Source organism: Bactrocera neohumeralis, chromosome 5 (genome assembly GCF_024586455.1).
Source record: "Bactrocera neohumeralis isolate Rockhampton chromosome 5, APGP_CSIRO_Bneo_wtdbg2-racon-allhic-juicebox.fasta_v2, whole genome shotgun sequence".
Taxonomy (NCBI): domain Eukaryota; kingdom Metazoa; phylum Arthropoda; class Insecta; order Diptera; family Tephritidae; genus Bactrocera; species Bactrocera neohumeralis.
In genome coordinates, this window is record NC_065922.1 from 54281936 (window position 1) to 54426114 (window position 144179).

Consider the following 144179-nt stretch of genomic DNA (forward strand, 5'->3'; position numbering starts at 1 on the left):
AAAATACAAAATCTCTACTAAGTTTAAATTCATATAATGCTTCTAAACAATATTTTCATACTTCAGTTCAACTGATTCTGAAATTTGCTACCGAAGGGCACTAATACGTAAAGACAGAAATCCTTCATTACTACCTAACCTCTAGTTGCTTCTATGAATACATTTTTTTTTCGAAAATTGCCACTCATGAGGTAAACTCATATTCAAAATGGTCGTAAACAATGCATGGATTTGCGAAAATAAACTCTTTTTCGAATAGCGATTCCGCAGCTGGAAGGCTCTCCTTTTCGGCGTAGACATGGGTAGACATCGCTTACGCGGTTATAGACGAAGGAAATAGGCTGGAAGGCTATTCATGTAAATATGTGAAAATCGAAAAAGGTGTTACGGTGTAGTAATTTTCAAAAAATTTGCGGGAAGTTAAAAAAATGTATTTATTTAATTTCGAAAATTTTTATTTATAAAGTTTTTTATAATATTCAGGGGACTCACAACTTGTTGGAATACATCAAAAATGAGTTTACGCAAAAACTCCTAAAATGTAAAACCGTCATCATTGAGAACTCAACTGGGACAGAATTGGAAGAAATATTAATGAAAACATGTATCTATAGTTAATTTGAAAACTCTCTCTAAAGTTGAAAAATATACTCTCTGCAACTAGAAATCCCTAATTAAAGATGAAATTGTCAAAAAAAAATCTTTATCCTCGGCCGCTATAACTTCACAGCTTTAATACCCTTCATAAATACAAAAGATTCCATACAAGAACTTAATTGTGGTCTATCAGTTTGTATGGCAGCTCTATTCTATGTATAGTACTACAAATTAAACAATTTATTCAACGATTTTTCTGTTGCCCTGGACAATAACCCTTGCCAAATTTCGTGAAGATAACTCATTAAATAACAAGTAAGGAAGGGTTAAGTTCGGGTGTCACCGAACATTTTATACTCTCGCATTATAAAGTGATAATCGAGATTTCATTATACGTCATTTACATATTTTTCAAATACCGTATTTTTGTAAAGTTTTATTCCGCTATCATCATTGGTTCCTAATGTACTATATATTATACAGAGAAAAAGATCCATACAAAAACGTTATATTTTTGATCGGTGGTTGTAAACCGATTTCACCCATATTTCGTACATGTCATCAGGGTGTTAAGAAAATATTATATACCGAATTTCATTGAAATCGGTATAGTAGTTCCTGAGATATGGTTTTTGGTCCATAAGTGGGCGAGGCCACGCCCATTTTCAATTTTTAAAAAAAGCCTGGGTGCAGCTTCCTTCTGCAATTTCTTCCGTAAATTTAGTGTTTCTGACGTTTTTTGTTAGTCCGTTAACGCACTTTTAGTGATTTTCAACATAACCTTTGTATGGGAGGTGGGCGTGGTTATTATCCGATTTCTTCCATTTTTGAACTGTATATGGAAATGCCTGAAGAAAACGACTCTGTAGAGTTTGGTTGACATAGCTATAGTAGTTTCCGAGATACGTACAAAAAACTTAGTAGGGGACGGGGCCACGCCCACTTTTCCAAAAAAATTGCGCCCAAATATGCCCCTCCCTAATGCAATCTCTTGTGCCAAATCTCACTTTATTATCTTTATTTATGGCTTAGTTAAGACACTTTATAGGTTTTCGGTTTCCGCCATTTTGTGGGCGTGGCAGTTGGCCGATTTTGCCCATCTTCGAACTTAACCTTCTTATGGAGCCAAGAAATAGGTGTACCAAGTTTCATCATGATATCTCAATTTTTACTCAAGTTACAGCTTGCACGGACGGACGGACAGACGGACAGACAGACATCCGGATTTCGACTCTACTCGTCACCCTGATCACTTTGGTATATATAACCCTATATCTGACTCTTTTAGTTTTAGGACTTACAAACAGCCGTTATGTGGACAAAACTATAATACTCTCCTTAGCAACATTGTTGCGAGAGTATAAAAAGTTATCCATACAAATGCCCACTTCCCGTTGTTCGGTTTGAATGACAGCCATGTGATTAGCGATCAGATCAGAACAATCTTTCCAGAGACTGTATAGCTGACTTGGGCAATATTTTATGCCAAATTCCGTGAAGTTATTTTATCAAATAAAAAGATTTCCATACAAAAACATGATTTTGATCGGTCAGTTGGTATGGCAGCTATATCGTATTTTGGTGAGATCAGAAAAAGTTCTTAAGAGATTGCATCGTTGGCTCGGACAGTAACTCATGTGAAGATAGCTCGTCAAATACAAAAGTGTTCCATACATGCAGCTACTTCCCCTCGTTCAGTTTGTATGACAGCTATGCACTATATGTATATGCTAAAGTGGTCTGATATTGGCGTTTCTGAGGAATGAGCATGATCTTGCGGAGAAAAGAATGTGTGCAAAACTTCAGACCGATAGCTTAAATACTGAGAGTTTGAGTATATATAGACAGACGTACCGACAAACATATTTTATGTTAGTATAGACATTTTCAATAATTTTTGTATCTATAATCGAAATAAGTTGATTAAATGAATTTCATGCCTATTAAATCAACATGGAAATATTGCCAACCGATGTTCAGTGCTTTTGAATATAAGCAAAGAGTTCTTGAGTGTCTGATCACCAGATTTGACTTCCATCACTGTTATTTCTGGTGAAAAACGTAATGTAGCCCAAAAAATTTCAGATTTTTAACGAGTTCAAAGCAATCATTTACATCGAATTGATCGATGTTCCCAACAATATTCTCGAAAAGTTACGGAAAACGCCAATTAAGGGGACCACTTGATAGCTTTTGTATTCAAAACATATTCGAAATCAATTGAGAGTGCCAAATTAATTAAAAATATCGCAAATTTTGAGGACGATAGTTTTTTGAATTTCTTGAATGTTTTTACACCGACAGAAAGGTTGTACACCGTGAATATTATATACTATAGTACCATACCACCCCTATATGATATAATAATTAGACTATAGTAGGACATCCCTAAGAAGGAGCAATATGTTCAGTGAATTGTTCACGCAAGTGAAGAAAGTTCTCTAAACGCCATTCACTTGAGAGTGGCCAGAAACGATCTCTTTACATATGACGCAAGCAGCTCACGACTTCCGGTCTTTGACCAAGTATCTTCTGGGCCAAAAAATATCCGTTTGAAGGCGATCTAAAATTAGAAAGCGAAACATCCCTACTCAGGGTTTTGGGACGCGCCACGTAAAAACACACTCAATGAAAAGAAACTCGGCTATATGTTTACGCCATATAAGAAAGAAGTTATTGAAAGTCTAAAGTCTATGCGGACAATCCCGGTTCGAATCAGGCCTTGTAGCAAAACCAGTCTAAATTCTTTAACTAGTCATCCAAAAATTGAACTCATCCGATGATCCATCTGAGACATAACCATGGCCAACATTTGAAAGAGATAATCTTTAAAAAATGAAAGCAAAAGAATCTTCTTTCGAATGATAACAAGCATTCTCCATTAAATTTGAAGTTTCTGAGTTTTTTCTTTAGGGAACCTTGAAGCGGATCACCCTTTATAACTACTTTAGAGGGATATTCCTAAACCTTTGTTATCAATAGATACTTAACGAAATCGTATAGCCACTACTAATAGTATATAAGTGTATATATAATATAATATACTCATATACACTTCAAAAATGTGTACATAATGTACATATGTACGTATGTATAAAGCATCTGCCAGCTAAACGCTGAAAACGAAAGGCAAAAAACTGCAATTTATTTCGCACATTCGCACACACACAGTCTTACTTGTGTACCTAGATAAGTGTAATGAATTATTAAGCACAAAAGAATATGCAATAATAGTACATACTAAATATATATGTATGTATGCATGTATAAATACACATCTGCATACATGAGTATATACATACATACATATATAAATATGTATCTGAAAAAGTGAAGCAAAACAATTGCAAGCGAATAATGCATGAAGAAAAAAAGTGAAAAAGCAAATCGATAAACAAGCGCATGTAGGTAGATATAAATAAAAACATAAACTCAACTGACCTTCACCTATAAATTGCCAAGCTGCCGGCCGGCCGGCGTGTACGCCCCACAACACAGAGAAAAGGACAACACCAACAACTACATATGTATGTATATACGCGAGCCGGACGCGAGTATCAGGCGAGCGATTATGCATCATGCACGGCGCTACACAGCTGATGGAGCCAGCGCGTATCAATGCTTTGTGCGGCAATTAACTCCGCGCGAACCTCATCAGCGCACTACCTTCGCCCGTCCCCCGCCACGCCGTAGACTGGCCGTCTTTTCAGCGTAATTGATGTTCGGCCGGCGGCGCGCGTTGGGCGCGAATGCACAACGCCTAAATGTTTATTGTTATTATTATTGTTAATTCGCATTGGTATGCGTGCAATGACAACGATTCTACAGTTATGAAAACAGCAATAGTAACAATAACACGATTGTATGGCGCTAGCCAAAAACAACAAAGTGTAGTGATTTATAAAATGAAAAAATGAATTTACTAGAACACTTCGTTGAAATAATTATTATGGCGTTTTATGTTTTTTTTTAGAAATTTGCACACAAAATATATTTTACATATGTACATATGTATGTATGTATATGAAAATTTTCGTTAGTAGAAATTTAATTAGAATACGTTTTAGTAATTGCCAAGTTTATAGTCAGCTTTATTAAATTTCGCAAATATAACGGGTGATCCAAGTCGAAAGGTACCTTTCTCAATAGCCTTTTATTGACAGATCGCGCGTGAGTTGTGTCAAACTGTCATGTTACTTTTGTTTAACACGTTCTGTAAAAAATGCGTTTCGCGCGCTTTGCTCAACTTTTGGACAACATAATCGACCTACTGAGCGTACTATTCGCAACACCATCACACATCTTGAGATCCAGCTTTCATTATTGAATTAATATCAACCAAATACATCACGTCCAGCACGCAGTGAAGATAATATAATAGCCTTAGCGGAGGCTGTACACGAACACCATGGACTGAGGTATGGAACGACTTGGCGCATTTTACGTCGAGATCTTAAACTGAATGCATACAAAATACAGCTTGTGCAACAATTGAAGCTGCTCGATCTTCTTCTATGGGCTCTTGAAAAGTTCAAAAAAGATCCGACGTTTTCGAGCCAAGTTTTGTTCAGCGATGAAGCTGAACTCAATGAGTACGTAGGCAAGCAAAATTTGCCGCATTTGGAACGAAGAGCAACCCGAAGAGATTCAAGAGCTGCCATTTCATCCAAAAAAACAACGGTTTGGTGTGGTTTTTGGGTTAGTGGAATCATCAGTCCATATTTCTTCAAAAATGATCCGGTGAAAACCTAACTATCAATGGTGACCCTTATCGCGCCATGATACCCGACTAGTTGATGCCTTAAATTGATGCTCATGATCTCGGCGACATTTGATTTCAACAAAACGGCGCTACTTCCCATGCATCGCATAAATCAGATTTACTTAGAGAACACTTCGGCGAACAGATATTTCATGTTTTGGGCCATCGAAAATTGTACTCAACGGACGGAGCATCTGAGACGTAGACGCGGCCAACATTTGAAGGAAATAATCTTCAAAAAAAATGTCAAAGAATATATCCTTCGAATGATAATAAACATTTCCCCTTAAATTTGAAGTTTTTGCGTGTTTTTCTTTAAAAATGTAGGGGACTCCGAAATGGATTACCCTTCACAACTTCCGACCTTATCAATTTCTTTAAACATTTCACAGTAGTTCCACGGAACATCTAATACTCGTACTAGCGACTAACGAAAGTGATGTGTTCTTACCATAGGGACGATCTTTCACATTTTCTAATCCTTTGACCTTTTAAAGAGTTTTGCGAATATCTGCGTTTACAGCAACTTTCTTTAACGCGATACTATCGAACCAGTTAACGGTAACCGCTCGTCTGACTCACACAAAGTGCTTTGACGACAGTTCCTTCTACTATGTAAACGCATCGGACCAGTATCTGATTTATTTGGTTATGAACTGCTAGGCAGTGGTTCCCACAACTGTTTGTTTAAGGATTATGTGAAAGTTCCGTTATCCATGATATTTGGTACCAAATGGAAGGATTTGGAATTTTTACACTGACAGTTAACTCGCCAATGTGCTCCAAAACCAATAAAGTTGTAATGTCATTACAACAATAACCAAATAAAAATCATTTCGGTGAGATTTTGAAAATCGATTGGAACTCATCATAGGAACCATATATATATAAATTTGTGCTTTCTCAACTTTCTTGGCACTTATAAAACACCCTTGCCCTTAATTTCAATCCATTCCCACAACAGTTGGGTCTAAGTAACCGGACTAAACTCGGGATTTTTTCCCGACTTGTCAACATGGATAAACTGTCAAAACTCGGCACCATTCCACGAAATTACTTCAGTCATGTTTTCTGTAGCTACAACAACAACAATCTTAATTTTATTTCCACCAACAAAGCCAACAGTATGTAAAATCAACCGTTACAATAAAACTCCAACGTTGCCACACAGTGAAAAAATCAATTACAACAACAAATAATACGAGCATTTGAATACAGTGCCGACCAAAGTAAAAGCAAAATCGAAATAAAAATTCTACCAACCAAAGAGCGACAACCACTGTAAAGAAAATCTAAAAACCCAAAATTTTTACTTTTCCAAAATAATAATGCCAATTGTTTTTATTTTTGTGCTTTTGTTTACTATCAACTTCAAAAAAGTCCAGTTTTATTTACATATTTCTTGCATTGTTTTTGCATTTTCACAAATCATTTTCATATTTTTGCTTTTCTCCTACAAATTAAGTAAAATTTTGTACATACAACTAGAATTCAAATAGAAAAAAATATTAGATAAAAAGCGCTTTAATAGCTAATTACAAACAAGTACAAAAGAAATTAATTACATATTTAAAAAATAATAATAATAATAATGTTTGTATGTATGTAGATAGTTCGAACGTAGTAGATTAATAGCAATAGATAACTAATAATAATAATAATAATAGTAATAATAATAAAAACAAACGTTTCACATGTCGTTTTTAGCAATAAAAAATATATATAGCAATATTTTGAAAATAAAATTAAAGTCCATCATTGTATATACCACAAACTGAGCGAGTTTTTTGAACACAAGTATTTGAATTTGTAGTTTGTAGGTCAGTCGCGAAACGCAATCACGAAAAATGGCGACAAAATGCATAAAATTAAATAAATTTTTAAACAAAATTAATTGATTTTGTCGTGTTGATAAATTGCTGAATAGCTGAATTTAGAGAGTTTGCGTATGCGCGCCGCCGTAACCAAATTGTATATTGTTGCACTGTGAGAAATGAAAAAGTTACAATTTTTTGCTTATATTTTTTTTTTGTTTTTGCTTTAGCGTTTTGCAAAATAATAGTAAAAATATATATGCACAAGCATTTTATTGTCAAATTGTTTGGGTTTTATTGCATTTTAAATTTTACTGTTTTTTTTTTACTTTAATATTTCATATGTTTATGGTTTATTTCATTGTGGCGAAATTTCAGCAAAGAATTCAACTAAAATGCCTAACAAACAGTGTTGTGTTTGCAATGTACAGTTAATTTTTTATATATTTTTGCTTTTGCTTTTGTATATTTCAAATTGCATATTTTCAACTTATGTCGTTTTCAAAATATTCACTAGCGCAAATTGCTTTATATGTTTTTTGCTTTTGTTTTTCTGCATATTTTTTATTTTATATATTTTTTTAAATTTTATTTTTGCTTGTGTCAACAATTTCGTTTACTCTTTTTTTGTTTTTTTTTTAAGTTACTTTTACTATTTTTTACAGTGTATTATATATTGTTTATTTGCTGTTTGTATTGTATATAGTTAAAAAAAAAAATAAAAACTAAACTTTTCAGGTGTGTAAAAAAATATGAAAAGTTTATGCGAGGATTTCAGATTTTGCTTGCTCTCCCATTTGCCATTTATAACCGTAAATTAATGCAAATCACTACAAGTATTTGATTTCACGTACAATTTTGCTGATTTGTGTTTAGTTGCTTTTTTATTACTGTTATTTTAGATACATACATATTTAGATTAGTTAATGGTTGGCTAACTACAAGTATGCGTATAGCTAAGTATGCATGTAGGCGTGTGTGTTGGTGTGGGTATGAGCTGGCTTATTTCATTTGCCGTTATTTGCTTTGTAAATATTTCACAGTTTGCGTTTTGTTTTTTAATTTGAAATTAAATATATTTAAATTATAATATATATATAAAAATGTATATTGTAATTATAATTTAATAAAAAAAAATAACAAAAAAAAGTAAAATAAAAATATATTTTTTTTTATAAATTTTTTTTTATAAAAAATTGTAAATATGTCGGTATATGCATGTACAAACTTCATTACGTTTCGTTTCATTTGATTTTCATTAATTTTATTTCTTTCATTAATTTTAGGTTTGCATTTTTGTGAAAAAAAATTTGCTATTGTTCTTAGTTTAGTAGAAAAATACAATTTCGTTTTCAATTTGCTATGTGTGTGTGTGTTGGTGTGTGTAGACTGCATTTTCGCGTGTGTATGTGTTTATATTTTACTTTTGTTTAACTATTTCTATATCTATGTCTATTGGTTTGTATATAAAAAAGGGTATTTTGCTTGTTGTACCGGAAGTTACTGTTGTTTTTTTCGTTTTTGCTTTGCTTTTCGTTTCATTGTAAGAGATTTCTTGTTTTTTTGATATTATACATTTGCGCTGCTTTCTTGTTCTAAATTGTGGCAAATGCAAGCTTTGTTGTTGCATTTGCTGTGAGCATAAAAATAGTTACGCATTTATTTACTTCAAAATTTCATATTAGTGGATATTTACATGCCTTTTATTTGTTATTTTATTTATTTATGTGTGTGTGTGTGCATATACATATATTTAGAAAAAACTTCATATTTTGTGGACTTTAAATTCACAATCCAAAAGCCTGCAGTGTTAAAGCAACAGCAGCGTGTGGCAACAACGTTTTTATTGTTATTTGAACAAATCAATGATCGAAAATATCGAGGAAAAATATGGCAGACAAACGAGAAAAAAAACAAAAGTAAAAACAAAATTAAAAAGGGGACCAAAGTGGTAAATTAAAAAAAAAGTGAAAAAAATAAAGTAAAATTCTAAATAAAAAAAGGAAAAAAATTAAAAAAGAAAAAAAATAAAAAGTACAAAAAAATAAAATGTAATAAAAATTATAAGACAATTATAAAAAGAAATTAAAAATTTGAAAAAATAAAAATTAAATAAAAATACAAGAGTGAAAAAAACCAAAAATTAAAAAAATGAAAAAATATTAATTTAAAAATATGTTAAAAAATATAATTTTTCTGGGGTTGTTATCAATAGTCAATATTTTAAATTAAAAAAAAACTACTAAATTAAAAAAAATAAACAAAAGTAGATAAAAAACTAAGAATTAAAAAAATTCAAAATTAAAAAGAAAATTCATAAGAAAAAAATTAAAAAAAAATCGAAAAAGGAATGAAAAAATATAAAAATAAAAATTAAAAAACAGAAGTAAAAAAAATTTTAAAATATATAAAAGTGAAAAAAAAAAAAACAAAATTAAAGCAATAAAAAATGCAAAAGTGAAAAAAACTAATAAAAAAATATGTTAAGTGCAATCAAAATAAAAAAAAATATTTCTTTTTTCGAGTTGTCAATATTAATATTTTTGAGCTGTTGTCAATAGTTAATATTTTTTCCGTTAACACAAAGTATTTTATGTGCCAGAAGCTACTGCAATAACTATTTGCCATTGCCACACTGCCTGCGCTAACGTTTATACTATGCTTTCCACCGGATGTATGTATAATTAGTAATTTTAATATCATATTCAAACAAGCTTTACATATGGTAACGCGCTATATATATGTACATGTTTCATAGTTATTATTATAAGTATGTATTAATGTATATACCATATATAAGTATTAATATATGTATATAAGTATATATCTATATTTAAAATATATTTATGTATATATGCATTTATGTGCAGTAAATAAATCTTATTAGTAAAAATTAAATCGACAGTTAAACAGTTGAGAACAGGTAACTAACACCCAACCCAACCAATTAGCGGCGGAGCTGCTGAACAGCTGTTTAGTGACTGCACCGTAAACTCTACTCTCACACTTGGAACCCCACAACAAAAATGTATGTAAAATAAACAAAACGCCTGCGAACAGCCTGCCTCAACTTGTATTTGTAAATATGTATATATATGTATTTATATATATATATTTTTTTTTATATATAGTTTCGTTATTCATATATATTTATATATATACATATGTGTTTATTGTATATAGATGCATATTTATGTACATAAGTAGCATACTAGCATTTATTTTAAGGTTAAACGTATGTAGTTTTATTATACATATGTATATGTATGTACATATGTAATAATAAAAAAAAATATATTAATGCTGCAAAGCTTAAAACTTAGGAGTAATTAAGAAATAATTGTAATAAAATAAAGAAAAAAATGTGAACTCACTTTTAGGCAAATAATTCATATAACCGTCAACTGCTTAAATTATAGCAACTACGTGACTACATAAAAGAAATATATATTATATATAAGTGTATGCATTAGTGCCTGTGTTGGTGGTGGGGATTTTGCGTAAAATCACCAAATCAAAGGAAAGATTTGTTTTTCATCAATTATTTAACATTAAAAAAGGTAGCTAATTAATGCGCTTTATTCATATTTAATTCTTTTGCTAACTTACTAAGTGTATGTAGTAGTTTAACAATGTTCGTTCTAGTTTGTATGCGTAGGTATGTATGTTGAAAAAAAAATTATATATATATATGTATATAGTTATTCATAAAAAGTATGCATGTAGTTTAGGAAATTTGTGTTTAGCATAAATTTCAACATTTTTTGTTTTTGTAATTTTTAAATTTTGTTTTTGTAATTTTTAACATTATACTTTTACAGCCAATTGAAGCCTAAATCAAATGAAATCAATGTAAACAAAAGACTAATTATATTTACTTGCAACATCGGGGCATATGCATGCTACATATGCCGTTATGCTGCAGAGACACACACACATGCATATTTTTGCATGTTTATATGCATTTGTATGTGTGTGTGTTTACAATTTACCTTAATAAGAAGTCAAATTGCATTGTTACTGTAGTTGTTGTCAATGCAAATTCCATTGCTTCATTATTAAGTTAGTGAAATTGTTTTTGCGCGCGCGGCTAGGCAAACAGTGGCGCTGGAGTCATTTCTCGCTAGCGCCGCTGCCCCATTTATAGTGCCGCCGCTGTATTCGTTCTTTGCTAATTGTTAAATGTACGCTTTGTTTTTTTGTTTTTGTTGTTGTTGTTGCCGTTTTGTTACGCTCATCAAACGCTTATCGTGCTTCATTCAAATACATAGTTCTTCATTTTTGTTTTTTTTTTTCTTATTTTTTTTTTGCTTACAAGTCGCATTCGTTGCAATTCTGGGTTTCTTAGTTTTTTACTTATATAAGCATTTGTTTTTATGTATGCTTCCTTGTATTCACGTCCTTTTGCGTGAATTTCGTTTTGTCCAGTTAATAATTTCTTTGCTTCATGCTCAAGTTCATCATGTCATTAGTTGGTTGTTTTTGTTGTTTTTCTCTCTAACTTTAAGTTTTGTTTGTTGTTGTTTTTCGTTTTGGTTAAGAAAAATGATATCACAAAAATTTAAAATGTATATAAATGTAAGTAAATATGTATCTGTGTGTATATATACATAGTAATTGTAATAAGAGTAATTTATGTAATTATATTAAAAAACACTATACGCTAAGCATTGCAATGGAAGCAAACTTAATTATTAAAACTATATGCAACGCTTAAAGTCGCTTTAGAGCAGAGCATCGAGCGTTATTTCGAAGAGAGCACAGACGCTTTTCTGAATTTTACTTTTTTTTCTTTCGAGCAAACTCAAAGCTTGAGCACAGTAGTGCACTTTTTCCAATACAATCATCGCTGTCACTCTCTTGCTCCTGCTAGATCCTTGCATTTTTTCACAAAGTAAACCGTAGTTATTAAATTTAGTTTAGATACGTATATAAGTATGTACATGTGTACATATGTTTAAGAAAACAAATCAATTTTAATTATTACAAGCTTCACAAGGGTGGTAGTTGTTGTTATTATTATATACAAGTAGCTAAGATGCTAAAAACCCTGCTTTAACAAATTGTTTTTGTTTTTGTTACTGAGTTCATCAATGTTTCAAATTTGTGTTTCAACTTATCGTCTACGCTTTAACAAAACCAATTAGCAATCAATATTAATCAGTTATAATCGTATTTTTAGTAAATATTAATAGTAAAGGTCTGTGTATTATTACGCTAATCATCAAAAATTTTATACATTTTAAAATAGAAAAAAAATAGTATTAACTATATCAACTTTCTTAAAAAAAAACAGCGCGCTAATAACTCTCTGCATTGACCTGCGCGCGCAAACTATGCTGCCGCGGCGCGCTTGTCTCCACACGCCTGCATGTATCTATCATATATCTACTATATGCAAAACAGTTATTTTACAAAAAAAAGTGTTTTTTCACAATCTTACATGTTTGCTTATGCCAGCACGCGGCACGCGCTCAATTTAACATTTATAGTTTGCTTGATTATTTACATTTTTACAAATTTTTTACCACTGCTCCTCCATACACTGTATGACAGACGACGTGCGCCTAAAGCTGAGTGCTTTGTGGCGCTTCTAGCGCCGTCGCTGCAACTTCCGCGCACACATTTCAACTACCGCGCCGCCAGCTGCGCTCGCAATATCTTGACCGTCGTCCTTAGCTTTCACACCGCCCCCGCCCGCCGCTTGGGCAACGCGCGGCCGCACGCGCCATAACGGCTATCAATCGCGCATCAGGTTGCGTAAGCGCGCCAAATGCTCTTGCCGCTTATGCATCTGCTCCCTGAGCAACTCTTTCGTATCGCAAAGCTGCTGATTTTCGCGTGTCAAGGACTCGCACAACTTGGCCGCCTCACGCAATATATTCACCTTCGGCGCGCGCTCCTTATCCTTGATGCTGGGTATTTGCTTCTTCAGCTCTTCGAATAGATTCTTGAGACCGATGCGCCGTTGACGCTCCATATCGTTATGCAAATTACGCTTTTCAATGGTGTCGGCGCTCTCGTCAAGACTGAAGTGACGACGCATCGCGTCACTACCGCTGGCATTATGCACTGCGCTGTGATGGCCAGCATGCTTGGAGGAGGACGACTTCTTGCCGCGATGCTTCTTACTGGGCGGCAAAGTGTAATCCAGGTCGCGCGTCAGCTCAGCGCTGACACTGCTGCCGTGCACAGTGAGGCGTTTACGCGATTTATCACCAGCGATAATGCGGTTTTCACCGGAAATTATATTACCTTGTTGTTGCATATATTTATTGGCATAGGTAGCGGTGTGATAGGGTGTGCCTGATGGTGAGGGATAACGTGAGGTGGCGACGGATTTCACGGGACTACTGCTGGCCGGCGAGCAGGGTAGCGTGTAGGCGCCGTGACGACGTGGCGGTATGGTGCGTATGCCGTTGGGGTTCTTGACGATGCGCGCGGTGGAGAATCGAAAGCCGACTTTGTGTTCGATGGCGCGACGATCACGATCTGAAGGATTTGTGGGGAACTTCTTATCGCTAACGGATACAACGTCGATTTCTTCATCTGAAATAAAAGTAAAGCAAATCGTTAGACAAATGTCTTGGAAAGAAAGTAGAGAAAATTACAACTGAATATACGAAAAAAGTGCTTCTAAAAACACTATTGCTACCAACGCGGTTTAATTAAAAGCTGCTCAAGTCCATATAGCATATGTAGCAATATATCGCTGCCAACGCTTTCATGCTATCAGCTTATGCGTATCGGCGGTAGAGTATTGTCTTGCAGCAATTTATCAAAATATACGATAGCATCGAACAAATCATATAATAAATTGCTTTTAAAAGCGGGGTGTTACCACCAAGCGCTTGCGAAAACACCCTACACACTCAAGTGAGTTTCATTTGATGGCGAGAAAAAAGCGCAAACTTAGAAAATATATCGAACAACACGTTCCCATAAATCAATAACAGACGTTTGACGCCACCCTTTGTATAGCGGCAAGCATAGCGCTTAGAATTTATGTGCAAATACACGTTGGCAAAGTGAAGGGAAGACGTTGAAATTTATGTGGAAACATGCTTACAAAACGATTGAATAACCACAGCGAAATGGAGCAATATGTTAGAGGTTTCGGAAAACTGTGCGGAAGCACAAATCAGCGTAGAGACAGCAGGCCAGTAGCCAACGCGCCAAGCAGCCACCCACTCACTCACGCAAGCAATGTGAGTGCTCGCATTAAGTGAGCATAAAAACTATTTCAGCGTTAGAAGAATACTAATAGACGCTATACAAACATAGAGAGTTGGGATACAACACGCGTGTTGAGCATTAAATGTAAAATGTCAATGGCTTTAGGGCCAACATGTCGCTTTACATATTGAACAGCAGCGTAGCGTTGGGCGCTGATAGTAGACGTCAAAGTATAAACCGTGGAGCCACCCGAACGACATTTACCGACGTCAACAAGCAGTATGATGTCACCAAGCGCCTAACGCGCTAGTGCTAGCAATCACCCACCCACCTACCAACGGACGCCAAGGTGGCAGCCAAGTTAAGTCAAGCCGTCAGCTGTCAGTGCATGCAGATAAAACAGATTGTACGCCTACTCCGCCCACACGAGTTACGTACACCGTCACGCTGAAAGAGGGTTGCCCATATGCCTAAATACGTGCATATTACAAGATTTGTTCGTATGTAAAGACGCTTATAAACTGCTAGAGAGAGTAGGTGAAAGGTATCAGAATTCAGGAAGCAAATGACACTGGCGACCGTCGTGGTCCATATGCTGACGCAGGTGGGCGTGTGATTAGCATATGTATGTATGTAAAGAGCATGCTGCTGTCAAAGTGTGTCCAACATCCCTCTAGATATCTAGAGAATCTAAAAATAAGTATGCGCTTAGCTATTTTCGGCGCTGTCACAATGTTTGAAATTTGAACTCGCGCGACCTTTGGCCGTTTCACTGGCCTTTTGCGACGAGATTAGCGGCGAAAAAAGCGAACGGCCCAGAAAAGCTTTTTATAGCGAACAAATTTTAGCAAAAAAGCGGCGAGGAGTTGAAGAAAAAATTGATGTGATGAAAATGTTTGGCTGACGGCATACATAATAGTGGCGCCACACATAACGCTTAGCCTAGCAACAAAATTTGGTAGTAGCGCTGCTACGAAAATTGTATGTTGGAAAAAGTAGTGCTACAAAAACAAAATTTGTTTTTACTCGGGAAATAGTGTCATCAAAGCAGTTACAGTTGCCGTGCGGCGTGTGTGACCCCGCCAAAATTGAGCAAGCAAGTTACAACATCAAGTGCCTGTCTAGAGCTAATAAAAAGCCTTACTAAATTAGATTTGACATAGCATAAAGACAAGTCAAAAATCAGAGCAGCAAAAGAGCAGGGCAAGGCCTGAGGCCAAGTCGCGGCAAGTGGGTTAATGGATATGACATTTTCCCTTCGCTAAAATAGCAATTAGAGTATTTTAGGGCAAATAATTTTATTGCATATCAGGCAGGTCAATAAAAAGTTTCAATTTATTTGTGTAAAGAGAAAAAATTGTATAAAAAAAGGAGCACAAAAATTAATAAATAACATGAAATAATAAAAAAATTAAAAAAGAAATGTAATTTTAAAAAAAAAATAATAATAATAATTAAAAAAATTAAAATAAAAAAATAAACTAAAAATATAAAAAAAAATTAAAAAGTTATATAATTAAAATAAACAACAACAAATATTTACAAATTAATATAAATAAAAAACAAAAAAAAATAATTTAAAAAAATTATATTAAAAAAATATATAAAAACTTAAAAAATAATTGGTAATAAAAAAAATTAAAAATAAAAATAATGTAGTCTCAAAAATTTCTAAAATTTCTTTAAATGCTCATATGCGACTGAGAGATATCTAAACTTATTGCAACCGCAAAGCCAAAGAATGCACCCACCACACAGTAAAAAGCCACAAATTACTAAACAAAATTTTAATTTAAAGAAAAAAAATAATAAAAAATGATTTCCTAAAAATACAACAAAGCTGCGGCAACACACACCGCACTATGCGTGGGGTAACGTTAACCAATAAAAAATCACGAAAAACTGCGCCAACACAAATACAACAACAATACACACAAATACAACAACAACAATACAGCTATCGCCACCGCAGCTGATGCTCAAGTCAAAAACGCTCGGCGGAGCCAGACGCTGCGTGTGTGGTGCAAGGCGTGGCGGGCGGTACGCAGCTGATATGGCGAGAGGCGGCGACGATGCTATGCGAAGACCGAACGAGCGCCAGCGCGTACAAAGCAAATAGACGCACATTTGCAAGCAAAACACAAACGCACACACACTTGCGCGCGCACTGCCGAAATTTTTATTGGCAACAACAACCACAACAAGAACAACAGCAATAAGCATGATATTATTAATGTACCGTCGACAACGAGCGACACACTTAAGTCTTTTCCGCATAGCAACAGCAATTTTTCGCTTTTCCTTTTGCGCTGTGGACGTACGCAAAAGAAAAGAAATTCTTTTGTAGGCCTCCTCTTCCTATACTAAACGTACATAAGTATATGTATGTATAGCCATCGCGACCGGGTAGGCACAGTTAGTCGCTGCTCTAAGTTCAATTCGACTTTGCTGCGGCTTTGGCAATTTGGCGAAATGGCATATAACGGCATAATGGGCCGACGCTACTAAGTGACTGCCAGGCCAGCATTGGGGTTGGCGAAAAGTTGTTGCTGGGGGTAGGCAGGCAGTGCGAGCACACAGACAGCGTTAGCTTGTTGGTATGAGTGAGATATGTTTGTAGATATGTGAATTGTCAGCGAACAGGCTTTTGGCAAACGCGTGAGCAGCAAGTCATGTGCTGTAGCGAAATGTAATCAATGAGCGAAATGAGTATAAAAAAATTGTGCAATTAATTGTGTGTATGTTGACGTGTTACATATGTATGTATATGTTTTTAGGTAGTTGTACATTTAATGTTGGGTAAACTTTCAGTAATGTGTAATTTCCAAGTTTTATGTTTCAATTTTGGCGCCTGTGCTTATTTTGCTTGCTTTGGAAATATAACAAAAATTATTGCTAGATTTTTATATTTTTTTGTTTATTTTATTTATTTTTTTTTTTTACTATCATAATTTTTTTGGCTTATTTTATTTTTTTTGTCTGTCATAATTTTTTGGCTTATTTCATGTGTATTTGTGTGATATACTATGTATGGACATATTTTCCTTCATTCTTTGTTTCTTCTTTTAATTTTACTTCTTTTCTTTTGAATCGTCTACATTTTTTATTAATTTTCGATGCTCAATCTATGCCTTTTTGAATATTTTTTAGTGTTATTTGAAATAAAAATTTTATTTTATACCTTATTTTTTTTTCTTGATAAATCATTTTTTTAAATTTTTTTATGATAAATAATTTTTTTTTTTTAATTATTTTATATTTTTTTGTTTATCTTTTTTTTTTATAAATATAATTTTTTTATTTTTTTTATGATATATAATTTTTTTTTTAATTTTAATAAATATTTTTTGATTATTTTTAAATTTCTTCATATTCTTCATTTCAAGAATATAATCTTTTATATTTTATCATATATCTTTTTTACATGCATTTTCGATATTTTAATAAACAAAAAATATTTTTTTTTAAATAATAAATATATATTATTAAAAATACAAAAAACAAATATTTATAGAAAAATTTTAAAAATCAGAAAACATATTTTTTTTCACTTTTATTAAAAAATATTTTTTAATAACCAGTGAAAATCAAATTTTATACATTTTATGATAACAAAAACGACAACTCACGCACGTTTGTAAGTACAAAAATTTATTAATGGACGACTTATTAACGCTTAGAGCGCCGGCTGTTATCACGGCGACTGCGTGCGCAAATGAAGCGCTAATCACATCGCTTGTTGGCGCTACGTGCTAATTTGCTTAATAAGAGATTATTGTATACATTCGGAACCAGGTCGTAATGACTTACGCACATATTACGCAAAAACGTCACGCAAACGACCAAGCTGCTGTATTTTGTATACAAAAAGTCTTCCAAACGCGCTGGCCGGCCGCTCACCGATCGCCGCCTATCGTCGCAGTTGCGATTAGAATTTTCAAAATTATGTTGCGACGTGTTGTCAAGCGCGTCGGAGACACACACATACACATGTACATACATATATGTATATGTAATTATAAGCATAGCTGCGTAGCCGGCACCGCCACTGCAACACCTCCGCAAAGTCAACGCCTGATGATGAGTAAATCCACACGAAGTAATATGCTGCGCGAAATTAACCAACAGCAATGTGTAGAAAATAAATTTTATGGCCTGAATTTTTCGAAGCACCCATCTTTTTGTTAAAATAAAGCGCGCTGTGTTGTTGCTAGTCTGCTTTGCCAAAACGCTTATTAGCTTTTGAGCATACAAATCTACATATTTGCTAATTTAATTACTGCAAAAAGATAGCATAAGCATTTAGTGAGCTTGTGTGGCCGAGCAAATGTCGGGCGTATGAGTGACATCAGCATACAGTGAGCTGCAAGAGTGCAGCTACGCAAACTCATCTATTTATGCATATAAATGTGAGTAGTACAAACTGTTAAGGGGTGATAGGTTGCAGTTATGTACATTAAGAGTAGTATAGATCAAAAATTACTAGTAATGCATAATTGCATATACAACCAGTTACAATATGAACCAAAAATAACTAATAATGTAATACTGCAATATGGATCAAACAAATTGACAATTATGAAAATATGCTTAAAAGCAATAATTTATCATCTGGACCAAAAACAACTAGTTACAATATGGACCAAAAATAACTAGTCTGCAATATGGATCAAAAAAATTATCAATTATCAAAATAAGATCATAATATTTATAATATGGTCCCAAAATAACTAGTAATACACTACTGCACATCAAACTAGTTACAAATAAATTAAGTCAAACACAAACCGTTATGAAAAAATATTTTTAAACAATTTTCATCAAATTTTAGTCTACATAAGTACAACTAGTACCTAACTAGTAGCCAACGCGCCACTATGGCAATATTTTACCACCACAAATATTTTAATGATGTTTAAATACGGGCATTTCGAAACAATTTATATGCAACGCAGCAATATTTTAAAATAAATTACATAAAACATCAAAGTAACTAAAACACACCGAGAACTGCTGCGCGACCTTCAAACCGATTTGCAATGCCAAAAGCGTGTATAATGCATGTAAACACACAAGCATAAATCAGAACGCAGCTTCCATTAATAAACGCTATTGACGTCCCTACTCAAGTGCGCACACGCACTCATTAGGGAAAATTTACAATAACAAAAATCACGGCAAATTGCCGAACTCCAAATCAATTGCAAACGACAGGAGGCACAAGAGAAAAATCGATTACAGTTCAAAGCATAAGGGGAACGAGGGCGATTATGACGCATGTACGGAGCAAAAAAAAAATAAAGTTACAAAAAAATCCAAAACAAAGCATAAATAACATACATACATACATGTATAGAGAAAAAGTAACTAAAGTAGGCGGCAGCGCGCAAACTGCTGCCAAACAATTACCCTCCTACCGACCCAGCTACACGGCAATTAGACACACACACACTGCCGCCACCGTCATGAAGCATGAAATGCAACAACAACTAACAACAGCAACGCATAGAAGATTAATTGAAATTTCGATCAATTATTGTATTTCGGCTACAGCAGCCAACACTCCCCTCCTGCAGTTTCACATTTCATTGTATATGTATGTATGTATTAAGACAACAACAACAATGACAAGCGCAACAAACCGAAATTAGAGCAATAAAAAGCCAGCGGTGGTAGGTGGTGGCCCAAACAACGTCATGCTAACACTCAATAGTGCCAGCTAGCCTAGCTGGCTACCTACTGATCGTTTGATGCATGATTTTATTACGGAAAGTACAAAAATAACACATTTTTGCGGTCACATGATTAATAGCTAGTATAATGCCACACAAACGGATTCGGATTTGTAATATGAAAGCATTTCTCTTTTTTACTAAGCCATTGGCGTTCGACGAAAATGTTATTGACCGTTAATGCTATTTGTATACATACAGACAAGGTTTTAGAGGTAAGTATGTGCAGATGAGTTGTAGTTGTTGTTGCATTGATATATGGAAAAGCATAACCGCTTTTTCGCGCATACTGTACTTAAGTAATTGTCTGACGACAAGCTTAAGTCCAACTGAATTGCTGTGAGCGGTAAAATTTTCACATTTTTTTCTACTACGCTTTACTTTGTCACATTTTCATACATATTTTTTTTTTTTTTTTTTTGAATTTCAAAGACATTATATTTACACAGTTGTTACTGTATTGATTACTTTTTGCACTACTTATGAGTTTTTCTAGTAATCATAATCGCCAGGGGAATTCGCAAGCTGTCAACAGCCGCCAGCCAGCGATGAATGTGGGGAAAAACCATGACATATGTACACATTTTCAAAAGTAAGCGCTGCGGTTCCAGGCCTACAAATATTACGAATACATAGTACAAACATATGTATATACATATATAAAGTAAATACAAAAGCTGTCGGCTAGGCTAGCTAGCTGCTAAATGACTTAATTCACTTAATGCATTATCGAATAAGCGTAAAAATATGCGTGCGTCGAAGTATCCGGCGTAAAATATTATCTATGCGCATTTGGCGCTATTTTCACAGCAGGAATTGGAGACGTTGTTGTTGCCCAAAGCCACTACAAATGCACATAATTATGTAAGTAGGTCTAATGTCGTGTAATTACATTAATTATGATGTGCAAATGGCTTAACATGCGTTTGGCGATAATTACCGCGGATTTTCCAAGCCATAGCAGCCCAGCAGGAAAATTATTAGTTGAAGAATGCATTTAATTTTCTCAAGTATTAAGTTTAGTGAAGGGATATTTCATTGAATGGTTTATATTAAATTGTTAACATGATCAAAATATAAGAGTTCAATATTATGCTCACTATTATGAATTTTCCTGCAGGGTAGTATATACACTGTGATTTTTTTTGTGCTGTAAATAAAGTTCAAGCTTATAAAAGCTCATCTTAGCGCTTTTTCATTCCTAAAGTTATTATAATAGATTTCTAAGGAACTGATTTGCTTGAACTCCCGGTTAAATAACCAAAGCTTAAAGTTCACTTTAACGGCACATAAAGTTAACTTTAAAGAAATTTTAATATTAATTTTGGTTAACTTAACTATGCAATAAATGTAAAAGCCTAAATTGAAAGTAAACTTAATCACTGAGTAGTTCAACGTACATAAGTTCAAAAAGTAGATTAGCTAACCGTAAGATAAAGTACACATTAAGAACAACGAAGGGTTAAAGAAAATTTTGAATGAAAAAACTGCGCCACAAATGTTCAAGATAGTTTAGAAAACTAGTGTAGTTAACCGTAGGATAAAGTAGCCGTTAAAAATAACCTAAGGTTAGAGAAATTTTTAAGAAAAACTAACTACCTCGCAAGCTATTAAAAAAATTAATTTAGAAAACTAGTTTGGCTAACCATAAGATAAAGTAGCCGTTAAAGATAACCTAAGGTTAGAGAAATTTTTAAGAAAAAAGAATTAACTCAGCGTAAATTTTAAGAAAAAACTGTGTTACAGGCGTTTAAGAAAATTAGTTTATTTTCCAACCAGTTAAAGCCCCCGTTAGTTAACCAAAAGTACGGTTAGACAAACGCTTCACATTTTATTGCAAAAAAGCTGCTAAAAGTTTATAATATCCAAGTACAACTATTTCTAACAAATCGAACAACTAATTAAGCACACTTTAGCAAAAGCGTCACTCGGAAGCACGACTGCGAATTGTATTTAAATGTCGATTACTGCGATTACCATAATACTTTGTGTAATTAAACAATTGTTATCGGAAAAAACGTGTTGAGCATAAATTAAGGGCTACGAAAAAAACAACAGCTTAAAGGGAAACAGTTTCAAAGTTCGTGATGAGGGCTAAAGGGAGCTGACTTGTGAAATCATAAGCTATAATTCTCAAGTCATTTAAATTATGCACGACTACTCAGCTGAAAATATAGAACTGGCGCCACTTTTAACAGCAGAGCAATCTAGAATTACTGTTACCAAGTCAGCGACGAGTTGCGGCTGTTACGCTAGCGAGCATGACGCTGTAAAGGTAAGCGTGTAAGTTATGAGAAGCGAGCGAGCGAAACAGGTGAAGAGGCAAAATTCATAACAGTTAATAAAAAATGCATAAATTTAAATAAAATGCGGCTTATAATTAAAATCAAAGACAGCTACAAAGCCGCATTTCATGGGTGAAACCTGCTGGGACTGGAATCGATGTGAGATACAAATTAATATGTAAATAAAATACATATACTAAATGCGACGCTAAAGTGATTTCTCTGAAAACAACAACAACAATTATAATAAAAACTAAAAGCTAACTAAAATTTCAAACGAAATGACGACAATACTGAAGCCAAGACGGCGTGATAAAGCGGCGACGCAAACTCGCCCGCAATACCAATCAATTAAAAGGGTCTCTCTCGGTATTGTATGGCCAACAATTATAGAAAAGGAGAAGGCAAAAAAAAACGGCAGATATGGATGAACAAAGTAATGGAAAAGTCATTAACTCGTAATGAAAAGTATGCAAGCATAAGCAACAGGCCACCTTTATGGGCAGCAGGTAAGACGCTGTGACAAGTGGAATGTCGGACCGAAGCAGGCATGGACGCACAAAAAATAAAAAATGATTCAAAAAAACTAGTAGAATGGAGTGTTGCCACGCTTGTAACGCAGGCAGTTTGGCGTGGCAACAAAAGTCGCCTGATACGTAGAACTGCGCGGATCGACGGCAAAGGATGCTGTAAAAGGCGACGCCGCCGACACAGCAAACACGAGAAGTCGTCATCATCAGCCGGAGATGAGTATCAACAGGAAAAGGTGAGATAAACGTCCCCCCTCCCCTGGACGCGCTGAGATTGCTGGGCTATCGAACTTTGCTTTATATGACGACAACGGCGGCACTGCGGCTTGTTGCATGCTGACTGTTGGCGGCACAACACAGTCAAACTCATTAACATATGAGCGCCGCCGTGAGGTGCAGGAAGCAGTGTGTTGTGAAGTGGTGTGCTAAACAGCTAAGAAGCAATAAACAAACAAAAAATATGAAGCCTAAAAAATAAGGGAATATTTATGGTTGTGGCATGTGCGCTTGCTAGGAAGCTGCCACAGCAAACTTTTTATTTTATTTCTTGTTTTTTATTTTTTAGTGGAAAATAAACATCTTTAAGCAGTTGCTGTTAAGCGGATGATGCAGCAACTTTTGCAAACGGATACAGACGCGCGCAGGCAGCGTTTGTGTGTGTGTGTGATTGCCTGCAACGAAAAGCTGCTTAGCGGCATTCCAAGGAAATACGCGGCGGCTGGCTGTGCGGCATTGTCATTTTTTGCGCCACTTAACATTTCACATTATACATCATCAGCGCATACCACTTTACCATGTTGCATGTACACCACACACACGCCACACGCCACATGCATGTGCTTCTTTGTGGAATGTGTGCATGACAACACAAAAGTCAGCTTAGAAACTTCAAAGCCGCAGCAACGGCAAAGTGAATGTTGCTCAGCGCACACTCAGCCTGTCTGGCTGCTGCTGCTGCTGCTGCTGCTGTGTCTATCTACGATATTACGCTGATTACTTGCCAGACAACTCAAACAAGCAGAAATGAATGGCACTTAGCAACCGTATAAAGCCAACAAAAAAAACAACAAACAACAATAATAAAACCAACACACATGCATAGACAATAGCCAGGCAGAGTAGCGCTCAAAAGCAACGACATGCAACTTGCAACATGTCTACAAGTTCGAGCTGCAGCAGCAGCATGTAATCTAAAAATCTCAATTCGTTGACCCAAATTCCATGGGTCTGGGGTAAGTAAGCTGCGACAGCAATTCGCGCAAACGACCTCCAAAAATATGTTGCTTGGCCCACCCGACAACAACGCGGGCGCCCGAACACGCCGCGCTCACCGCCGCCAAACACAAAGTGAGTGGAAATGTAGCAAAGTTGTAGCGGTTAGTTGCAGCGACTAGACTCATGCCGTAGTGCTGGCTGGCATTCACCATTGCCAGTTACAAAAACAAAAACAAAAAAACAACAAATACAAGGCAAATTTGCAATGCTGCAGTGCGCGCCTGAGTTTTCGCTTGCCTCCACAACACTGGTTTAGCGACTCTCTATGCTATAGCTTGGCTTGTCAAGCATGTCGTTTTGGCAGCAGATAAAAGCTTGTTTCCAACGCTTACGTCTCTCGCCTGCCGCGCAACAATAGAACGTTGCGAGTGCAAAAAGCAGACAAGGTATCTGTTACGGAACTACTTTTATGCACTAAACACACACACACGAGCGCGCACACACACACACACAATATAAGAACGGCCTGCAGTTGAGTTTGCTGGCGTGCGCGTTTGTTGCTGGAAACAATGTTGCTGAGTTGGTGATGCTACACCGCAGGAATGCAATAAGAATGAGCTGACTGGTTTCAAGCTGAAAAAAGTGCACGTCAGACACACACACACATATACATATACTTATGCACAACATTGTGGCTTGTAGTTATAGAAATAAAATAGTTAAAGTGCAATGCAATTATAATTTGGACATTTTAGGGCGCTAATAAAAGGCTGCTTTCTTCTATTTGTCTTTCTTTTTAATTTGGCAATATTTTATTTAATTTTTTAGCGAGCGCGGCACATTTCACTGGCAACAACGCTGAAATACTGAAATATGCAATTAGCGATACGAGCCAATGCCAATTTCACTTAATTTATGGCTTGTGGCGCAGCAATGTATGAATGAACCAGTGATTGTCTGAGTGATTTATGCTGAAAGTGGCATGAAAGCGCTTTCAAATTACAATTTGCAATCTTTGCAATCAATGGCGCAACATAAATGTGCGGTTATGGGGTTTTTAATGCAATGGAAAACACAGCTTCACAAATAATTAGTTGAATTTTCTTATGGAAATATACGTAAGTAAATATTTTTTAATATTCAAAGGAATTGCAGTGGGTAAATTTAATATTATTTTTTTTTTTAATATTTTTAAAATAATTTTTTTTTTATTATTTTTTTTAATATATTTTTTTTAATATTTTGTTTTTAATATTTTTTTTTAGTTTACTGTTGTTTATTTACTTTAGTTTTCTATCATAATTTATCTTTAAATTATTAATTTTTATTACTTTTCGGTAATTTTTTCATATATTCCTTTTTTAATTAATTTGATTTATTTGATTCACGAAAGTAATTTTATTGTATTTCATTTTGATTGCAATTGAAATTTGAAATTAAATTTTTTAATAAATAAATAAAAATACTATAAAATTTATTTGACTTATTTTAATTTTTTTTTTAATTTTATTTCTAATTTTTTTAATTTCCTTTTTAATTATTATTTTTTTTTTTAATTTTATTATACTTTTTAATTTTTTTATTCAAAAATGATTTTATAAATCAAAATTTTTTTTTTATAAATATTTTTATTTTATTTTATTTTTTTGATTTACATACATTTTAGAAAGCCTTTGTAATTTCCACCACTTAAATTTTTATCACCTTGTTTGTTGCAATATTTTATAGTCAATTACCAAGAAAAAGGTGTGCACAAAAAGCACCGCATTCGCAGAAGTTTCGTGAGTTTGCTGCTTTTAAATGTGCAAGTTGCCAACGACGAAAGCATTCATTCATTTATTGCCAGCTGAATGCAAAAAAATTATATGCAAATCAAAATTCATTAGTATGCACAGGAAATGTGCAAGATTTGTTTCGGCTTTTATTTGCTTTATACGCAAATATAATAAATAAAATGCGAAAAACAGAAGTAGAAAAAAAAATAAAAAAAATTATCAAAAAAAAATATATATACAAATAATAAAAAAATATTAAAAAAAACACCTTTTAATAATTTATATTTTGATTATTTTTTTATTATTTATATTTAAAAAAGAAATTAAAAACAAAAAATTGAAATAAAAAAAAATATAAATAAAAAAAATATTAAAAAATAAATTATAATCAAATGCAAATAATAAAATTTTAAACAGCAAAAAAAAAAATAATGATAATTTTTGTATGATAATGTGGTGAATGTATTGAGAAAGTGTCCCAACAAATGTGGAGTCGCGGAAAAAAATACAAAAAATTCAAATGCAAATTTAAATAAATAATTAATAAGAAATTTACACACACACAAAGCAAGCATGTATGTATATTATTACTACACTTTTTTGCGCATTTGAAACGAATTAAGACAGTAAAATGAAACGCAAATACAAATAAAAAGCGCACAAGAAACAAGCCAGCCTTCAAGCAAACAATAGGAATGAAAAGAAGTTAAATAAAAATAATAATAAAAATTAAAAAAAAAAACAACAACGAAAAAACGCTAGTCTGCAAAACTAGTTTCTTCGTTGATTTGCTATAGCGCAGCACATTTTTAAGCCGGTTGCTGAGCGCATGCAAGAGACTGGAGCGAGCGCGGCTGATTTGCTCACGCTTTACTACACACCTCTACTATGAGTGCGGCGCGCTGTCGCGCTGTCTGGGCGTGTATTTCAATTTCCAACGGTTATTGTGCACAACAACAGCAACAAAACCAAAAAACAAAAAAATATTTACGATTGTCGTTTTTGTTGCGAAAAGCAGCGCGTTGCTTGTTGCTAAGCCGCGACAAAAGTTGAGCAAAAAATTAAGCCAAGATCAATAGCAATAAAACGGTCTGTATTGGGTGAATGAGTTTGAGTGTGTGTGGGGCGGTGTTTAGCAACAAGATTAAAGCTGTACATACATTTTAATGCCGACAGACGCTGTGGAGGTGAGAGGTGGCTTGCATTAGTTCCTGCTTGCGCGACGAAATTATTGCGCGCTGCAGCAGTCAATGAAAGCGGGGGAGAAGACGAACGGCAGGCAATATTCTTAATGGTAAATACGTATGTATGTATGTACTATATGTATGTACATATCTATTATTAGCTACGTATATAATGTATGTATGTTATATGCAGGAGACGGCGTGCTGACGTCGCTGAACCTGAACTACAACCTCCAGCACCTTTCGAGTCACGCGCCGATTGCAGGCAAACAATATTGTCAGACAACAGAATGCACTTGACAAAAGTTTTCACGACAAAATTTAGTGTTTAAATGGAAACCAGCTTAGTATATTGGTGAAGGCAGTAGATGATTACAAACATTGTTTAATGAAAATTTAAAATACTTCATATAAATGCACAAGCAGTTACATATACATAAATGAGTTTGGATTTCATTTCTCTTTAATTTCGAAAAAGAAGAATAATAAGAAATTCAAAGCAAGATAATGAAAGAAAATAATAAAATTTCTTTGTGACGATAAAAATGTAATAAAAAATAAAACTAAATGCAAATCAGCTGCGACGCTGAGTAAGCATTTTTTAGTTGAAGTTGGCGTTTAGTGGCATAAAGGGAGCAAAGAAACTGGTTGTGAGCAGTGATAAGCCCTTCCCACACAAGCTAAATGACTGAAAATACAATGCAATAAAATTACACAAATAAAAAAAGACAAAACTCAAAAATAAATAAAAAATATAATAAAAAATTAAAAAACGAAAAAAAAATATTAATAAAACAAATATGTATGTATGTATATTAAAAATTACAAAAAAAATTAATTGCAAAACAAGAGTAAGAGAAAAATTAAAATTTAAAAAATATAAAACTAAAAAACAAATTTTAATTAAACACAAATACCAAAAACAAATAAAATAAATAAAAAAAAATAAATATTAAAAAAATCAAAATATTACAAAAATAAAAAAAAAACATAAAATCAAAATAACAAAAAAATAAATTAAATTAGAAACGAAAAAAATAAAAATATATTAAGGGAAATAAAAAATACAAAAAATATTAATAAAAAGTAAAAAAAATGTTAATAAAAAATAAAAAAATAATTAAATTAATTGCAAAAAAAGGTAAGAAAAAAATTAAAATTTACAAAATATAAAACTAAAAAACAAATTTTAATTAAACACAAATACCAAAAGTAAATAAAAAATAATAAAAATTGAATATTAAAAAAAGCAGAACATTACAAAAAAAAACCTAAATCAAAATAAAAAAAAATTAAATTAAAATTAAATTAAATAAAAAAATTTAGAAACGAGAAAAAAACAAATTTTAATATAAATAAAAAAATAATTAAAACAAAATTTAAATTAAAAAAAATATAAAACTCAAAAAAAAAATTTAAATTAAAAACACAAATACGAAAAAGAAAAGAAAACTAAAAATTTATAATTAAAAAAATTAAGAAAAAACAAAACCTTACAAAAATTAAAAACAAACACATGAAATTAAAAAAAAGTAAACTTCAAAATAAAGAATAAATAACTTAATTTAAAAAAAAATACAAAATATTTATAAAATTATGGAAAAAAGCATGGAGAAATTAAAAAAAGGACAAACGCTGAAAGACATACAAAAAGAGCGGCGTATTTAAAAACAAAAGTTGGTTTTTGGATATTTTCGTTTTTTAGAAACCACTAACAGCGGTATATTCAGTTGCTGTTGATATATGCCAGATTACGCACGCTAGTTGGCTTGATTTCTTTACGACTTTAGAAAGGCCATAAAACTGAAGCGCCTCCTTTGTCAATAGGTATGCATGTATGTATGTATGTTTGTATGTAAGTAAGCACAGCCACTTCGATTGTCGATAGTTTGCCGGCAGATCACTGCTGATCACCAAGCGACGATAAGAACAAACACACAAATATACCTGCACACATGTAGCGCAATTCTGTGGTGGGAAAGTATCAAATCAACTAAAAATGCTGAATAATGGATAAAAGACCTTCACAACTATAAAATACATGCTTAAAATGTATGTCACAGCGGCGTCGTTCGATTTTTTCCATTTTCAATTTATTTTAATTTCCATTTGATATGTATGGTATGCTGGCTGGTGTTGTTGTTGTTGTTACCAGCGCAAAAGAATACAATATTAGTAGGTGAGAAGTCAGCTGAATGTGCCGCACGACACACAAAGGTGAATGGCACAGCGCCGGGGCAAGCAAACGACGGACATGCAGGCAATGCGAACGAAGACACAGAAAAAAAGTTAAAATTAAAAATAAAGAAAAAAATTAATAAAAATACAAAGCTAAGAATAAATAATAAGAGTAGAAATAGTAAAAAAAATCGGTGCATGGCATGAATATGTGATTAAACAAAAGGTGAAATCTGATTGCTGTGGGCGAAAGAAATTCAAATGCCAATTCAATAAAACAGGAAATCAATACAAATAACTGAAGCAAAACAAACAAAAAAAAAAAAACTAAGAGAAAAAGTGAGCAGTTAAAGGAAATTATGAGGAAAAATGTTTAACAAGGTCTGCACAATTGTTGGAAAAAAATTAAGAAATTTTAAGAAAACATTTGTTTGTGTGGCAAATAAAGGAAATTGAAAGTCAACCTGTTTGGCACTGCCAACTATTAGATTTATAAATAACAGGAAATAGCAGGAAATGAGCATACTAATAAGCATGACAGCTAAAAAAAAACTAAAGTAATTATTGGGAATGCAGTGTGCATAGATAATTTTAGCTGATACTTGAAGTAAACGGAAGGATTTTATGACGGAAGTCAAGAAGATTTTTTAGAGTAAATCGAAGGAAAAAAAACTAAGAAAACTGCCACAAAAACGTTCGAAAATTATTTTGAAAATTAAAACAAAAGTTTTAAAATTTATTTTCGACTATTGTGTCGAAATTAAAAAAAAATTAAAATTTATTTTCGAAAATTGTTTTGAAATTAAAAGTTTTGAAAATTTATTTTCGAAAATTGTTTTGAAATTAAAAAAACAAGTTTTGAAAATACATTTTTTTCTTGAAAACTCACAAAAAAAAATTTTTGAAAATTTATTTTCGAAATTTGCTGCCTAATTTTCACAGCAAGAAAAATTGCAATAGATTAAACGCAATACAGAAAGAAATTTATATTGGCAACAAATGCGCACAATTGGGTCAATAAACTAATTTGGTAGCGAACAAAAATAGCTCGAGAAATATTATCTCTGCTATTTGCAGTGCCGTTATTGCATTTAAGAAAATTTCTCTCTCTCTTTCTCTCTTACAAACATGCACTTGCTATGACAGCAGCCAAGCATAACAAAAAAAAAAGAAAAAAAGCCAAAAAAAAAATTTAAACAAACTATGCCACATATTACAACAAAAATAGCAACTACAGTTGACACATGCATTGCAAATTAAAACGCAAAATTAGTGGACTGCTTGTGACCGTTTGGCATATGACAACATCAATGAGTCAGAGCGCGTTAACTAAAAATGACGTCAAAACTTTTCTAGCGTTTTCGTGCAAGAAAACTTGAAAATGATGCAATTTTCCAAAACGCAGCCAATGTGAATATAAAATGAATATAAATAAAAGCGTTTGGGAGTGAGCAGAGTTTGGTATTAATATGTACATATGTATATGTATGTATGTATGTACATATGTGCAGTAGGGAGGTGCTGATGTGGCAGTAAGTTACTTTTTGAGCAAAACAAAAAAAAAACATATTCATTATTTTTGGTACAACAACAAATTTGAAAAATAAAAGTATTTAAATAATAAATTAAATTAAAAAAATTTTAAAAAATAAATAAATTAAAAATTAGTAAAATTCAAAAATAATATTAAAATTAAAAAATGTTTAATTAAAATTTTTAATTAAAAAAATTAATAAAATTTAAAAAAATTATTAATTAAAAAGTATTTAATTCAAAAAGAAAACTAAAAAAATTAATTATAAAAAATTTAATTAAAACACAAAATTAAAATTAGAAAAAATAATAAAATATTATTATTACAGCATTAATGTGCATAAATTGCTTTTAAATTAAAAATTTATAATTTTTCAAAAGTTTTTTTTTGCCTACAAACACATATGCGACATTTGATACCACTTTGTACAGCAACAAATTCCGAAAAATGGCGCGCATTTTAAAAGAAACAAAAAAAATATTTTCGATTTCATATAATTTGCATTACAAGTAAAACAGATATTTAATGAAAAGCAATAATAAATTGCATTGCTAAGCAAGTATACACATGTGCACATGTAAATAATATATAAATGTGCGCTTGCAACGTCAACTGCAGGCCGTTTTGCCTGCCAAAAGCCACTCAAACTGCTCATATTGCATCAATCATGCGACACTGGCGTCATTTTGCAGAAAAATTCGCTACACACCGACACCCCTGCGGCCCGCTGTCTTCCTTGCACACACGCTATATGAATTTCTACTTGTCGCACACACACTAATATATATTTTCGGCTTATGCTGCATGTAAATCTGCTGTCAGACAGTCAATCAAGTTTTTGTTTTATTATTGTTTTTGTTTTTTTTTTTTGCAAATATGCAGTTGTTTGTTTTGAACGTTTGCTTTGATTTTTTGTTAGCGTTGTTGCCGTTTTTTTTGCGAAATTTGCTCGCGCAACATGTTTATCCGGTGTCGGTTAACTTTTAAAGAAATACGCTACGCAAACGAAACGCGCGGCAATGTATGTGACATATGCATATGCGCGTGTATGTGTCACATGCATGGATGCGTGTGTGTGCGCGCTACACGCAAATGCCATTCAAATTGCGCGAACGACAGTTGAGGCCGGACGCGCGGCGGCAGCAATGCACAGACACATGTTGCCAGCGAACCGGCTGAGCCGCTGCATTCGCGATTTTTCGCACGTTTTGCAGAAATTTCTTGCATAGACCGGCGCGGAAGAAAGGCATACAACAAAAAAAGGAATAATGTGAAATTAAAATAAAATGAAAAAGAATATTAAAAAGAATCAGCGGAAAAGCGGCAACGGATGCGCCACGAATGCATTAAATGGCAAAGTGGGAATACGGCGCGCCTTTGGCGGTTGCTTGAGTGTATGTGTGTGTGTCAACGACACTTGAAGAAAAGCGCGCACACAAGGCAGCTGCCGAAAACAATAAAACTGTTGCGCAAAAAGCCGTTGCCGCCATAAGCGCTGCTGCTGCAGAGACAAATCAGGAAAAATAAATTAAAAAACAAATGAGAAAAAATAATTCTGATATAATAAATGGCAAAATTGCACATTTTTATGAAATCTCAGCAAACTCAAAGTAATTGCAATTAATTTTTGGAAATACAACTGACGCGCATTGGCAGTTAGCTGAATAGTAACGAGCGACAGCGCGCTGTTGTTGGAGCCGAACTAATTCTAACACCAAAAGCAAGTCACGGTCTGCGCAATGGCGAGCGCACAAGCGGGTTGAAGTACAAAAAAAATACAACAATTACAAAAACTGCAATGAAAACGCCAGAGCCAGCCTAGGCGCGCTGAAGGCAAAGTCTATGCGGCGCAACAATTACAATTGCCTGTTGCGGAAGCGCTTAAATGAGTTGCAAAATTAATACTAAAAAACAAAAAAACACACATAACAACAAGCGCAGCAAAAACAACAATAAAGTTGTAATTGCAACCAAAAGGCCACAATACAGCAATACAAGAATCCCAACGGAGACACGCGAATGCTATATAGCGGTGAAAAGTTGCAGCAACAGGCAGGCAGACAGGCAGTCAGGCAGTCATTGCACCAGCAAACCACAGAAGCAGCAACAAGCAGCAAAAGCAACGAAAAAGTAAGAGTCGCAATGGTGCAAAACGCGCGGCGGCAGTGGTGGCGGCGCGCTTGGTTGACTGCGCTAGCGCGTTACCAACGACTGGACTTGCCTCGGCACTAACTTAAGCACTGGAGCAAGGCGCGACAATTACCAGATGCTGACGGCGAATGAGTTAGCTGGCGGCGACGGCGCAACGGTGAGACAAACTGGGAGTTGATTATACACAGAGCTGGCTTGCTTGCACCGCTGTCTTGCGGTTCAATGTTGTGGCGCTGTCGGTTTTGAGTTTTTTCTTTCTTTTTTTTGCTGCTGCAGATCATTAACACTGCATTGCTTTGCGTTTGAATTAATTTCGCTGCTGCGCTTTGTCTTATTAGCAGCGCTGCTCTGCTTGTTGCTTTAGTTGCTACCAATTTTTTGTTATTTTTTCGCTTGACTTTGCGCGCTTCCTCAGTCGCCGCCTTAACCAACATAACACTTGCATTTTTCTTCATTCAAGCGCAAACGAATTTCATTCATTCAGAAAACCGCAACAGCGACGCGCAGACAGACAGACAATTGACTCATGCGAAAGGCGCTGCCTGGCGGCAGATGGGGAGAGGGGAAGAGTGCGCGGCGAGGCGCTTGTTGTACGCGGTAACCTCGGCACTTGCACTTTGGAACTACAGGCAGGCAAATTGCCACTGTGGGAGCGCATGGCGAACGACAGACAAACGCACAGAGATTAAGCTGACGCGCTGTGCATCTTTGTTCTTGTTTTTATATACATAATTTATCTTATGTTCCATAATTTTGCTTTACAAAGTGCCGTTGAAGCTGTGTGAAAAAGTGCGAATTCCATACAAATTAACAGGCATGTCAAATGTCAGCGTTGTTGTTGTTGTTTTTGTTGTAATTTTGCAGTTTTACAAATCACACGCCCTAGTGAAGCAGAAATTTCCCCCACACACATGTTGACAACAGTAAGACGATGATGTCTGTCCAACGAGGCGCCGCAGATTTTGCGCCTGTTGCTGCTGGAGCGCAAAGAAGAACAAACAAACATACATACGCGGCGACTTACATATGTGACAGACAGACACAAGAAGTCGTGGGAAAATTTGTGCAACTTTTTGAAATGTGTGAATGTGTGTATGTCCGCCACCGCCCAAAGGGTGTAAAAGTTCGCAGGAAGTTTGCGGGCGAAACGCGTACGAGCAGAAGCAGCAAAGGTGACGAGAAGCAGAAAAGTAGACATAAAAATGAAGTATAAAAGTGCAAAAGTAGCAAAAAAAAAGTGCGCGCTTTAGACGCTGTGTAGACGCGCTGGGTGTGTCCGCCACACACACACACACGCGCGCATACAGCAGCTTAGTCAACTTAGAAGGAGGCGAGACCGCGCAACATTAGCGCTAATGAATTATGAAGCTGAGTAAAAGCGCTACACACACTCGCTTCATATACAAGTACATAAAAAATACACGAAGACGCGGGGCGAAACGACGCGCTAGTAAACAAAAGAAAATACACGTAAGCGTCAAAGTGTAAACAATAAACATAACGCGGCGGCGGCGAACAGGCACACAGCGCGCGCACTCAAAACAGCTGGCAAAATAAAGACAAAACAACAGAATGCAATATAATCAAATGAAATAATAAAAAATAATAATAATAACAATAACAATTCAATCACTTGTGGGCTGACTCAAGCACGAAAGCATTACATCATCTCAAGCGGCGTTGCGAGCGGCGCGACAAGATCACTCAATGCGCGCCCAGACTGACTTACGGCAAATGATGCAGAAGACAGCAGTCAGTAGTATGTGTGTGAGTGAGAGTAGCGTTGCATGTGTGTGGGCGGTGGAGCAAACGTGTCGCAAAACTGGTTACGGCGACAAGTGTATGCCGCGTGTGGACAATGGCGTTTGAGGTGAGGATAACGCGCGCGCGCGGTACAACGAAGCAGACGCGATCTTACGCGCATAAAGGCGCCCAGCGAGCGCGCGCTGCACAGTAACAAAAGGCAGATTAAACTGGTTTCTATTAAGATAAATGTTGAAATTAGAATTTATACAAATAAATGGAGCTTGGAATTTGAGCTGAACGCACACACACAAGCGCGCAAATTTACAAAGTGACATTACTAAGCGTATGAGTAACATCAATTACAGACAAGACAGCGTAATTTATGCGCAAAAACCAGAATTGAGTGAAGAAGAAAATCCGCGCACACATGTAAATGCAAATGCACGTAAGTATGTGCATTAAAAATCACAGTCGCCGCACATTTCGATGATTAATCGCGGTGCAGATAACTATTTGCTGGCATAAATTAAAAGCAAAAATGCGCTATGCGCCGTTATGCGCTATTAATTCATATGTAAAATGCAAGCAATAAGAATTTTGGGGGGCAACCACCACAACCGCACAATTACATGCGCGTCAAATTTCATAAATTATGTATAATAATGGCGCGGCGCCTAAGTGTATGCTGCGAAAATTGAGTGCAGCGCAGAAAAAAAAATGAGATTGTAAAATAAATAATGACATTCAAGTACATAAAATTTGCTAGGATGTGGCAAGCAACAAATTTTTTTTTTTTTTTATGAAAAAACACAGAAAAAAAATGAAAAAAATATTAAAGAAAAACATGAAAAAATATTACAAAAAAAAAAATTAAAAAAAAAAATATTACAAAAAAAATACATTTGAGTGCTTGAAAAGTTTTCTCCCTCATTTTCGCTGCTCATAAGGATTTAATGTACCCCAAAGGCAAATGCATAGCTCAGACAATAACATAAGTACGACACGACGCAATAGTCTGGCAATATTTTACGAGGACAAATAAAATTGAGTGCGGCGAACCCGACACACAGCCAACAAAATGCTCTCCGCGCTACACACAAAGGATGCTGGCTGCTGGCTGCTGGAGATGTGCGCAAATACGCCGCGATAGAATGACGCATGCAATAAAAATGATGTATTATGTTGCAGTAAAATGGCAGCAGTGTGGCCGTATGGCAAAAAACGCCCATTTCGAAAAGTATGTAACACACAATTACGCCGGAAAAAGTAAAGTAACGGCAGTGGAGTGCCATAACGGCAACAATAACAATGCAAAGCACTCAAGAACCGCATAGATGAGGATGAAAATGTGCGTGGTAACGGAGTGGGGTGTACAAATAAATTAAAAGAAAATAAAAAAATACTTTCAAGTGCTTGAAAAGTCGTGAAAATCGTTTATTTAGGCAGTTAGGGGTAGTAAAATTATTTAAACTGGCTCCGTGTGCATTAGTATTAAAATAGAAAAAAATCGCTTAAAACGCAACGCCAAATTAATTAGAAATATATTAGAAATTGTGTCAACTCAAATGTTGCATGTTGCACGATCAACGCTTTAATTAAAACATCACAGAAAATTAATTAAGTTTCCGGGAAGCTGGAGAGAGCGACTATGCGCTTGCTTGCTGTCTTCTTTGTCTTCAACAGTTTTACGCAAATTCACGACACAAAATGATGCAAGTATACATACATGAGTATAAATACGCCAACACTACAACAAATTAGAGCCAGCCGCTAGGGCATCATGCTATTGGTAGTCATCAGTGATTACATGAGAAAAGCCACTGCAGACACCGCAGGAATGAGCGCCATTAGGGACTTATACTACATACATACATATATGTATAGAGTTCGCGTGGCGTACCTCTGTTGTGTATCCTGCTGATACAACGGCAAGCAAGCAATGCGCAGTTAGCATCCGAGGCACCGGAGACGCTGTCGGCTGTCGGTGTAAGGCAAGAGGCAGACACACCATGCAATATGCGTTTGATGGAAGAAGTGGCAAAGACAACAACAAAACCACGTTTGAAAGAAGTGGCAATGACAACAACAAAACCAAACTGCCAAACCAAAAGTCAATCACAAACAATGTGGCAGCATCAGCAGGATGTGGAGTGAATTTGCAACAACAAAATGGAATGAAAATTTCGCGTTAAAATACAAATGTTGTTGTTGTTATGAATATAGTAATTGTGCTTGAAAATACATTGTTGCTGCCACAATATTTACGGTTGTTGTTGTAAAAAAAAATGTTGTTGCTCCCAAAAAATTGGGGTTGTTGTTGCCAAAAAATTGTTGTTGTTCTAAACAAAAATTGTTGTTGTTGCAACAAATTGTTGTTGTTGTTACGAACTGATTTGTTGTTGTTTTAGTGATTCTGGTGCCAATGACACCATTGAGCTGGCAATGGAGCGATAATAAAAATGCAATCACATACTAACAAATGTTGCAGCAACACGTTGCTTGGTAAGGATAACAACATACACAACAAATAACATAATGCCATTTATTGCAGCATCCATTTACGTATTTATGGCCATAAATACATATATTGCTAGACTTGCAACATATACCGAAATGCCGGCAATGTTGCCAAAGTAAAGCGCGCGCCTGTATACATAGGCGCACAGGCGTGGCCAAATATGTTGCAGCAAAAGGCGAAAAAGAATTTTGCCTATATATACTTACAATATATAATATCCAACTATATATGTATGCAAACTACCACTTATGTATGTACATATGTATATACTTGGGTGTGTCAGCAACACTTGAGCCGCCAAATCCCACAGCGTCTAGTAGAAAGGCAGTACACAGCAACATTACGCGCTAGCAGACAAAAAAGAAACACTCGCTTAAAAAATTTCCACAACATGTCATATATCTTGAGTGTGTAAATATGTATAACAGTGCGCTTGATAAGCGCGCCAAGTCAAATATACGCCACGACAGCAAAAACAAAAAACGCTGAATGGCTAGCAACAGACTGGAATTCATCACACTAAACTACTACGCGGCACTACAAGTGCATTAACTAGTGCATAAATACTACGAGTTGTACGAGTATCAGGTTGTAAACTCGCTTAGTATATATAGTATATAAGAACAAATACACACACACACACATAGAGCTTTCGTGTAAATTGAGAGCTTTGAACGAAATATGCCGACTAGGCGAGAGAACAGCATGCGAGCATGCGAAAAGGTGAGCGTGGCGAAGAAAATGCGTAGTATTTCAATACTACGTGCAGAAATATACAAAAAAATTTGAAAGTGAGAAAAGTAGGTAAGCGCTTGATAGGCATTTTAATATGGAAAAAGAGTGCGCTGTTATACGCAAAAAAGAGCTTTCGCACGCCTGGGCCCATGCATACATATATATGCCAAAATCTCTATACTTGGAAGGGAAGCAAGCGCGCATACACACACGCACACAGGTAAACGAAGCATACAGCTTGAGCGGCAGCGCGCGCGCCAAGAAGGTTGCTAGAAGCTGTTGGTGGCGTCGTGAGCGCCTGCTGTCGCCGATAAATTGTTGCTGACGCGACAACATATAGACATGCGTATACATACGACAAAGGTGCGCGGCAAAGACGCAGGATGTGGCGTCAGGTCTGCACAACGCCTTACAAGTACATATTTACCGCAATAAAAGCTTTTGCGCGCTGTATATTCGCAAGCGTTCTGTGAGAAATTCACAATGTCCACGTTCACGCCATCACAAGCAAACGCGCTATCAGCGTCGCTATGCGCAAAAATATATAAATATGCAGCTACTTATATACATACATATGTGTGTATATATAACTAGAAATGTTTAACGACCGACTACATACAGAAATTTATGTATGCGCGCTTAGTATCCAGACAGCGCTCATGTTGCTGGGCAGCTAGCTGACTGGCTGGCTAGCTAACAAAAGCTGTGACTATCGCGCCGCGCCGGTTGCTAGCTAGATACTTGCTGCTGCTGCTGCTGCTCCGCTCGTCACCAACAGCGTTCGGCTCGGTGCGCTGGCATTTTGCTTGCTGCTTGCTGTTGTGGCTAGCTATTATCGCACGACCTTGAAGTAGAAATTTATTGCTACACGTGTGCAAGTAAAATACGTTCGGTGGCGTCGTGTGAACGACGGAACGGAAACGTGTGTGGGGAGTGAGTCTACGTTGGGCGTTATGTGTATACACACCGATATCTGTATTTAAATATGTATGATAGGTGGTGGGAAGCAAAAATGACTGGCGTAAAGTGCAAAATTTGGAAATTTTTAAACGAATTTGTAAATTAGGCGCATTTAATAAAACAACAACAATAATAATAAGCAAATTCAACATAGATTTTGCTGCTTGCAACAATGTTGCTAGGCGTTATTTCAGCAAGCAAGTGTGGCGTTGCGCGTCTTTCGGCATAGCTTATGTACATATGTATGTATGTGTGTGCGTATTAAATTTACTATAAAATATTTGTATAGTGTAACAAGTTCATTAATGCTTTTGGTAGCATGCAACCGCTTGCGTGTGCACAAGTAAATGTTTGTTTTTATGTTTATGTTTGCTGCAAATAGTTTTTACGATTCACGTGGCGATGTCACTGCTAAGCGAGCAGCTATTTAAACAATCGAAATTTCCGCAGTAAAACGGTTTATGACCAAAAACATTTATGCTGACGCTTGATTTTTGTTATTGTTGTTGTTAACCTTACACTAAGCGCATGAAAATGCATATTTGTATCACATTATTTTTACTTTATTATTTTTTTTTGTTTAGAGTTTATGCTCGTCATCGCACGCAATTGCGTGTGAGCACCCGAGAGAAGTCATAAAAAAATGCTTAGGAAATTAAAAAAATATATTTATATTTATATATACATACATATATATTTATATATGCGCATACATATGTACATATGTACATATGTACATACATACATATATAAAACTAGCTAGAGGGAAAAAAAGACTAATACTTTTATGCATTCCTAGCATGTCATTAATTTTTTACTTTTTTAATATTTTATTTATTATTTTTGTATGTTTATAGATATTTTAAAGTTTTATTTATTTTTTTTTTAATTTTTTATCAGCTTTTTTATATTTAATTGTTTACTTCTAATATTTTATTTATAATTTTTTTTATTTAATATTTTTTTTGGTTTTATTTTATATATATTTTATTTTTTTATTTAATTGTTTACTTCTTCAAAAAATTTTTTATTTCAATTTTTTTATTTTTTAAATGTTTCATATTTTTTTAAATTAAACATTTTTTTATTTTTAGTTTTTTTTTGTATTTTTTTACTATATTTTTTTTTTTAAATAATTTTTTTCATATTTTATACGCCTATTTGCCTGTGCCTCCCTACACTTAATCGCATATTTATTTTCACCTTCAACCAAGTTCGATTCCAATTTAAAAATGATTTAATGAAAGTTCCTGGCATTCATAATTAATTGAAGCCATTTCCTTACATTCTTACATTATTATTATTGTTTGCTTTTGTTTTATCATTTCTTTTTGCGTTTTAGCCGCGTACCACGCAAAAGAAGCTCTCACCTAAGCCTAATACTGCTGTTAATATTATTTATGTATTGGCTGTTGTTGTTGTTATCGCTGGCTGGTATAATGCGTGTGGTTAAACGTGAGCGTGCGTATGTTAATTGCCACGCCTTTTGCGTGCTGACCTTGAACGAGTTCATTCCCATCACAACGCACACGAAACCACCAGCGAAATGAATACAAACAATAAATAACTAATATACATATGTATGCATATGTGTATATGTGTGTACTAACGAAATAGTTAGAATGGCAGTAGAAATGTAGAAATCTAGTTGGCGTAGCAAACAAAAATACATACAGACACTTTTCCGGGCTTTGTCCACACAAAGTGAGGAACGAAAAGTAAAAGTCAGCGTTATTTGGCGGGCTTGTGCGCATTTGGAGCGGCTGGGACTTACAAGTACACGCCATAAAAAAAGAAAAAGAAATATGAAAAAAAAACTATTTAATACTCATGTATTATTTCGCGAGTTTTTTCTGAAACAAACTGGCGCTATTTATATATGGAGCAGAGATACACGTGCGCAAAGGCGCACGCAACGCTTACGCTAAACTTTTTACTTAGTTTTTATATAATTTTTTTTTTCCTTTTCTTTCACTTTTGTGTTATTATTAATTTTTTTTTTTATTTTTTATATAATTAATAATATTTTTTATATATATTTGTTTTGTTTCTTATTTATATAAGTTAAATTTTTTTTAATTACAACTTCCTTTACCACTGTGCCTTGCATTTAGTACAAAGTTCGCACAATTTTACGAGCCCACAAAAAATTCACTCAAATAAAGTGAAGTGCGCAACAGTAATTAGAAAATCATAATTAAAAGTGGAACAGCAGAAATATATAAGTATATTATTATTTTTAAACTTTGGCATATACTGTTTATATATACATTTTTTATACTGACGCTTTTGTTAAGCCTGCTATCTAAGCCAGCTAATGGCTGAAGGCGGCCACAGGGCACTTGAGTTCTCAAGAGGCTTTGCTTGATAAGCGCATGGCGCCGAGCATGCAGATGGCTAACAAACTGTAAATCAAATGATAAGTGACACATGTGCAGATATGTATACATATAAGCACTGAGATAACAATGTGACTTACAGAAAACTTCCTAAAGCACTGAAAGATTGTATAGAAAGAAAATTTTAATTTTGTTGTACTTCAAAGTCGCCTATCTGCATTTTTTTCAACATTTGTACATATAAATACTAAGATAACAATGTGAGTTACAAAAAATTTCTTAAGACATTGAAATTTTTTTAAAACTTTCTTTTCAAATTTTATTCCCAAAACTCTTTTTTCAAAATTTTTTTATTTTGTTTTCTAAATTTTTTATTTTTTTCCAATTTTTTTTATTTTGTTTTTTAAATTTTTTATTTTGTTTTTTAAATTTTTTATTTTTTTTTTAATTTTTTTTTTCAAAAATCTTTTTTTTCAAAAATTTTAATTTTTTTTCTACTTAGAAGTCTCCTTTATACATTTTTTTAATATTCTGTCACACAAATTTTTCAATTATCTTGAAAACATGCTTGCTAAGCGCTTTGAAATTCACCTGCCGTTATAAAAAGTCGCCTATTACTGCCAAATGAATCATTAACGCCACTAAAACGTTCGTTTGTAGGCACTCGATAAGTGTTAATTACAAATGCCACGTACAAATGACTTTTCATGAAGTCACCTTTGCTATTTCTAAGAGTTTGATTCATACGATTATTCAGCAATGGCAGTAAGGTGTGAGTGTGATATAAAAAGCTTTAAAAGCTGGCAAAAAAGGCTTTTTGAAAAACAATTTTAAAACAAAAAATAATAAAAAATAGATTAATAAGATTAAAAAAATTAAAACAAAAATAAAGAAAATGAAATTATATAAATGACAAAGAAATTCATTACACAACATAACATAGCACAGCATAGTATGACATAATTTCATATAATAAATTGTATACTAAAATTAATTTTGACTTAAAACACGAAACTTAAAAAATTTGTGTATATTAATTTTAAATGATATAAGCAAGCATTTTTGAATAAAATCGAAATAACGTCAAATTTAATAAAAATCACATATTTTATTAAGTTGTATGCGAAATTTAAATGGATCGCGAATTAGAATAAATAGCAACGCAAATATACCAGTTTCACTTTTGAAAAAAGAAAAAATCATTATTTTCGTGATTATTGGCAAATATTAGGCAAAATATTAAAATTAAATAGCAGACGAGTTTGAAATCGACGTTACGTTGCACACATTAAATACACCCACAAAATTCTGTGGCGGCACATATGTTTGTACATACATACAAACACATACAAATGCAAACAGCATCCGCCAAAAGATTGAATTTCATATGAAAATCGTGCAGACTACAAACAGGCGACGTAGTGATTTACTTATTAACATATATGTATGTATGTATGTTTATACATACACAAAAGCGCTTGTCTGCCAGGCATATGTACATATAGTCCACATAAACCCACACATCCCGCGTTCCTGCTCGATATGGCATTTTATCACTTTTTCGGCGAATTGGACTTGAAGAATCTCTGAGTCAGAAACGGACAACAGCAAAAGCGCGCAGTTGAGCAATGAAAAATTCCCATAATTAACATTAATAAAAGAAGCGCGCATACACACACAGGCACAGAAACAAACTGATACAAACACATGCCAATTTTGTTTATTTTTTTAGATTTTTTTCGAATCTCAGCCGTTGTGTGAATGGGCAAATGTGCAAATTGTACAAATTTACAAATGTTCTAAATGTTTGCTGTGCATGTGTGCGTGCGTTTGTACGCGATTCAGTGCGATATGTGGGGCGTATACACGGCCGCGCTAATTAGCGCAGCATACAGCCGCCGTCAGTTGAGTGTGCCACATACAAATTTGTAGATATGTATGTTTGTGTGTGTACATTTTGCTTTATTTGGTTTATTTCCATCATTTTTTTGCGGAAATCGCCAACTTAATCAATGAGATCGTCATCAGCAGACGGCGCAGGCGACGGCGCTATGCCGGAACATTTTGAATTTGGAAACTGCGACGCCAACGCGCTGCCGTGACTTCCATAATAAAATACATGAAAACATATGGATATATATTTTTTAATGCTTTTTCGGTTTTATGCTACGCGCTGCGTGTTCTTTGAGGCTTGTATGTCTCCGCTTTTGCTTTGCTTTTTATTGCGCGTTGCGGTCAGCATAAAATGCGGTGCCTAGCAACACAGCGTCGAAACGGTGTGAGCGCGGGTGCAACTATACAATATATGTATGTAAGCGCATTGCGCACAAAAAAATGCAACTAATTAAAAATAGATATTAAATAAAAAGTAAAAAAATTAATTTACTTGTTTCTATGTATGTGCCACCTAGCATCCACTCACGCAGTTTTTGCGCTCGTTTTTACTAGTAAACACCCAATGCCATTCACATAACAGAACGCTACTCCGCACACAAGCATATCATATATATCCCACAGCAAACGCCTGGCCTACAACACACTATGCGCAATTACCCGTTTTGCATGCAGTCATATCCGACGCGCGCGCTTACCTGTATGCGTGGCACTATGCATCAGCGCATACTACTACTATGCGCCCACACACACAACAACAAGCGCAACCATGCCATGCCACAAACATTTCAAGTTTTACGTTCGCAAATTCTGTGAATGATTTTTCGCGCCAATTTCTGTACGTGCCCAGCGCGCTGCGACACCCCACCAACGCCCTTGCAGTGCGCGCTAACTATTGCACGCACACTACTAACTACTGAACACACAAAACACATACTCATAGTGTGTTTACATATGCAAAAAGTCTGCGCGCGCGAGTGAGCGAGCGGCAACAAAGCGCACAAAGCCAGAAGTCACACAGCTTCCGCTGCAGTAGTAGGCGCCGCCACCGCGCCGCACCCCCAACGCGCGCTTCCACACAATACGCGACAGACTGCAATTTAATTTTCATGTTTTCTTCTTTTGCACCGTGTTTCCTTCATATCGGTCTGTCTGTCTGGTACGAACCAGTAGCGCTTGTGTGTTTGCTTTGTGTATATGCCAGCGCGTGTGATTGTGTGTGTGTTTGGCATGGAGTACATAGCTCACACTACTGCACCGAATTGCAATCGTTTATGCGAGTGCGCTTCGCGTGTGTGGGAGCGCGTTAGTGTTGTAGTTCGCGCGATGATGGCGGGGAGGTATGATAGCGTGCGTGCGGGAGCGCCGGCCGGTAGTGCGCATGTACCGACAGAAAACCACGAATGCAGATGTACAACAGACGATGTTCGGTTTTCACATAGACTTTTTTATTTTGCTTCTGCATTATACTGACAAAGTGACTGTTGCTCTGAGCACTACATTACAATGTAGGCGTAGTCGCTGCGGACGTTAACGCCAACGTGGGCGCCGCCGGCATGATGATAACGCGTGCAGACAGACAGCCACTCGTAGCTTGCATTCGTCTCCACTGGGCGTTTTACATACATACATACTTGTACTTACTGCTTTTGTGATGCGCTTGTCCACGCGCGCTCTCATGCCAGTTTGTCGGTATGTGCGGCGCTTATGCTTTTTCTGAGTATCTGATAAGCGCTAAATGCGCGCAATTTCAATTTTACCGTTACTTGAGCGCGACAGCGGGCGGGTGTGAGCTACATACTTAAAAAAATATTGATGTAGGTTGATAAAGGCAAAGGCAATGCGTGTGTGTGAGCTGCCGGCTAGACAAAATACTATACACACTGTATGGAAGGTAAGTTTAAAAAAAAACTTTTTTGTAGTAAAATAAAAAAAAAAATTTTTAATGTACAGCAAATATTTAAAAGAAAAAAGGAATATAAAAAAATTTAGATGGAAACAAATTTAAACAAAAAAAACTAAATTAAAACAATAAAAAAATTTCAAAAAATATAAAATAAGAAATATACGTGAAAAAATTAAAATAAATAAAAATAAAAAGAAGTTTTAAAAGTATTATAAGTATAAAAAATAATGAAATAAAAAATATAACAAATAAATATACATTTTATTTGAAATTGTAGTTCTTTTTTATAAAAAAATTAATAATTTGACAAAATGTTTTACCAAGCAGATAAAAGATAAAATATATAATAAAATAACAATAAAAAAATGTATAATAAAATAAAATAAGAAATAGAAAAATAGAAAAATTAAAAAAGTATAAAAATAAAACTGGAAAAAAATAAAAAAAAAATTATAAATATAAAAACCCCAAAAAACTATGAAAAGTTAAAAATACTATAATTTTTTTTAATTTATTAAGTTTTCTGTTTTTAACTAATATTTACTTAAAGTGAACTCAACATTATTCTACAATCACCCTGAAACAACGAACTGTATTTTCCCTTAAGACTTTATGAACACATATCTTTCTACAAAACTTAACACTTCAATATATTTAAAAAATCAACCTCAAATTTTGTTGTTGTTGTAAGACTTAATTTTAATGTTACATAATTTTATGAATTGTATAATTTTCTAGTTAACCGAAACAAGCAGCGCATTATTTCGCCAGCCACAACTCGTGTTGCATGCAACATTTTGCACTTAAAAGCAGCAAAGGAAGAGGAGCATGCCGTACAAACAGATGCAGTCAACAGCACTGCGCATAAAAGCCAAACGACCCGTTTCAGCCAGGCAGTCAGTCAGTCAGCAAGTGCAATGCACTTGGCACGTCTGCCGCCAAGTACTTACACACACACACACAGGCACACACTTGCAACACACTAACCGCCACTATTTGCAACATTACCTACTTCCTACAGCTAAAGCCACTATGGCGTTGATATTTGTATGGGCTGTTCCATATACTTACATACTTGCCACATAGTGCAGACTTGCAACATAATGGAAGAGAATTTCAAGTGGGTACATTACGGATTTACTACGTACGCCCAGATAGCAAATAAATTGTGAAGTATAGCGAAAAAAGTAACACAGACAGATAGAATCACAGGCAAGTGAAAAGGGGGGAGGGGTACACTGGCGACCACCATTATCAGGCAGTGTCAGTCGTCATGGTAAATGGTCAGCCCGTAGTGTACTTGCAACGCCTGAAGTGTTGTCGTTTAAGCCGGGCGCTGGTAGAGCTGGTTAAGCTGGCGTGTCGCGTAAAAATGCACGCCAAATGCGCTCCCGCCAGCTGAGGTACACACACGTGATTAGAGTGAAGTGTTGAAGAGAGTAGTTATGAAAAACTGGAAATTTATGCTTAGAAGTTGGAGAAAAGTGATAGCTTGTTTTTTATTTAATTAATTTTTTTAATTATTTTTTTAATTTTTCTTAATTTTCTTAATGTTTTTTTTTTAATTTAATTTTGTATAAATTAAACTTTTTTTATGTTTAATATAATGTTTTTAATAAATTTAATGTTTTTTTAAATTTAATTTCAATTGTTCAACTTTAATTTAATTTTTTATATACCTAGTTTTTTTATTTAAGTTAAATATTAGCAATTGTAAGTATTTTTAATAAATTATAAATTTAAAAGCTTTAAAGCTGCTTTAAAAGAGCGCTAGCAGTCAAAAAAGGGTGTTGCCACTATGTGATGTTTTTTACCTTATTTTTTTGCTTGCAACCGGCAATATATGCTTTCATGCATATTACAAACACACACACACAAAATGTGGTGTTACTCATCACTGCGGCACAGAGCAAAAGCCGAAATTTCCACAACCGAAAATATATGTACATATGTGCATAGAATACTATTTAGCTTTGCATAAATAAAATTAGTATGTACTCATTTGACGCGCATCAGCACTGCGCAAGCTCCATTTGCGCGCCAAGTGAACACACCCAGTAGAGAAGAGCGCTCGTCCGCGCGATGTATGCAGGAGAGCAGCGGCCCACTATGTACATAGTACTTTGACATAGGGCCAAATAAGGAAAATTCTCGAAACTAAAGCATAACAAGCAAAAATAACAATAACAAAACGGTAAAAATCGCACGCAATAATTCAAAGGATATGATAATGACGGCGAAGAGCGCGCGCTGATAGCCTTATATGGCAGGAATGTGTATGTACATATATAGAGAAAAAAATCTTCCAAATGCTGCACAGCGGCGTAAAAGTGGGCGCGAAAAAGAAGCCTACAAAATTCGCAGCAACAACAAAACACTTTTGAATTTTTTTTTTTGCGCCTATAAACTATTTACGAGTAAGCACATACTGATATAACGTAAAAACTATTTACATATGTACATAAAGAAAACTGTAGTTGTATGATCGGCCTTGTGGCGCAAGCCATTGCCTCGGCTACACGCATACATACGAACATACACATGTGAGTGAGTGTGGGTGTCTTACGACAGTTGGCCAACATTTTAATAGTATTTTGGTATTGATTTTTCCAGCTACATGCACACATACATATATATGTGCATATGTGTGAATATGCAACGTGCTGTGGCGCCAACTTTCTCAACTAGCGAGCAACTGCCAAGTGGCAATTGCTGCCGTCACTTGATAGTAAATGGGCGGCACAAAGTGGGCGGCGGTAAGCTGATTGTTTCCAACTGATATTTTAGCACATAAACACACACATCTACATACATATGTATGTGTGTAGACACACTTGAGCGCGGAAGTGCAAAACTTGAGTAGCGTGGAAATGAAATCGCAGTTAGCTGCAATTGCGGCAGCAGTGTGAACTACTTTGGCGAGTTCAAAAAACTGTTAAATGACTGCGCGAAAAGTGCGAAACAAAAAAAATAAAAAAATACTAAATATACTATATGAAGTGCTGGCACATGAAACAATATTATATAGGCTTTGAAGTATTCGATTACCAGCTACAACCTGTTTTATGGCGCTTGGGTTCAAACAAAGCGCCGAGTCACGTGGGCGCCAACTACAAACGTCATTTCACATTGTGGTGAAATTATGCCCAAACACTGTGTTTACAATTGGATGGGTCGGTCAGCTGACAGCAAGCGCTTGCCAACTTTTCGCATTTTTTTTTGCAAATAAACTCAGCTGCTTTACTAATACACACTAATTCTAGAAAAATGATTGCTTTGTGCTGTAAACTTACCGGAATCGGAGGGTGTAAACGCCGAGCTTGATAGATCGTCCATGCCTTCTTTGCAGCGCGTGTAACTGTGATCGCTGTGACAGTGTGCTTGTGTAGCGTGCAGGTGGTTCATACTCGTTTGGCTGGAGGCTTGACTCGGTACCGGCGATGTGCGTCCGTATGACAGTTCACCGTCGAGCAATGACGACGCTGAACCATAACCAGAATTGGCGGTGCTCTCTTCATCCTCATCCGACTCACAATCGGAGGAGGTTGCCATTTTATTCGAGTACATAACGGATTTGTGTTCATCGCGCATGATAACATCGAGCACTTCATGTATGTCGGGATGATCAGAGGTGAGACGTGTATTGATTTTATCCTTACTCGTGTCCTGTAATTCTTTGCTAATGTTATCGATGATGCCGGCATTCAGTGAGATATTATTGCTGCCCATCATGCAGGCGCGCAAATCAATGTTGGTCTGTTTGAAATCGGTGGCTTCGTCATCGAGGGATGGTGGAGTTTCTGGCAGCTCGTAGGCCATGGTGTCGAAGGCTGTTACAACACCGCTATTATTGTTGTTGAGTGTGTTAGATTTGTTGTTGTTGTTGTTGATAGTGTTGGCGCCGGCCGACAAATGTAATGTGGAGAGTTTATGTTGCAATTGTTGATGTTTTTGCAATTTGCGCTGTTGTTGTTGCAGCTGTTGTTGCGACACATTGGATTTACGCAGCAACGATGTACCAGGCGGTATATGTTGCATACTTTGTGCCGACGACGACTGTTGTTGTGACGTTGTTGTGGCATTGCGTACATTTGGTATGCTATGTTGTTGCAATTGTTTTTCGTAATCATCGCTCGGTTCCATTTTGACTTCGCGCTTTACCTCAACATATTGTTGTTGCTGTGCTGGCTTTTGTGCGGCCTGCATTTTATGTTTATTATTGTTGGCAACAACAACAGTTGGTGCTGGCAATTGTGCCGGCTTGGCGGTGACGGCCGATAACGGTACTGCGCGTGTCACTTGCAAGTCGCTACCTGTCGAGGTGGCCGAGGTGCTCAACTCTGTCTGCGATTGGCCGGACCACATGCAATCGCCGTTACGTATCTCATTCTTGAATGAACAGTAATCGGGTGTACCGCTGATGGGCAAATCATTACCGTTATCCATTTTCTGTATGTCACCCCAAATGCTATTGCCCCAAACGGGTATTAGATCCTCGAATAATTCACTGGGATCGGGACGTATGATTGAGTAGTCCTCCGAATGTTCGGCCAGGTAAAGGCCACCCAAAAGTGGTGAGGTGCCAAATGTGTTGCAAATTTTGGCCATTTTTGATTCGTTATCAAATGGTTCAAAATCAAAAATGGTGTCGAAAATTTCTGGTTCTTGTACTCGTTGCGGTAGAATTTTACTGCTTGTCGAATACACCTTGGAGGTAGAATATGTTGACTTACGATTTGTAGAGCAAGTAAGCGAGCTGAAAAGAGAGAAAGAAAATATCAGTTTCCTGTGGAAAGCTGTCTTAGACTTAAGCTTTTATTTCAATGTAATAAAATTTAAACCAAAAGTGCTTATGCTTAAATATAGGCAGAGCTTTTATTTCACTACAAAATTTGTTGAGCTTTCAACACAAAACATGCTGAGCTTTCATTGGCAGCTTTCTCATATAAAAATAATTATCTTTAACATACAATCTAGGCTGAGCTTTCACTACAAAATTTGTTTAGCTTTTATTATACGTTGAGCTTTCACTGAAAGATTTTTTATATGCAAATAAATATATTTTATATACAATCTAGGCTGAGCTTTCACTAAAAAGGTCTTGAGCTTTCACTGAAAGCTTACTTATTTGAAAAAACTTTTACGAACAATAAACGCTGAACTCTTTTATTAGTCTTCACATTTATAAGGAAAATTCTTGGATGTAACAATTTTCTTAAAGCTTATATTTCGAATTGTAACTCCCTGCTATCGATCACTATTTGTTTACATACATATTTTCTTTATCTGAGCTATGTGAGAATATTGATACATGCTATTAAACAAATATTAGATAGTGACAATTTAGTGTGAATCAGCTTTGAAATTCCACGAAATAAATAAATGAATATAAATAAAATCCCCTCTAGGGTATATTACGTAAACAACTGCGTACATTTTATGCCAAATGAAGGTGTGTTGGAAAAGTGTGACTTGATAATTACAGCAATCACGACTATGTGCATGTGAGTGCTAGATAAAGCCAATAAATGTGGCACTAGTAAATAATGGTAAGCCTTAAAGCCGGTAGGCAAATACCCCGCAGGAAATAACATTGCATTAATCTGAACATTTTTTGAACAGAAAACAATATCAAACTGTCAGTTAAAAATATACTACAAATAATACATAACCTACCAATCACTTTTTAGATTCTTAAAAACTTTAGATTTTATATTGTTGCCTGCAGGGTTGTAACGACACTGTACACTTTTTTTTGCAACACTATCTTAACTTGGCAATAAGATTGGGAAAAAACCCAAACTATCTTGAAATACCTAACAAGTGATTAGTTTCAGTGGCGGGAAGTGTGTTCAACGCTTCAGTCATACTTTTTCAAGTGGCGCCACACAAACCAGTTACTATGTGCCAAACTGCGAAACGGTAATCAAATCGTCAATTAATAAACGCCATCAATCAGCGAACAAGCAAAGCGCCTCAAAATACATACAAACATACTATAAATCATACAATTATTCGAACTTGTGAATATGTATTGCAAAATAAGTGCACATTTCTTAAAATCAATGAGTGCGCAATTTATGTCCATTATAAATAGTAGATAAAATGCCGTAAATAGTTGTAGTATATTAAACGCTTTTAGTGTTGTTTTTGCAATAACCAAAAAAGTTTGCAACAACTGCGCGCCACCACAAGCACATCAACACTAATTGGTCAGCTAGCTAGCTAACTGGTGATTAAATCAGTTTGCACTGAGTGCCGGGTGGCGAACTGACACGGTTGCTTATACCAAAATCAAGAAGTGCAATTATTTCGACTAGATTTCCTTTTCAGCATTCTTCAACACGTCGTAGTTGTTTTATTTTCATTTTCATTTTCATTGTGTGTTATTTATAACACTTGCTGCAACTGGCAAGCGCACCGCCATATTTTCTCTGCCGTTTGTTTTGATCGCGCACAATTCAGAACAAAATCCTATTTGTGTCGTAAGCGACAAACGCGGCGGCGTGCGAGTATGATTCGGCGAAATGCGCGATAAATCGATAAGTGCAACAACAAAATATCTACAAGTATTGCATTAGCAAATACATACAACAATAGAGGAGCAGGCAGATTAAATATTTTTGTTTTAACGTTTATGACTTGCAGGTGCTCCACTTTGTTTATTTGCAGCACAAGAGAACGAGTGACAAATGCAATGTAAATTACAGCAACAAAAACTAGTCCAATGGGCTTATTATGATTGACGATTTTATGAATGAAGCGTTCGTTATCAACAACCAGGAAGTCGGTAAGGTTGAGTAATAAACAAAAAAAATTAATTATATAGAAAACTTTGTATAAGTATGCGTGCACAACGATTAGGCGCACAGAAATCAGCAGCCAGCAAATACACGATATAAAATGTAGGCAAGTGAGAGCACCGAAACTTGAAGGCAATTGATGCATGCGAAAAGTATGACATATTTTTTTCATTTTATTTTATTTCTTTTGCACATAAACACAACCGGCACTCGACGTTCGCAGAAATGTTGATTTCATGTTTGGCGTAAAAAATGAGCGCTAATCAGCCAGGTTGCCGGCCGGTAGAGGTAGACTGTTTTGACACTTGCGTGGCATGTGCAAAGTGCAAAAGCAAGCAGCGGCAGGGTTGTTTGGAATAATTGCATTAAAATTGCTTATAAGGAATGTTTGCATTTATAGCTAATATTATATATTTCACAGAAAGCCATACAGTTAATATTAAATAATAATAATTAAGTAATAAAAATATTTAGAGAAAAATTATATTTAATTGAAGTCACAAATAATGTAAATCAGATAAAAATTATTAGTTATTCAAAGGAAATTTTACTGTACGAATAAGGTTGAAAATTGTATTTTTTATATTTGAATATTTATATAAAATAAAAATAAGTTAAAAATAATTACTTCTTATATTTAATTATATTCATAAAAAAAAATAAAGTTAAAAAATTATATTTTTTATATTTAAATATTTTTATAAAAATATGAAGGTAAAAAAATATTATTTTTTTATTTTTCAATTTTTGTTTATACATTATAAAAAAAACTACTATCGTCTTTCAAAAACAAAAAAAATAATAAAAGTTTCTTCTTATATTTACATACATATGCATATTTTTATTTTATATTTAAAACTCGTAAATTTTTTTTTATTTTTTTTTTTTTATTTTTTATGTGTTTAAAACCAAAGAAAATTAATAATAAAATTTGATTTTATACATTTTTAATTTTATATTAAGAACTCGTCAATTGTTCTTCGACTTTTTTTATTTTATATAAAAAATTGCTATCGTGTTATTTTTTACTATTTTTTTAATATTTTTATTTTATAATTTATATTAAAAACAAACTGTACCCTACAATTACTACTGAATAAAAAATACTTATGTAAATACATAAAAAATCTAACAGAAAATGCATAAAACGTTAATTGCATTCTATGCGCAAATCATAAATAACCATGAAAAATGAAAGTCTGGCACTACCCTGTAAGCTGATAACTGTGCAATTAAATTGTAAATAAATGCACAGCTGTAGTGAATGTTGCGGGGACTCGGTAAAAAGTGCTAAATTATTTTTGCAAATACGCCATTTATGCGAAACATTCACCAAGACTGCGTTTTATATAATAGACTATAATGTACAAAAGTTCTTTTTGCATAAGAAATACAAATTTGCTAAAATGAATATACATATCTAATTGATATTCAAGCGCTAATAATGAAAGTTCTAATGCAAAATAGCCACACACAGAGATACTTATGTATGTATGTATTTCAAAATTGATGACAAATTGCGAAATTCCAAGAATATACCGCAGGAGTCCATATACATACATATGTATGTAAGTATGTATGTAGAATAAGCTTGTAGACAAACAACATTTGTGTATGCGCTGCGCAAAAGAACAACATTTCGCTCGTACATACAAAACTTGAGATATCAACAATGTTAGCAAACGCTATAAATTTATTGCGCAGCATTTAAAAAAAAATAAATGATATTTAACGTTATACAGAAATAAATCCAGTTGTTAAATTACTCATTCATATCTTATTTAAGCTATGGCGATTTCCATGAAAAAATAAAATTGCAACGCTGCGTCATCAAGATAAACAAATACAAGCAAATCTATGCACCTAAATGCACTTCCCGCTCTTGAAGCAAAAAACTGATGCCACAGCTGTAACTGCAAGTTCACAGAAATTGTAATTGGAACGCAGCGGCACCCAGAAAGCAGCGTCTTATTGTGCAATTACGCCTACAACACTACAGCCACCCAAAGCGAAATTGCAAATTGACAGCCCACGTCATCGGCAATGTTTTCATTGTTATTGTTGCTGCTGTCCATATAAATTTGCATGTGGAAGGAATGCGCAAAATAACAGTAACATTCTATATGTGTTTATCTATGCATGTACATATGTATGTATGTATGTACATACATAGGTAAATAAATAATAAAAGTACGTCGAAATGATAATGTTGGCGCAAAAAATTATTGCTGTTGCCATACACGTATAAAAAATTGGTTGTGAGTTTTAGGTGACAGTTATATGACATTACTGTAAAAATAATTGTAATTAATAAAAAAATATATCCAACTTAGTACAAAAAAATTAATAATTAATTAAAAAAAAACTTGTAAAACTTGTAATTATAAATAAATTTTCTCGGCAATTAAAAAAATAATTATAAATAAATTAACTAAAAAAGTAGAATTAATTAAAAAAATTATATTTATTAACACATTTTTTTAATTAATTAAATTTTCTTAATTTTATTTAAAAGTTAAAATTATATTTTTAATTAAAAATAATAATTTTTTTAATTAAATAACTATAATATTTTTTTAAAATTAATTTACTATAATTATTTTTTTAATTGCTAAGAAAATTATTAATATCCTATATTCGAAGAAAAAATCTAGAATGAATATTACTTTTTTCTTTAAATTATCTAATTTAAATAATTAAAAATATTTTTTTGTAAAAATTCATGCAAAAAAAATTAATATTATTTAATTTATTCAATGATTGCATTTTCAAAAGGGACAAAGGAAAAAATAAACTTAAAATAGCACCGTTATTTATTACTAGTTATGTATTGACTTATGAAAGATGTCATACTTATGTGAACAATGGCAGGTGAGAAGGAGCAGTAAAACAAAAAATGTACCGGTAACTTTAACAGAACAATGGCCAGACACTGCGTTTATTGGAGTAAGCAGCAGAGATGTTAAAAGTTGCTTTCAAAGACAACTTGAAATTGATTTTATACAATTAATTTTTGATGAAGCAAAATTTCAATGAAATTGTGATTAAATTATTTATATATCTAATGTTTAAAAACATGTATATATTTTGTAAAATAAAAATTCACTTTACCTCTGCTCAATTGTTGTAAAAATCCTTTTTTTGTTGTAAAAAAAAGTAATTAGTAGTGGAGGACAGGTAAGTGTTTTGCAACTTCGATCGTCCTTTCAATGTTGTCCACCTTGTCAAGTGGTTTTTAAATTTATTTTACACTTTTCAAATTTATCAACCAAATAGGCGTAAGTTATTATAATTTTTTCTATTTAGTCAAATACACTTATTTCGAAACGAAATGTTTTTCGCGCCTTTTGCACTCGTCAGGGATAACAATTAAAAAATAGTACGCGCTGCTTGGGCGACAGGAAGCGATTAAACACTCTATTCCCGTTTACTGTCACTTTGACCTTTGCTGGCGTAGTGTTGTCTGAACGAGCGTTTGCCTACCCCGCACAATCTTGGAAGGTAGGTTCGCGTTGCTATTTTTCCTTCTAGAATTTGGCTTTTGCTTAGCCTCTGCCTTTTGTGCTTGTGTTTTTAGCTCACCACAAATGGCTCTACTGGAATTTGCGTTGAATTGTTTTGGATGAAGAGGAGGACGACTTCGGCTTAATAGTAGCGGTTCTTCCCTCTTTTTTCCTCTATTCAACTATTTTTCGTAGTTTTATATTCCAAGCTATTTTGCTGTTAGTTAAATGCCTTTCAAGGTCTCACTCTATGCGCAAAGCAGGTAAAACAACAATATTTAAGTCGACTTTCGTAAATAGACTTGTTGCCGTAAATATTCTTGTGAGTTGTTTTTTGGAATTAAAATTGTCGTACGCGACGTTTATTGATTTTAATATTTGTTTATTCACATTTAGACTTTGCCCACAAAAACTGTTACACAAATTGTGTAATAAGAGTATATTAGCACTGAGTTTCTTCTTTTGTTTATTGTTTGCAAAGTTCCGAATTTTCGTGATTTTTAATGATTTCGTATTGTTTTCAACTCTATGCATGACAACAATTGCTCACAGCTTTTTGTATTTTTTGCTGTGACTTCGCCGGCTAAATTAGCTGGTGTTGTCGCTCAGAAATTATATAGGTAAATCACGTTTCAAATATTTTTAGTTGTGCACGAAATTTAATTGCCTGCGTTGTAAAGGCTATTCACTGAATTTCTGCACTTAAAACAATTTCACGATATTTTTTAGTTGAGTTCTTGCAATTAGTCGAAAGTATTTTTATTTCGACTATTGCGCTTTTTCTTTTTGGTATTTGCACAGAAAACAAATCTTGCACAATTTAATTAAAAAGAGTCCACTTCCAGTTCCAGTTGAGAAAGTACACAATATCGCTGAGGATATATTTTCATTATTTAATGATGATTGCAGGAAAAGCACGAAATTATTGACTCCGCTTTAGTTGGCTGCTGCTATTGTTTGTTCGTTGTTGAACAAAGGGATCCAAAAAAAAGTAAATTTCACGTTTATTTTCAAATTTCTTAACACACGCAATTTCTTGCTATTTTATTGTTCAAAAAAATTATGATTATTAACTGGCTTAGAAAAACGCAAAAAAGGACAAAAACTTTGTATTAATTATTTCACGATTTCCGATTTTGATTTGATTTGAGCGCAATATATTCTTTGCGTTGCAGGTTGTGTGGTGGAATGATGTTGACTGTGAATGCCAACGTTGGTTTTAAAATATTTCAGTTGTAGTTGTTGTTATATAATGGTGGTATATTAGCATAACCGCCTCAAAAAAATTCTCTTATGAATTTTTATAATTTTCACAACACCACTCGGGTATACTATATATCTGGCTATAGTTGTAGGTAGTTTGACTGACGAACGTTTCTTGGCAAATTTTGCTACAAGAATTTTTTGACCATCGTCTTTCGCTTTCAAAATGAAATTGAAGTCAGAACGACGCAAAACAAATACCCACGGGTAGAGCGATGATAGCGGTGACAGCTGTTACAGCAACGGCTAAACCACACGACGCATAAACGCGGCGAACAGGCTCAAAGCGTACGAACGAATGAAGAACGTTCATAGAGTGTTTTGTGTCTTTATTACCCCGCCTGAACACGGAAAATCGGCAAATGAGTAGATGAGAGAATAGTGATACTTTTTAGGAGAGCGTTTTTCGACGCGAGTATGATATCTTGTACAAGCGCTGTAATGTACGTGTACTTACATACATATGTATGTGTAAGTATGTCGTAGACTTTTGGTGTTTATTCGGTATGCTACTCTCGTTTAAAAATTACTCTTTAAACAAAAATTGAACAACTTTAAAATTTAGCTTAATTCAATATAAAATATTTTTTGTTTTATGCTCAATGGCAGGGTGGCAATGTCATTAAGCTGTTGCTGTTAATGAAATCGAAATATGTTTGTGTAATAGAAACTAGTATGTATTTTCTGCTATAAAACTCCTCAATAATGACTGCTGAATGATTTAAAAGCAAAAAAAACTAATTATTTATAATTAATTTAAAAAATATATTTTATATATAATTTTTTAGACGCATGATATTTTGAATCCCTTGATCCCACACTGATAACTTGAGCTGATGAGCGAAAAGCAAGGCGTATGGTAAAGGATGGAATGAGCAAGGCGGACTTGCTGCTGTTATCTTTGATTTCTTGAGTATTTTTTCTTCCTTATATAATACAAAAAATATTGACGTTTAATATTTTCTTACAATAATAATTGTTCAAAATGTGCTGACAAAAGAAAGCGTCTAATCTACATCTCTTAATATAAAAAGAAAAAGTCATAGTAAGTTAAAAAATTCTAAATAAGCAAAATATAGGCAAGAAACTAACGTTTTTTAACTGAACATTCCCAATATGTAGGTATGCATAAGGGGTTTGAGAAAAATTTAATTATTGTCAAAAGGAATACTTTTTCTCCTGCCAAACTCAGCAATACTACTCCCATTCAAGTAAATCAAATTTAAAAATTTGAGTACGAGTAAAAAAAATTAAACAAAGAGAGCATTTTCAGTGTGCTCAACAAATTTCCACTCAATTTGCGCGCTCAAAAACTCTTCTACACGCTGCCGGTTCAACTCACGTTGCCCTCTTTAACAAAATCGCTCAGTAAATGGCTTTTTTTTTTATCAGGGTCTTGGAGCGCTTGCTCTCGCTACAGCTTTGCCGGCAAACACCAACAAGTTTGGCTTATTACCGTTTTGTTTTGATTTGCATTTTCCTCTACACAAAGAAACAAAACAAATTTAATTGTTTATCTGCAAATGCGCTTTTGAAGTCTGTAGTATTTTTTTGCAATTTGTGTTTTGACTTGCACTATTACGAGTTTTATTTGTAAACAAACCTATTTCTCACGCTGCTTTGGCCGTAGTGAATGTGCATAGCGAAATGCATAATATTCGGAGACAGAGCACTTGTGCACAATTTACACAGCCCAGCAGGAAAATCCGACACTTGTGGGACGGACTTTATTTCAGTTCCCAATGTCGTCGGTTTGTGATACATTTAAGGGATATAAGCGTTTGCGCTATGATTTTCAAATATTTTGTTAATTAAAGCGAATGTATTGTCTGCGGTCCGTCAAAACTAGACTTATTGTGCGTACCACCTGAAATATGTACGCTATCTCGGAAAAACTTGGTTTTTACATTGCTTGTCACAACACTTTGCTATGGTCTAGAAATCAATAAAGAAGGGTATTAAACATGCCCTATAACGGTATTGTTAATTTAGTAAAAGTGCGACAACTCCCGAGCGTATAATTTTTGTAAAGTTGAGAAGGTGAAGAGAACAATTCGTCTAAATTTTACAGATGGATCACCTAAAAAATTGATATGATACCTAGCCTACTTTTAAGTTCAATTTTTATTATATATTTAGAAGAAGAAGAATTGGGAGGTTGGAAACAGCTGAACTACGGACATAGTGTAATTCTAAACAAGTTCACTATTAACAAATCAGACTACATTCTCCCAAAGCTGGATTTCAGTAGACACTTCCAGGTGAGGATACCATCTAGACGAGAATGGAGAAGAGGTTCAATAGTAGAGGAAGATACCACCTCAGTCTATACCGACGGGTCCAAAATGGACTGCGGAGTGGGCACGGGGGTATTCTCCGCTGATCTAGGCATATCTCTCTCTATACGCCTACCGAACTCGGCTAGCATCTTCCAAGCAGAAGTACTAGGCATAGAAAAAGCCTGCGAGGTTCTATTAGAAAACCACGGAAATATACATAAAGCAACTATATTTACGGACAGCCAGGCGGCCCTCCTGGCATTGTCTTCACCCATGACAAATTCCAGTATAGTTCACAGCTGCAAGAGAGCACTAAGCTCAATAAAAGACAAGCTCCAGCTAAACTTGATCTGGGTTCCCGGACACAGGAACTTTTTCGGTAACGAAAAAGCAGACGAGTTGGCAAAGGCAGGAGCTTTCCTCAATGAATCCGAGGCGGAGCTAATACCAAGCCCGCTAGGATCGATAAAAGGAGAGATCAATAGACAATTTCAGCAAATTGCAAACAACAGGTGGAAAAACATTACAAAATGCGTCATAACTAAACAATTATGGCCAACATATGACAGGAAAAGAACAAATGATTTATTAAATAGGTCAAGAAAAAGTATTTACAGAATAACAGCTACCACAACAGGGCACTGGCCATTTGGGGAACATGCGTCCAAAATGGGATTGCCCTACAACGATATCTGCCGTGGCTGCGGAGTAGCAGGGAACAAGGAAACAATTTTCCACTTTCTCTGCGAATGCCCAGCTCTAGCACAGATCCGACACAAAACACTCGGAATCCACCAAGCACCAAATCTTGAATGGATTTCCACCAAAAGCATATCGGACATAAGTAGTTTCATCGAAACCTCAAAATGGTTTGAGAGAGAAGGTGAAACGTAATAGCAGATACAGGTGGTTCTACGAATAGTGTATCAAAATGGCACATCAAGTGCTAATTGAGCCCGATAGGGCTGCACTCCTACCTACCTACCTACCTAGAAGCAACAAAAATTTTGGGTAAAATTAAATTTTTTTAAACGCTGTTATTTTGACAATGTTTGATTATTTTTATCGTAGGTCATTGCTTGGAGAAAAATTTGGGATTGCCTTCAGCTTTTCAGCGAATTTTGTTTTAACTTTTCGATCAACTGAAAATGGGATCCACGGAGCGGCAATTTCAGTTTGGGAAACAAGAAAAAATTACACGGAGCCAAGTCTTGTGAATACAGATGGTATTTATTGCGTTTTTGGCTTTAAATTCGGTCACAATCGTGGCTCGATGCGATGGTGCATAATCATTGTGAATAGTCCATGAATTGTTCTTCCACTATTCCGGTCGTTTTTGACAAATGTTTTTACACAAACGCCTGAAGACGGTCAAATAGAACTCCTTATTGACCGTCTGTACCTCCGAAACAACTTCATGAACAAACTACGAATATCGAAAAAAAATGAGCTTCATCTTGATTTTTTAGAGGCTTTGGCGTGGTTTTTTTCAGCTTGTTTTTTTCCCTTTATTCCGATGATTTCGACTTGTTTGCATGTCAAAGTCATAAATGCATGTCTCTAATCGGCAGTTATAATGCTCTCCATGAATGTGGGATCGGAATTCGCACGATCAAGCATGTCCAAAGAGACTTTACGGTACTCTGTTAGAGAAAAATTCAGCTTTATCGGGACGAGTAGAGCAAGAACGCGTTTCATACCCAAAATATCCACCAGAATCATTCGAACGGCCTCGCGAGAGATATCGAGATCTCTTGCCATCTCTCTAACACTTGCCTGACTATTTGCAAATACCGTTGAAGAGGTCGAAAGTCGTCCAGAACGATGCAAGTCTTCAACGACCTCTCGACCGTCTTTGAAGGCTTTGTACTACTCGTAGGTTTGCGTTTTTGATAAACATTGTGAAAATGGATGAAATCGGATTATAACTCCACTCATTACACATAGCATTTTATGGTCAGAGACATTAAATTTTACACCCGGATATACCAAAGTCCCCCACTGTGTGTATTAATAATGATTTTAGTCCCTTTGCTTATATATGGCTTCCATAAACATACATACCTATGTACATATATACATCGGTCATGAAGACAAATCTTCTAATTAAATTCAAATTTAAGGCTAACACCAACGTATTTACCCTACAGAAACGCTCACCGATTGTATTTGAAAAGATCGTCATAATATTGTAATAATACAAAAATTATTTTTGATTTTTATGATTATTATACCAAAATTAGCTTAAACTCACCAATTATGGAATATTGATAAATTCACTCTACTACTCACATTCGTCAGAGGTACTATATACATACATACATATGTACATACATATACTTGTATATATGATTCCTAATGATTGTTGACATGCGATATTAGTTTATCAGTTAACGTTAAACGTAGTATACATATTTATTTCGATGCCACTTTACAGTCTAATACTCGCACGCTTGACAGAGAAAGTAAACAAAAACAGTTACTCATATGCATCTGCTGTCATGTTTGTCTGTATTTGTGCGTGCATGCTTGCATTCGAAATAATTGTTGTGCACTTTGTGGCGAAATTCTCAGTGCAATACAAGGCAAAGTGCATTTTATTCATTCATATTTATAATTCCAGAATACAAGTGCATATGTATGAACATAAGTATGTATATGTGTATATGTTCTCAGTGATAATTTCACTTATTTGCAAAGCTCTGATATTGTGAAATCACCACTTGCAACTCATCATGTACTAGCAATGACATTTTGTGAGGAAATTGATGATTGATAGACAAATATGCAAAATTAAATTTATAGCTTAAAAAAAGCTGTTTCGATTTGACAAACTTTGAAGACTAGCGAATCGAACAAAAAACAACTGGTATAAATAAAAACAATTACATAAAGAAAAAATGGGAGGAGTAGCGAGCCAATGCAACAACTGGTACAAATCAAGAGAAATAATATAGGAAAATAGAAACGAAATGACAGTAGTGAATCGAACAAACAACTGGCATAAATAAAAATGTATAGAAAAATTAAGAGAAAACTGGGGTAGTGAATCAAATATAGAACTGGTATAAAAATGTGCAGAAAAGTGGAGAGCCAACTGGTATAAATCGAAAAATATATACATATATAAGAAAATGGAAATAAAATAGGATGATTAGCGTATAGAACAAAAAACTGGTATAAATAAAAAATTTATAGAAAAATAGAGATAAAATAGGACAAGTGGATCGATACTAGAACTAGTTTAAAAAATGTACAGATAAAATAGAAGAAGTAGCATATCGAAGAAACAACAGGCCAAAATCGAAAAAAGTAATATAGGAAAATATAAATAAAATGGGAGGAATAGCGAATCGACAAATAACTGGTACAAATAAAAAAAGTTTAGGAAATAAAATAAAAGAAGTAGCGTAACGAACAGACAACTGGTATAAATCGAAAAAATTAATATCAGAAAATTGGTACAAATAAACTTTTTTTTAGAAAATAGAGGTAAAATATGAGAAGTAACGAATCGAACAAGGAAGTGGAATAAAAAAAACAGTTTATAAAGAAAATAGAGCTAAAACAAGAGTAGAGAATTTAACAAGTAACTGGTATAAAAAAATATAGGAAAGTAGAGATAATATGTAACGAAATGAACTGGTATAAATCACAACAAAGGGCTTCATTTGATCGTTCAGCTTGTAAAGATATGAAACTGTCATACACTCACATGGCTCATCCACTTCTGTCATTATCTTTTATAAAATAAACTAAATATACGTCAATCTGTGTCTGTGTTTTTGAGTTCAACTAGTACTTACCTACCATGGATATTATACCATTTTCATGAAAAATTAATAACAATTACATGAAGTTCTTATCTTAAGCAGCTTTATGTAACATTTGATAGAAGCGAAAGCTTTATGAACCTCCAATTCTTTTGCGTCATAGACTGCAAACGAATGTGTAAAATATCATGAACACTATACCATAATAATTGCGTGTGTGAATATGATATATGAAAATTACAAGCGAATCGGAGCATTAGCACTTCGCACCCTAAAATACATTGTAATTTTTTAAAAGCAATGCGGAACATAAATCGGTCAGAAGGCGCGAATGGTTTTCAAATGCATAGGTATCTGTGTCATAAGTATTTTGTACTTTGGGAAAGCGTGTGTATTGACAATGTTTTTTTTTTTTTTTGTTGTTCATGGAATTGAAAATTACTAATCAGAAAATGCGCTCAAAGTGCTGACAGCCTTACAAAATTATCAACGGCAACTTTGTAGACGGAATATCTATGAATGAGTGTCAGCCGATAGTCGTTGCAATTTGCAAATAATATTCACAAAGTCAAAAAAAAATTATCTGATAATCATTTACATAATACTTAGGGCAGCGGAACTCATTTATAAATACGCAACAATGGAAACCAACGGCACTATCGAAGTTAAGACACCCTACTTTTAGTTTGAATACTGAATTTCAATTCAACTTCATCATATACTTTTTTAGAAGCAAACTATAACATTCACATATACATATGTACATAAGTACATGTATAAATTAATATAAAAAACCGTTAGTCAATATTTTTCTTTGGTGGAATAAGAAAGGTGAAAGGGAGAAATTTATTTCAATATTGGGATCTTGACACAAAAGTTGCTGAGAACACAATATCTGCTGTAGCGATTCGCCAAACATCGCCAAAAGAGAGTAACGAATCGAACATATAAAATCAACTGTTAAAGCAACTGGCAGCACTGTTAAAGAACTATCGATATTTGGTCAAATCAGTAGTTTGGAAGCACTGAACTCTTCGACAGTTTAGAAAACAAACAAACGAAACTGGACGAATACGAGTATTGACTTACAACTAGAAAAGAATAAATATTTTAAGATTTATATTATTGCGTCATAAACAAATTATGAGAAAACTGGTCTAAATATGTATGTACATACGTATGTACATATATTAAACTGGTCTAAATATTGTGTAGTGATAACTTGATGACCTTAAATCAGATCTTTCAAAAGACTACAATAGCCAAAAAATAGGTCTAAATGTATAAAATAGAATTGGTCTAAACATGTATGCATTTAGTGAGTATAGAAAAATTTTATAGTGAAGACTTAATTATCCCAAAGCAGTTTATTCAAGAGACTGAAATAGTTAAAAAACTGGTCTAAATAGTATATATAGTAAACTGGCCTAAATAAGTATGTAATTGTATAGATAAATTGTGTAGTGTTGAATTGATGAACCAAAAAGTTCTTTCACGAAACTGCAATAGCTAAAAAAAACTGGTATAAATATTTATTATAAAACTGGCCTAAATATGAATACATAAAATTTTATGGTGATAACTTGATACCACAGCAATTATTTCAAGAGACTGAAATAATTAAAATGTGGTCTAAATATGTAAAGTAGAACGGGTCTAAATATGAATGTATATGTAAAATTTATGGCGAAAACTTGATGATCCCAAAACAGTTGTTTCAACACACTGAAATAATCAAAAACTGGCCTAAATATTTGTAGTAAACTTGGTCTAAATACATATGTATATGTAAATGTATAGCGAAATTGTATAGTGATGATTTGATGATCCTAGAGCAATTCTATAGACTGTAGTAGCCAAGAAAACTGGTATAAATATTTATAGTAAAACTGGTCTAAATATGTACACGCTTAACAAAATCTTGCAGTGATGACTTGAACCAAATTGATCACAAAAAAATGCTTACAAGAAACTGCAATAACCAAGGAAACCTGACTAAATTTTTTTAGTGATGACTTGATGGTCTCATAGAAAGTCAAGAGACTGCAACAACCAAATATTTTGTTATGTATGTTATAAACTTTCTCCATTTGTCAACGTTTTTTAAAGTCAGTAAATTCTCTATTGAAGGAGATTCTGCTAATTTTTTTTATCGTGCGCATAATATTATATTATTATGTACTAAGTTAGCAGTCTGTCTGTCTTAGTAGGGTCAGTAGGGTAATCTGGCCTGTTTTTATGACATTTTTTTTCATAGAAATTTTTATTCTATAATAGTACTTTTTTACATATCATGAGGTATATACCTAGTAGTGTATAAACAAATTTTTTCAGAATTTTTTGGAGAAATGGCTGGGTGAATGCGATACGTTTTTTCTCTGGCGGACACGATTTCTCATGTTTGGATCATCTGAAACACAAAAACCCAATTCATTTCTAAAAAGTACGTGAATGGTTATTGTCCCTACTAGAATCATGAAAAATTTTGATAAATAAAAAAGTAATTAAGGTTTTTTTTTTAATTTTTCCCCATATTTTTCTACATAAATTTTGTCATAACATTGTCAATAAACTACAATATATGTATGTATATAGGGATGATAGCCAGGCGTTTTGTGAACATTAAAAAAAATAAGCAAATCGGTTGAGTAGTTCGACCAGAATTATGTCCGCCAGTTTAAACAAGTGTGTTTTGAGAAAAACGCGTTTAAAGTTTGAGGTGTGCACTCCGAGCGGTATTATTATTTTTGGGCCTTTTTCGAAACCTTCCAATGGTAAAGTGGGTTTCTACATTAATTCTAAGGGTATAAGAAAATGCAAAAAAAAAAAAATTGAAAAAAGATTCCCCTACTGACCCCTTAACAATAAAGATAAGACTGGCTAACGCCTTCATAAATTTACTAATATCCCTCAACAATACTAATGCTAATCTGTTGATTTATCTGATGACCAATACTCAGGAACCTTGTGGAAAAAGAAGAATATTCATGAGAGTTTTCAATGATTTAAGCCAAGATTTTCTATAGTGGCGAAACGAACAAACAACTGGTATAAACTAAATATACTGGCATAATTGTAACCAAAACGAATAGTAAGAGATTACTTCACTTTAATGAATTATCGATATAATCTCTTTAATTAAACTCAATGAGATAATATTGATGATGCCTTCATATGTAATTTGAATGATAAGGGAGCAGAGCTCAAACATGCCAAGCCGAACATTGATGAATTGACGACGACTAATAAATTATTCTATGAGTAAAAAATTTCAAGGTAATTTCTAATATTTTTCAATGACAAAATAACAATTAATTAAACCGATTGCATTTATTTCAAATATAAATAGCAAACTTCCGACTTTTCTATAAACACGCATAAAAATGCATCGCTCACTCCGCTCGACCCCCATGCCATCTTGAAAGCTTTTCTTTCAGCGCTTCCATCACAATTTGTATATCAACAAATGGTGAATTGTAAACAAAACTAAAGTTTAGCATGTTTACACAAAAGACTGAAGAAATGGAATAAGTAATATATAAGCTAAAAACAAAATATTGCAATGCCCACTGCAAACATAGTATAAATTCACGTGGCAAGTGTACAACAACGCAAGCTTTCAATTCAGCAACTGAAAAGTTTTCATTTGTGTTGGCACGTTGCGAATATAGAGTTATGAATAATAAATAAATTGCATTGCACAATAACAAAAACAATATGGTAGGTATGTGTTCCATTGATAATCAAACAAGAATAGCAAAACGTAAACAAACCGAGTATCACCGAGTGCACGGACAAGGATACATACATACACACATACCCACATACCCACATAAATAATAAAGTAATTTTGAATACGCAATGCCATTTGTGTGTACTTTTAATGCACATACTTATAAACATACATACATATGTATGTATATTACTAATATGTAGAGTGGCACTGATAATAGCGCCATTACTTAGTAATGCATAAATACATAAGTATGTATGTCAGAGAAGTGGGAGTAATACAAATAGAGATAAATAATGTTAATCAAATATCTTCAAATTACGAAAATTAAGTGATATGCATTTAGCCTATATTTTTATATTCTCGCAAAATATTGCTACAGAGTATAGTGGTTTGGTTCACTTGAATGATTGAACTAATCAAGATGGCTAACTGTTACTAGAGTGAAACCTAGGGTATCTTGCTGCAATTTGGTGTACGTGTTTTATAGAATAAAATAATGAATAAAACCTTGCAAATAGTCTCTTAAGGTATGCAATTTCAAGTCTAAAAATAGTCGAAATCGGACCATCATTTTTCAAGCTCCAGATATCAACATTCGGACATCTCTTGCCAATAGCAATATGTCCGTGTGACAAATATAGGTGAACCATCGATCCATATACCGGATAGAAGGATTTGAAACATTTCCGGATGACTTCATATCATATATCGGTCAACCTTTGACGTTTCTTTTTCTACTAATAATATGTCATAATACCAAAACTGGATAATATCTGACCAATATTACTCCTAGTCGTAGCTGCTTGGTACCGTATATATCGGTTACTATGTAAGACATCTTAGCAAAGTTAAGGGAAGGTAAATATTTGGGGCTTATCCTGGATAGGAAGCTTTCGTGGAAACCGAATATCGGAGAGAGAGCAAAAAGGACAACGATTGCCCTATACTGCTGTAGAAGAGGTTTTGGGTGGGATCTCTCACCGAAAGTGGTCCTCTGGCCCATTATGTTTTATGGAGTCTTTATGTGATGGATGGCTCAGCATGTGTGCTGCACTAGGGTCCACTCCAACCATGGCACTCAACGCCATCTTGCACACAGTGCCCTTAGACATAGTCGGAAGGTGTATGGCTGCGAAAGTTGCTATCAGACTCAGACTCAGATTGGATCTAAGTTCTTAAAAGAAGACGTATCTAAACATTCAGATATCCCCACACACTTCGAATTCATACCGGATCACTTGGATCATGGAGTCGCCAAACCGAACTCTGACGGCTGCTTCTCTGCCCATATACCGAACCTTTCCTTAGCCAGAATAAAGCCGATATACTGACTTCCGACTTTCAAAAAAGGTCAAAATGTGTGACATTTTACTGAAATTAAGTGGATACTTTTTCTTAAACATTGGCATTGGCTCATAACTTTAATATAATGACTGGAGGGAGACTAATTACCGGAAAGTTTTACCTAAAGAAGCCTTGGAAGGTTTTATATATTATGTATTTTAATTTCCCATGAAGAATGTAAGCTTTGGGCCACTGTATTCCAAATTATTTTAGAGTTTAGCATAACAAAGAAAGAGATACTTTTAGCTGTGAATCCCATATCCCATAATTGTTTGATATTTTGTAGATTTATTGAAAACACGTTCAAATTTTGTATGTGATTTTTCATAAAATACAATTTTTTTTAACAAAGAACCTGAATCACTGTCAAAAATGCAGAATTACTTCGAGAGTTTTTAAAACAGAGGAAATATGACTTACATATGTATATAATTTGGATTAAGTGGCCCAGAATGTAACCGGAAATTATTCTTTGGGAAATTTTAATATTAGAGACCTTTATACTTATATTTTAGTTTTATGTGACGTATTCTGAAAACTCTAATAAATTGTGACTTTGGAAAGTGTTTTTTCGCCTCAAGCCAATGACTCCCATTGGCCACACAAATTATCCTCAGCAATAAAGTCAAGACTCTCATCAGTGAGGTAATAATGATAAATAGTAGTCCTTGCTTGACTTATGTTAGGCCATGAACACCAACCATGTGTTCCCAGAGACAACAAATTAGAAATCAGTTTCAGTGAGCGTAGTTTTGATTGTAATAATTTCGAAAATACTTGAGTGATATGTGAAACCGGAATTTATAAAGTGCCCAAGGATCCCACTGATTAATTATTATCATAATGACAAATGACTTGAAAGCTTTCTTCAACGTTATCATATAGGGAAACGAAAAAATGGCAAATGCAGTTAGCTCAAGTAAAGCATATTTAAGCCGCATACTTATATACATTTGTGTATACACATATACTAAGTAGAAAGGTGATAAAAATGTAAACAAACATTGACTGCGACACTTCAAGTGTGAAGTGCTCATATACACACATACTTACACAGAAGTATGTAATACTCGCACACACTCGAAGAACGAAATTGACTTGTTGTACAAGTAAGTATAATAAAAATGCATTCTTACGGGCATGACAATTAAAATTTGCAATGGTTTTACTGTAGGTTAGGTTAGTTGTCATTAGCGAATGCGTAAAGCGCTGACAGGGAGGGAGTGGCGCGCATGAATATATAGTATGTAGGTGGTCGCTAATTGCGGAAGCACACCGTCAATGGCGGACTGAAAGTCCGGAAGACCTTTGCCGGAGCCTGATTAAGCGTAAGTAAGTTGGAGTCATAAATAATAAGTTCGATAAACAAGAAGTTTGTATTTCAATTATCGATTTGTGCAAAGTAAATATATTTAATTTTTTAACGACCACTTACCTTTGGCTTTGGTGGACATGATTTTATATACATAGGTGGAGTTGATGCCGCTCGAGAATGATGGAATACTGACTTTAACACTTATGGAATATGATTGCTTTGTACTATAGATTTGAACACACATTTCGTTGGACCTGAGATTCTTAGCCGCTGAACGGCTGCCGAAATTAATTTCAACTTAAAAATGAATTCATTTGGAACTTTTTAAATGACTAAACACTAAGAGAATTCAAATTCTCGTCTATTACTAAAGCACATTAAATATATGACAGACACGTAAGATATGAGATCTGAAAAGAAAAAAATAAAAATAATTAATTAAATTAAAAAAAAACAATAAAAAACAAAAAAATTCTTTAATATTGGTTGCACTGCGATAGTACATTTCACAGGTGCAATCCTTTTAGCATTAAAAGGTATAAAAAATCTTAGTCTTGATTTAATTCGGTCAGTTTCTACGGCAGCTATTTGCTATAGTAATCTGATCTTCACAATTTGTTCGGAGATCATAGCGCTGCCTTGGGAATAATCAAATTATGTGAAGATATCTTGTCAAATAAGAAGGATTTCCATGCAAAGACTTCAGTTTGATCGGTCATTTTGTATGACAGCCACATGCTATAATGAGCAGATCGGAACAATATGTTCGGAGTTTGTATCATTGTCTTGTATAATAATCCATACCAAATTTCATGAAAATATCTTGCTAATAAAAAAAGGATGGAGTCATGTGTAGAAGTTCACACAAGTGAGGAAAGTTCTCTGATCGCCATTCACTTGGGAGTGGCCAGAAACGATTCTTTTACATATGACTCAAGCAGCTCACGACTTCCGGTCTTTGACCAAGTATCCTCTGGCTAGCCTAAGAACATCCGTTCGAAGGCGAGCTAAAGTGAGAAGGTGAAACATCCCCATAGGGTTGTGCGCTGGGTTTGGGACCCGCCACGTAAAAAGCTCACCCCAATGAAAAACTACCAACAGCCTCGGATGAGAAACCCCCGGAATGTCCGGTCCCTTAATTGGGAAGGTGCCGCTGCCCAGCTGGTTGATGTCCTCGGGAAAATAAAGGCTGACATCACCGCCGTCCAAGAAATGCGATGGACGGGACAAGGACAGAGACGAGTAGGTCCTTGTGGCATTTACTACAGTGGCCATATAAAGGAGCGCAAGTTTGGTGTGGGATTCGTGGTGGGAGAGAGACTCCGTCGCCGAGTACTATCATTCACTCCGGTGAATGAACGTCTAGCCACAATACGCATCAAAGCGAGGTTCTTCAACATATCGCTGATTTGCGCCCACGCTCCGACGGAAAGAAGGACGATGTGACCAAAAATGTCTTTTATGAGTGCTTGGAGCGCACTTATGAAGGCTGTCCCCGCCACGATGTCAAAATCGTGCTTGGCGACTTTAACGCCAGGGCGGGTAAAGAAGGTATCTTTGGCACCACGGTCGGTAAATTCAGCCTCCACGACGAAACATCCCCAAAAGGGTTGAGGCTGATCGACTTCGCCGGTGCCCGAAATATGGTTATTTGTAGTACTAGATTCCAGCATAAAAATATTCATCAAGCTACCTGGCTGTCTCCGGATCGAAAAACTACCAACCAGATCGATCATGTGGTGATAGACGGAAGACACGTCTCCAGTGTTTTAGATGTGCATGCGCTCCGAGGTGCTAACATCGACTCGGACCACTATCTTGTTGCAGCTACGATTCGCACCCGCCTCTGTGCAGCAAAAAACGCACGCCACCAAACACAAGGAAGGTTCGACGTCGAGAAGCTGCAATCACAACAGACAGCCGAACGATTTTCTACTCGGATTGCACTCCTGCTCTCTGAGAGCACTCGTCAACAACTCGGTATAAGGGAACTGTGGGACGGCATTTCAAACTCCTTACGTACAGCTGCAACCGAAACCATTGGTTTTCGGAAAGTGCAAAAGAACAGCTGGTACGACGAGGAGTGCCGTGTCGCAGCGTAGAGAAAACAGGCTGCCGTAACGTTGCGAGATCGTTACGATCGACCACAACACGTGCGAAATGGGATAGATACCGAGAGTTGAAGAGGTCGAAATGCGTGAGTATGAAGAGCTTGATAAGCTGGCCGACAGGGGGAATGCTCGAAAATTCTACGAAAAAATGCGGCGACTTACAGAAGGCTTCAAGACCGAAGCATACTTTTGTAGAGCTCCCAGATGTGATCTATTGACTGATGCCCAGAGCATAGTGAAATGATGGAGGGAACACTTATCCAGCCTGCTGAATGGCAGTGAACGCACAACACCAGGAGAAGGAGAACCCGATTCCCCAATCGATGACGATGAAGCAGACGTTTCATTGCCCGACCATGAAGAAGTTTGAATAGCAATTGCCCGCCTGAAGAACAACAAAGCGGCAGGGGCCGACGCATTGCCGGCCGAGCTATTCAAACACGGCGGCGAAGAAAATATGGTCGGACGAACGCATGCCCAACGATTGGAATTTAAGTGTGCTATGCCCAATCCATAAGAAAGGTGACCCCACAATCTGCGCCAACTACCGTGGGATTAGCCTCCTCAACATCGCGTATAAGGTTCTATCGAGCGTATTGTGTGAAAGATTAAAGCCTACCGTCAACAAACTGATTTTCCCGGCCTAAAGGCACACTGATAAGGTCAAATCAGTTTGTTGACGGTGGGTTTTAATCTTTCTCACAGTGAGTTCGCTAAGATCTTATATGCGATGTTGAGGAGGCTTATTCTACGATAGTTGGCTCAGAATGTGGGTCTTCTGTTTTGTAGATTGGGCAGAATACACTTAAATTCTAATCTTCGGGTATATTTTCGTCCGACTATATTCTACCAAGAAGCTGATGCATGCTCCTTATCACTTCTACTCCTCCGAATTGGAAAGCTCGGCCGGCAATCCATTGGCCCCCAGGCAATTGCTAATCGATCTTCATGGTCGGGCAATGGAACTTCTGCGCTATCGTCATAGAATGGGCAATAGGGTTCACTATCTCCAGGTGTTGTGTTTTCACTTCTATTCAGCAGACTGGAGAAGTCTTCCAATTTCGGTATGCTCCGCACACTAGTCACTAGATCACCTCTGGGGATTCTACAAGAGATCTGGTTACGTAGACCCGACTAATTCGGGATAAAAAAGTCTTAGTTTCTTCAGTTCAATTATAGCATCACTATAACGGTAAATTTGAAAAATGCCATAAATACCACTCCTTCGCTTTTCATGAGTCGAGAAAGGCGCATTCTTGAATTACATACCTACAAATGTATGCACAGAGGGAGCATGAAAAGGAGTTCATTCATAATTGTATGGACAACTTAGAGACTAGTGCTCGTAAGCTTGCTACAGACCGGGCTATTTTTCGTAATGTGACTTTTTGATATAACGATAAGGAAAACGGTCTGACGGAGCACTTAAAAGCCTAAATAACTGCTATGTTAGGCCTATTTCCTCTAGATATGATTGAGTGAACGGAATGCTGCTACTGGGTAGGAAACTCAGAAATAAATGGGTCCCTTGATGAACAAAAATATCAACAGTGTTTGATTACACACTCTTTTTAGGAAATTGTGTATAAGCTTGAAAATTGGAAAGAAATGATACGGATTGCGCATTGCAAAGATGCCTAGAGCAATTTGGAGACGGCTACGTTTTTACAATGGCAAATTACGAACAACTTTTAAGTTACATAGATCTAACCTCAAGAGGATAGAAACAAAAATGATCTTATTGGACCATATCAAACAATTTTAAGCTGTGGACCTTTAGACTTGTTGATATATGTAGGTATGTAATTGATGCCATAAAATGTATACTGAGGGTTATATAGTTTTTCTGTAGGTACAGTTCTCTTAGGGCTCTAAAGTGCCACCGAGGGAAATTATTTCTGAAACAATTTTGGTATATTTTTTACCAGACTAGCAGCTATATAACGCATTATCTAAACAGACGGAGTATCCGTAATTTGTAGTAAAACGTAAAAAAGTAGTGACAAGTGAGCGAAAGAGCACTTCGGACCTCAACAGAACCAAATAAACTCGTTTTGAATTAAATATTTGTATGTTTGAAAGTCTGCTTGCTCACCAAGTACAGTCGCTGGCGAAAAACAACAAAATTTTCATAAAAATCAAAAAGCGAACGCAACAACAAAACAATAGCAGCGTAAAAAGCTCTCGTTTCGCTCACTTTTGCGAAACAGACACAAAAGCATGCTCAAAAGCGAGCAGCGCAAAGTGAATACAGAAACAAGAAACAAAAAAACTTGAAATATGCCGGCCGGTTTTCATTGACGTGTCGTACTACCAAATGAGTTACTATTTCTGTAGTACTCGTAATTGTGGTAGCCGTGGTAGTAGTCGTAGTAGCAGCAGCAGCAGTTCGTATGTGGCAGAATCAAGTGCACTGCGTACAGAACTGAATGCATATGGGCAAGGATACGGGGGGCTAGTCGCATGATACAAATATTTCACAATTTTGCAGAAATTACGAGAGTATCTGCTGACCGAGCGAACAAGAATTTCACAACAGAATGAAAGTACCAGGTATATAGTATGTATGCATGTGTGTATATACATATATCATTGTATATATGTATATATAATATTTAATTAAACATATATACATATATGTACTGATATACAAATATACAAACGATAGAGGTAATGTCTGTTCGTATATCACTTTCGCTAGATCCCCCTAAAATATCATTGCCTCTCCAGGTGATTAAAGCAACGTAAAGATTACTATTGTAGTGAAATTGTCGCCTACACACACCACAACTGTACGAGTATACATATGTATGTACGAATCGTTCTAAGCACTTTGAAAGTTCAATTTGTACGGCTTTCAAGCATTTGGTAAAAATTCCTATAGAAGATATAAGAGCACAAAGTACATAGGTAGCATGGGAAAAAAATATCAGGAACCTGTGAAAGAAAATGTCACTCAGTGAGCGCCTAGTTGCTGGTGCCTCTCAAAATAAAGCGAACAGAGATTCCGCTCAATATTAGAAAGACAAGAGAGACAAATCCACTGACAGCTCAAAGCTGGTAAGAGAAATTAAAGCCGTAATGAGCAACATGCGCAGTGTTGATGTGCTACTACTATTGTAGTATATCTGCTACACTTTTTAGTATGAAGAAATACTACTTTTTTACAAAGTATTTACTACAATTTGCTATATCCGTGCTCTTCAAGAACGATAGAAAGAAATAACGACAGTTTGGTACTGCTATTTTTTAGGAGTGTGCTTGACAGCAAAATAGGGTCGTGACGTCATGAATGAAATTTACAATTACTATATGTGACCTGGTCTACGAAAAGGGAGCAAACGTGCGAAAACTAGTTTTCTGGGAAAAGCTGTTAAAAATAATCGTCAGTTTCTCGTTATCTCATTAATCTCATTAATTGTTCTCCTTTTTTTTGACACCTAAGCCCCCTTTCCGCAGACCAGGTCACATATAACTTTATTCTGGCTTCCTTTCATACATATTTTATTATAAAGGGTGATCGAGGTTCCGCACTTTTTAAAGCAAAATCACAGAAACTTCAAATTTAATCATTCGAAAGAATATTCTTTGGTATTTGAGATTATCTCTTTCAAACGTTGGCCATGGCTACGTCTCAGATGGTCCATCCGTTGATTCCAATTTTCGATGACTCGTTCGAACATTTCGACCTGGTAACTGGCGAACGACACGCGTGATATTTTGCTGCAAAGCCTGAATCGAAGCGGGATTGTCCGCATAGACTTAAGACTTTACATATCACCGCAGGTGAAAGTCCAACGGTGTAATATCACACGCTCAAACGTGAAATTATCTGCTTACCGAAGTCTTTTCTGTCAAAACAAGGCTTTTGAAAAAAATACTTTTACTTGGAGCACCCGTTATTTAAAGCATGCGTTAGCACCACTTATGTAATTTCCTGCTTCATTTTTGTTATGAAAATATGTTTTAAGAAATAAAAACTATTATATAATTTAATGTTTTCAATTAAGTAAACATTCTCAATTAAGCAACAACTAATTACTAGGCCAATTTTTGTTATTTTTGCAAATACTTAAATATATTTCAATGAAATTGTATTAAACAACAAAGTTTGTTTAAATAAATAACATATGTGTACTATGTACGTGTTCAAAAAAACATACATTTTTTGTTTGTACTCGGAAAAATATGTACATTTGTATGTGTTTTTTGTAAAAAAAAAAAAAATAATGTAGTTTTTTATTTTTTTTAAACAACAAAGTTTGTTTGCGCCTAAAAAAGTCAATAAATAGTGTATGTACAAGTATATTAGGGTGCAACCATACACATTCTACTTTGGGTAAAAAAAAGTTTAAACAAAGGAATAATAATCTATTGGAAACATTTTTATAAACATTAAAGTTAAAGCCAAGTCTCCGTTGTGATATATGCAATCTTGTACATAACTTTATAATAAATTTTATTTAAAAACGTGCTTAAAAAGTGCTGAAATTCATGAATTAAGTACCTTTTAATCTTGGCTAAGGAAAATTATTCGAAAGGAAATTTCATATATTTCGATTAGGTGTTCATTTGAAAATAATTTTGGTACAGATGAAAGACATTTCAGTGATATTTTGACTAACAAGGCTTGGATAAAACTAATCTCTAGGCTAGAGTATGCCACTATAAGTTCAAAAATTAATTTTCAGTATGGCCAACTGATTTCTAAATTTTTTTGTTCAGGGTATATCCACTATTTTGTATACTTCTGCAGAAAAGGTCTAAGTTATTGCTTCATGAGGTTGTAGCTTAATAAATTTGTTGTATATACTACAGGAAAAAGCGAAAACCTGCTCAAAATAAAATTTTCAAAACTCAAATGCTCAAAGTTTTCAATTTCGAAAAAAATTATTGAGTATGAGCAAAATATAGTAAGACTTTGCTCATAATTTTAAAATTCTTAATTTATTCTTCAAAATCTATGTCGTCCCGCTCAAAGTAATCAAAGTAATGGCCCCAATGCACTCGGTTTTTTTCGAATCTTCGAAATAGTTGTTAAAGTCAATTTCCAGAATAGCTAACAATGTGCGTAGCTATTCAGGTTTAATGTCTCAGTCGGTCGTCTGAGTTTGCTGGATAGCCAGAAGTCAGACGGAGCTAAGTCAGACGATGAATTATCGTGGTGCAAAGCCCAAGAGTTGTCGGCCCATAATTCTGGCCTCCTATTACGAATAGCTTCGCGCAAACAACGCATAACACTGAAATAGTATTTCTTATAGACATTCTGGCCGGTCCGAAGGAATTCTGAGTGCTCCACAACTCGATAATCGAAGAAAGCTGTTTTTTCAGCTTCAGCTCACCTTTGCCACGATATTTCGGCGATTGATTGCCTTTTTCTGGGTCATAAGCATAGTAATAACACGTTTCATGACATCACTGTGTCACAGACGTTAACGCCATGCTGTTTTTCGAAAAAATCGATTTTGGAACCAATCGTGCTTTCACTTTTCTAATGACCAAATGATCATTCCGATTTTCAAAAGATACCCGTGAGATTTCTGACTGTTAAACGTCGATTCTCAAGCACCAAATTCTTTATTCTATGTTGATCATCCGTTGATGTTGATAGTTGTCCTGGACGTGGTTCGTCGTCAAAGCGTTCTCGACCCTCTTTTTAATAATTTATAGCAATCAAAAACCCATGCTCGCGACAAACAGTTATCACCGAAGGCCTTCTCAGACATTGAATAATTCGACACAAGAGAATTGTTTCCGCACACAAAGTTTAATGGAACTTTTTTGTTGAATAATTTCACTCATCGTAAAAATCTCGGAATGCACTTTATGTACTTCAGAAAGACAAACGTATACTAAACACTAATGATTATGTTTGCACAGATGTCACTGACAGTCATACCAACATACCAACTAAAAAAAAAAAGATTTCGACTATTGAATTTTAGCGCGAAATTTACATTAAAAAATCTTACTATTATTTCCCCACAGTTCTTTCTTGCCGGGTTAATACGGATAATACCGATGTTACTTCGTAAATTCTTCTGAATTTGAGTTAGAATATCCAACTTTTGGTGGATCCGCAATTGAACTTTAGTAATATTATCTTGACAGAAGTATATAAGTAAATATTTGCTCAAAATAGTAGAGACTCATTAAAAGTATTTTCTAGTATTCATTGATTCTTCTTTTCTCTACAAAGTAACTACCATAAAATTACTACAATGTCTGTCTACTTTAAATGCTGAAGAATTTGTGGGCAATTCTTTCCGTTCTTTTAGTAGTTGCACACTAATGTACATATATGTATTATATACAGAAGAATATATAGGCATATATAAATAAATTAATAAAGCTACTATGCAAATAAATGTATACAGTTGTGCGAAAATGAAGCAGAAATTAAGGCAATTGAACAACTGCAGAAAAATACTCAAATATTAAATATGTATGTACATATATATACATATGTATGTATTTATGTACATATATGCACAAGATGAATAGATGTATATGTGTATATCTACAACAAATAGGCTTATACATATTTAATTTATATGTATAATTAGATATTTTCGGCAAATGCCAATAAGTACTTTGAACTGTTCAATCTCTTCAATACAAACCCTTATACAAGGGTATTATAGATTTCAACATATTAGCATAAAGTTGTTGATTACGAACAACTGATTGTGCAATGTCTGCCCATACAAGATAATTCCGTCTTAATCAGACTTAGCATAAAGCTGTAACTCAAAAGTGGATTAGGTAAAACAGAATTGATTTTTATTTCCGAATTCATACATTTTTCTGGATCAAAAAATATGGGTCAAAAGTTGGTTGAAACGATATTAGAACATTCGGTTATTCATACTTAATATCCATAAACTGGAATAGTATGCATACGTAGTTAATATCCAGATCCGAAGATGTGGCACTTAAGGGCATTATTTTTTACAATTCTAGTAAAAATAAGTACTAGTATTTCCATATGTTTTTACTGCAACCAAATATTTACAATTAAAACCCATTGAAAGCTTTCTGAACAGATTTTCATGTTTTGGTAATCACATTGTTAATACTGAATACCTTCACTATTGCCCATTCCATTTTCCTCATGTTGCATTTGATTTACAAGGTCTGTCGCAAAAGAAACAGAACTTTTTAAATATAACTGTTTCTGGTGGCGCCACCTATTGGTGGGTATATGAAATAAAAAGTTTGATCTCTTGTTGACATTTCGCAAAACTACAATCGATGTTATCGATCAAAAAGTGACAGCAGCTTTTGGTCATCGGTCGTAAAATGCAAAGAGCAAATATTAAATTTTGTTTTAAACTTGGGAAAACGTTTACTGAAACATTTCAAATGATGAACAAAGTTTATGGTGATCAGTGCCTATCCCGTAGTAATGTGCATGAGTGGTTTAAGCGATTCCAAGAAGGTCATGAGGACCTCTGTGACGATCAGAAGTCGGTCGTCTTCAGAAGTCAAAAATAAAGACAATGCTGATTTGTTTTTACGATTCCGAGGGTATTGTACACCGAGAGTTCATCCCACCTGGTCAAACGATTAATGCTGTGTTTTACCTTGGTGGGTGTTATGAAGCGTCTTTTGTCACGCATTCGTCGTGCTCGACCACAATACCGTGAGGCAGGGTCCTGGCGTCTGTTGCACGGTGATGCGCCGTGTCATCGGTCGACGCTTGTTACTGATTTTTTGGCAAAAAACTCCATATTAACCATTAATCACTCACCCTACTGACCTGATCTGGCACCCTTTACCTATTTGGAAAACTTCATTTGCCCATGAAAGGACACTGGTTTCAGGACATTTCAGCTATCCAAAAGGCGACGACCGAATTTCTCAAGAGCATTCCGAAAAATGACCTTAAACACTAATTTGAAATGCTAATTGACCGGGCTAAACGCTGTATCGAAGCACAAGGAAACTACTTTGAATAAAAAAATATAACTTTCGAAAAATATTAATTTTTTGTTGTTTTTTTTTTAACAGTCCTGTTTCTTTTGCGACAGACCTTGTATTTCTGTTTTTCGATTATACAAATATTTTTAATCGGATTGGTTTCGATATCCTGTTTTTCGACCAAGTTGACAAATTATCAACATTGAACTTGAGTTTCGGTTTGGATTATTTATATTTACAAAACCAAAAAAAGACCTCAATGTTTCCGTATTGTAAAATCAAGCAAAATAAAAGAATGCGTAGAAGATCTGCATTAAATATTAGAAAATGGTGACAATGTTTATATTTAAGTAAGATTTTTTAGAGAACTGTATAGATATTGAAGAAACAAAATCAAAAAAACAAAAATATATAAGCGAGTAGTACCCGAGACTAAATTCCTACAAAGCATTTCGTACTTTGTAAATCATCATGTGAAATTTAATTACGCATTTTTCTTAAAGGGTGACGGTCACACCTTCATATGTCAATTAAAGAATTTTAATTATATTTCACATTTTCAATTTTACTTAAAAATAAATAGTGAAACTTTCAATAATTAAATAAATCCAAGGAATAGCCTTAAAAGTGATTTTGATACTTGGTGGATCAGAAAACTTGACTGTGTGCGTAAATTTGTAATTGATTGCCAGCAATGTGTGTATATTATTTCGGCCATGTGTGTATGGAATTTGAAATAGTGCGGCGCTAATTTCATGCTGCTACAACAAAAACGAAAACAACTTACAAATATACGAAAACAAATTTTGATTTGCGATTACAATGGATTTAAAAGGCCGAACGCGAATTTTCGAATTTCGTTCAAATACACCGCATTTTGCAGCCTCTCAACATATTATACCCTGAACAGGGTACATTAAGTTTGCTACGATGTTTATAAAAGCCAAAAGAATATGTCGGAGACCTTATAAAGTATATATATCTATGTATGTATATAAATGATCAGCGTTACGAGTTGAGTCAATTTAGCAGTCAGTCTAGTCGGTCCGTCTTTACATACGCGGAATAGTCCCCCATTTTTAGATATTGACCTGAAATTTTGCACACATCTTTTACTCACCAAGCAGCTGCTCATTTGTGGGAACCGTCTATATATGAGAACTATAGCGTATAGCTGTCATACAAACTGATCGATCAAACTCAAGTCCTTGTATGCAAAACTTTTTTATTTGAGCAGATATCTTCACTAAATTTGGCACGGATTATTACCTAAAGTATTAGTACAAGCACCAAAGAAATTGTTCAGATCGGACCGTCATAGCAGATAGCTGCCATACAAACTGACCAATTCAACTCAAGTCCTTATATGGAAAACGTTTTTATTTGGCAAGTTATCTTCACAAAATTTGGCCTAGATTATTATCTAAGACATTGCTACAATCACCAAAGAAATTGTTCAGATCGGACCACTGCAGCATATAGCTGCCGTACAAACCGACCGATCAAACTCAAGAAAAATACCTTTTTATATAACTTTATGCTATAAACAAGCAACTGTGAAGGGTATTAAAGTTTCATAGTTTTTTTCTTGCGTTGGTTGTTGTTACTTTTTATTTACAGCTTGTGAAAAATTAAATTACGTAACAATTGCTGGCGCATACTCCATTAGGGCATAAATTGCGTGGCAGCGGCACTTTAACGCATTACATTTCCTTAGCTGGTAATTGTATCTTTTATCAGTTTTCCGCTAGAAAAACGGCGCGCGAAATGTACTCTACGCCAATTATAAATAATAAAACACAAAATTGTGTATGCATATGTACCTATGATGATGGTGATGTACATATGTATGTATGTAGCGCAATCATTTCTAAGAGCACAGTTGCCAAAGTATTTGAACTCAAGAACTACAAACATAGATAGATAGCAGATACATATGTATGTATGTATGTACATAAATAAATACAAATGTAGCTATAGTATAACTGAGCTTTCACATGCGCCGCGCTTTCGCCACACACGCACATACGCACCGCTGCCTGCCATACACGCAGTGAAACAAGGCGTACAACAATTGCAGATACAACATTCGAATTTTTACCCTTATTTCGAAAACTTGCGTTGAGTTCGATGACCTTTGCATTGTCTGCTCAGCAAGTTTTTGTTGGTTGAAGGTCATCGGCGACGCAAAAACGCGGTGCCACCTGCCGCCACCCACTTTCGATTGTGCGTAGCGTAAATGCGCATAAGAGCACAGAGGGTGGGTGGGCGTGTAAGTGCGAGAGTATGTGGTCAAATTGAGAGCGAATCAAATTGCCATTATGGAGAGAGGATTTCAACTTGCTGGCATGAGTTTGGAATAACATAAAATTAGAATTAAGCGTAGCGAATTGCTTATCAATAAGTTTGAGCGAAAGTGAGCTTAAATAAAAATAACTGCAATAACCTTAGTTGGTAACTATTAACCACTAATTGAAAGTTTGAAATACCAGCGAAGTGGAGTGAAATTTTGAAAGGAAATAGCGAGGGGATAATACAATTATCATTATATAGAGATTGCAAGATTTCTCGAAAACTCCTCAACCGCTCTTCATGAAATTTACATAAGTCTTTGATATACAATTTTTTTTCGATTAGAAGTATTTGAAAAAAAATGTCGCGAAATTTTCACTGAAATTTTCATTTTTTTGTGAAAATGTGTGCCAAAAATTAAATTTTCAGTTTTTTTCCTTCGTCCAAGTTCTAAGTTATGGTTTTAACTTAAACGCGTATTTAACCACTTTAGACGATCCTGTAAGAAGTTATCCTGCCAACGCGGCTGCATCTTTTTTTCCGGAGAGTCACGGGAAATGGCGTCGCAATAGCCGAGTTTAAAATATTTTTTCCAAAAATTTCACAATTTCTTTGTTAACGGTGTATGTTTGTAACAATTAAAAATTTTAATAAATGATTTTAATTTTTTATGAGAAAAAAATTTTTGGAAAAGGCTGTTTTTTACCCGAGGAAACCCATGTAACCCCTGAATATATTTATTTCTTCGTCTTAATTTGACTTAGTTATTTTTGTTATATTCTCTTCCACTTCCAAAGGGTTTAATTCTACTATTATGTTTTTTTGGTTTCAAAAATTTTCGAGCCATTGGTTCACAAGTTCTTAGACTTCTTACTAGTAAATGTCATGCGGGGAGTTAAACTACTAACAGCGATTGGAGAAGTAGAGTTCAAGTTGTTTCGAGAAACGGGAGAGACTGGAGAGACTCTCCAGTATTTATTTATATTTACAGGAGAGAATCCTATTTGGTCAGACACCTATACGATTACACTTCGTTAACCTGCAATAAAACAGAGTTAAAGTAAACGGTAAAAAAACAACAAGGCTTGAGAAATTTGCAATTAAATAAATGCTAACAGTCAAATCTTAAAGAGACCAAGCCTACTGAATTGAAAAGACCAAACAGTAGGTTAAGTTTCAACCCTCGATTGTCGGTTTCATTCATTCAAAGCGTCTAAAAATACTACTATACGGAAACTTATTAATTTATTCAGAGAATAAAATGCCTGCATAATATAATATAGATCTGACAACTTAATGAATGCAAACGAGATACAAAAGAAAATGAAATGCCTCGAGCTATTTCTGAAGCAACGCTTTTCAATTATCCCCCGGCTAAAATCCTTTCACCACACCACTGTGCACACGCAATACAATTTGGCTGATTTCAGTGCCATATACGTAATTGAATTGAAATTTTTTAATTGCTTTTCAATCAAATTAAATAAAAATTTTCAATAGTTTCCAACAAAAGTGAAAAATAAACAGAAACCCAAATGCAACTTGAACTTGCTGTGTGAAATTGAAGGTATTTTCCACAAATTTATGTGAATATTCTATGCTATGTACATACTTACATACATATATACTAGAGTGATTCAAAAAAAAAATTTTTTTTTTCGTTTCGTACTTGGAAAAATAGGTTCTTAGACACCTCTAAGAAATAGTTTTTAATGTAATATATACAGTTTTCTATGTTTTTTTTCTTATTATCAGATTGAAAAATTTATATTTGAAACTACTTGAAAAAAATATCTTGTTCCTTGGATTTTGTAGGAAATTGAATGCTCTACAAAAAAATTCTACTATGATTTTTTCGTAAACCTAAATGTTTAAATTAGATTATTTTTGGGAAAATTTTTTATTTCTTATGAATTTCTGAAAAAAATCATTATGAATAAGGTTTTTTTAGAGGCTTTCAAATCACTCTAATACAAGCCGTGTGTTCATGCGTATTTGATTATGCAAATTTCTGGCAAATACTCAATTTGCTGTTTCACGCGCTTGCTGTTTATATTTATTCCTCATTTCATTACAATGTATTACAATTTGTTTACATTCTCATTCACAGATATTACACACAAACACAAAAATACAAAAATATGTTAATATGTATTCATGCGTATAAATTCTATAGTAAATGACTTGAGCTTAGTGTGGAAGCGTTAAATTTGGAAGCGGTTTCGGATCACTGCTAACCTGCAAGCGTTTTTAATACATTTTGGATGTTTTTTTCTTGGAAATTTGATTTGTCATATCTGAATTATTACGATTTTTCCATATACCGTGCAATCGATCAAACATTTTTTCCTAGATTGGTACTGGTACAAGCTCTTTTATGTTGTAAAGGTCGTGAAGTCATCGAAAATTTCTCGCATGCGACCATTCACCTCCGTGAATGACGATAATAGCGACAATAGTAAAGAAACAGTGCTTGAAAAACGTCGTATTGGCATGTTTTATGAATCGGCTCAATACATTTTGTCATATTCGATTCCCCTCTTCTTGCATTGCTATGTTAGAGCTTTACTATCAGCAAAAAAAAAAACTGCACATGAAAGATACAACAAGGTAAAAAGTGAAGGATATGGTGCTTGCAATTCCTTAGGTAAGTGTTAGAGAGATGGCAAGATGGCAAGCTCGACATCTATAGCGAGTCCGTTCGAATGATTTTGGTGGATATTTTGGGTATGAAACGCGTTCTTGATCGATTCGTTCCGATAAAGCTGAATTTTTTTTCAAAAAGAGTAGCGTAAACTAGTCTCTTTGGACAAGCTTGATCTTGTGAATTCCAATTCTACATTCATGGAGACCATTATAACTGCCGATAAGACATGGGTTAAGGAGTTCGACATGCAAACAAGTCAACAGTCATCGGAATGGAGGGGAAAAAACGAGCCGAAACCAAAACAAAAAAAACAAGACAAAGCCGTACAAAAATGAAGCTGATTCGTCATTTGGTGAATCCTGAATTTTTTCCGGAGGTACAAACGGTCAATGAGGAGTTCCATTTGGCCGTATTGAGGCGGAATTGTGCAAGAGCAATTCATGAACTCGATGATAACATACCATCGCATCGAGCCACGATTGTGAACAAATTTGAAACCAAAAATGCCTTGAATACTATCGATCAACTAACGTATTTAAAAGGTTTGGGTCCGTGTGCTTTGTTCTTGTTCCCCAAACTTAAATGGCCGCTCCTTGGAACCCGTTTTCAGTCGATCGAAGGGGTAAAAAAAATCGCTGAAGGAACTGAGGGCCATCCCAAAAAAATTAAGTGACTTCAGCCAATTTGTTTATTATCGATTTCGGTCCATATTTGGAGCGCAATTCGCAAGATTGTTGAAAAATTCCGATGTAATGTTCATAAGCCCACGTTTTAGAAAAAATTATAATGATCTTGATAAATGTCTGCTACGTTGTCAAGTATCCCTTTTGCGCCTTCTGCACGACGTCGTTTTTACAATGATTCGAGAACTTTTGGTACGAGTCAAGCATTGCCACGCTTCATACCTAAACAATTAACCAAAATGTTTTGCAAACGAATACTCGTATAAATACCCTAAATATTAACTACAATGTTTTACAAACTATTATAAAAGCTTTTGAATCGCAAATAATACAGCTTAGATTGACATTTTTTTTGGAAAATGTAAGTATTCCTATACGAGTAACTATATACATACATATGTATGTATGAAGATATCGATCATTTTAGTATAAAAATTGTTCTTCCACAGAAACTTTTTAAAAACCTACTTGCTACTGAATTATATTAAAATTTAGATTTTGTTAATAATCGGCTATTTTTTAAAAAGTTGTTAACAGCTTGTTAAAAGCTCTTCACTTGAGAACTTTTTAAAAGAAAAATCGACAAGAAATAAATTTTGGAGGAAATTTAATAATTGGCAATAAAGTATCACTAAGAATATTTCAATAAATGACTAAAGGATCTCTTAAAGTTCTTTTCTTCCAAATACAAACTCGCATTTTCAAATCCAGTTTCCTTAAAAAATTATTACTAGAGAAATATATTGGAATTTCGATTATGTTAATGCATAGTTATTTGTTAAAAGCTCCGAAAAAGCTCTACGTTGAATTTCATTTGGAAATACACCACATATTATGGCGATCACTTCTAGACGAAAATTTGGCAAACCCAACAAATTTAAAAAATTGTGTCTTTTTTTGAAATATAGTAATGCGATCGAAATCGAAAAAGTTTACAAGGCTCAATAAAAGCTCTACTAAATTTCTTTTTCAATATTATGTTATTTATTATTTTTATTTTAGGTAGTAAGTAGGTCTCAATAAATGGAAAAATTCTAAAATACCTAAAGGGACATTTTCTTAGAGTTATAATATGTCCTTTTCCTTTCCTCACCTAACACAAAACACTTGGGATTTCGACTGAAGTAAAGCTAATGAATTGAGAGCTCTAGAATCATCTTTGCTCAAAGCTCCAACCTAATATTCTACCATACAAATTTTTTAAATTTATACACGGTAATTATGCAACACATATGTACATATTATGTAGCACATACATATAAACCATTACAACACTACACTTACTATGCCCTAATACTCGACAAAACGAAGAATCGACACGAAAATGACGACTGTGAGCAGCATTAAGTTTCCCCAAATTGAAAATGAAATCAAAACAAACGTTTTACAGGCGACTACATACATGTACAAGTATGTTTGTATGCACGTGTATATTGTTGTGAGCGTGTGTGCGACACATATGTATTATGCATTAGCTTTTAGCTGACCCTCAAAATTTATATTAACATTTTGCGTAAAGCTCAGTTCCGAACGGTTTTCGCTAATTTACCATATTCAAGGCTCACAGCCTTGCTGCTTCGAAATTTTATGAGTTTTTCGTTTTCACGAAAAAAGGCAGCGCATTTGAAAAACGACCTTGAATTGTAAATTTTTGAGCGCTGGAATTTCTTAAGTACGCGGTACATGTATGTATGTCTGTGAGTGTGTATTTGCATTTGAAATTAAAAAACCTAATTTTATGACTGATTAGAGGCGCTGGCTGGCGTTGAACAAAAGCGAAAACTTTTTTATTGCTTCCAAAATGAGAATATTTAATTGTGACAAAAATGTACCCGGAAATCGTAATTAAATCCCCGGTGTATTTAGCTGAAGGAGCTGAAGGATATCTCAAAAAGTTATTATGAAAAGTGTTTCGAGGACTGAACAAATCGTTAGTATAAGAATATAACATTTGATGGGGACTACTTTGAGTGCGACAAAATAAATGTTGAAGAACAATTTACCATTTTGCGTTTTATTTTCAATTTCCGGGTACTTTTTTGTCTTAATGTACATATATGGAAATAGATTTTTAGAAATTACGTAGTGTTATGCTGGAAGGTGGTAACGCTGATAATGCAATCGCGCAAACCAGCAGGGTTATCTCAACGAATCGCGAGAAGTCACAGAAGCTCTTATGATCTCAACATAATTGAGTAGACGGAAGTAGTGTTCGAGATGCTGACAAATTGCGGTGAGTACTTGATTGAAAAATTTATTTATTTTATTGCAAAGTCGTTATAAAAATAAAGCAGCTAATTGATGATTTGGTTTGTTAGAAAAGCGAAGAGCAAATAATTATGCGATTTCTTCTTTTAATTTTCACAAAATTTCTTTTTTTTATTTAAATTAAAAAATCGGTATGTGGCAACACTGGTCTGTATTTTAAATATTGAGAATCACTCTCGATTTGCAGTTAACTGTCTTCAGTTGTGGTTTGTTAAATACATTTTTTAAGATATGGCAACGCCGATATGAATTTGTCAAGTTGGACATTGTCATGTTAGAAGAGAAACAGAAAATTTGCAAGCGCTTGAAGATCTCGTCTTTATGGACATCTGAAATTAATTTCTGATTAACTATGATTTCTAAACGTGTCTCTAAACCAGTTGAGATTTAAATTGTGAATTTTATTTTTGGAGTTCCCAAAACCATTTTAGACCAGAGAAGAGAATAGATATAAATTGCGGTATGTATCGTGATCTAAGGTCCATTGTGTCCTTCTTTCTGACACAACGAATCACATATGCTCAGCAAACTGATAAATTGCAGTATCTTGCTAGGTGCTATTGAGGCGATGTGTACACTATTCGAATACATAGATCTATCCTGTCTACAGACTACTGTGCAGTCTAGATCGGGTGCTCGGGAGTCTCCATGTCGCAGAGTTGGCAGTTTAAGCAAGAGGCTATGCTCGTGTTAAAAAAAGGTATTTCTTGATGAGATTAAGTTGACCCCAACCTTAAGATGTTTCAGTGAAGTCATCGAGGAAAGAAACATAAATAATCTAAGGAGAACTTTAATAGAGCATGTGGTTTGGAGAATGGTTCATCTGGCAAACTCCTTAGCCTTGCATCATTCGAAAAACTTGTTATACATATTAACCCTTCTATTCAAGATTAATAGCTTTATTGCAGTGGCATTTCGCAAAATTTTGTTTAAAAAATGCAGGGTTTGTCCGGAAAGTATAATAATAGGCATGAGTCGAACAAGCGGCTGGTTAGTTGCCTCTGAGCGCCTGGAGAGTCAAAATAAACATTTTCGGGCGACGTGTTACTGTGAGTGGTGCAAGCCGAAATGCAGCGTTCGTTAAAGCAGAAGTAAGCGATTAAATTCTGTGTGAAACTTGGTAAATCTACGACAGAGACGTTTGGCACCAGGCCTTTTTCGACGGCCGGGACGAGGTCGCTGATGAAGACCCTACTGAGAGACCTGCGACTTCGACAAACACCGACAATGTGACTCGTGTGCGCAAAGTTTTGAACTTAGACTGTCGACTAAGTATTCCGTTAATTGCCCAGATGTTAAATTTATCAAAATCTGTAGTTCATGACATTGTGACGGAGCACTTGAACATGCGCAAGGTGTGCGCGAAGATGGTCCCAAAAGTGCTCACTGACGACCAGAAGTGTGCCAAGAAAATATTAACATGTGTGAAAGTGACCCCCAATTTTTGAATAACGCAATCACAGATGACGAGTCATGGATCTTTGAGTATGATCCCGAGACAAAAAGGCAATCTTCCAACTTTTTTTAAACGACAGAGGGCATCCAAACAGCATGCACCTCAGCCGGTGCGTGCACGCTCCGAAGTACAGTCGCGGCGGAAGAAAATCAGTCTTATTACTTTCCGGACAGACCTTGTAAATCGTTGAGTCAATCTACCATAGATATCGGTGCAAAGATGACCAGTGGAGATGTAAAGAGGTAGTTGATATCCTGAGCATATCTAAGAATCTAACGTTTTGAAGACTTTTTATGTATTGACAGTCACTTTGATAGTTCGTAAACCCTATTTTTATAGAGAGTGCAATTCTTTACACTTTGACAATATTTGGTATATCAGTCGAAGTCCTGCTACGGGTTATGAGCTTCTAGAATAATGACCTTTTAGATCTCAGATTTGCCACTTGTGGCCTTACCGAAACCGTTTACTGACTAGTCGGGTTTAGGTATCGTGTAAAGGTCGAAAGTAGCAAGACCGCAGGTCCATGTTCCAATTTTCCACATGACTGCGTAACCAAAAGATGCTTCGATGTTTTCCACTTAAAGTCTATGCAGTTAGCCGTCGTTTTGATCATAATGATCGCTTGCTATCAAAACTATATGGCAACCCTGTTAGAATTTATTAAAATTTTTAACTTAATTTGATTTATGAATTCAACGCAAACTATTTTTTATTTATTTGCCGTCAACACTTGCTATCAAAACCTGTTCTCGTTATCAGAGTCTCATATTTTTGAGAACTACCTTGTAAACAAACATAAAGTTACGGAAAATAAACGCCATTCAGCAAATATACATATGTACATGTCTACCCTACAGCAAAAAAAGATATCACAGTGCTAACGACTCGTTCATTATTAAAGCAAAAACAAAAAACTGTAACACAAACAAAACGAATCAAATGTTTGATCGGTTACACCCAAAACACCGAATTTATCAAGCCACACACCTGATTGAAAATGTGGTCACCCGGGACCACAAACGTTGCCTTGGAACGCAGGCTAAGTTTATTGGCTTGCCTTCTAAAAGTGTGGGTTGATGAGAAAGCACAATTTCTCTTGCAGTCTTGCAGTATGGCAGCCGTTGAGAGAAGTTGTTGACATTGAAATTGCGTGACAAAGTGCGGCAATACATTTTTTATTCAAATAAAAAATGCTTGGGAACTGCCTAAGGACACACCTAAGCAAGCCAAGCTAAGCACAAACATACTAACACACATACTTATAACTAGTACTATCTTCAAGACTACTCCCTATCAGTAAACGCCTGTCGAATTGTAACATTTAGTAGGTACAGTTTTATTGGACATTAACCTGCTTGAAGTTGAGCACACTTTAACCTCTCTCACACTGCCACTTGCGGCGTACTTTGTATGTATGTAAAGCTGTATACGAACCACGAACCTCTACAGTGCATGCAATATATTTGTGTACGCATTTAACTCTCGTACAGCTAGAGTTCAAACAAAGTTTGTTCGCCGTTGTTGCGCTGCTTTGTCTCTGCGGTTGTCTCTGGTGTTGTTCTTAAGTTTTTGTTGCTTTACCAACGATTCAATTGTGGCTACGACCTCGTGCATGAGAGATTTAATATTTGTATATACTTGTCTGTGTGTATGCGAGTGTATTTTTGTTACGCATCAAAGGTGGCAACAATGCCAGGCACTTTCCACTTCGAAGGAGGTGGTTATTCTTTGTTCGCATTATGGAAATTCTTTGTTTGCAACGCTTCTCTGTGGATGCATTGGGCACAAAGAGTACGCGAGCATACCATGCAGAGGAAAATTGAGTTAATATTGAACCAGATATTCTTCATTCTCGGCACAAAACGAAAATAATTAAAAATAAGAACCTGTAGGTCTACAAATATATAAGTACTTATGGATATGTATTGTGTTTAAATTATTTTTTAAATTTTATGGTTTTTTAAATTTAAATCAGCCTGAAATCAGCAGACGCCCCACAGCTCTTGCCTGAAAAGGCCGATGAAAGGCAAGCATTTTAAAACGAGGGGATAAAAGAGCATGCTGCTCTATTTTGAAAGTTTTTAAATCCATAATTGTAACGATTGGTTCAATCATTTTTTGTAAATCGACTCAGTTCTATTACTTTCTGGACAAACTCTGTACTTGTCTATACTGTAGAGTAGAGTAGAGTAAATCGATAGCACAGGACAACAATTTGCTCAAAAGAACGAAACTTGACTCCACAACAATACAAAATTACTGAGACCTCCTCGAGAAACTCAATAGAACAAAATATTGGGAAGAAAATGGGGAAGTGTTTCCTATGAATAGTTCTGTATCTCAGACTTCTGGCGATACAGGATTTAGAACCCAAACCATAGAACATTAAAAAAAAGACGTTTGTATGACTTTTTTGGATAAAACAATGATCAGATCGGCTTTTTTATGTTCTGACACAAGCCCAAATGCGGCATGGAACCAAGTAAGCCTAGGTTAGGTTAGGGTTAGGCTAGATCGCTGATCGAATATCGCACGTGGACTACTATATGTAGTCCTTTGTGAAGCCATAGAAAAGAAAAAACTCTTGTGTTCGAACTTATAAATTAGCAAAACGTTTAGTAGCCAATACAAACTTGCACAGGCGTTTAATTTCCTCTCCCGCCAGTTCGGTGGGATGTCTGAAGCTATGCGCTCCCAAGTGTTAAAAAAGTTGAGTTTTTTCCAACTCATCTTCTTCAAATGGCGTCTGGTAAGATACGCATTGGCCAGTTAAAAGCCACAAAAAAGATCACTAGACCTCCTGCGACCGATCTTGGACCAAAAGGTTTTTGCGACAGCGCATGTACCGCTGATAGCTCAGCGCTGGCTAAGCTTCCGCGAAGCCCAGCTTTCTAGTAGTCCGCTCCCGTTCTATCGATAGCGGTTCTAGGGTGCCTTTCCTTACTAGCTCATAAGCTTTATAATTTCCTGTAATTCCGCTATGCCCCGGCACCCATACAAGTCTTATCACAAAGACACTCGATGCTATTGTTAGCGAGCTTAGGCACTCCGCGACCAAAGAAAGCTCTGTAAATGAGTTCAAGGCTAGTATCGCCGCTTTATTTTCTGTATGAATGGTTACTTTTCTGAAGGAGACTTAGCACTCGAACAGCAGGTCTACTGCCACCTTAATGGCTGCAACGTCGGCTTGGAAGACACTGCAATAGTAATTTAAGAATAGACAACTTTTATGTAGTGCTATTAACGGAGTTGTTAATCGTCTAAGAGTAATATTTGTTTGTCGAAGTCTTCTGGAAGAGTACTTGACTAATTTCAAATTCTTTATAACTTGTGAAATTAGACCACTTCTAGTGTAAACAAAGTATGTAGACACGCGAGTAAATTACAAGAAAATCCGTAGTTGTTCTCAAAATATACCGCAGTTATTGCTCGCAACTCAGGTAATTCAAAATATTTTTCAATCAATACCTTACCTTAAAGTTTATGATTTAAAATTGATAGGTCATCTATAACGAATGACTACATCCGAGAAAGCTTGCATTCACCACAGATCATTGCGTCGTCAACTTTTATCATTATTTTAATATTTCTTACCGATATGCAGATAGAGGATATACTCGTATCCAAACATTTTGTCCACCCTCTGAGACAATGCTGATACGAGTGTATGGTTATATTGGAGTATTTTTAAGAAGTTCTTAGATAAAGCTTACCTGAAAATAAAACAAACAAAAAATTGTTAGAAAATGTACATTTTGAGCTTTTCAAAAAATATCAATAAAACAAATTTTATAGAGTTTCCACTAGTTTCAAAGAAAACTTATCTGAAAACCAGTAAGGAGGGGCTAAGTTCGGGTGTCACCGAACATTTTATACTCTCGCACGATAAAGTGATAACCGAGATTTCATTATCAGTCATTTACATATTTTTCAAATACCGTATTTGTGTAAAGTTTTATTCCGCTATCATCATTGGTTCCTAATGTATCTACTCGTATTATACAGAGAAGGCATCAGATGGAATTCAAAATAGCGTTATATTGGAAGAAGGCGTGGTTGTGAACCGATTTCACCCATATTTCGTACATGTCATCAGGGTGTTAAGAAAATAGTATATACCTAATTTCATTGAAATCGGTGGAGTAGTTCCTGAGATGTGGTTTTTGGTCCATAAGTGGGCGACGTTACGCCCATTTTCAATTTTTAAAAAACACTTGGGTGCAGCTTCCTTCTGCCATTTCTTCCGTAAAATTTAGTGTTTCTGACGTTTTTGTTTAGTCGGTTAACGCACTTTTGGTTATTATCCGATTTCTTCCATTTTTGAACTGTATATGGAAATGCCCGAAAGAAACGACTCTATAGAGTTTGGTTGACATAGCTATAGTAGTTTCCGAGATATGTACAAAAAAACTTAGTAGGGTGCGGGGCCACTCCCACTTTTCCAAAAAAATTATGTCCAAATATGCCTCTCCCTAATGCGATCCTTTGTGCCAAATTTCACTTTAATATCTTTATTTATGGCTTAGTTATGACACTTTATAGGTTTTCGTTTTTCGCCATTTTGTGGGCGTGGCAGTGGGCCGATTTTGCCCATTTTCGGACGGACAGACGGACGGACGGACAGACAGACATCCTGATTTCAACTCTACTCGTCACCCTGATCACTTTGATATATATAACCCTATATCTGACTCTTTTAGTTTTAGGACTTACAAACAACCGTTATGTGAACAAAACCATAATACTCTCCTTAGCAACTTTGTTGCGAGAGTATAATTAATCAATTGCAATTGTAAATTAACTATGTAAGGAAAAACTAAAATAAAAAAAAAAAAAAATACAGAGTTGCCACCTGTTTTAAACGAATTTATTTATATTTTATTGAGTTGCCACTAGTTTCAAACAAAAATTATTTAAAATTGTAGCTTAACTTTTAAGAAAACTCTTTAAAAAAGTGCTTTAAGCACTGTATAAAAAACATAAAAAATATTTTATTGGAGTTGCCACATATTTTTAATTAAAAATAGTTAGAAACTCAACTAAACTGAACATTGAAAATTCGAATCAAAACGTCTGTCTAACAATGCATTTAAATGCACAAGTTTCTGTAACAGTTTTAACAGTAAATATTTAAAAATACTTATATAGAATTACTGCTTTTTTCAGAAGTATTTTTACAAAACTCACTAGAAATTAAAATAAAAAATATATTTATAAATTTTTATAATTATTTTGCTCCACTGTGCTTATAAGCCGATTTATGTATTTAATCATATGAATATTTTCACTGCTTTTATTTGTTTTCCCCTGACTAACTTGTCATTTTGAATCAAAATTTTACACTATTATTATAAATCGGCAGCGCTTGAGGCCATATATCAGCAGCAGCAGCAAAATATTCGACACAAATCAATCGACACCAGCCCGGGGCCGCCTTCACCTCCACACCACCATCTGCTACATGACAAATCGCAACTTCCCAAGCTTTCGGCTGCAAAAGTTCTGCTTATGTTGCTCACATCAGTTGCGCGAGCCGCAAATGTTAGTTCCCAAGACCAATTCCATAATGTTTAACACTCCGGGAGTTTAATTGCCTACATAGATTTTGCGATTTATTTGATGCATAAATTTTCTAAGCCAACCAAAGGCAAGCTGCGGTGCGTTGAGAAATGCTAATAAGAAATTTGATTTTTTTTTTTTGAATTTTTTCCGAAAAGATGCTGACAATGAAATTGAATTATGATTAATAGAGAGGCAGGCAGTATTTCATTCGCTTCGCATTGGTAATAAAAACATCAAGGGTGTTCGGTGCGTAGCGAAATCTACACAAATTAGACAAGAATGGAGATTCTATTTTAGGTTTTTTTTTTTTTTTAATTTTCTGTCTAAAATATTCAGTCATCTTTAGTCTGAGTCGTCAGTTTTTTGTTCTTCTGAAAATATTCTTAAAGTGTGCGTGTGTGTGTATATATGAGAGTATGGTTGGGCACTTGTCCGCAGGAATAAGTTTCAAAAAGTGATTAAGTACTTACCGAGAACTACGGATACACAACTAAGAACAAAAAAAAAAAAAAACACAAACCCATATGTTGTATTGGAAATTCAGTTTTAGTAACGTTTCATAAATTTAGTGCCTGCCGCTTTAGAAAAAAAGGTCTACTTCGTGCATAGTTGATAGCTATTACTAGCACTTACTGTGTGTCAATAGTAGGGTGGGCGAGTTTTTGCTTATTTTTTTGATATGCCGTTTTTTGGACATTATGAAAAATAAGTTAGGATTAGAAAAATAAATAATACTAACAATCAAAATATTTTACAGGGTGAACCCAATGCAAGATAACGAAGCACATATGGCCCAAGTATGATAAGACTAGAACTAAGGGTTTATTAAATAGCTCTTTTCTCGCTTGTATTCCCAATCGACTTGAAAACTGTTACCCGCTTACCCTAGTATGCGACACTGCGTGAGATAGCAATAAGAATAGAAACACTTATCGCTGTTATGTACCTAATGATTCTCCTGCGATAACCTCAACTCTTCGTCGTGTATGCGTGTAAGTGACGTTGTCAGCGGAGCGCAACAAGTGAAAGGCCTAACATACATATGATGAAAAGTTAAGGCAAAGGAATCTAAGGCAGCAACACTTCAAGTGGGTCGCTTTTCCACTTTATGTACACAAAAATACATACATACATATGTACATATATACATTTGAGTAAGTGTAATGAATGATGATAAGCAATTCAATATTGGAGAATAGTTTTGAGTGGAAAATGATTGTTAGGTTAGATTGATACTAAAAGATACAAAATATGTCATAAATGTCGAAATTTGATTTTTTTTTTTCAAATTTAATTTCACTGATAACAGTATGTACTAATAAATATATTATTTAATGAAGACATAAACTAAATTTTTATGGTATCCCAAAGGAGAAGCGTTCATGCTGGTTAAATAGGGTTACAAGGGTCGGAAACTGTTAGAGAATTCACGTAAACTCGTAGTGTTTAGTATTAACATGAAGGAGATAATTGAACTTCGTCATAGCCCAAGATGAATTTAGGTTGGATGAGCCAACTGTTTCCAGTAGATTTACAACAAGCTTTGAAGAAAACTTCATAATCACGACAGCTTCTTCCAGCTATAAGCAGGGACTGTCAATTTAGAGCGAGACCGATTTCAAATGTTACAGAAATTTTCTCTCTTTATCTATAGCTCTCTGGTGTAACCCATTGACTATTATGAGATTGTTTTTTTTTTTTCAAATTACAAAATACTTGAAGAGTTAGTGAAGGAATTAAAAAACATCGATTCTACACAACCGAACTTGGATTGATTTTATGCTATTTCTCTCTATGTAGATTTCGTCAACTACTGTTGGTGAGCTTTCAAGTACTACAAGGTGCGTTCCAAAGTAAACAGGACTTTTTGAATCTTGTATACAGAAAACTTTCTTACTTTTTACTATAGTAGAACAGCAGAAGAAAGCTTTTCAGAATAACTAACTAGTCTTCAGTCATGATAAGAGTTTTTAAATGTTGTTGTGGAGATTAAAAAAATATTACCGCAACACTGGCAGCTATTCCTGGGACCAGAGAGAGATTTAGCCTCTATATTACTCGGGTATATCAGAATTTAAACGCCAACACATTTACTTTTAGACTTCTCACATATTGCCACAACACATGCGGGATGGTATTGATACCGAGGGTTGAAAAGGTAAGCGAGACGAAAAGAGAGAGAGGCCGAAATGCGTGAGTACGAAGAGCTTGACAAGCTGGCCGACAGGGATAATGCTCGAAAATTCTACGAAAAGATACGGCGATTAATGGAATGTTTCAAGACAGGAGCATTTTGTAAAACCCAAAGAGGTGATCTAGTGACTGATACACAGAGCATAATAAAATTACAGAGAGAATACTTCGCCAGCCTGCTGAATGGCAGTAGAGGCATAAGACCAAGATAGTGAATCTGATTCCGCAATCGATGACGATGGAGCGAACGTTCCGTTGCCCGACCAAGAAGAAGTTCGAATAGCAATTACCCGTCTGAAGAACAAGAAAGCGTCGAAGCAGATGGAAGAACTGATAAAGAACATACATCAGTATTCTTTGTAGAATATGGCCTGACGATAGCCTGCGCGACGATTGGAATTTAAGTATGTTCTGCCCAATCCACAAGAAGAAGACTCCACAACCTGCGCCAATCGGGACGGACCTCTCTGAGGCATTATGTACGACAGCATTGTCATAGTTCAGTGAATTAAGAGACACCGGTGAAGCTGGCTAGATCATGTCGTCCGAATGGATGGAAACGCTACAGCTCTGAGAGTATTCGCCGGGAGAAGAAGAGGAAGACCACTAGATCAAAGATCAGAGAGGGACTTGGAATGACCAATTGACGCCAAACAGCGAAAAAGAAGAATGACTGCCGCGCTATTGTAAACTCTGCTATAACCACGTAAGCGGTGTCTACACCAATAAAGAAGAAGCAGAATAAAATTATGCCATAAGCTCAACAGGTCTTGTATTCAACTTGGGAAGACACCTCAAAAACTGTTGCATACATTGCTCGAATTTGAATTTGAAATATATATTTAAGCACTTCTTTAACATACAACAAATCTCGGTTAATTTCCCGCTGACGAACGAGGTGACGTAATCCCAGTGATCTGCAAGCGCCACAAAGAAACAAACAAAGACGACTATGATCGTTTCCCGCAAGAAGTACACAGTCCCGACGAGAGAGATTCCGCATATCGAGCCAAACAAAACCGTTTCTTGTGTCAAACCTGATGAATATTGCATGAAATGGACGCATAAATATGACAGTAGCGGTAAAAAAGAGATGGTAATCACAAATGTCATATCCTCATGAAAACTAAGTTTGTAGGTAAATTTATGGATGTGATAAGTCTGCCGGAACAAACTACTCAGACAGACATTTGTATACATTTGAATGATAATCATTTGCGGAAGTGCAAATACAGACTGTTGGGAAAAGAGTACAAATTTACATAGGAACATACTCGTATGTACAATATGTATGTGTGTATGTATGTATATACTTATGTAGTTGAATAAATGGCATAAGCGACTGATCGATCGGCAAGCTGCAAAAGAACAGTGCGGCAGACAGACAGAGCACCACAATTGTCGACTCGAAGTTGGTACACTCCAAAACATATGAAGACAGTGCGGCGAAAGAATAAAAAGTGAGTCGCAACAGATGATAAGAGTAGGTATGTCGGTATGAGAAAGTAAAGAGTAGGCAGTGAAGATAGTACAAACATACATATTAATAAAACCACGGAGGAAAAGAATAAGTGAGTAGTTTTTTGAAGCGTTTCATCGAGGAAACAAGGTCAATTATTTTGATGAGTCTTGAGTGTTGATAGGGCGCAAGAACAATGACCGACTGGCTCTTTACGATGCTGATGGCGACCGCGACTGTGACGACAAGGAGATGTGGTTGAAGATTTTGTTCACGACAAAACGGTTGCTGACGCAACAATGCCGACAAACATTTAAAGTTGGTCGCAATGTGTAATGCACGGCCTCTTTAGACACGACTTTTATGTACTGCGTATACATACATCTCTATATAGAAGTTGTGGAGTAAAGTTGATTGCTGCAAGGCGCACAACGGTTATATCAAATATCAAGTGCAACATGTAGAGCACTTATGCATTTAGCTGCCTTGCCACATTACCATACTTATTACATTCAGGAAGGAAGTGCTGAGGTACAAGCAGTAGTACAGACATACATACATATGTACATACCTATAAACGTATGGGTAGACACTTCTTTTTATGGAATCCGGAAATATGTAAAATAAAAACGGAAAAATTCAATTAGGTTGGAGGGAATAATTAATTAATTCGCAACCTTCAATCTGGTTGCATGAAGGCACAAGTCTTTTGTAAAAAGTTCCGTTATTTTAGAAATAATTCTTTACCATACAAGTCCTTGATTGTAATCGGGCAGTTTTTACGAAAAACCAATTTCGGCGGTTCCGACAAACGAACGGCTTCATGGAGCGAAAAGGACGTGTTCGGATCATTACCTTAAGAACTGAGAGACTAGTTCGCGTATATACCGACAGGCGGACAGACGTAGCTAAATCGACTCAGGGCGTTATGTTGATCAGTTACTTATACATATATATATAATACCAATAAAATATGGGTATCTGATTGTTTCTTATAGATACAAGGTCTGTCGCAAAAGAAACAGGACTGTTAAAAAAAACAACAAAAAATTAATATTTTTCAAAAGTTGTATTTTTTTATTCAAAGTAGTTTCCTTGTGCTTCGATACAGCGTTTAGCCCGGTCAATTAGCATTTCAAATGAGTGTTTAAGGTCATTTTTCGGAATGCTCTTGAGAATATCGGTCGTCGCCTTTTGGATAGCTGAAATGTCCTGAAACCAGTGTCCTTTCATGGGCAAATGAAGCTTTCCAAATAGGTAAAAACCACAGGGTGCCAGATCAGGTGAGTAGGGTGAGTGATTAATGGTTAATATGGAGTTTTTTGTCAAAGAATCAGTGACAAGCGTCGACCGATGACACGGCGCATTATCGTGCAACAGGCGCCAGGACCCTGCCTCACGGTATTGTGGTCGAGCACGACGAATGCGTGACAAAAGACGCTTCATAACACCCACCAAGGTAAAACACAGCATTAATCGTTTGACCAGGTGGGACGAACTCTCGGTGTACAATACCCTCGGAATCGTAAAAACAAATCAGCATTGTCTTTATTTTTGACTTTTGAAGACGACCGACTTCTGATCGTCACAGAGGTCCTCACGACCTTCTTGGAATCGCTTAAACCACTCATGCACATTACTACGGGATAGGCACTGATCACCATAAACTTTTTTTATCATTTGAAATGTTTCAGTAAACGTTTTCCCAAGTTTAAAACAAAATTTAATATTTGCTCTTTGCATTTTACGACCGATGACCAAAAGCTGCTGTCACTTTTTGATCGATAACATCGATTGTAGTTTTACGAAATGTCAACAAGAGATGTCAACAAGAGATCGAACTTTTTATTTCATATACCCACCAATAGGTGGCGCCACCAGAAACAGTTATATTTAAAAAGTTCTGTTTCTTTTGCGACAGACCTTGTATTAATTTATGATAAACTTAACATACTCTGTTCAGGGCATAATAAGTTAAATATGACCTTGGGTGTGTAACTCAGGTTATCCTAGGTCTAGATTTTACTCCTGCTCATTATGTTAACGAACGATAACATCGAATAGGAATCAAGAGCTTAAAATTGAACGGAACTAAGGAACCTACATTAAACGCATTATTACTGGTGATGAGACGTGGATTTATGAATAAGACGTCGCAATTTTCCAACAATCAGGCAAACTCGAAAAATCAAAATTCGCCGAAGGCACTGAGGACCATCACAGCAGAGGATTATAACAAGTTTATGGAAAATTTGATTGACAGCTTGTATTGACTCAAAAGCAATATATTTTGAAGGCGAGAATCCAGGTTTGGAGAATGAAGTCATGCGTAGAAGTTCATGCAACTGAGGCAAGTTTTCTGAGCACTAGGGAGAAGCAGAAACGATTATTTTACAAATGGCTCAAGCAGCTCACGACTTCCAGTGAGAAGGCGAAACATCCCTCCAAAGGGTTGTGCGCTGGGTTTGGGAGCCACCATGTAAAAAACGCCCCCAATGAAAAGGTCGGACGAAAGCATGCGCGATGATTGGAATTTAAGTGTGCTCTGCCCAATCTACAAAATGGGAAATCCCACAATCTACGTCAACTAACGTGGGATAAGCCTCCTCAAGATCGCATATAAGGTTCTATTGAGCGTATTGCAAACTGGTTCGACCTTATCAGTATGGCTTTAATCCCGGAAAATCGACAACTGCCCAGATATTCACCATGCGCCAAATCTTGAAAAAGACCCGTGAAAAGAACATCGACATATACCACCTTTTCGTCGATTTCAAAGCGTCTTTTGACAGCACGAAAAGGAGCTGCCGCTATGTCAATAATTATCCCCGCAAAACTAAGACGGCTGTGTAAACTGACGTTAAGCAATACCAAAAGCTCCATCAGAATCGGAAAGGACCTCTCCGAGCCGTTCAATACCAAATGAGGTTTCAGACAAAGCGACTCCCTATCGTCCGACTTCTTCAATCAACTGCTGGAGAAAATAATTCGCGCTGCAGAGTTGAATAGATAAGGTACCATCTTCCATAAGAGTCGACAATTCCTGGGGTATGCCGATGGCATTGAAATTATTGGGCTACAACAACAGCGTCGTAAGTTCTGCTTTTTCCAGGTTGAGCAAAAAAGCGAAAGCGTCTAGTAGTGAACGAGTACAAATCGAAATATCTACTGATATCAAACAGTCATCACATTCCCTACTTGGCTGCTACGTCATTGTTGACAGTCATAGCTTCGGAGTCGTAGATAATTACGTGTATCTTGGAAACAGCATTAACAACAATGTCAGCCTCGAGATCCAACGCAGTATAACTATTGCCAACAGCTGCTACTTCGGTTTGGTAGGCAATTGAGAAGTCTCTCTCGACGAATAAAGAACAAACTTTACAAGTGACTCACTATCCCCAGACGGGGAATAGTGACAACATCTGATGAGTCGGTGTTACGAGTTTTCAAGAGAAAGGCTCTGCGGCAGATTTCTGATACTTTACCGCAGTCGATGGAACGATGAGCTGTACGAGATATACGACGACATTGACATAGTTCAGCAAATTAAGAGACAGCGGCTACGCTGGCTAGACCATGTCGTCCGAATGGATGAAAACACTCCAGCTCTGAGAGTATTTGACGCAGTGGCCGCCGGGGAAAACAGAGGAAGAGAAAGACCTCCACGCCGTTGAAAAGACCAGGATGGGAAGGACCTGGCTACACTTGAAATCTTCAATTGGCGCCAAACAGCGAAAAGGAGGAACGACTGGAGCGCTATTGTAAACTCGGCTATAACCGCGTAAGCGGTGACTCCGCCAATAAAGAAGAAGAAAAATTTCGATTGATGTCCAAGATGATGATGAGTCTTGCGAAAGCTGAGCAAACCAGAAATGTTGCTAAAAGCATATAAAAATCTTTTCGTTTATTTATTGTGTATTAATGACCCCGTAAATATATAACCTAATTAGAGAGGATGAAATATATGTGTTAAGAATCTTAAAAAGAAATATTAGTAATAAAAAAACGAGCGATTAACAATGAAGGTAAATTATTGTATGTAAGTATGTAGCCAAATATAAGTTCGCCAAAATTACACAGGCATATACATTATTAATCTGCTTAATGTAAAAATTTAGCGCTGCCACTGCTTTTACTAATTAGCTTTTGCAAAAACAATAAGCTGAGTTGTATTGAAAAGAAGTAAGAAATCGAAAAAATAAAAAAAAAAAATAACAAACCCATTATTTAGACAGTTTAAGCCGAATTAGTAGCTCATTAGCAAGTCACCGGCCGGTGAATAAAATAAAGGAACAGAGTAATCGAAGCCACTATTAGACAAGCAAGGAACCGGGTAACCTGTCTTCAAGCAACTGCAGATGGTCAAGATTAATGAATTGGAAAGGCACTAATGCTAATATCTATATTCAAATTATTCGCGAAATATGATTTTTGGTCAAAACTCAACTCAACAAAAACAAACAAAAAAGCAACAAAAAAAACTTTTTGTACTCAAATACGTAATTTTTTCATTGTTTTTGTGTGGAGAAGTTTTCAAAGAAATAAATACTAAATAGAAGCAGAGAATGGAGTACTCTAAGAAATCGACAACTCGCTAAAAAAGTAATGCAGTTGTCTGATGATTCCAGGAATTATTAAATTTGAAAGGGAATTTCGTACCCTTTCTAAAATTGCTCTTCATATAGCCTTCCAAAAATGTTATTGACCTTGGAAAGACCAGATAAAAATCTTGCAGACGTTGAAGAGTTTCTGTCAGATGAAAAACTTAATGAGATCAGTGGAATGATCTTCATTATAATCAGCGTTTAGTTTGCAAAAATATCGGTTTAATATGATAACAATATGGGATATGAACTAGAAACTGATGATAAACTTTAGCTTAAAAAGTGAAATATAAAATCGTCTGGTAAGTGTTACAGAAATGGCATCTCTTGCGAGTCCATTCGTATGATTGTGGGTATGAAAGGCGTTCTTGCTCGACTCGTTCCGATAAAGCTGAAGTTTTTTCAAAAAGACAAGTCTCTTTAGCTTGATCGTGCGAATTCCGATCCCACATTCATAGAGAGCAACTGCCGATGAGACATGGGTTTATGAGTTTGACATGTAAAAAAAAGTCAACAGTCATCGAAATGGAACCCGTTTTTAGTCGAACGAAGTGATAAAACTTCGCTGAAGGAGCTGAATGCCATTCCAAAAAATGCTTATGAAAAGTGTTTCGAGGACTGGAAAATCGTTGGCATAAGTGTATTACATTTATATTTATAATTTCCGGGTACTTTTTTCTCAGAATATATAAAGATAAGGATTCACCATGTTATATTTTAAAAATATTTCAAAAAAGCAAACACACCTAGATAGAATAAATTCCAACCGAGAGGTCCAATTTTCAATTCCAAAATCTGCTATAAAGTGAATGAGCACAGCTCCAATGTTTGTGCGATGGCAGATAGATAGGGATCGGGTCTTTTTTGCTACTCTGCTCCACAGCAGCCATAACGACTGCGGCAATGCGAAACCTATCCATGGTTGCTCGAATTATCGACTCTGCTGGCCGATCATGTTGACCGAATATTGGTTGCAGAGAGCAATGCGAACCTAACCATTATTTTGTTAAAAAATTTATACGACTTGCAAACGTTGTTCCGAAGTACGTCTGTTCATAATGAAATGCTAAGCCAAACTGAGTATAAATCTTCTGAAGAAAGTAAGGCCTCATTGAAAACACAGACGTCTTAAAAAGTACCGGTTAGAAATAATCAGTTTACCCCAGTTTTTGAAATATCGATCTAAAAATTGCACCCTCCTGCGCTCTTTCGTCGAAACGACCGATATCAGACCACTATGGCATATAGCTGCCATACAAACTGAACGATCGGAATAAAGCCTTCTCACAGGACGAGATATCGTCACGAAATATGGCATGAATTATTATCTAAGGCGTGAGTGCAATCTCCGAAGAAATTGTTCAAATCGGATCACAATATTCAAACTGGCCGTTCAAAATTAATTTCTTGTATGAAAAACTTGTTTAATGTACTATCTTTACCATAACTTGGATGCGACGCCAATTAACTTTTTTTGGCTTGGTGAGAGATTTAGATTTGTGAAACTTTCTCATCATGAAAAACACATCACTGGGTTGCATTTTAAGTATAGAGAAAATATTAGTTGGGAATTAGATATTTGAGTTGTATAAGAAAATAAGATGTCTCTATATACCAAGAAAACAGTAGATTTTAATAAAAAGTTAGGAATTTAAGGGTTTACATTAAAAACAATCGACTTTTTTATTCACCTCTGGAATATTGTCTTAAATCTTCAAGTTGATCCGAGTAATAGTTTCGGAGATGGGATGCTAGGCTAAGTGCGCCATCTTTAAACGCATTTTTCTCGAAAGCGTGTTTTTGAAGTCGGTTGGCAAGATTTCTGGAGAACTACTCAACCGATTTCATGAAATTTTACACAGGTCTTTGAGATACAATTTTTAAAGACTTGGACGAAGAATTTTGTTCTAATTACAACTATTTCATTTTTTTTGTAAAAATGTCTGCCCAAAATACAATTTTCAGATTTTTTTTTCCTTCGTCCGTGTTTTTTTGAATTTAGATGATTCTGAGGAGTTATCCAGCCAACGGGAGCGCATCTTTTTCCGAGCGGTCACGGGAAATAGCGTCGAAATGTCCGAGTTTAAAATATAATTTTCCAAAAATTTTAGAATTTCTTTGTTAATAGTGTATGTTTGTAACAATAAAAAATTCGAATAAAATATTTCATTTTTTATATGAGAAAAAAGATTGTTGAAGAAAGGCTATTTTTTACCCGAGGAAACCCATGTAACCCCCTAAGACTATTTATATAAAATTCTAATTTTTCAAAAAATTCAATATTTAAAATTTATTATATATGTATGTATGTACATACATATTATGTTTATTATGTTTACTGTTTTGCTTTTCTACAAATTAATTGCTCCGCACATTTAACCCAAGCCAGTAAAAGGTTAGCAGTAATTTAGAATTCTTGTCGAGGAAGACTAAATTTAAGCTTACAAAAACACACGCATAAATACATAAAAATCAATAAGACTAAAACTTAAGTTGAAAAGTAACCAAAAAAGCCACACCGGAACAAAAACCCTAAGAAGCGGCCAAAAGAAGAAAGACAAAATGCTGCTTTTTCTCATTTCGCATGTGTGAGAATCTAATTTAAAAGCGTAGTAAAACGCCAAAATACCAAACCATGTCAAATACAATTGTATTGGTTTCGGCAATTGACGGCGAATAAAGCAATCAAAATAAAAGAGATCGTAAAACATTACATTGCTGACCCTGAACTTTGAGAAGTCAGCAAGTGACTTGCGGCAGATCGCAACAGCTTTATCGCCTCAAGACAGCATGCATGTGAGTATATAAATATATGTACATATGTATACAATATATGAATGTATCTGTGTGTATATAGCAGTACAAGGTTCGTGCGCTTAAAATCTCACATTTCATTCTATTTCATTTATTTATTTATTTTTTGAATATTCTTAAATATTTTATAAACTCTCGCACTTATTCATTCACACATTCGTTTCGGCGCTCACACGCTTGCTGCCCGAAGACAAATGTAAACTTTTTTTATAATGATTATTATTATTGTTACTGTTGTTGTTTGCTGCTGCTTAGCTTACAGCATTCCTTTCTACTTAACACATTCACCTCAAAAGAATACGATCGCATCTAGAAGATGACTGTAGTGACTTTACAAATTAATATGTACCATATGTATGCGTGTGTGTATCGTTCTCTAAGCATGTTGCCGTAGTCTGCCGACAATACATACTACTACATGCATGTGTGTGAGGGAAATAATAATTTTTGCATAGAGTGCAGAGTAATAAATCCATTCACAGCATTTCTGTAGCAGATTGCCCACTGACCTCAACGATCATGCCGCGTTCGATCAATTTATCGATTGTTGACGCATGAAACAATGGGTTTGGGGTGGCCACAGCGATTGCCGGCAACACCACAAGCTGCGTTGACCCGCTCTCGGGCGCGCTGTTCCACGATTTCACACACCAAGCGAACCCACACCCATCGGCATACATCGTCCATATGTTAGCCACCATTGTGACCACATGTAAGCGTCTACAATCGGAGCATGGAGTTCCATGCTCTCGAACAATCACATTTCTTTGCAATATAATGTAGTGCTAATACTTTTTGTGTTCGTCATGTTGGTGACTCAACGGTATTCGATTTGCCTAAATTAAAATTCATTTGTCATTGCGATAATAAATGAAGAAATGTGCGCGAGAGGAAAGCATGCAAAATTCGAACCTTTGCTGGTGGTTGAAAGAAAGCTTTTGTGTTGATTTATTTAGTTTCGAATGTGGCTTGAACCATCGTTATTGTTATATTTTTTTTTGTAAGTTTTTCAATTAATAAAGCTGTAGAAGTGATCATAAGAGAACTAAAATAATATTACATTTTATATGCTAAAATAAAAGAGAATTTCAAAAAGCTCTGCTGTGAAAAAACAATAATAAATTATAATATACATATGTATATGCGTAGCAAACAATAGAAGGCAATAAATCCAAATTGATTTTAGTTTAAAAATAAAGTATTTTAATATAACAAAAAGAGTCCTTTGAAGAAGCTCTTCTTCACCATGCACTACTGGTTCTTGGTAGCAAAAACAACTCGAATTAAATTCAATATTTTTTCAAACATAATCGAGAGAACTCCGTTTTTTTATTTATTTACATACATATATAGATTTTCTATTTTAAAAGTCTTCTAAGTAATATTAGTATACTTCCTGCTAATCCGAAAAGTGATCGGTTAATGCCTTCTTCATCTCTGCATCTTTAGCAAGTAATCTTTGTTGAAAAAAACACGCTAAATTTATTCAAAAACACCAAAACTTATCTACACTATTCTTTTTTTATTTTTCAAGATCCATAAGCGTAGGTCGTGGAAAGTAAACCGAGTCAAATTTCGAGAATATACATATTTCGTCAAATGCAAAAGTTTTCCATATAAGGACATACATAGTTTTGATCGTTAATTTTCTATGGCAGCTGTATGATATAGAAGTCCAATAACGGCGATACCCACAAATGAGCAGCTTCTTGGGGAGAAAAGGACGTGTGCAAAATTCCAGATGGATCTCTCAAAAACTGAGAGACTAGTTCGCGTATATACAGACCGACGGACGAATATGGTTTAATCGAATCAGCTCGTCACGTTGATCATTTATATATGTATATACTTAAGTTAAATCATAAAATAATATTTTTTTACACTCGTTTAAAAAAATAGTTTTTTGGATTACATACAAAAGAGAGTTAACGTAATTACAATGCTCAACGCCTTGTTTTCGGTTCGTTATAACTCAACCCTAACTTTATGAGATAATATGAAACCTCAAATTGTATAAGGTCTCCAACGTTAAAACTTCGTGACAACCTTGAGGCGTTATATAATGTTCACGGCTTCAACATTTTTTTTTTCGATTAGAATATTGTCCTAAAAGCTCAAATTGATCCAAGTAATAGCTTTGTAGATGCAGCCTTGAAAAGTTGCACGCTCGATACAGCGGGCAAAAAATAGCGAGACTTTTTAATTTGAACTTCACGCGAAAATCTTTAACCAATTATCTATATATTTTTTTCTAGCTAGGTATAACTAACTGTCAGTGACATCGAGAGCCAAATGTTACATCAAAATAATCGTTAGTGTTTAGTAAACGCTTGTCTCTCTGAAATACATAAAGTTCATTCGGTGATATTTACGATAAGTGAAATTATTAAACGAAAAGCCCAAAATGTTGGAAAAGGTCTTCGCTGATAATTGTTTGTCGCGTGCTAGTGTTTTTTATTGGTGCGAATTGTTTACAGAAGAACGAGAATGGATAACGATACTCGTAAACGACGTCCAGGGAGGCCATCAACATGAATTGATGATCAATATGTTACTAAAATAAAGGAATCGGTGCAGTCAGAGATCTTACTGGCATCGTTGAAATATCGGAAACAGGCGATCAATCGGACGAATATCGTGGCAAAGATTAGCCGAAGCCGGAAAAACCACATCAAAGCAGATCGAAAAGCATGGTTATGTTGACAATTTTATTCCATTTTCGAGGTGATAGTATTTGAGGGTTATGCACCGTTCTTGATTTTTGCACTACGATAATGTACCGTCGCATACTGCATTGATTCTTCGTGGTTTTTCCGCCAAATTTTCAAACAATATAGTATCGCATCCACCGTATTCACCTGATTTTGCTCTGTGTGACTTCTGGTTATTCATCAAACTCAAATGATCGCTCCAGGGAAACCGTTTTGAGCCAATTGTTGACATTAAACGTGAATCGCTAAGCGCTTTGAAGGCTATTCTGGAAAATGACTTTAACAACTGTTTCGAGGATTGAAAAAAACGTCGACATATGTGTATTGGAGCCAAGGTGGATTACTTTGAGGGGGACGACTTAGATTTTGAAGACTAAATTAAGAATTTTAAAATTATGAACAAAGTCTTACCATTTTTTGCGCTTAGTATATAGTCATTTAAAGCTGTAAACGCATTTTTCTCGAAACTGTTTTTTCAAAGACCGTTATCAATATTTCTCGCTACTACTCCTCCGATCTTAATGAAATTTTACTCAGTCCTTTGAAATATAATTTATAAAGTTTAGAACGAAAGATTTTTTTCCAATTTACACTCTTTTGCAATAAAAAAAACATCGATAAATTTTCACCAAAATTTGTATTTTTCGTAAAACGTCTGCCAAATGTAATCTTCACCTTTTTTCATTGCTTTGTCAAATACCTAGTTTATGAGCTTAACTAAAACATGAATTTTTTCTGTTCCAACGCCTACGCACTTTTTTCCGAGAAACTGCCGGAAATGACTGCTCAAGGGATCGTTTCAGTGTGAAATTTTCGAAAAATCGATTTTTTTGACTATGACTAATAAACAATTTTTCAAATTTTGAAATCGAAATTCAAAATATTACGGTAGCTACAGCGTTTCTTGTAGAAAGGGAACAAGGTAGGGGACGGAGCGACTCCAATCTTTAAACGCGATTTTCTCAGAATGTTGTTTTTTAAATGGTATCCACTCTCAAAGGAAGAGTTTTGAAGATATCTAGTTCCAGTTTGGGGAGAACATTTTTAACATCATTCACTTTCGCGCTATGGAAACTTTTTTTTGAAATGTTCCTAATTTTTTCTACGAAAAACTGTCAAAAAAAGGGCCAAATTCGATACTGGATACAAACTTTTTGAAATGTTTGTTTTAGACCAAATTTGCGGCCGCAATCATGGACATCATACAGGACCTTTTTTTACGAGTCATTTCAAAAATTTATTTAACTACTATTTACCCAATAAATAAACATAAAAAAAATTATTTTGTACTCGTCATGAATGAATTTATTTAAAAAAACAAAACAAAAAACGAAATGATTAGTTGATTTCAACATTAAGCAAAATTAGCGAAAATCGGTGATTTTTCGAAGGGTGACACTGTGACGATCCCTTAATACAATATGTATTATTGGAATAATAAAAAGTATGAATAAAATATTTCTGTTTTTATGTGAAAAAACAACCGGTTGAAAATATGTACCTGTTTTTTTTTGCTGTAGGAAACCCATGTTTTCCTTTAGAGGGAAGTAAGGTTTTGATGGTAAAAAAATATACTCTCTTCAGGTTATAAAAATTGCTCAGTTTTCCAAATCTAAGTGAAGACGCTTTGAGATAATTTGAGAAAACTCTGCTTTCATATTAATATCACTAATGAAGAACTTGTAGGCAAATGTAAAACATGGAAATATCGAACAATTGACGCGACGGATGCGCATAGCAATTGGAGTGAATTAGCTTTCGATATTTTGAAAATATAACATTATGATTACTTTCATTATTCAATGTCATTTAATTAAAAAACGTTGCTGATACGAAGACTGAAGCATAATTTTAAGTAGATTTATGGTTTAGTCGACGAAAATAGAGCTTTATTTAACATTAACGATGGCAAATTTATTAAAAAAAAATTTTTTTTTTGTCCAATCAAGTTTGGAATTCCAATGCTAGATAACAAAATATTTAAATTATTTTCTTGAACAACGAAATTAATTTTCAATTTTTAATTTATTACGACATAAAGAACGGCAAATCAACCTACAACACCACAACAATGCAGCAAACCACAAGAATTTTTAAATACTTCATTAATAAACCATATACATACATATGTATTTATTATCACACTTACATATGCATACATTTATATGTATGCATCGTATAATCTGTATATGAACACTAACATTATATGCTTGCAACAAAGAAGCACTTTCTCACCACAAAATCGCACAAAATACAAATAATGTATAAATATGCTATGCAAGTATGTGTGTGTATTGCCAAAAAACGCTGCATATGTATCAAAGAATGTGCCGTTAATTTGCACAGCTATATACATATGTGTGTGCAGTTGTGTGCGTTGCATCAAAACAATTTTAGCCGGCCGGCAAGTGACCGCCGGGAACAGCAGCGCACACTGTGGCCGATTTATTTTGGTGCAGCTAATTTCTAAGCACTGTCACCTGCCCCCACACCACACGTGCGCTCGCTCCTTTGGCGCTCAAACGGGCTTTTTAGCGCTCGCTAAAGCTTCTGGGAGTGAGAAAAATAAATTAAAATGAAAAAAAAAAAATATTTATTGCATACGAATTTAAAATAACCGAATTTCGGCGCGAAGAAATGCAAAAATAAATCAAAATTGTAAATATTGGCAATTTACCAGCCGCCAAGTCCAACACCAACGACGACTTGCACGAATTTTGCATTTCGTTTTATTTTACTCAATTTTTGTATTTTTCGTTTTTTGGTTTTTGTTGTATTCAGCGAATTTTTAGCGCGAAATTAGTTCAACGAGAAACGAATCAGAAAACAAAAAAAATTGTGCGCACATTAAAAAAGTTTGTTGGTGAAGGGTTGCACGGGATGTGGTTGAATAACAGGGGGTAGCGCACAAAAAAGTGCTAAAATTAAGTAAAATGTAAAATAAATAAACAATAGGTTTAGTATGACTAAAATTCGCTGAGTTTGTATTAAATTTTTTACGCAGTAGATTTGTACAACAAAGTAAATTTCAAGTGAAGCAAGCAAGAAACCTGGGAATGGTCAATAATTTCAAAATGTGAAGGAACGGAGTAGCATATGCACTCTCATATGTACATACATATGTATATGTATTTGTATGTCTGTGCCCGCTAAGTTTAAAGTCTGCTTTAATATTACATACATACATATATTTAGTAAATAACTGTTATCACACCACCACTGCATAGTATTTTAAAATAAAAATTTACAAGGAATTATGCCGCATAAGCAAAGTTGTAGGCAGAAGTTTGTTGATATTTTATTGTGGTTTTAATTTCGTAAGAAAATATATGTATGTAAGTAACTGTATAATAGTGGATACATGTATGTATGTATAATATTGTTGTTCCGTTGATACCAGTCCATATTGGTGGCCTGTAATAGTCATGTTTACTATTAAACCGCTGGATTCCGTTGAGTACTGTCTGATAAAACTATAACCTTATTTTCTTGTAAACTCGAAACAATAGAACGCTTGGCAGAATTATCGTTTTAGCATAAAAATTTCATGGAAAATGTGGTTAAGTAGAAGTTCTTTAATATTTTCAACAAAAAAATAATAATAAGTTCAAAAAGATAGAAAAAATAGTGAAAAGATAGTGGCGGAATGTACGAACGGAAAATTAGAATAAGCGGAAAATATAGTATATGGTTATTACTTTCTTTTTACCTCATAATATTGGGTAGTCGAAAAAGTCTTTTCGCATTTTTAATAAAATTTCAACTTATTTTTTTATATTTATACTAATAAATAAATAAACAAATATGTATGTAACATTTTGGTCGACCACCTTTTGCCATTTTTCCGCTAGAGACATTATTCCATCAACGTAAAACTTTCATCAGTCTAAATCGAAATTTCGAAATTTCCAGAACGGAAACGAGCGAACCATTTTTGTGCTACACGAACTGATACAGCATTGTCTCCGTAAACTTCACAAATTTCATTGTTGCGTGACATTCTTCCCTTTTTTTTATACAAAAATTTCAAAGTATACCAAATTTCTTCTTCTTTCTTTCAACTTCTCCGAATTTAATATATTTTTTTTTTGGTTATATGAAGCTTAAAATTTCACCTTCCCAACACTATATGGTATGACACAATGTGATTGGTAGCACTGAAGATATACGACATCTATTGACAAAATACGAAAAGCCTTTTTCGACAAGCCAATATTTTAAGGGGTACACCAGATGTGAAATTTTGAAAACAAAAGCAAGAAGAAATTTTAACATCGTCCTTACGGAAGTTATGAATATCGGCACTGAGGCAAGCTGCAGGGGAAGAAAGAGTGAGAAAGCACAACCTGAGAGCACTCTCCCTCTCACTGGGTGGTGCTACACAGCTATTGTAAGACCAATTCTGCTCTACAGTGCAGCAGTATGGAGGACAGGCGTACGTAAGTCCACCAACCGAAAGCCAATGGAAAGGGTTCAGAAAAAGATGATAGGCGTTCACTTCTGCTGGGTGCCAGGCCACAAAGGCATCGAGGGTAATGAAATAGTGGACAAGATTGGCAAGAATGGTGTACGGCTAACACCCGAAAACGTGATCAACGTTGGGAAACCCATGCATTGTCTATACGATGATCTGGACATAAGCATGGTCAAGAAAATCAAAACCCGATGGAACGAGATACGTGGGAGCAAAACTGCAAAAGTCATGTACAAAACGGTAGATCGGAAGTATACAAAATTCCTATTGGCACTCGATATAAGAGACTGTACTAACGGAGCAATAAGAATGCAGGCAGCAGTGAAACAATGGAGCGCCTCTTGTGCACTTGTCCCGCATTGGCAAGACTACGCTGTAAGCATCTGGTGATACACTGAAGGACAGACATTACTATTAAAATTCGAATCAAGCGCAGGCATCCTAAACGACTACTCCTCATGGACCTAGTAACTGCAGATCGCGTGTAACTCGAAAAATATATCAATATAATAGCGGAGGGGTAAGGATAATAGCAAACTATTTACTGTAGGCATGCGATTTCAACACGATCGTGTTCATGACAGAATGAAGTCACCAAATGCAGCTTTCACGTAAACCATTTCGAACAGTGATTATAGAAATAAATCTCATCTCTAACGTATTAAAAAATCTGTTTTTGGTCGATATTGATGACAATCTTAAGTTATATAAAAAAAAAAAACAAGATATTGTGAGAAGTTTGGAACAAGAAGATTTCTATTTTTTTTTTTTTAAACAGTATTTTTAGCGTTGCCTCCTGTAATGAGTACTATAAGCCTCGACTGACTGATAGTGAAAAAAAAGACTAGGAACTTATTAAAAATACCACTGTACATTAGTGATTTCTCAAAACGCAAAAACCAGGAAGCAGAAAAGAAAAGAACAAAAAACAAAAAAAATGCGATAATTAAAAATAAAAATTAGCGGCCTTGAGTTTGGCAATTCCACATTAGTATTTCATAAGCAAATTATTAGCGATTTCTACCAACACAAACAGAGATAAGAATTTTTTTTTATTTCTTTGAACACAAAACGACAAAGAACGCGCTCTAATCTAGTATAATAATTAAAAAAAGTAGTAAAAAAACGCAAAAAAAAACAAACAAACGTTAGAGCAGAGAAATTATGAAATTATAAAGAACTACTGATGAGGAAGAGATAGCGAATTTTTTAAATAAAAATAAAAGATTAAAATTATGTTGAAAATATTTGCATTTGTTTAATAAATTTTATTAATTATTGAATTAAATAGCGTTTTGGTGCCACTAATAAAATTTATTACGCACGGCGCGTAGATAATTTCTCTCATTCAAATTTTTTTCAATTTGTGGAAAATTTAGAAATTCTAATATGAAACCAAACGTTTCGTTCGTAATCCGCGCTAAATTAAGACGAGCCATAACATAAAACTATCCATATACATAGTGTGCACATACATACATATGTGGTATACGGCCCACTATTTCCTATTTTATGCGTGTGATTATGTGGCGAAAATTTATTTGGCTTGTCATGCTATAAATTTGATTTGACAGGAAATAGTTAATAGGTAATGAAAATTTATAGTTTTTTTTTTAATAAAAATGTAACATGTCGCATTAAAAAGTGCGAGTAAAGATTTTATTTAGAAAAGGACCACCAAGACGACGGTACATGCTCATGATATACCTACATACATTGTGACAAAAAATTATTACTTATTCATCAATATTTATTTTGTACCTTCAAAGTAATCTCCACCATATGTAATACACTTTTGCCAACGATTTTTACAGTTCTCGAAAAACTCTCCATAAGCACTTTTTGGTATGGTCTTCAGCTCTTTCAGCGATTTGTGATTGTTGACTGGTTTGCATCAAATCAATTCATTCACAAACCCATGTCTCATCAGCAGTTATAACGCTCTCCATGAATGTGGGACCGGAATTCGCATGATCAAGCCTGTTTACGGTACTATTTTTGAAAAAAAATTTAGCTTTATCGGAACGAGTCGAGCAAGAAATCGTTTCGTATCCAAAATATGTACCAAAATCATTCGAAAGGACTCGCGAGAGATGTCGAGCTCTCTTGCCATCTCTCTAACACTTGCCTGACGATGGTCAAGCACCATATCCTTCACTTTTTTAATATTTTTATCAGTTGAAGAGATCGAAGATCGTCCAGAACGAGACATGTCTTCAACGATCTCTCGATCGTCTGTGAAGGTTTTGTGCTACTCGTAGGCTTGTTCGATAGTTTTATCCATTGTAAAAATCGCAAGGCACTACTGAGGTGTACCAACTTAAGCAGCTGCTGTAAACTAACCGGTTGACAGATCGCACTCACATTTGGCATGGTAATTAAGGACAGTCCTATCAATTCAGCAAAATACATTTTTTTGAAATATCATTTATTTAGGGAATTTAATTACAATTTCCGGGTGGTTTTTGTCACAATGTGCATTGACTCATAGAGGCAGAGCCACTACCATCTATATACTTGTATAATATTACAATTATGATTCTCGAAAAATTCATGTTTCAAGATGAGATCGCCAGATTTAAATTAGTGGCATCAACTTCATTGTCTTATTGTTGTTTGATATAAGTTAATTCAAAATAAAATTATATACGTCTCCAAAAACTACATTACAGTGTCGCATTGTGGGGCAATACTAGCATGAGCACACACATCTCTTTACAAGACTACCGAGCACATATAGCTTGCTGGATCTGCTCCAATTGTAATCTAAATAATAAATATATTGATAACCTTCTCTCTTACTATGTACATAAAATGTTACTAAATTTTCACAAAAGTATAAGTGTTTGCTGTTTACATACCTTACAGTGATGGTCTAATAATTAGTAACGACTATACTATTTATTATTAGCTTATATGTTGTAACAAGTGATCCAAGTAGAGGTACTCCTTTAAATACTCTTTTTGGCAAACCACGCGTGAGTCGTGTCAGGCTGTCATGTTATAGCATAGTTTCGCATTTGATCATGGAATGACTTACACCTAAACAAGGTTTACAAATCGCTCAACTTTATTACGAAAATTCACGTTCTGTAAAGAATGTGTTTTGCGCGCTTCGCCAACTTATGGTCAACAAAATCGACCTACTGAGCTTACTATTCGAAGCACCATCATCCGTATTGCGACCCAGCGTTCATTATCGGATAAAATTCCACCGCATGGACCACGTTCAGCACCTGGTGAAGAAAACATAGCAGCCGTAGCTGAGAGAGTCCACGAAAACCGTGGAGAGTCGATTCGGCGTAGTTCGCAGCAACTCTGACTGACGTATGGAACGACCTGACGCAATTTCCGTCGAGATCTTAAATTGAAAGCGTACAAAATACAATCTATGCAAGAACGTAAGCCGCTCGACCTTATCAAGCGACATCGCTTCGGGCTCTTGAAATGTTCCAAGAAGATCCGACGTTTTCGAGCCAAGTTTTTTTTTAGCGGTGAGGCCCATTTATGGCTTAATGGGTATGTAAGAAAGCAAAATTGCTGCATTTAAGATGAAGAGCAACCTGAAGTTCTTCAAGAGCTGCCCTTTCATATAGAAAAAACAACGGTTTCGTGTGGTTTGTGGGCCGGTGGAATCATCGGTTAGAAAGTAACCGCCAATGGTAACCGTTATCGCGCCATGATAATGCCGACTATTTGATGCCTGAAATTGAAGCTCGTGATCTTGGCAACATTTGGACTCAACAAGATGGCGCCACTTGCCACACATCGCATCAACGAATGGATTTATTTAGAGAACACTTCGGTGAGCAGATAATTTCTCATTATGGGACGGACAATTGACCACCAAGATCGTGTAAGACGTTTTCCTGTGGGAATATGCAAAGTTGAAAGTCTATGCGAACAATCTCGCTTCGTTTCAGACCTTGGAGTCAAGCAAGTTATTCGCCAGTTACCCGTCGAAACGAGTCATTGAAAATTGAACTCCACGGATGGACCATCTGACACTTAGCCGCGGCCAACATTCGAAGGAGATAATCTTCAAAAAATAAATGCCAAAAAATTTTCTTTCGAACGATAATAAGCATTCTCCATTAAATTCGTAGTTTCTGCGATTTTTCTTTGAAAAAGTAAAGAACCTGGAAATGGATCACCCTATGCATTTTCCAGTATGATAAAGAAATATTACATTCCACAGAATACTTTTATATTGAAATTGGTATATTATTGATTGTATTCCCACAAAATCACCACGGACCATGATAGTTTCGACATCGTATTTCACCGTTTTTATGGTGTTCCCGGGTCTAAAGCCTAGTTTGGTGGTTGCCGCATATATGTTTTTCAATGAGATTGAAATAAATCAAGCTTAGGTTCGACATTGCAGAAAATCTTCTCCAGTAAAGTTGATCTTTTGACGCCCTTCCTTGGCAAACTCTAAAAGCGTTGTACATTTTCTGAAGAGTGATTTTCTTTTCTCCTGTGTTCCTGATTATAAGACCGCCAATGTGTATATGCATAGGTACAAGTATATTTATTACTTTTCGGACGTCAGTCATTTTGAAGGGGATGGCTGCTAGATTTTTGATTTTTTTGGGACTCTCTCTCTCTTTGTTTATTTTCGGTTGGAATTTTTTCGTTTGTTCATCAAACAAATGCATAAGGAGATCGCCGGCGAGTGTTTGCCGTATGTCTTATCGTAATCATATACTTTAAAATACATATTTGCTCACACACATGTACGTTTGTGTGCATTTAATAGTGCAGTGCAGTACGGCACACTGAGTACAGGTGCAGTCCACGCTAATGAAGAATGATGGATATCGTCTAACTAGGCTATGTTGGAGCTGTGCGATAGTTGGATTTTATCTGCTTTACTTTTTTCGCCTCACTGCTCATTTGAACAAACATGTGTATGTATGTATATGTAAGTTGGTACCATAAACCGAAATGAAGTAGATCACTCTAATTCCTTAACTAAATTTCGATGTTTGAGTAAAAAAACAAATGTTAGCTCAAATATTTAAGGTGTAAATTTAAACAAGTTATTTACTTTATTTAAATATTTAATTTTCAGCTCTTTTTTTTTAAGGAGAAAATGTTAACCAACTTTCTTGCACTGTAAGCTTAAGTCTAAGGTAACATTTGGACCACAAAGCGATTGCGTGGCGAGGATCTTGAATGATAGTTGCTCAAAAGGTTGACAGTTTGTCAATTTCATAAGCATACTGCGTTAGTAGCAATAGCAAATGTAAAGAGAGCTGGCACGCGTGGATTGAAAATTACAAGAAACGCACTTAGCACCAGCGAAAGTGCAATTAAATGAATAAAGAAATATGTAGGTATACGAAGAATGATTGGACTTAACATAAAATTACAATTTATGAGAGCTGAATTCCTATTAAACATTAGGAGCCACACTATTGTTGTCAATAAAAGCTGTTAACTGAACATAATGGCTACCTAAAAATATTTCAACACCAAAAGGTCTCGCCTCTTATGTAAAGCACCTTTTTCATTTATATCAAGTCAATAAAATTGACGCAAGCTCATAGCGTCTTGTCGAATTACGAGGGTCTTTATGAACAATACCTGGAAAATTTGTGCTTCCATTCGAAGTCTAAGGAATAATTGAAAATGTTGCAAAGGCGTTTTGGGGAGTCTACTTCATCACGAACAAAAGTGTTCGAGTGTCACAAAGCATTGGTGAAGTTTGTGAAGTCATCGAAAACTTCTCTCAGTGACCATCCACCTCTGGTAATGATGATAACGTTGAAAATGTTAAAGCAAGAGCGCTTGAAAATCGTCGTGTCGGCATCAAAGATATAGCTGCTCTGCTATCTCTCAACATCACTTGTGGGTCGACTCAACACATTTTGGTTATTGTTTTGGGTAGCGTATAGAGTGATCGCAAAATATGCTTGACAAAGTAGCTCCTCCTACATTCATCAAAAGCCTCATTACTGATGAACAAACGTGGGTTTATGAATATGACCTCGAAACTGTCTAACAATCTAGCAACTGGCATTATAGAAATGAGCCGAATTCGAAAAAAAAAACAAAATTAGCTGAAGGCATTGAAAGCCAGCCCAGCGTTCACAAGGTAAGAGGAACACGATTTATATTTGCATAACCATCACGGGCACGCTTGCAGAAGTCCAGACGCTGAACCCAATTTTCGACGGTTTTCAAGCATAAATCGGCCTATACTGCTGCAATTTCACGTTTGAGATTCATACAAAGTTCATCAATCGTCGCTGGCTTGCTGGCATAGATCATAGACTTGATGTAGCCCCACAGGACATAGTCTAACGACGTCAAATCGCACGACCGAGGCGGACAATTGAGTGGGCCATTTCGTGAGATAACACGTTCAACAAACTTGTTTTTCAATAAATCGATTGTAACGAACATACGACGATTCTGGTGATCAAGCGGCTTCATTTTTTGCGACAATTTGATCTTGTAAGGATGTAGGTGAAGATCTTTTCGCAAAACTTGCCACAACGACGTCACACACTGATTTGGGTCTTCCTCAATTGATGCGCAAGCGGCAGCAATATTCTCGACATTATGGGAACTTCTTTACCTCACTGGCACGGGAACATTTTGTACTGTGCCTGTGGATTCAAATTTTTTCACTAGACGCTCAATTGTTGATCTGACAGGACGATTATGACGACCATAAATTGGACGTAGCGCTCTTAAAGTTGAGGCCATTGACTTTTAAATTTTAATAATTTCGACTCATTGTTGGATCGTATATCTTTCCATGATGAAATGGCAAACCTTAATGAAGAGAACTGTCAAAAGAGCGGGAAAAATATACTGTCGTTTGCTGGGTCTATCCGTCTACTTTTGTAGCGGCCCTATTGAAAAAATATTGGCTCAAACGGAGCCTATTTTGAAAATGATAATAAAATTTTTTATTGATATAGAAAATGTTTTTCATTTTGAGCAGTCCCGGTCCCAAATATACAAGCTTTAAGTATCACAACGGAACGGTGCTCTAACCCGTGAGATAGGGATAGAACGCGTTTACTAAGCATACCTTCCTGAAATCATTAGATATTTAAACAAGTCTATTGCTTAGCTTAAAACCCTAGCAAAAACAATTTGCTGTTTATGTCGGAACAGCCTCTTATTTATCAAACTGCCTGTGTACTCTACAAAACATTTCAAAAAATTCTCTATATGCGCTCACAACAAAAACTATTATATGAACGAATTTATGAAATTTTATTACAATGGCAATGGATACGCTCTGAACTAGTAACAACCATGGCAACTATACTTACACGCAGCTATGTACATTTGTATGAGTACATATATTTGTTGGTGGCATATAAGAAAGATTGTGAAACGTTGAAAAAGTTTAGCATTTACCTTATTTATTTGCATTAGACAAGTAAATATTTAATCTAATAGTTATTGTATTAAAAGCATGATTGCACAAGCGTGTGTTTTTATTTACGATCATATGTGTTGTGTACACATACAGATATAAGTTGGGCATACCTTGCGAGGGCAGAGTTAAGAAAATACTTTATATTTTATTGTCGAATTAACAGGCGCGAGATCAATGGCCTTAGCAACAAGCAAACTGACGTAATTTGAATTCATTCTGAAGGCATACACGTATAGTATGTGCAAGACCCTAATGAGAAATGAGTTACAGTTATGTATAAATGGAAAAATTTCGTATGAAGTTTTCCACTTTCACATTGCATTGATCGATCGATTTATAAGCTTAGGTCGCCAGAGAAACAAATTCGCTGCAAAATAATGCGTAAGAAAATAGGAGTAATTGATCGCTTGATGACAAAAATGTTTTAGAAAACTTAATATCTAATTTAGAAATACTTATATATAATGTGTACTTTGCTTCGGAAACATTACTCATTCACATTGAACACCGGACCTGCACATTTCTTAAGGCTTAAGCACACTTAAGTGTTGTTAAGTCTCTTGACATACAAACCACGGTTGAAACTATACGAAGGATTCAGCCGTTGATATGTACATATAGTATATCCATTTAATATTCCAGATTCATGAAGACCTAACGCTAGATCCGTTGATGGATGAAGCCATATGTGGAAGTTCACGCAAATGAGGAAAGTTCTCTTAGCGCCTTTAACTTGAAAGTGGCTAGAAACGATAATTTTGTATATGGCTCAAGCAGCTCACGACTTCCGGTCTTACACCAAGTATCCTCTGGATAGCCGAAAAACATCCGTTTGAAGGAGAGCTGAAGTGAGAAGGCGAATCATCCCTCCGCAGGGTTGTACGCTGGATTTGAGACCCGCCACGGAGAAAGCACCCCCAATGAAAGGATCAAAACAGCCTCGGATGAGAAACTCCCCTTTTGAGGACGACCCCCGCAAACATTTTAATAATAACGATTTAAGGGCATGAACCTGGAATGTCTCTTAATTGGCAAGGTGCCGCTGCCCAGCTGGTTAATGTCCTCGTGAAATTAAAGGCTGACATCACCGCCGTCCATGAGGTGCGATAGACAGGACAAGGACTGAGACGAGTAGATTCTTGTGGCATTTACTACAGTGGCCATATAAAGGAGCGCTAATTTGGTGTGGGAGTCGTGGTGGGAGGGAAACTCCGTCGCCGAGTCCTGGCATTCACACCAGTGGATGAACGTCCACGCCCCGTTTAAAGAGAAAGACGATGTGACCAAATATGCCTTCAATGAGCGCTTGAAACACCCCTATGAGAACTGCCCCCGCCCTAATGTCAAAATCATGCTTAGCTACTTTAACGCCACGGTGTGCAAAGGAGGTATCTTTGGCACAACGTCGCTAAATTCAGCCTCCATGATGAAATATTCCCAAATGGGTTGAGGCTGACTTCGCCGGGCCTGAATTATGGTTATCTATAGTACTAGATTCCAGCAAAGGAAAATTCACCAAGTTACGTGGATGTCTCCAGATCGAAAAACCACCAAACAGATCGATCATATTGTGGTAGACGGAAGACACGTCTCCAGTGTTTGAGACGTGCGTACCTTCCAGATACTAACGTTGACCACTATCATGTTGCAGTAACACTAGGAAGGTACGCCGTCGAGATGCTGCAATCCCAATATACAGCCGAACGAACGACTTAAACCAATGGTTACAGCTGCAAACGAAACCAATGGTTTTCGAAAAATCTTTCAGGGAAAAGAAAATTTTGTTTATCAGTTTCAGATATTTAATGCGTAGGTGCATTTCGATATTTTATTGATCATTTGTCGGAATCGATCAGATCGGACAACTATATCGCATATCTTCCATACAACCGATCACTCAAAATTTCAAACTTCGCCTTAAAGACCGCTGGCTAGAAATCGGTTGTAGACCTATAGTCTCTTAGGCAAAGTTGTTCGGAATGATTCGTAGATTTCCCACTTACGCGATATTTTAGAAAAAAAATCGACCGCTCTAATATACATACATATACTTCCGACGTTTCTTTCAGGGTCTTACAAATTTCATGGCAAACCTAGTATAACCTTTTCAGATATAATAACCAGTTCTAAAACGAAATATATGAAAATATTTTTTTCTAATATTAGAAAAATTTAGCTACAAAGTTGTATATTTTGATACTATAAATCAGATTGAAGAAAAAAGTTTGCAAGTTAGAATCCACTAACTTTGCAAATGGATTAAAAGGCTGCCAGTAAATTGAACATGGAAAACAGTTCGATAAGAATTAAGAACTTATCTGCAATCGTTATAGAGGTAGTTAGATATCAGGGCGCCACCTCGAAACTAGTCAAACAAACATATTTTTAGCAGAGCTACACTATGATCCGACGTGAGGAAAGTTGTGCGCCCAGTTGTTATGGCTTAGCTGGGAGTTGACCGCCTGAAATAAATACAAGATATTATTTTGCTAATCTTTTAACGATGATAAGCCTTGAAATAAATCCATATTGCCGATAAGACAGAAATATTTCATCACAAGGGAAAACAAACCCGTAATGTGACGATTATTCCAAAACAAAAAAACCTCGAAGCAGCTGACAAACATTTTAATGTTGTTTTAAGTGGTTTAATATTTTGTTGTAATTTTCTAGCATTAATTTACTTATTACGATTAAATTTAAAGGCTGCTTTTTATTTAAGTTGATAACGGACCTTTGCAAGTATTTTTTAAACGGATGCTTGTGGTTTCCAAACCAAAACCTCATATGCAGCTAACACGATAGCATATTTTAATCATAACAACTAAAAACTTCCCTCTTAAGACTTGAACGTACTTTTAATATACAAGGTCTGTCGCAAAAGAAACAGAACTTTTTAAATATAACTGTTTCTGGTGGCGTCACCTATTGGTGGGTATATGAAATAAAAAGTTTGATCTCTTGATGAAAAAGATGTTGACAGCAGCTTTTGGTCATCGGTCGTAAATGGCATTTTGAACAGAAAGCAAATATTAAATTTTGTTTTAAACTTGGGACAACGTTTACTGAAACATTTCAAATGATGAAAAAAGTTTATGGTGATCAGTGCCTATCCCGTAGCAATGTGCATGAGTGGTTTAAGCGATTCCAAGGTCGTGAAGACCTCTGTGACGTTCAGAAGTCGGTCGTCTTCGGAAGTCAAAAATAAAGACAATGCTGATTTGTTTTTACGATTCCGAGAGTATTGTACACCGAGAGTTCGTCCCACCTGGTCAAACGATTAATGCTGTGTTTTACCTTGGTGGGTGTTATGAAGCGTCTTTTGTCACGCATTCGTCGTGCTCGACCACAATACCGTGAGGCAGGGTCCTGGCGTCTGTTGCACGATAATGCGCCGTGTCATCGGTCGACTTGTCACTGGTTTTTTTACAAAAAACTCCATATTAACCATTAATCACTCACCCTACTCACCTGATCTGGCACCCTGTGATTTTTACCTATTTGCCCATGAAAGGACACTGGTTTCAGATCATTTCAAACAAAGGCGAGGACCGATATTCTCAAGAGCATTCCGAAACACCACTCATTTGAAATGCTAATTGACCGGGCTAAACGCTGTATCGAAGCATAAGGAAACTTCTTTGAATAAAAAAATATAACTTTTGAAAAATATGAATTTTTTGTTGTTTTTTTAACAGTCCTGTTTCTTTTGCGACAGACCTTGTACATACTTACTTTATATATTTTACGTATATTGCCTTTTATAATACGGAATTAGGGAACAAAAACAAATATTATTCATCGAAAATTGCTTTATGTTTAGTCAATATATCCTCAATTCATAAATCACTTTTGCCACTCTGATTGTGGTACTCCCAAAAAAAAACGCGTTCTGAACGCATCAAACGCCTCTTCAGCTCTCCAAAAACTTTTTAGTTTAATTTTTACGAACCGGAGTAAAAATAAGTCATTCAGTGGCAAATCAGGACTATATGGAAGATGACTCAACAAATCGATGTTTTGACTGCTCAAAAATGCTGTTGTTTCAGTCGATGTGTGAGAGCTCGCATTGCCTTGGTGAAACGTGATCCATTTTCGGCGATTGGTTTTCCTGATTTTCCTTGAAAGACCGCTGACAAAAAAATGGTTGTTTGCCTCTCAGAATTTACTGTTCTGCATTGCTTTAGTGGCATGGTGATGATATGTCTAGTTGTTCCGAAAAAACAGGCAGCAACTTGCTTGAAAGTGCTTGGTGTGCGAACAACTTTTGTTGGATTTGGTTCATTTTGTAACGCCCATAAAGTCGACTGCCGTTTACTCATACATATAAATTCATATAAATTCACGATTCATCACATCTCGCGATGCCATATGTGCGTTTCGAATCACCACTATGGGATGTTGTTAACATTTCTCTCAACCAATCTCACAATATTTTATTTTTTTTTGAGCGATGGGAAAATCTATGGGATTCAAGGTGAACAAAATTTTTTATAGTCAAATTTTCATGCAATATTAAATGTATGCTAGATCCAATAATGTCCATAATGCCGCTATCTCATAGGTCACATGAGGATCTTGCAATATCAGTTTACGCACAGCATTAATAGGTTCCGGAACAACAACTGAATTTGGACGACCTTTACGAAATGCGTCTTGGAGTGATCTACGACCACGATTGAATTCGGTATGGAGAATTATATCGTAAAACAATTGCCGTTGATTGAGATTCATAAGTAATTCACGGCTGACCAAGGAGGGTTTGTTGTCAGTGATCAATGGCATTAGAACAACGAATATCCAGCAATAAATCGCAAAAATCTCCGATCATATTGTTCAGATCGGACAACTATAGCATATAGTTGCCATTTAAACTGACCGATAAAAATCAAGATAACGATTTTGAAAATGCACCTATGAAGACTATTATAGCTTCGGTGTAGCCGAAGGCAACGTTTTTTCTTGTTTTAATTTCGAAAACGCATTATCGCTTGAAGTTGGGTGCCGAAGATGCCACAAAGGAGAAATTATTAAGGGGTTATATATGTATGTACCTTTTTTAATTTCAAAATATCGAAATTTTTTTATTGCTTTATCTTAAGGAACAACTCCTTGAGAACATTTTCTCAAATTTTCATAGAGATTCAAGCAGTAGAAAAAAAGTTACAGCACTTCTAACCGCGCGCCTCGTCGCGGCCCCAAACCCGAGCGGCCAGCGTCACGTGCGAATATCTCGAAATGGTGTTTTTTGAAAAATGGCTTTGCGGTGACATGGATTGGCGGAAAACTACTGAACCGATTTTCTTCAATTTACATTTTTCTGTGCTTGAACGATCGACTTTTTACGCACAAACTTTTTTTTCGCCGAAATGAATTTTTTAGTGACCAAAAAGTTCATTTTTAAAAGTTCCCGTGTGCAAAAAAACATCATAAAAACGATCGTTCAAGCATAAGGAATTACACTAAACTATTGAAATTTGTTTACTTTTATGGTTTCAGTTGACTTGTTCGACCTGGGGAATTGTCACCGCAAGGCTCGGCCAAAAAAAGGCCTCTAAGGGAAATCTTGAAAACTATTTTCTATTTTTCCACGAAATTTTGCACAAACATTGTTAATAAAGTGTACTATCAAAAAAAAAAAAACACTCGTGTAATGAAATAATTGCTACATATCTAAAAAAATCCAAACTTTTCTTTTTTCTTCGACAAAGAAGGTATATAACCCCTTAAGCGTTGCTAATTGTTAGACATTCGAGCTTAAATATTTTTCAAAACTTCTAAGAAAAGACATCATATAATTCATATTATACATTAATTTCACACTTAAACCCTTTCCATATCTATTCTCCTTCTCACTAAATATATCTGCAATACATGATATTATTATATAGTATTACAATGAAACTAAATTACTACAATGTATATCACAAAAGAACTCGTATACCTCAATAAATATTTTCCTCATTATCATTAATAGTTTAAAGTACTGTTAAGCCCTCCTTCTAATAAATTTCTCACCTTATTAGTAGCACAATCAATGGCGAACAAAGTATACATTCATAACTACTTACGATTATATGCAAGCCTTTAACAATAAAAAAATCTTAACCTTGTACTCAAGTGGTTATGTGTTTATACCTTGCGAGTAGTAAAAGGTAAATGAACGCCTTTTTTTTTGCTAATTTCAGGCGCCAATTTTATAAAACTTAAAACGTAAAACCCCTCTGAAAAGTGGCGAGTAACGCAGAAATAAATTAATAAAAATTATAACAAGTCGCGTCACCTAGAGATATCATCATCAAGAAATACACAGTATACTACTATAGCTCGTAAAAAAAATCACACATACCAAATTTCCTCTACGATAAGATAACTGTGTGTACTACCCGCAGAAAAAGAGCACTACATGTAGTATATTTATTCAAGCAACTTTTTAGGCTTGCTTTTACATCCGAGTGTAAAATGTTGCGGAAAGGTAATATTTATTTGTCAAAGATTTTAGAACAACTCGGACTAACGTATGGAACGCCTTGGGACATTTTACGTCGAGATCTTAAATTGAAAGCATGTGCAACAACTGAAACCGCTCGACCTTCCCAAGCGACATCGCTTCATTCTATGGGCTCTTCTGTTCCAAGAAGTTCTCATATTTTCGAGACAAATTTTTTTCAGCGATGAGGCTTATTTCTGGTTCAATGGGTATGTACCCTGAAGAGTTTCAACAGCTTCCATTTCATTCAGAAAAATCAACCGTTTGGTGTGGTTTGTGGGCCGGTGGAATCATCAGTCCATATTTCCTCAAAAATGATGCCAATGAGAACTTAACCGTCAATTTCAACAAGACGGAGCCACTTACCTCACATTGCATCAACCAATGGATTTATTGAGAAAACAGTTCCATGAGCAGATAATTTCATGTTTGGCGCCGTTCGATTAGCCACCAAAAGCGATATGTATGTGAAGTCTAAAGTCTAGGCGGTCAATCCCGCTTCGATTCTGCCCTTGAAGCAAAACATCACGCGTGTCATTCGCCTGTTACTAGTCGAAATGCTCGAAATTTGGACTCAACGGTTGGACCATCTGAGACGAAGCCGCGCCTAACATTTGAAAGTGATAATCTTCAAAAAATAAATGTCAAAGAATGGTCTTTCAAATGATAATAAACATTACCCATTAAATTTGAAGTTTCTTTTTTTTTTTTTTAAAGTAGGGGTATTATCTGCCAAGAAGAACACGTCATTTCTTTTCTACATTTTTAACTCTTTCACCTTACGTCACTGTAAGGCATCAGTTTTGAATTAACATTTTACAATTTTTAAAACCTACACAGAGTGTACAAAAATACGGTTGTTCAGAATTTTATGCTCCCTTACCTTTTTCACATCACTTGTACTTTCGTGGCGGCATATTTCTCTAGTATTACTTAACATCCGAACAAGGAAGTTATTTCATGTGTTTTATGACCAAAGAATTTTCGCACTTTCTACCTGAACGGTGGCCTACTTTTATATACATAGGTACTTACATATAAGAATTCTTAGATAACTGTTAACAGGGAAAAATAATGTACATATGCACATACACACATAGTGCTTGTATGCATTACGTAGTCAATAATTATAGAATGAATTGGTAATTATGATTGACATTGGAGGTATGCTTTGTATGTATGCACTCGTGGAAATCCTTGTGTTTTTGCAAATTGATTACAACAATGTATATTTATGTTAACATTAGGTACATTGCATAAATATGGTATAGATAAATAATATGTTTCATTACCTTTGTTTAAATCATCATTCATAATTAAGTACATATGTATGCTTTGCAAAAATATTTAAGTAAGTTCCCAACAAACCTGAAAAGAGAAGAAAGAGTAATTAGTAAAGTAATTATTAAAATACTTGTAAGAAGTGATAAGTAACTAAAATGTAATATTGTAAATTGTGACAGAGAGTATTAGTCAAATTCTGCCAGGTCTGGGGTATAGGATGGCTGCGGCACCATTGATGTGTTGTTCGATATTGGCTAATGCGGCAGCTTCCACTGGGATGATTGAGCTTTGGTTTGCACTTCATAACCATAAACCCAAAGTTCGTCACCACTTATGACCCTCTGAAGCAGATCTCGGTTGTGGCGGACTGAGTCCAACATCTTCTGGGCAACGCGTCGTGATGCTGTTTTTGGTCGAAACGGAGCAATTTTGGCACAAAATCGAAGACGAACCAAAAGGCGTCCAAGCAAAACAGCTGTCAAAAATTAACTAAATATTCAAAGTTGTCGACATTATCAGCATAATTAAAAAAAAAAAACTGAATTCGCGATATTTTGTGTACAAACCTCGTATTTGTTATACTCTGGTTATGTAAGTAAGAGCGCAGCACCTTCGGACTCACTTAGCGTTAGATGCGTCGTTTTGATACACTAACGTTTCATTGTTGTGCTCAATTCATTTGGTGTCTTCAATGGAACTACTTATCTCCGTTTCTGTAGATAGACATTCAAGGTTTGTTATCTGCCCAGGGTTCGATGTCTGGTTTGTGATGGAGTTGGGCACTCACAGAGATAGTGTAGAACCATTTCTTTACTGCCTTCAAGTTTACAGTTTTATAACCGCCTTGGATTAAGCTACGACTTGGCCAACTCATCTGCGTTTTCTTTGTCGAAAATCATCCTGTGATCGGCAAATTTTGGACAAGTCGAGTTCAACTGCCAGTGAGCCTTCCTACATTTGTTTTCTATGCTGAAATTGACGATGAAAATGCTAGTAGTGCCACCTGACAGTCCCTGTAAATGCTCGCTATATGTATCTTCCCGTAATTGATCGATAGAACTCCACAGGCTCCTACTGAGTATGCTAATATTCATTTTCCAGTTTAATATCTTTCTCGACGCCCAGATATTTTGCTATGGAGGACAGCGAAATTGTAGTACCACCGAGTGAAGGAACTTCAAATTGAGGTAGTTTGGTTTTATTACTAGATATTTCAGTTTTTTCATGAGATATACATACGCTAAAGTGGTCCGATCTAGATTTTTCCGTTGCTTGGGACAATAATCTATTAAAAATTGCGCGAAGCTATATTGTCAAATAAAAAAGGTTTTCAAGAACTAATTTTTGATCGTTAATTTTGTATGGGAGTTTATACCAAAGTGAACGATAGCGTCAGTTCAAATAAACAACAAAAGATGTAAGCAAATTTTCCCAGAGCTCTTTATTTTGAAAATTATTTATTGTCGGTCGAATTTGTTAAGTACGACATCGGCTTTTTAGTAAGTGATCGATTTTCTTTCGTTGTCATGTAAATTCACATGGCAGAGGGCATGTTAGGTATCCTTTAGCTTACTTGGAACTCTTTACTCGTTTTCGAAGCATTTCTGATTAGTTTCATTGCTTTAGATGAATGTTTGGAAAAACTCAATCATAATCAGATCTAAATATTTCCACTTCAAATGGGTTTAAAAGTTTTTTTAAAATTATTTTTACCTTTTGATGTCATCTGCTCCAGTCAAGTCAAGTAATGGCTTTGCAAACTACTATTAAAAAACTATCATGGCAGCGAATAATGGTTTTGGGATAAGAAAGTAACTTTCGGAAAATTGTATGCTATGTTTTTGCTTCCTTTCTTGCTGTTTTAGTTAAAATCTCTTACCGTTTATAGATAAATGGAAATATTTTCATTACTTCATATTGATGGGAAGTCTATAATTTCGGTTTTCTGTTACCCTATTGCTTTTTCGGGAAATAGTTTTAAATAACTCAGTCACCGCAGCATGGGAAAAATAGTATCTTGATTTTAATTTAGAGATATATTTTTTAATAAAAGAGCTTAGGGCTAAAACTTTGGTTGCGCCCGCATCTTATGGCTCAGGCGCCGCTCAGTTTATGTATAAACTAATAGAAGATTTATACTACACATAACACTCTTTACAGGCTGACCTCATTAATTGCATAGCTTATCATAATTTACTATTACACATTAGTAAATGTTATGGGAAATAAAAACTTAATGACGCATTCTCGACTATATAGCTTCGGGGTATACAACTGTATGCACACGTTTTTATAATTTTCGCATGCAGCTCACACCTAATCAAATCAATATTTATGGGGTAAAATAGCAAAAACTAATGCAAATTTTGTAAACAAATCTGTGTAAACATTTGCTTGGATCAAGGTGAGCCGAGGCTACTTGTGGCATAAACACTATTTACAGTTGAAATATGTATATCGATTCTAATAAAATGAAAACCAAATAATCAGCACTTCCTGGGGAAAACAAATGAAACGTTTTTGCCGTTTTACAAAATGACTTTTTGTTTAAAAGTCACATTTTGAATATCAAGTTGAGAGAAATTAGGGTAAAAATAGTTCTAGGTATAATACTAGTAAACTTTGAATAAAGAATATTGTAGTTCTGAAGTTGAAATTCAAAAAATTTAGAATTATAGATTAGTCGGAAATTGAGCTATAGAACTTGTAGTTATTTCTGTCAAAAATTATTACTTCTCGACCTTGTATCATGTTTCATGCGTCTTTGACATGAAAGATTAGGAAGCAACACGATAAAAACGGGATATCTGGGTGAACTCCATGGTATACCAAAGATTATTTTGCAGATCAAAAGCTAGCATATATACTTATGTGTCTGCTGGGTTTATGTTTAATACTTTGAATATTGACAAATATATTAATCAATTCATATGTATCCTATATTAAATGATCAGTGTGATGAGCCGAGTCGATTTAGCTATGTCGGTCTGTCCACCCATTCGTTTGTAAAACTGCGAACTAGTCCTTCAGTTTTTGAGATATTGATCAGAAATTTTGCACACGTCCTTTTCTCCCCAAAAAGCTGTGGTCGGAACCGCCGATATCGGACCACTGTAACGTATAACCGCAGAGCTTGACAAGCTGGCCGGCAGGGGTAATGTTCGAAAATTCTATGAAAAGATGCGGCGACTAACAAAAGGTTTCAATACCGTAGCATACTCTTGTAGAACCCCCAGAGGTGATCTAGTGACTGATGCCAAGAACATACTGAAATTATGGAGGGAACACTTTTCCAATCTGCTGAATGGCAATAAAAACATAACACCAGGAGATGGTGAACCCGATTCCCCAATCGATGACGATGGAGCAGACGTTCCATTGCCCGATCATGAAGAAGTTCGAATAGCAATTACCCCTCTGAAGGACAACAAAGGGTCGGGGCCAATGGATTGCCGGTCAAGCTATTAAGATACGGCGGCGAATAACTGATAAGCATGCATCAGCTGCTTTCTATAATATAGTCGGTCGAAAGCTTGCCCGACGAATGGATTTTAAGTGTGGATGGACCAATCCACAAAAAGGAAGACCCCACAATTTTCGCCAACTAACAAAAAGCAGCTGTCTTTATGTCGCTTTGTCTGAATTTGGTATTCCCGCAAAACTAATACAGCCGTGTAAGCTGACGTTGAGCCACAATTTAAGCTCCGTCAGGATCGGGAAGGACCTCTTCGAGCCTTTCGATACCAAACGGGGTTTCAGACAAGGCGACCCCCTATCGTGCGACTCCTGGAGAAAATAAGCGGAGCTGCAGATCTGGAACCAGCATTAACACAAACAAAACCATGAGCCTCGAAATCGAAAGTAGAATAACTCTTGCCAACAGGTGCTACTTCGGACTGAGTAGACAATTGAGAGGTAAAGTCCTCTCTCGACGAACAAACACCAAACTCTAAAAGCCACTCATCATCGCGGTCCTGCTATATGGTGCAGAGGCATGGACGATGACAACATCTGATGAGTCGACATTACGAGTTTTCGGGAGAAGGGTTCTGACGAAGATTTATGGTCCTTTGCACATTGGCAACGGCGAATACCGCCGTCGATGGAACGATGAGCTGCACAAGATATACGACAACATTGACATAGTTCAGCGAATTAAGAGACAGCTGCTACGTTGTTTAGGTCTGGTCGTCCGAATGGATGCAAATACTCCAGCTCTGAGAGTATTCGACACAGTACCCGCCGGAAGAACTCCGCTCCGTTGGAAAGATCAGGTGAAGAAAGACCTGGCTACACTTGGAATTTCTAGTTGGCGCCAAACAGCGAAAAGGAAGAACGACTGGCGCGCTGTTATGAACTCGGCTATAACCGAGCAGTGTTGCCGCCAATAAAAAAGGAAAGAAGAATTGAAGAAGAATCATCGCTACAATCTCCGAAGAAATTGTTAAGATCGGTACTTAATGCAAAAAACATCTGCGTTTTTATTTCAAAGACGACTTTGGTTTCGGTAAATTAAAGGCTTTCACGGATTCGTCTAATATGCGACGTAAGGTCCACTGTTCACTGCGATCAATGCTAATTGTTCTATGTACATAGATCAATGTCAGTACACACACATATGAACACTTACACATAGATATATATATGTACATGTAAGTAAATAATACTGTGTTACAAAGAAGGTCGATTCTAATGCCAAATTAATTAGCGAATTCATTTTATCGCCATATCAGTTAAATAACATTCTCTATATATACTACGTGTATGTACGTAAGTATGTTTGAGTCAATGATTTGGCGTTTGATTTATGTATTTACATTGTAAATATTGCAGTAGCAATCATAAAACGCCAACAGTTCCTGGTATTGCGAATATTTACGAGAGGATTTACAGATAATTGTTTACAATAAATTGTGTGTGTGCGTGTGTGCGCTACTACAAGGTAAGAGCCATCGTTTGGAACATTGTAGCTTAACAATAAATCGATTGAGGTTAAGCTAATAGTGGAAATCAGGAGGAAAATGCATGCGTGCACTGTCTATGCATACAGACGTTCATATATTATACACATATAGTATATATGTATGTATGTATGTATATACATAGATAATTCAGAGCATAGACGCGCAGTTAAGTATACCTAGCATTTACAAGTAAATGTAGAATCTTAACAACGATCAGTAGAACGTATGAAACAAGTGGAAAATTTTACAGAAATAAAATCAACATTTCCACTACTCAACTCATTAGTGGATCAATAAGAACTAGTTTCACTACGCAACTGATTAAATAATATGTGTATATGTAATCCCGAAAGTAAAGAAAATTAAAACACACACATACATACAAACGCAAGTGTAACGAATGCCAAGGTGTCATAGTTGAAAAAACAAAACCTACAAAGACAACACTGTGTGTCCACTTGTTAAATGCTACTAATGTGAGATTTATTCAAATTAACTATAAAAGTACCTGTTACGCTGCCAATAACATCGATGCGAGGAATGGCTGCAAACGAAGCATGAGATAAAGGGTAAAAAGTCCAATCACTTTTTTATGAGCTTAAGCAGTAGAAGCACACACATATACACACATACATATGCATAGGTGGGGAGAGAGCTCCAGCGTTAGGCAGCTTCTTCAGCAGTCATAATAAGAAAATATACATATGTATGTGAACACCTGTGTGTGTGAATGTGCCTAAATGAGCACAACAGCGCACAGGCTCCACTAATAGGCAACCGAACGACCGAAATTTTTAAATTATGCATAAATATAAGTATTTATCTAAGTATGTATGCATGTATATACATATGTATGTCTGTATGTATGGCAAATAAGTACGGATATGCTAATGTACGTAATGAAAACAACGAAAAGCGATCACAATCGCAATATTTACCTGCGCATTTATAGAAATCACTTCAAAATATGCCGACAGAGATCCTAAATGTACGTATAGACATAGCTATTAACATAACTACATGAAAACATACACACCTATGTAAACATTGCCGATATGTATAAACACATATAAATGTATATAATGTCGAATCTAATGTGTTGAACGCTAAGTATCTCCGGTTTTACACCAAGAGCCAGCGCCGCCAAGCCATAGTTTCTGGCCATAAGTATGTACATACAAACATATGTACCGACATTAATATGTAAATAAATAAGTTTAATGATACATATACATATCAGCATAACAAAATAATGAATGAGTTGCCTAATACATTTTTAAGAAATATTTAAATATATTATTAATCACGAATGTTTGTATGTACTATATGCCTACAGTAAACACTGGTTAAGTGCTACACAAGTTACACAAGTATCAAGAAGACGTTTTTGAAGGAATAATGTAAGTACATGCTAATTAATAAACCAAAAACAAGAATGGTCTTAGACCTAGCATCCTCTGGGTAGCCAAAAAACATGCGTTTGAAGGCGAGCTACAGTGAGAAGGTTTGTGCGCTGGGTTTGGGAACCCCCACGTAAAAACACATCTAATGAAAACTAATCAACAGACTCGAGTGAGAGACCTTCACTGCAAGCGCATTACGATGTCAAAATCGTGCAGACCAAAAAAGAGAGAGGCCGAAATGCGTGAGTACGAAGAGCTTGACAAGCTGGCCGGCAGGGGTAATGCTCAAAAATTCTAAAAAAAGAATGCGGTGACTAACAGAAGGTTTCAAGACCAGGGCATACTCAGAAGTGATCTACTGACTGATGCCCAGAGCATACTGAAATGAGAGAGGGAACACCTCTACAACCTGCTGAATGGCAGTGAAAGCATTACACCAGGAGATGGTGAACTCAATTCCCCAATTGATGACGATGGAGCGGACGTTCTATTGCCCGACCATGCAGAAATTCGAAAGCAATTACCCGTCTGAAGAACAACAAATACGGCGGCAAAGAAGTGATAAGGAGCATGCATCAACTTTTTTGTAAAATATGATGCGTACCCGACGATTGGAATTTAATGTACTCTGCCCAATCCACAAAAATGAACTCCCGTTCGATAAGCGTCTTCAACATCGCATATAAGGTTCTATAGGCGTATTAATGGTATAGATTAAAGCCCACCGTATACAAACTGATTGGACTTTATTAGTGTGGCTTTAGGTCGGGAAAATCAACAACTGACCAGATATTCACCACGCGCCAAATCTTGGAAAATACCCGGGAAAAGAGGACCGCTTCGCTGATTTCAAAGCTACTTTTGATAGAACGAAAAGGAACTACCTTTATGCCGCTATGTCTCAATTTGGTATCCCGCAAAACTAATACGGCTATGTTAACTGACGTTGAGAATACCAAAAGCCTTCGAGCCGTTCGATATCAAACGAGTTTTCAGACAAGGCGACTCCCTCTCGTGTGACTTCTTCAATCGAGCTACATGGAGAAAATCATTCGAGCTGCAGATCTGAATAGAGAAGGTACAAGCTTCTATAAGAGTGTACAGTTGCTGTACGCCGATGATATTGATAACATTGGCCTCAGCAAGCGCGCCTTTAATTCTGCTTTCTCCAAACTGGATAAAAAAGCAAAGCAAATGGGTCTGGTAGTGAACGAGGGCAGGACTAAATATCTCCTGTTATCAAATAAACACTTGGTATCTCGAATCAAATAGAGGAAAGAGGAAAAACTGTTGTTAACCTGGATATAACCGCGCAAGCGTTGTCTACGCCAATAAAGAAGAATAAGAAACTAGATGAGGCTGTTACCGCTAAGCTCTTTAGTGAATGGGTCTCAATTTAGAGAGCAGTTAGCTAAATGAACAAATTAGGTGGAGAGGATATTGATAAGAAGTCTTCAGAGAAAAGATAGAACAAATCAATGGGAATTACAGCAAAATAAAATGATGAATTATCGAATTTGAAGATCATATTGAATCTTAATAATTTTTGTTCTAAACTATGTGAGGATGTTATCAACAACACGCTAAACATTGACATTCACAATATATCAAATATATCGAGTTAACACTGTGTATATTTGAGATATTTAAAATAATCATAATGAAGTTAAAACAAAAAATATGCGGGCATTGAACTGTATCAATTAGTAACCACTTTTTCAATAATTTAAAAATTCATTCCTACTGATAATATGATACACACATACATACATACATGCGTGTCTGTATAGTTTATTTAATATTCATTCAGTTAAGTTAAAGTTTATTATAGTAGTATGCAGTTAACCACAAACATTTTGACAGGTGAAAAAGTTTTTAATTGCCATTCAAAACCGGTGAGCAGAAGAATTTTTAAAACGTAGTTAAAACGATCGGGTGCCAAAATATTGAGTTGGAGAAAGAAGAAAGAATTTTATAAATATTTGCGTGGTAAGCAACCGGATTACTGCTGTTTATAGCATCTCATAAAAGGTTTTTAAAAGCGGGGAAAATCACTATATGATGGAAAAATAGGGCTTGACAACTGGCGTCCAAAATATACTTGAATTATGAATACATACATACATACATACTTGAAGATTATGCTGAACATTTGATGTATGATATGTATATGGAGAAGAATCTTCTATCCAGTGTCAAAAGCATGCCTCGAAAACAACAATACTGCGTATGCCGATCTAAAAAAGATGGCTGAAGTACCAAAACAAGTTAGCGAGAAGCTACTAGTGTTCACCTTTTGTGAAAAATATCGGATGAATGGCGCTATGATAACCGACTATTTGATACCTGAAATTGAAGCTCGTGATCTCGGCGACATTTGGTTTCAACAAGATATCGCCACTTCCAATACATCGCATAAATCAATGGGTTTGTTGAAAGAACACTTCGGTGAGTAGATAATTTCACGTTTTGGGCCGGTCGATTGGTCACCAAGTTCGTGTGATATCACAACGTTAGACTTTTTCCTGTGGGAATATGTAAGGTCTAAAGTCTATGCGGACAATACCGCTTCGATTCAGCAAACAGCAACAACAATGCTCGAACGTGTCATCGAAAATTGGACTCAACTAATGGACCATCTGAGACGTAGCCGCGGCCAGCATTTGAAAGAGATAATCTCTAATTAAAAATAAGACTCGTAACATTCCTAATAATAACTTAAGCAAGCGCTTGCTTGAGTCCATTGGGGAAATTCAATGAAAGTTCTTCAGTTTCATTAATTGTTAAATTTATGAGAAGATCATTTGTTCATGATCCAACATAAAGAAATTATTAAAGACATATAGATATGTTATTTATAAAGGTTAAGCCCTCTGTAACTGCTGACATCTGCTTAATTTTAATTGTAATAGCTTAATTTATGCTTTGTACTACGTTCCTGTTGCTCACTCATATAGAGCTTCTATGAGAATTGTGTAAGTTATGGCCTAAGAGACTAGTTATTAAATAACCGGTAGAGGGCCAATAACACAAAATATTAAGAAAATAGCAGGCAGGAAGGAAAGGTATAGATAGACTTAATCTTAATGAAATACAATGCCGTGTTTATAGCTGGAATATCGGAATATCGAGCTAACAATGAAGGGATATTTTACTCCGGATGATGGTAAAACTTCATGAATTATTCCAGTATATTTTTACGTTCTCTGACTTCAAAAGAATGTTTGTTGGAAATAAATGTAAATACATTAAAAAGTTAATTGTTAAATTGTTAAGGCGTATACACATTTTTAAGCAAAAGACGAATCTCACTATCAAAAGGTTATCGAATAGTTGAAAGATTGCTGTAATCAGTGTATTGACAATCGATAACAACTAAGTATGTCGATAATAAAAAACTAATTTCACAAGAAAATACGGTTTTGCTTGGAAATTAGCTTTAATTTTTAACAACCAGGCGATTTATTTTGAAAATATTGGTTTCCCTTGATCCTGTTGACAAACTCCAGGAGGAAAGATTCCAAAAGATGTCTGGCGATGAGGAAACATTTTCTATTTAAAATAACCTCAAATCCAAAACCCAAAAGAACATATTACTATAAATGAATGCAGATAAGGATCGAAGTACTAGTCAAAATTTTGATTATTGACAAAATGTACATCGTGTGTTTCAAGTCGATTGGTTCTTTTTCTCCTCGGTTCTGAAAACAGCGTTTCGAAAAAAACACGTTGAGTTTTGAGGCCGGATTATACTTAGTTAAAACAAACTCTTATAAATACGCTCATGTCCCCAAACTAACTAACTGTCTAAGCCGAGTTCTAGATAAGGCCGGACGGAAGCTGAGAAGATGTTCTAGCGTCTCTCTTATGTTCACTTCCCCGCTCTTTCTCCATGTGTCACCGTTAATAAAGCCCTAGGCTTGCAAGAGATACCGGTAAGTTATAACCCAGGCCAACAACCGTCTGCAGAAATGTTCCCTCATAATTTTGGTACGCACGAACAGTCATCGCATTCGCGACTTAGCTCCCACATCACTGTTAACAGTCATAACTTCGAAGTCGTAGATAATTTCGACTATCTTGGAACCAGCATTAACACCAACAACTACGTCTGCCACGAAATCCAACGCAGAATAACTCTTGCCAACAGGTGCTACTTCGGACCAAACAAAGACCAAACTCTATAAGTCACTCATCTTCTCCGTCCTGCAATTTGGTGCAGAGGCATGGACGATGACACCATCTGATGAGTCGATGTTAGCAGTTCTCGAGATAATGGTTCTTTGCGCATTGGCAATGGTGAATATCGCATTAGATGGAACGATGAGCTATACGAGTTATAGTACGACATTGACATACATATGTAGCTCAGCGACGGCGCTTTTAGCGACTTGCGTCGTTACTGAACTGATTCAGTTGTCAAGCGAATGCCACTTTAGGCAATCTCATCGGCTATTTTCGTTTCCCGGAATGCGCTTGTGGCCTGGAAACCCGTATATACGGAAGCGTAACCCCTTACGAGTGCCTTAATACAGCGACTGCCGAACGATTGTGTATTGGGTTTATCTGATCTTTTTGATTACAGCCAAGCCTCTATTGGTTTTACTGATATGAAAAATGGAAAATTTGAAATCGGAACGATAGTCTGTAGGTGTCTGAAACATTTAATTTAAGTCAAACAATAAGCTTCAGTAGACATTAAGTGAACTTGTAAGCTTTCACACAACACAAAGTACTTAAACAAATCACTTTGTGACGCGTGTTTCACGTAGCTTGCAAGCAGCATTGGAATATTAACATATAATAGTTAATTTATATATATGCATACATACTTGTATATATATACAAGCCATATATCACTTACGTGAATTACACTTTGAGCATTTCCTAAAAGTTTTAGGCGCTACGCAGCTAAGATAGAAATTTTGACACGTCTTTGCCTTTGTTGTTGCACTATTTTACATTTCGGCTACTGTGACTCTACATTTTGACGCCGTAACGCCATGCCATACTGTTCTCAGCGCTTAGGTAAAACTATATTTTTATAATCGAAGCAGGTACAATGGCAAATTGATTAAGTGTTGGCGCACAGGTGGAGCAGAAGCGTGTTGCGGTGCGAACAATCGCGCAAATTGACGCACTCTTATCAAAAGCGTTTATGTGGCCATAGATACGCATTGCGGCGACACGAAACACTACATACCTGCCATATGTATGAACATATCTATATGTACTGTAACAGTATGTATGGGCAAGCAAAACTAATGAGCGCCGAAAAAGACGCTGTCAACGCTTTAATATTTGGACAGGTACATACGCTTACTCGCACTTATGTTACATACACACATACATATGTACTTAAGCCTACGAAGTACTTATATACATATATACAAATTTAGTTACATATGTACATATATATTTACATATATGAAATTTCGTAGTGTCAACGACGCTTGTGAACCGCCGAAAAATACCTTGACACTTGGCTCGTTGGGCAGGGTGGGCAGCGCCGATGAGCAGGTTGATGGCAACGTTGGCACGCATACAAATTAGCCGCGCCATAAGAACTGAAAACAGATTTAAAGTTTGAATAGTAATTGAAATTGAAATTGGTATAGGCCTAATTTAATTACTTGTTGTATGTATGTGGCCGTGTGTGTGTGCATGCCTAAGTACATTTATGTTGACAGCGACAATATACATACATATGTATCTATATATGCTTGTATGTGTATATTGTATCGCGCGTGATCGGACCCGTGCTAAATGGTAACGCAAGACTTTCGTCTGCTGCTAGAGCATTGTTGCTATGTCATAAATAACTACACACACGACATATTTCGGAAATTTGCAATCTAATTTTTTAACGCACTTACGTGTGTGCGTAGGTCTACAACAAGTGTATAGCAAATACACTATTATAAGGAAGTATACATACATACATACATATATCTATGTACATATGTAAGTACGACTACACAATTTTTGCTGACAAGCTCGTTTTTTTCTTTTTTTTTGCTCATCGCGCGCCTATTCGGCCTATTGGGCGTTCGAAATACATTTGCGAGGCAATGACGTGGACAGGCATACAAACATACAATAATTTATTCAATAAGCATACATACATATGTATGTAGGCATTTATATTTGTCTGGTAATTTATAAGCAAAATTAATTGAATTCATTTTAATGAACTTGACTAAGCCTGCTGATTCGAGAATTTAAAGTTTTTTATTGCTCGTACGCACTAACATTACCGATGTACTTCCTTGATTTCCTTGAGCAAAAATCGATTTTGGATACGAGCGAGAATTTGTATAGTCTTTCAATATTTATACTCTTGGATTACTTTGAGGGAGACGATATAGATTTTGATCAATAAATGTGACCTGGCCTACGAAAAGGGGGCTAACGTGCGAAAACTAGTTTTCTGGGAAAAGCTGTTAAAAATAATCGTCAGTTTCTTGTTATCTCATTAATTGTTCTCCTTTTTTTTGACACCTAAGCCCCCTTTTCGTAGACCAGGTCACAAATAAAGAATTTAAAATTATGAACAAAGTCTTACTGATTTTTGCTTGTGAGATACCACTTTTTTTAAAGAAGTGCTACCATACATTTTTATACTCCAGCAACATGTAGCTATAGGGTATAATAGTTTTGATCACCTAACGGTATGTAAAGTTACAACAACAATATTCCCTTAAACGCAAATATTATAAAAATCCCAACTGACAGTGTGAAAATGGATGAAATCGGAAAATAACCCGGCTCACTCTCCATATAACGGTACTGTTTAAAAATACTAAAAGCACGATAAATCAATAACTAAATACGCCAGAGACATTAAACTTTACATCCGAGATTATACGAGAGGGTTCTTTACGAATCGGTGTAAAAATTGAGCGATGGATGTGCGTGGCATCGCCCGCTTTTAGGTAAAATCACACATCTCAAAACCTGCTAACCATATAACACAGTTTGAAATACCAACTGGCTGTCAGGATAAAACTTCGCACGAAAAGTGCATTTGAGGTGAGCTACCTTATGACTAAAAATTGCGTAAATCGAACCAAAGCAGTTCAAGCCACTAGGTACCGAATAACAGAATCCTAGTACCTATAGTTAACTTTTTACCGAAAATATCGGTCAATGTGCGAGATACACAATTGAAATGCAGAGACAATCCTTTCTTTTCAATGTTATTTCTGTATGTCAAAAATGGGTTGAACGGTATCAATACTTCCCTGAGCTCTCATATACCTAACACAACGATTTTCGAATTTCCAGGTACTTTATGCCGAGTTTTAATTATAAGAGTGTATCTTTGTACATATAATTCGGCGAAAACTTGACCTAGCCTATTGTAGTATTGGCAAAAATATATAAAATCGGTTCGATACTACTCCCATATCCGCTATACTACATATAGTATGTATAATGATTTTCGGTTTTTTAACGAACCTTTTGTCGAATGTGACAGTCAGTGTATGAGTTCGATATACAAATATAATTATATTATATTAATCTCCGAAAGCTTTAAAGATTTTATAAATACTTGTATGTTCTTAGTGGGGGAGCTACTACTATGAGCAAAAATTGTACGACTTTTTAATTTAAATTTTACGCCATGAATATACAAATGTATGTATTTATCATGTCATTAAAAAAGTTTTCCATGCCAAGACTTGAGTTTGATCGGTCAGTTTGTGTAGCAGACATCTTCTGTAGTGATCCGGTATCGGCGCTTCCGTCAAATGAGCAGCTTCTTGGGTAGAAAAGAACGAGTGCAAAATTTCAAATCGATCCCTCCAAAACTGAAGGATTAGTTTGCATATATGCAGACAGACGGACATGGCTAAATCGACTTGGCCTCTTAGGGGGTATAAAAAAGTATATATAAATAAACACAGTGATATTCGTCATAACCGGACACCCACCATCGCTGTATTTTTATCCGGCTGAGGGAACTGTCCATACATGAAGACGTGGCAAAAACGAGTGTTCGAAATGTATTTCTAGAATCACAAGCTACAACTCATAACCATATTTCTATTGAACTATTTAATGAAGGCTAATGTCAGAACTGTAAATTGTACACAATTTTCTTTTAACATTTTACGAAATTTTGTCCATTTATCAGAGATAAAATTAAAAGAAATATTAATAAAACGGTATTCGGTCAGTGGTACGTTCTCATGTCGGCTTATTGGAATTACTTTTGTATACAAATAATAAAGACAAGTAAGGAAGGGCTAAGTTCGGGTGTCACCGAACATTTTATACTCTCGCATGATAAAGTGATAATCGAGATTTCATTATCCGTCATTTATATATTTTTCAAATACCGTATTTGTGTAAAGTTTTATTCCGCTATCATCATTGGTTCCTAATGTATCTACTCGTATTATACAGAGAAGGCATCAGATGGAATTCAAAATAGCGTTATATTGGAAGAAGTCGTGGTTGTGAACCGATTTTACCCATATTTTGTACATGTCATCAGGGTGTTAAGAAAATATTATATACCGAATTTCATTGAAATCGGTTGAGGTTTTTGGTCCATAAGTGGGCGAGGCCACGCCCATTTTCAATTTTTTAAAAAAAAGCCTGGGTGCAGCTTCCTTCTGCCATTTCTTCCGTAAAACTTAGTGTTTCTGACGTTTTTTGTTAGTCGGTTAACGCACTTTTAGTGATTTTGAACATAACCTTTGTATGGGAGGTGGGCGTGGTTATTATCCAATTTCTTCCATTTTTGAACTGTATATGGAAATGCCTGAAGGAAACGACTCTATAGAGTTTGGTTAACATAGCTATAGTAGTTTCCGAGATATGTACAAAAAACTTAGTAGGGGGCGGGGCCACACCCACTTTTCCAAAAAAACTGCGTCCAAATATGCCCCTCCCTAATGCGATCCTTTGTGCCAAATTTCACTTTAATATCTTTATTTATGGCTTAGTTATGAAACTTTATAGGTTTTCGGTTTTCGCCATTTTGTGGGCGTGGCAATGGGCCGATTTTGCCCATCTTCGAACTTAACCTTCTTATGGAGCCAAGAAATACGTGTACCAAGTTTCATCATGATATCTCAATTTTTACTCAAGTTACAGCTTGCGGACGGACGGACGGACAGACTGACATCCGGATTTCAACTCTACTCGTCACCCTGATCACTTTGGTATATATAACCCGATATCTGACTCTTTTAGTTTTAGGACTTACAAACAACCGTTATGTGAACAAAACTATAATACTCTCCTTAGCAACTTTGTTGCGAGAGTATAAAAACTTTGTGTTCATGCAATTTGTCCAGCTATGGGCGATGTCCGGCTATTAGGACTGTCCGTAATGGGGAAATTCCCTATATTACGGTGTGGGTAACAGTTGTATATAGCAAATTAAAATAAGTTGTAATAAAAAATTATGTAATAAATTAAAATAATAATGTATTTTAATTACTCATTATATTCATAAAAATATTTTAATATCTAAAAAATTTTATTATGAATAATTTCTCATAGCCATATTTATCTCCATTGAATTCAGAGAAGTTACACTTCGGTTACGCAGAATTCTACGCACACAATTATTGCTTTTTTAGAACGATAGCATTGCATGTTTCAAGCAAATTTGTCAAAAATACAAATATACGCATACATACATACATACATATGTATAAATAAAATAAAAATTTTTCTTGAATTTTTCGTTTTTTTTTATGAAAGCGTGTGAATTAAACAAATTATGAGAAAAAAAATATAATGTACACATGTACAAACATGTAGCGAATGCGTTTGTTATAATCTTTGCTAGATTAATTATTTTTTACTTGAAATTAATACTCTTATCAATGTAATTTTTTTTTGATTTTCCCAGAATATGTTAATATGTAAGTATGTAAATATGTGCGAGCAAGCTGTTTTGAGATAAAACTCGCTGTTTCACATGAAAATATTTAAAGCTTCACTTAATTTACCTCACACTTTGCCGAAGCGCTGCGTCTGCCTCAGTCGCGCTGCTGCCTTTAATCGTTTTTGCGCACACCCTTTTGCGTAACCCTGACTTCCTCTTTCAATTCACCAACAAACTGCGGCAGCACTACACATCCGTTCAGCGAGCAATCATAAAAAAGTTTAAAATTAAACAAAATACAGTATTAACTCGCATAACTATGCACAAAAGAGTCACTTGTCGTGTCTACGGACTTCGCACAAGGCTCGCAAAAAAAAGTAGAAACACATAAAAGCCTTTTAATGGGAGGAAGGGCCGCAATTATGCCTAGCAACAGCCATGGAATTGAAAAGCACATAGCGAACTCTGGCTTGGCCGGCCGACTCTTGCACGCCAGCAATCTGCCGTTGGTTAATTGCTCAAATTATATGC

General features: G+C 35.5%; 1 protein-coding gene and 1 long non-coding RNA gene across 3 annotated transcripts in view; both read right to left on the reverse strand.

Annotated features, from left to right (window-relative positions):
* Nucleotides 1-1068, reverse strand: part of LOC126758424 (uncharacterized) — a 6742-nt gene extending 5674 nt beyond the window's left edge. The window contains exon 1 of the long non-coding RNA XR_007666848.1: nucleotides 1-1068. This exon is cut by the window's left edge and continues 4044 nt beyond it. This is a non-coding gene — a long non-coding RNA (uncharacterized LOC126758424).
* A 9631-nt stretch (nucleotides 1069-10699) lies between these two features.
* On the reverse strand, nucleotides 10700-69453 carry LOC126758404 (myc protein). 2 transcript variants are annotated; one of them, XM_050472663.1, is made up of 3 exons: nucleotides 69167-69453; nucleotides 48324-49786; nucleotides 10700-13722 (listed from the first exon to the last, which is right to left on the reverse strand). In XM_050472663.1, exons 2-3 carry the CDS (start codon nucleotides 49636-49638, stop codon nucleotides 12914-12916), a joined length of 2124 nt encoding a protein of 707 aa, XP_050328620.1. In that variant the 5' UTR covers nucleotides 49639-49786; nucleotides 69167-69453; the 3' UTR covers nucleotides 10700-12913. The 2 variants fall into 2 exon arrangements, with proteins under 2 accessions (XP_050328620.1, XP_050328619.1); XM_050472662.1 differs by lacking the exon at nucleotides 69167-69453 and adding an exon at nucleotides 54945-56884.
* Between the last annotated feature and the right edge of the window lie 74726 nt (nucleotides 69454-144179).

Bases quoted from the DNA above. Each gene is read 5' to 3' on its own strand.
- LOC126758404 (XM_050472663.1), bottom strand. From the start codon at position 49,638: ATGGCCAAAATTTGCAACACATTTGGCACCTCACCACTTTTGGGTGGC. The intron at 13,723-48,323 runs GTAAGTTTACAG...CTTTTATTTCAG, and splicing joins GTTTACACCCTCCGATTCCG to ATGAAGAAATCGACGTTGTA.